General features: G+C 40.6%; 4 protein-coding genes across 4 annotated transcripts; 2 read left to right on the top strand and 2 right to left on the bottom strand.

Moving 5' to 3' along the window:
* Positions 1–31,366: 31,366 nt before the first annotated feature.
* HTR1E (5-hydroxytryptamine receptor 1E) lies at positions 31,367–32,473 on the top strand (the record flags this gene model as incomplete). The annotated part of the gene is made up of 1 exon (XM_082048736.1): positions 31,367–32,473. The coding sequence occupies exon 1, from the start codon at positions 31,379–31,381 to the stop codon at positions 32,471–32,473; it is 1,095 nt and encodes a 364-aa protein (XP_081904862.1). The 5' UTR covers positions 31,367–31,378.
* Positions 32,474–63,483: 31,010 nt separating this feature from the next.
* On the bottom strand, positions 63,484–72,472 carry CGA (glycoprotein hormones, alpha polypeptide). Its single transcript, XM_082048924.1, has 4 exons — positions 72,360–72,472; positions 66,171–66,277; positions 65,054–65,238; positions 63,484–63,582 (listed from the first exon to the last, which is right to left on the bottom strand). The coding sequence occupies exons 2-4, from the start codon at positions 66,268–66,270 to the stop codon at positions 63,505–63,507; spliced, it is 363 nt and encodes a 120-aa protein (XP_081905050.1). The 5' UTR covers positions 66,271–66,277; positions 72,360–72,472; the 3' UTR covers positions 63,484–63,504.
* An 18,956-nt stretch (positions 72,473–91,428) lies between these two features.
* Positions 91,429–136,757, top strand: ZNF292 (zinc finger protein 292). The gene is made up of 8 exons (XM_082050030.1): positions 91,429–91,612; positions 111,511–111,665; positions 112,195–112,273; positions 112,905–113,040; positions 122,529–122,731; positions 125,450–125,586; positions 126,822–126,963; positions 128,622–136,757. The coding sequence occupies exons 1-8, from the start codon at positions 91,451–91,453 to the stop codon at positions 135,798–135,800; spliced, it is 8,193 nt and encodes a 2,730-aa protein (XP_081906156.1). The 5' UTR covers positions 91,429–91,450; the 3' UTR covers positions 135,801–136,757.
* A 149-nt stretch (positions 136,758–136,906) lies between these two features.
* GJB7 (gap junction protein beta 7) lies at positions 136,907–143,267 on the bottom strand. The gene has a single exon (XM_082050031.1). The coding sequence runs from the start codon at positions 143,186–143,188 to the stop codon at positions 142,505–142,507; it is 684 nt and encodes a 227-aa protein (XP_081906157.1). The 5' UTR covers positions 143,189–143,267; the 3' UTR covers positions 136,907–142,504.
* Between the last annotated feature and the right edge of the window lie 912 nt (positions 143,268–144,179).

The following is a 144,179-nucleotide window of genomic DNA, read 5'->3' as shown; positions in this document are numbered from 1 at the left end:
TCCCACAAGGAAAGTTTCTGAAGGCTCAGTCACATTCAAAGTAGTAGTTGTGCTCCCACCTTGGCAAGGAGACAACCCTGAAAGAGTCACAGAGTGTTGTAAGACATCCTGGGCTTGGCTAGGACTTGGCATGGGAGTTTTTGTAGCAAGGAGCTCCTACTACAAGGGGATATTTTTCCTTAGTCCTACAGGCAGCAAAGTCAGGTTGGGCAGAACTCTCTGGGGCTGTAAATTATTTAGGAACCCAAGAAGCACATTGATCAGCCGCAACATATAACTTCTCAGCTCACAGGGAACTACCCTTTTTGTTACTGCTCCCTCCCATCCCGAATGGGAACAGGGAACCAAAACACCAAAATTAAGCCCACCATTTTCAAGATGAGGCTTAGTCTTACACATGGAGGTCACAAAGGCTGTGGCTGTTGCCAGGACTTTCTGAAATGTAGGTTCCACCTCTGTTGCATTTGCTGGACGGATGCCTTTGCCCAGCTGGCAGCTTCTTGGGCTGCGCAGCATTTGCCTGCTCCTCCTGGACCCCCAGGGAAAGCTCCTCCTCAGCCCACCGCTGGGCCAGGGCACATGTCCACACCCATCTCTGCTTTGGACACTGCTCCCTGCTGCTAGGGTTTCCTTGTCAATCACCCTGCCCATTGCCAGGCACTTCCCTCGCCAAAGGGCCCATGGGACTCAGGGCACAGCCTTTCCCTGCCCAGCCTCACTCTTGTGGAAGACACAAAGGGACATGTCTGCCGGAAGCAGACAGATCATTTATGTTTGTCGCAGAAGTTCATAGCAAAATCCCCTCTGAGGGTCACCCATGTCCTCCCAGGGGTCTGTCTGGGGTCTTAAACAAAGGAGGTTTTTTTTGTAAAACCTAAACTATCATTCAGTCTCTGCAGTACTCTCAAAGACACAGTGGTACAGTATCAGTGTGTCACCAAATATGATTGAAAAGCTAGGAAATGGAAGCATGTCACTAGTCCACAGCATTGCCACTTAGTTGCAAGCACTGGAAACTCTCCTCCTTCCCATTTCTGGCCAAACACCAGAGCTTCCCTCTGCACCGGGACCTCCACCGTCACCCTTGCCTGCAAGACTTCCCAGGTTTGGATGTCCTGGAGGGATATTGCGCTGACAGCTTCTAATTACACTGCTAGTTGATTTGCTAATTTAGGTTCATTTAAGATCCAGAAGTCACAGGCCGTGACCAGTTCTGCAGCTTGGAGAGTCCCAGCCCCAGCGTGGGCCACCTGAGCCCTTGGCTCTTTCTTGTCCCTCCAGGCACCCTCTTTGAGCTTCTGGGTGTTTTTGCAGTTACCTGTGCTCTGACATCAACCCATCATTTTCCACTTTAAGTCCAGGGCCTAAGTACACCGACCAGTTCCAGATCCACCCTTTTTAATCTGTTTGGAAAGGAGATTTTGTTTTCTATTTCTAGCACAAACAGCAAAAGAAAAAAATATATTTGTAGAGCAAATAACCTATACATTTATTTACTTTCAGATTAACTTATTCCTCCCCATAAGCTAAATTAGATAGGTTTTCATATTAAGGTATTATTGGTTCTGATTTACTTTTATGAATATAGATATATATCAAGCAAGCCAGGCTATCTGTTCCTCAGAGAACAAGCGCTACCTGCCCTGCTGTTTCTCTTTTCTTTTTTTTTTAAATTTTGAAATACCTATTTAAAATACCCATTTGAATACTAATTTTAAACTAGCATAGGGGCATGCAAATAAGGGGCTATGTAGCAAAAGACTCGAACTGTACTCCCTGGGTTGGTTCCTGTGTTTCTTGTGTCTCGAAGCATCTTTCCTGTAGGACAGGAATTTGAAGCCAAGCTGATAAACTGAAAAATTCCATTCAGAAAGAGATTTATGATCCTGTTTCATCAGGGATGCTTATGTGGAATTATTGCCTGCCTGAAAGCACTGACTCAGAGCTCACATGTAAATTGCCAGGATAATTCCACTATTCTGTGTTTCACAGAATTGAACATTTTGCGCCTTGCTTCAAGTGTTTTGTTGATGAAAATCTTTCCGTTTCCTTCTAGAGAGAGTTTTGTAGACAGCTGAGCTGTAACTATGTCTTCCTGACTTGCAAATATGCAATGACTGCCAGCCAAATAGGTAATATTTTATTTTTTAAATGGACAGCTTCCCATCAACACGTTTGTGTTCTTGCAGTACTGCTTTCAAGTAATAGCATTTCTCATGTGTGAAGTTTTGCATGAGGGGAAATACTTGGGCTTTACCAAAATTGTATCTCTGCTGTATCTTAATTTCACATTCCAAAAAGTCCAAAGTTGCAAAATCAAAGGTGGCTGCCCAGCGAGACCTGGTCACAGGAGTGGGTGATGGTAATACACAGGCACAATTCACACATTCACACAGTCAATAACTTAGTTTTGATGCATTTACCAAGACACTTTATTATAGCACTAGAATAATAAAACAAAGAGCTTCTCAAGCTGCTGAAATACTTGAGGTTCAGCAGTTAGCAACCAATTTGGAAATCAAAAGTGAGGTCTGAAATGGGTCACTCGAACATCTTCTAGATATTTTCCAGCTGATTCCTCCAAACTTCTGAGGGGCAGAGCAGCATGTTTCTGCTCTGCCCAGAGGGAAGCAGTCCAGCTGGGTATGTCCATGCCTCCAACTCCGTCTGATGCATCCCACTGGGATAGCTGTGCTGTACAGCTGCTCAGATGGTTTTCCATGCAATTGCCTTTTCCCTGAGTTGTGAAAGTCAAGTATTCACCTTTCTTGTTTTGCCAAGACTAATGACTTTGTAGTTGTTATATTTCATAGGCTAGCACAGACTAGCCAAGCGGTCTCACAGAGCTGTAAATATTCGATAAATCTGCTTTGCACAGTGTGAGTGTGAATTCCACACTGTAACAGACATCCAAAAATCAAATTATGCTGGACATTATCTTCCTGAATTAAAAGCCCAGATCACCACTCTTTTTGTTCCCTGGACCGAAACAAAGATCTGAAAATCCTCAATAGTTTGACAAATTATGCATTAGGGGCTTGTATGAATAGAGCACTCACCTGTGTTACAATTGCCCTTGCCTGCTGTATGTGTATGAGCCTTTCTCTGGGCTGCATTTCACACAGCGTCTGCTTGCTGAGTCTTAGGAGGGCTTTCAGGGAAAACAGCGATCATCTTGCCCACATTCAAATCCCTCCCACGGGTCCTCAAAAAAAGGAGATGCCTTTTGCTGTTAGGAAACGTGTGGATGTTTTCCCATTGTGTCAGGTAACGCATGGACACAAAAGAAATAGCCCCCTCTTACAAAAGAGAACAAACCAAACAAACAAAACAAACCAAACAAACAAAACAAAAAAAAAAAAAAAAAAAAAAAAAGGAAGAAATAGTAAGAATTCTTATTCTAGTACAAGAAATAGTAGTTATCCACAATTGTTACAATTTGTGCTTGGAGCCTCCTGTCGGAAGATCTCTTGTGGTTGGACTGCGCTGCCTGGCTGAGCCTCGGTGAGGTCTTGGGGGGTCCAAAAGGCTCTGTCTTCAGTTTGTGGGCAGGGACTGTGGTCCTAATTGCTCCTACTTGTGAAGAAGTTTGGAACCAGAAATTAGGGAAATTCCTACATGCCATTTTTCTTGTCATTATTATAGAAGTGAAACAAGCCCTACATTTAACATGTTGGTTGTGATGGTCTCTGTTCTGGAGAGTTTGAGGCAAACACAGACTTTTTCTTTCTTTTGTTTTCCCTTTCTCTCTTTCTCTTCTCAGAGAAGTGTCTGCAAAGCAGGGAGAAACCTTCACTTAGGAGCAACTGTGCCAAACTGGCTCTGAAACCTTCTCATATTAGATGGCAATTGACACTTTTTAGTGACTTAGTGTAGTCCAATTGTGTCTTTGAAGAGGATACAGTATTTAGTGTCAAAATATCAGTCTTCTGTAATTGTTGTTTATAGGCTCTGGCGTATGATTTAACACATATACTAAGCTGCTAAAAGGAAATGCATGCTCAAAAAAAGTAAAGCTTGCTTGATTTTCCAGGTATTGGATAAAAGAAGGACTATTTACAAAAACTTCGTTTAAAAAAAAAAAAAAGAGAAAAATACTTTTAGTATGTCATACAAGAGGAAAAAACATATCATAGATAAAACCAGATCAGTCATATGCAATATGTTTATTCACCGCTTGCTTTCAGGCAAGTTGGGTATGTGGGTGGTCAATAGATAAGTATACTGGGATTTACTGGTGGAGGTATTTGCAACTTTTTTAGCTAGCTGTCAAAAAGCACCTCATGGGTGTTTGAATACTTATACCATTTCTGTTAACTGTTCCTGTTCATAAGTACTAGCAAAGAATCCTGCCCAAAGCTGCTGAAGAGCAACCAAAAGAACAAGTGCAGAAATGAGGTGAGAAAGTCCTGTTCAAGCCCAAGGGACAGCCAAGCTCAGGGAGGGAGCTGAGCTGAGGTTCATGTTAAGGTTCTGCTTTGCGTTACCATCAAAGATAAAAGCTAGAGTACAGGCAAGTCCAGATAGCAGGTCCCGGGGAGAAGTAAGGACTTAGCCCAATCACAGCAGTGTATTGGAAGAAAAAGTTCATGCCAGTTTTCCTGAGTCCCTGCTATCTATATAAATTCACTGCATGTTTTGTCCATATCCATTACATATTGTGGATGGCCACTGGAGACAACAGATATCTGGGAAATGCTGAGAACACAAATGAGTTATTAATACATAACCATATAGGGAAGAAAATATTACTTAAATGTCTCTTCCACATCTTAGTTAAACTTTTCTTAAGCCAATTTTCTTTATTTTCTGGTTGCTGAGGGAGATTTCTAAAGGGCTCATTATTAATGCTGTTATCCCAGCCCTCTTATAGTTTGGGGAATTCAGCAAGTGTAAATAGAGCTAATTGCAGGCTCTTTCCCAGCCTATTCAGATGTGAAGGAGTTTTAGTGTATCCTGTTTGTGAGATCCAGGCTGTGTCCCACTGAAAATGGTTCTGTATCTTTCCCTCATGGACAGGGTGCTCTGGCCTTCATCACCATCTTCTGTCCACACTCAACATCACCCTGTGAGACTTGTGACTAGGGGACAAGTGTCTCATTACTCCCCACAGCCATATCCACCCTGGCTGTCCCTTGCCAGTGCTTCTGCCTGGGTACCAGAGGAGGGTTGGGAAAGCCCAGGGATTGCAAGTGTTGCTCCTGAACAGCCAGAGCCAGATGATGATGAGAAAACCTCCAGCTGCAAGGGAGCGCAATAGCAAGGAGCAAGCAGACCTTACAGTCTTCAGAGCTTGAACTTCAAATATAAAATGTAAAAGTAGGCTAAAAATGCAGAGGCTAGCATTTATCTCTTTTCTTGGTTTAATTTTTACAGTGCAGCGTAATTTGATCTTTTTTATTTGACAGTGTATAGCACATTCTAATCAAACATTTAATAAGACGTTCCCATAAGGTTAAGAGCCACAGTAAAATAGTCCTTATTTACTGACAGATTTATACCTGAGAAGTTTGCAGGCATCGCGCTGTGAGCTGTGTGATGATTTTAATGTGAGGGTGGCATTTTCATGGATAACATTTCCATTATTTCATAACCAAGCTATTGTTTTCTAACCAGGCACACAATAGGCATTATTCAAGGGTGAGGAAAAAAGATATTATAGTTATTTCAAAAATCATACTTTAGGTGCATGTAATATCTCTCTTCTCTGTGTATTTAATTCATTATACTGTTGATACCATAGTAGATTTTCAGGAAAATATTTTTTTTCTCTGGAACTGGCTTATAAAATTATGTTTTTCAAGTGTTATGTTCAGCAGGCAAAGCATGGAAGTAATTCTATTTTGACTGTTTTAAGTGGAATGCTTTTACATTGTTGATTCAACAACAAATATCTTAATGGACCTTTTAACGTAACAACCTTCAAATAATTTCAGTATCTGGTACAGCAGTACCAATGCTGATCTAATTCTGGGCCATATTAGATAGAATGGTTTAATCTGTTCCATGAGGCAAGAAAACCTGCGTATGTGGTTCAAGCTGTGTGCAGTACAAGGCTGAGCAATACTGTGTGATCTTGAAAATGGTTCTGAAAATCAATCAGTCTGAATTTTCACTTGTGCTAAGATGCTTTTTGGCAGATAGAAGGAAATAAAAACAGGGTCAAAAAGAGCTTGAAAAGTACAATGCATGTAATAGTAGACCTTGGACAGTGAAGCCAGATGATAAGAAAGTCCTCAACAAGCAATGCCTGCTGATGAATGCTACATCCCAGCCATCTACCCATGCCCAGCATGATGAAGTTAAATTGCCAAAAACTCCTTGATGGTTCCTTGCATTGCTGCACTGAAGCATCAACACACAGAGATCTAGATAGTAATTGCAGAGATCCAGACAGTAATTGTTTCTTGTGGAACCAACATTGTCTCAGAAATGTCCCTGGACAACTAACTATTAGTGGATTTCAGAAATGGTGTCTCCTTACCTGAGTCTTTCAATCCCCCAAAATTTGTGTTCAGTTTCTATTACATGCCTGTCAGGTGTGCTACAAAATGGCATTTCAAATTGCTGATTTTAACAGCTTATTTAGACATATATTTCCCTAAAAGCCATATCCACGGCACTTTTGATCCTTCCTTATCAATTTAGGCAGATATGTTGGTGCAGTTGCCTATTTCAAGTCACCCTTCAGCGTTAACCTTCTTGTGCCAAAGTTTGTCCCCAGGTGCATTATCTTTTGCACTTAGTTCACAAGTGGGTGTAGATGTAGCCAGCACCTTTGGAAAGAACTGGATATCCTCTGATTATGTGGACACCTCTACACCTTCTCCTATAGATTCTTTCCCAAATCAGTGTCATCCAGGCAAAGATAAATGCTTCCCATGACCCCCCAAAAACTTGCATATTCCTGACATTTCATGTGCCAAACATGACCTAACAGAGGAGAAAGTATTGTCTTCTGGTACTGATGTGGATCAAAGGTGACCTCTGTTCTCCCATCAACAAATCCCAGAACTCTAATGTCCTCATAAGTAGGAAATATTCAGCATCAGCTGTTTTTTTAAAAAGTGGTCCCTTCTCCAGTTACTAGAAATTATTGCTCTTGTATATATTACTTCTGGGACTACACTAAGGAAAAGGCCTAGGTTTGGTTGGGAGAGGAGTCCTGCTTGTGACCTTTAGTTAGACCAGTCCGATGGCTCTTCTGCTCCTGAGGTTTCTTAGAACAATGAGTCTTTCCAGATGCCCAGATAGAGGGCAGAGATCTCAATCAGTTCTTGCTTTCTTCGCTGTTTCCAGAATTCAAACTTTGGTGGGTTTTTCAACCACACCAGTAATCCTTGAGAGGGATTTTTCTGATTTTCCCCCTGTCCTGTAGTACCTGTTTGCAGCAGGGCCACCCATCCCTGTGAGGAACAGTCCTGAAAGCCCAGCCTTGGGTAAGAGGAGACACAGGCTGCGCTTCTGGACTAGTGGTGCTCTGGCTAACCCTGCTTCATGGAGGGGTCATGTCACACCATCGCCTGAGGTCCCTTCCAGTATGATATTTCCAATGTGATTTGGCTCCTGGATTTTTACAGTATCATGTAAGTGGCATCTTCCTGCTCTTCAAAGAGGCTGCCAAAACTCCCACTTCATCACGGAGAATAAAAAAAAGTTGTTTAATATCCCTCCTTCTAGCTCTCAGCAGTTGAACTTATTTACTCTTTGCTGATGTTAAATAGTCTGACAAAGTTCTTGCACAGTAGCATGTTGTCTGAAAACTGTTCATCCATCTTCTCTCTTGTTCTTTGCAACATAGTCAAGGAAGATGCACACCACTGTAAAGAAGCACTCAAGAGCAGACTAAACATTGAGCCAGGGAAGACCACTGTGAAGCTGCTGTAGTTGTGTAGATGTGCTGACCCCCTTCATTTCCAGCTGATGCTTTCTCTTAATGATCTCTCTCAAAGACAAGTTGATGCTGTCTCTTGATGCTCTCTCTCAAATAATCTGAGCACATGCTTTTCTTGGAGCTTCAGAGCTAATGGACTAAGACACTCAAGGCAGGTAGGTAACTGCTTAGTGTAGGAGCCAGGACCAAATAGAAACCTCTAGAGAAGCAGTATGAAAGCTGGAGGGAGGGCACATTCACCCTGTCATGAGCATGAAAGGAGAGAAGAGAAATTTCCAACTAGCAAGCACAGCCAGCCTCCCTCCAAGCTCCCATTTTTAGCCCTATGCATGTCTCCACCACCTCATGCAGGACCATGAGGGCAGGATCCCTTGCTCCCTGTTGCAGCAGTGCGTGGCCAAACCAGCACTCACCATGAGACACCCTGCCCTCCGGATGCTTACTTTCTTCCAGCTGCATGCTCCCTAAAAATTAGTTATAAAAGGCTGCCTGCAATGTTTTGACAAGTTCTTCTGATTTAAGGACAGCAAATTCAGTTACAGTAAGTTCTGGCATGGTTGTTTTTGCTATTTTCCTCAATTACCAACAGAAATTAAGCAGGGGAGCTGGTATTCAGACGTTTGAGATTAATGGGGTTGCTCAGGCATTGAAGCAGTGACAAAATGGAAAGTTCTTCCTAGCAGAAAAAAAAAGTAATTAGTTCCTTTCATATCTTCAGTTTGACACTAGTGTTAGCATCAGTTATTCTCTGTTGGGAATATTACGTCTTAACAAGGTTCACTGTAATATCATCCCTTCTCAGTAGTAATCGGAAGAGAGAAGGCCTCTTCAAATCATTGTCTTGCTACCTTGAGATTTTTAACATTTAAGCCTCCCACTTATCAGCTAATACTTTGCATTGACTTCAGCACCTGAACAATTCCTGTAGTCTCAAGTGTCTGAAATCAACTCTTTTTTTTCTTTTTCCTCTTTTTTTTTTTTTCCTCCCCCTTTATTGGCAAGAGACTGCAGAGAAAATCAACAACATTTCCAAGCTAAAAGGTATTGTTACAAGTGAAGTTAAAATCCTCAGGTTGCTGAAAACATGTCAAAATAATTTGGCAAAACTGTGAGCCTGGGTCTCAGGGAGAGAGGGTAGCTCCACTGTGTTGGTTTCAGCTTAATTGGGAAACCGTGCCAGCCCTGGGTCTCAGCTCCTGCTCTGCAGGTCACAACCATCCACTGCTGTTTCCAAAGGTGTAAAGCTGTCAAACTCCAAAATGCTCAGGTGCTAAATACCCACTATTTTTAAGAAAGGTGCTGCTGTCCTAGTGCATGCTTCTTGGGGAGTTTAAAAAAGCCTGGTGCAATCTACACCATTTGGTTTTCTCAGGCCGAGGAGATCCTTCCTCCATGCCACCACCACTCATGGCACGAGCTCACAGCCAGTTACCCTATGCACAAGTTACACCCTTGCTTAGTTTCTAAGCCTGGTGCCCCTCTTTCATGTCCCCATCTCTAATCCAAAAATCCTGTCTCCAATTTAGCATAATGTGTTTGAGACTGTTGAAACATGTTTAAGGAGATTTAGATGCACAGCTGTGTGACCAAATCCCCTAGATAAGTTAGATAATCAGCCTTTATGCACAGCTCCAAGTTATTTGGAATAGAGAACTGCTGAAAATAACCAGAAAAAAAAAATGTAAGTGACCTCCTTTCCTGCGCCTCCAGATTGGGACACTCTGTGGGTAAACATCTCTGAATAAAGCTGTTCTGAATTAAATAAACCACTGGCTTTGGTGGGTATAATATAAGGCTGGTAATAGAAGCTATTTAAAATCCCATCAAGATGTTGAAGTCCTAATCCAGAACACACCAAGACTGTTGTGCATTGCTGCTGGCACACCTGGCCATGATGTCTTATGGACCACCATACCCTGACGTGGTCCATTTCTGCCCACCTAGACTTGTTCAGATGTCCAGGGCAGATCACCAGCTCCTTGCTCAAGTGACACCTTGGTAGCTGGTGGGATAAAATTAAATCACTTGGGACACAGAGATGAAGTGTAGTGAGGGCATGACTGCCACAGCTGGACAACATCCAGCTTCAGCCTGTGAGGCCTCCAGAAGGGTTATGAAGTTGGGCATTTTTGAAGGACTCACAAAAACTGATAGGTTCAGCAGGGAAACTGTGCTGCCTCTGCAAAAGCAAAGGGCTCCTGCAGAGACGTTTGTGACTGGCTGCTATGGTATACAGCCAGCCCAGTTATCATAGGGACTTAGCTGAAAATGAAAAGGCATATTTGAAGCCAGTTGTGCTGAATACTTTAACTTGATTATTTGAAGCATTTGTAAGAATTGTATTGTAACCCTCACTTTCATTGGTGTGGTTGTCTTTTGCAAATTGTTAAAAATTACAGGTCACCTTTGAGATGGAAGCATTTTACCGTTTGTTGTAAAGGCTTTTAAAGAGTAATTCATGTCTTATTTACTCTGTCACCAGATCATTTCATATGCAAATGTGCTGAGAATGTCAAACTGTGTTGATAATAGCAGAGTTTCCCTTCTACTTGTTTTTATTTCCGTGCAAATATAATTAAGGCAAGAAGTGTCTTAGGAGTGTATGATCACATGCATTAAATGATCTCACTTTTTGCCTCCTAAGGCAAACACATCCCGAGCTGCAGGGTCTCTGGGAAAGAGCCATGTCTTGTATCTGTTAGGGCAGCACCTCGTACACTTGGCTCACTGCTCAACCTCCGAGCCCATACTTGTGCTGGCCTTGTGGAGGCAGTTGTTGAAGGTGATTCACCGGGAACTAAACACGTGTCTAATTTTCAGCAAGGACACAGCCCCAGAAACTGCTTCAGGAAGCACTGTTGTATTTCACATTAGGCTTGTTCTTAAGACTCTCTGAATTTAGGCTTATATTGCAGCAAGACTCCAACAAACAAGGATTCCTGGGGAATTGGGGTTAGACGACTTGAGACTTTGGGAGTGATTCCTGCAAAATCTGGGGAAAAATGGAAACTTTTCCACTAGCTGCCAAGAGCCTGTGAAAGAAGGTTATGAAGTCATATCAAGAGGACGTTTCTCTGTGAACTGGAGCCAGCATGACAACAAACCTTCCATGTTGCACTGGGGAGAGTACACAAAGGCACGTTGAAGACATCCAGGATACAGGGGAGGACAACCTTTGGACAGAACTGTGTCTTAAGAGTAAATTTTGCAATGTGCTAATCTTTCTCTAAAGCGTCGCAAGGAACTAGCAGTACTCACTAGGGTTCTGACTGGGCCTGAGGTACCCAAGGGATAACATCATCCACTGAAAGCTCCTGTGTGTCAGAAACGAGGCACTCTGATAAAGGGTGACTTGATCCCAAGCAATCGTTTGAGTTACTCTCACCATACAGATGGAGTAATTTAGCAGTGACCCATGTGTGCTGACGATCCCTGCAAAACAGACTGGTTTTGATTAAGTACCCAAGAGTGGTTTTGGATGCCTGATATAAGGTCTTTTCAGAGAAGGAGCCTACAGTGGCTTGGCCAAATCACTCCATCACTACATCATATAATATGATATACTTAATTTGAGTCGTATAATTTGACCCTGTGTAATCCATCAGAGTTCATCTATCTCAACTAATAATGACTTCGTACGTGAATACATGAAACTCTAATGCTGTCCCATTTTCAAGTTCCACTGTTCCCATAAATTAAATGTGTTTAGTAGAAGACTGGGAATATATAAATGGAAGTAATCAGCTCTTTGCCCTTTTAGACTGACAAAAAGATTATAGCAGACTACAACTAAAAAGTAGTCATAACTTGTGAGTCATAAAAGACCCTAGAGTGAACACAATTAGAAAAAGAGAATTAATGGTATATTGTCTATGTATGTTGGAACTGCAGCCAGACACTGAAGTGTCAATAACTTGCAGCAAGAGAGGCTGCTGTTGTTGCTCAATTCTTTTCAGACTACTCCAACATCCTGTGCAAAACAATTTCAACAGCTTCCTTCTCTGAGGAAATAAGCAGATGAAATCTACTGTTATAAACATATATCCAAGAGAAGGGTGGAGTAATGCTCTGTGCTACTCCCTGTCAGCCTATTGTTGAATTGTCAGTGTCACTGGATGATGTACCTAGTGTCTGAAAAACACATTATTTTCCTGTTGTTATTGTTTATATGGCTTTTTACACTAGTTTCACCATCTTAGCAGAACATCAGATACAGTTGTCTTACATGGGTTTCAGTGGAGATATGGACTGGAATAACCAGTCGATATAATAAAGCTGCACAGAGGTGCAGGGATGAAGACATGACAAACCATAGTAAGATCAGTAGTACAGCAGCGTCATTAACCTCTTTTCTTTTTTTCTGCACTAAACTTTCCACAGACAAGAGCATTAGTAATTTTAACTCTGATTGAGAACCGCTATTATCCACTCACAGCATGTGGGAGCAAACAGGCACTTGGATAAATCACAAAAAAGAAAACCACTTAGCATGCTGCTTTCCTCAACAACACCTTTTTCTGAAGGTACAAGGCTGAGTGCTGTAGGGAGAGTGTGTGTGAAGAGAAAAGCAAGGCTACAGCAGCCCCCTGAAGCATGCTCAAGGTCAGCCCCTCTCACAGAAGAACAAGAGGTCACGTTTGACTTAGAAGGTATTCTGATATGCTTAAAAAATTAAAGTAATTAAATAATTCAGTGAATGAAAGCCATCAGTATTCTAATGCAGTGTTAATGGGGTCTTTCAGGAATCTGGAAGATTAGCTTCATGAGTGACATAACTGGAGCCATTAGCAAGCTCATCCAAGAGTAATCATCCATCAAAGGTGAGTGCCTGCACATCATTCCTGCAGAGGAGCATGAGGAGCAGCACAAACATTCTTGCTTGCAACTGCTGCAGTGGGGCACATAGGAATAACCTCTGAATTGCCTAATTTTTCTCCTCCAGGTGCTCAGCCCAGGGATGTATTTGCCACTGTTCAGCAATGGGTGAAGTGGGCAGTGACTCCACCAGTGTGACTACGTGGGAAGTCATGTTCTCCACAGACAGCGCTGCTCTAGCAGATCGCTGGCAAGTCAAGCTGATCTGAACCTCTCACATGGCCATTGGGAGGAAGAGTTGCTTAAAGTCTCCATGAAACCTCAGCATCGTTTTAGATTGGTATTTCCTACCGAGTGCTCCAGCAGTGCCAACATGACAAAAGTCAACTAGCAGTAAAGGTTCCAGATGCTCCTCTAACATTTCTGGGACAGCCTCCAGAATAAATTTCCAGCTCCTACTAATTCCTACTGGATGTATCTTCTATGTCAAGGCCTCTGGAAATGATCTGAACTGGAGGAGCTTTGTCACTTCATCTGTACTGTGTAGAATCCAGGAGTAAATTATTCTGATATGAAGTTCTAATACAGTTAATAGAGCATATAAAATTGTCTACTGTGTTTCATCATACTTAATTTGCTGCAGCAACATGCAGCCATCCAAGCTGTTTCAGCCTCCCTTTTACAACCCTCTGGTGCCTCGAGTTGTTCCAGTGTCACCAGCACTTCTGCATTGGCAGAATGGTGCAACGCCTCCTGAGCGTTCAGCTGCTTCTCACCACATTCCAGCATGGTCTGAAGTGGAGAGAGCCATGAGGAACCCCATGTCTGGCCACCCACACAAAGAATGGGCAGGCAAGAGGGCAATGTCAGCCTCCAGCTGCCTGTAGCTGGAACCTCTTTTGTTGCGCAAGCCTTGGGAGTGCTTGGGCTGCACAGCATGTTGGTGCACCTCTCCAGGGATTTCTCCTCCTGTCAGCTTTTGTGGTTTGTGAGGGATATGATTCACTACCCCATCAGCTTACTGTGCTACCTGTGCCCTGTGATGGTGCTCACTGGGAGAGCAGTGACTCATTGGTCCCCTCTATCTCACGGGTTGGGGGAACTTTATTTCTCGTGGGGACTGGGGCATCACAAGGTCCAGTCCATGCCTCCCAGCCTTTCTTTGGTCAGATGGGCTCACATGCTGCAGCCTGTGACATGTGGCTGTGGCAAAACAGGGGTGCCAGGATAAATAGAACAGACCTGCCTTAAGCTTATTGAATGAAAGCCTCCATTATGTTAGCTGCCTGCCCAGACGGGGTGTGCTACTGATGCCGCTGTCATCAATTTAAAGTTGTTCATTTTTTTCTAAAATACTTTCCTAAGTAGACAAGGATTTCCTTTTTATATTAGGGTAGGTAGAGATGGCCAGTTCACGCATGTATTTTCTTGTCATGTATGCAACAGTTGCTGTAATCATAGAGTCATGCATCATGTAGGCTGGGCCTCCAGAGGTCATCTAGTCCAACCTCATTCACCAAGTGTAAAATTCAGGTGAGTCACCTGCAAGCTTGTCATGCCCTTTGAGGGATCACATGAAATTATTTTTCAGAAAATGCGATGTGCATTAGGAAAGAGAGCAGCTGAGACATTACCCAGTGCCACCAAGGATGCTGCATCTGGCGACAAGGGAGAAAGAGGGACAGCCACTACATAGCAATCAGCATCTGCCTCCAAACCTCCCATCTCCTTCTTCAGTGTGTTTGGGTGCTGCAGGGCCAGAATTAGCTCCAGGCAGAAGGTGGCTGTGTCTTAGACCCACTCGGGGATTCCTCAGCATGACAGGGCAGACTAAACGCCCTGAGCTCTGGGACAGATATGCTGATGGGGTGGTCCACTTGAGCAAGGCCATTAAAAAAAATGTGTTGGTTTCTCCCATTTCTACCCAGGTTGCTTACACAATCTCTTTCCTCTGATAAGATAGTGATTCCAGCACAGGCTCCCTGAGCCCCATCATGGGTAGAGCACTCCTATGAAGGCCAGCTGGGATTCCCATGGGTGTGGAGCATGAGCAGGGAGAAAGGGGGTTACCAGCAGAAATGTCTGGGCACAGCTGCCCCAAATACTATCTCAGCTTCTCCTGTCTCTCCCACCCTGCACACAGGCTGTGTGCTCTCAGTCTAGCACAGCATGGCACCAAGCAGCTCTCTGAGCATCTACCACCATCTCTGATGTCTCACGTTGGCACCACAGTAAGAACGTGATAAGTTGCAATAATGCTAGACACGGGCACGTTTTTGTCTAAGGGTACAGATGAGGGAAATAGGACTACATATAGCTAGGGATGTTATAACTAATGTATTGCAAGTTTAGCACTACTGGTGCCCATCAAGGTGGCAAAATTCTCCTGTAAAGTATTTCCAAAGAACTTTTATGGTGCCCCTGCCTAGTGGTCACTATAGTGGTATGGAAAGCATACTGCTGCATGCATTTATTTGGATTGTGGCTGCTCTCACTTGGGCCATGTCAAAAGGATTGTATCCCAACAGTAGGTAAATGAGAGCTCTGCTTGCTGAGACATGCCCCATAGCTACTCAGCTGGAAAGTAGGGATCCTACTCATGCCTTTCAATCAACACAAAGCATACTGCTGGACTTCTGGTAGCTGTCTTTTCACTTAAGTTATTTGGTGACCATAACTAACATACGAAATACCCTAAAACATTTATTTTGCATAAGCTATTACTTAAAATCATTGTCATGAGAGCATGTCCTGTAGCTAACCTTAGATGACAGGCATAATTCAAAACTATTTGTTGTTCACTCTCCAACCTAGCCATGAAAGGGGATAGAGCAAATATAGAAGCGTGGAAAGAAAGGATGGCAACAGTAAATGGAGAGCAATTAGTGGAATGACCACAAACTGAGTGTAGGTGCATCATCTTTGCATTTTGCAGCCCTTGCAAGGGGGTTGCCTTTGGTTTTGGACAAAGGATTCCGCACCCCGCTGCAGTGTGCAGTTGGCACTACAGCTTTCCTTGCACACATTGCATTTGCAGGCTGTGATTTTGGTCATACCACAGCAGCGTAACATGCAGCAATGAGCATTGCAGCATGGACACAGTGCTGGGCTGACAAGACTATGGAGGCAGCAGCTATAAAATTCTACATTCTGGAACAAGAAGAGCATTTTTGTTTCAGTAACATTCAATATTAGCTGTTACAAGTGTATTTGCTCACTTCCAGGTTTGGTTATTGGTTGCCAGTACAGAAGTTGGTAGGTTCTTGATTCCTGCTGGTACTGGTAGGGGTGGCATGTAAACTGAGAATGAGGTATTAGAGACCTTAAGCTGGGAAAGGGATGAAGACTTCATCTGCTTTCTGGAGTCTGATCTTGAGTCAAAATCAGATTGTCAATGACTAGTCTACCAGTTTGGAGGGTGCTAAATATTGGCAGTGAGTTTATGGAGCCAGTACACCCTGAAAACTAGATAGTTTTGCAAATTAGTTTTTCACATTTGTAGTAGGGGTCAGAATAATGCACTCCCATGGGACACCATGTAAGGAACTGAGTACACTCTGGCAGTTAATGGGTATGAATACGTGAAACCAACACATCTGAGGATCTCTGGAAGTTCAACTAATCTCTGCTGAGAACTGACAGAGGAAAGATATTTTGTGTTCCAAAACTGTGTGCGTGTTCCCTTGTGTGCCATTGGTGTTCAGTAACAAAGTTGGCAAAAGTGATAGCACTAGAATGAAACAAAAAGTTTTCTTTTGTATACCAAAGTTTCACAGACTTCTCACTTGTAATGTCACAGCACAGCAGTACCCACAAGCAGCATTTTAAAGCTGTATTTCATAAACACAGTCCACTTCTACACAGAGCAGTGAAGCATATATATGATGGGGGGAAGGGAGAAGAAAAAGAAAAAGGCAATGCTAAAATGATCCTGAAAGGTGGCCCCTCTTGGATGCTGGCATTACAAATCTTCCACTGTGCGCTTCAGTACTGGGATTTGGTGGTGGATGTGGTGGTTCTGACATATTGACACAAAGCAGGTGCATAGGCTGAAAAAATAGTTTCATTTTTCTGAGCAAGAATGTCAGCTCTTTCAGTTTTGCCAGCAGGGAAAAAGTTTTATTTCTCCTGCAGGTTGCAAGTACTTGCCCAGCTCAGAAGTGACTGAAGGCAGCAATTTCAAACTGTTGAGCTCTATCCTTTCTAGAGCAGCAGAGGAAGAAACAAGTCAAGCTGAAATAAGAGGTCATTCAGCTCAAAGTGCTTTGTAGTTATGAGCAATATGTGAGCAATATGTGTTACCATACATGATCTTGTTAAAACTGTCATCAAAGAGGGTTTCTGCTTATTTCTGCTTTTTCCCTAAGGCATTGCTCTCAATCTATTGATTTCTGAATTCTAAATTCCTCATCATGAGTAGTACCATGTCATCCCCAAGATAAACTTGTGTAGTAGTGACACATAATCACAGCAGCTCCTTTTCTTTCCTCAAGTTCTGCTCTGTTACACTGGTATAAAGTTGCAGAGATTCCACTATGTGAACAAGGAATCTTGACCTTACACAAGCTTTGACAGAGAAAAATTTGCTCAGTCTGGTAGGTTTTCAGGACCATCCCATTCAGAAACTAACTTTCTCTCCAGTTAATATCACTCAGGTCAAAATGTGCTTACTTTGGAGGTAAAGAAGTGTTGTCTAGTGAGCAATGTCCACATTTAACGAAGCAGGAAGGCTGTCATACCTGGCAGCCTGTCTGAAAAGGATTAGTGCTGTTGTCTGGGAGGACGCTGCCCATCATCTCTCACTGCAAGCTATGCTGGGCTGGGTATCAGCTGCAAAGCTGATGAGATCTGGAAAGGGAAATAGCAAGTTTTCCCACATAAGATGAAGAAGCCTCAAATGATGCATAAGCTTTGTTCAGTCCTTGCTGGGGTGAACAAGGGTCACAGGATATCAGCTCCTTTCCTTTTGTCATCTCAGTGGCAGGTGGGTGAGCACAGTTGTGGCGTCCATGATTAGAAATCAAAAATCCTGAGACTTTCAATAAGTATTTAAGGAATGGCATACTGGTTATACAATGTCCTGGTTATTGTGTATGCACACACATGTACATAAACACATGCACATTTTTAGTCCCTGTATAAATTAGAGACTGTGTGCTGTTTGTATTTTATAGGACTGATGGTTTTTAATTTCACAGTAAGTTCTACCCAAGTCTGTATTTATCCAAGCTTCCTGAAGTAGATGTCTGGCAAAGTGAAAGAAACAGACACTCTGCATCTTCTACCCCCTCATTTTCTCCTTCATTTTATGAGCCAGAATAAATCAAGGCTTTGCTTGTGCTGATGATAAAAGTACTCTCATTTATTCCAGAAATTAATATTGTTCTTAATGAGAAAAATGTATTTGAAATGCACATAGTCATTGTGAAATTTAAAATTGGTCTCCTACCACTGAGACAAGCACCTAGGTAGAGCAGTGAGGGGTATTCTGGTCGATTTGGTTTCGTGGTTTTGGTTTGGTTGGTTGGTTGTTTTTTTCCCTTGCAAGCATAATATTAATATCTCTTATTTGTTATGAGTATTAGCTGTTGCAGCAAAACCCAACCAAGCACAGGACAAATGTTCACATAATCATTTTTCTGGTTAATAAAAGGATGTGGTGTGCTAGTCATCATAGAATGTTATTAGTGTGAACCACAGTCTTCTGTATTTGGTATAACCAATTTACTAAAAAGGAAAATACAAATATGGTATATATATAGTATACAGCTGAAAAACAGATGACTTCCAGTGGCATTTTTCTGAGAATTAGAGCCAAATACTGTCCTTTCTCTTTCTTCAACATAGTCCTGCTACTTTAATATACATTACTTCCAGCAAAGTTTGATTCATCATATTTTATTACACTTGTTAAAAAGACAGCTCAATCTTTCTAGTGGATCGACTTTTGTAATTACTCTATATTTATGTTGTATTTGTGGGTTAATTATATTGTGCTTATGGGTTTTGACAGCTAATTACCACTAATTCACATAATGACATGTCTGAAATGTTTGATATTCAATTGTTTTCATAATGATATATTTTGCTTATCTTGTATTTACATGGTAATTGCTCCAGACATGTAGTTACAGTGCCAGTTATGTGAACTTAAGCACAACTAAAAGTCTCCAAAAGCGGACAAATGTTTAGTTATCCCAGGCAATGGACAAAAATCAACATTTTAGCTTGGTTGTAGGTATAGTAAGGGTCTCAGAGAAAAAGTCTGCCTACATATGAAAGTTACAGCTAGAACTAGTCATCATTAAGGCCCTGAAGAATGTAACTGCAGTATCACAACAGTAGCTGCTTTGTATGGGCAACCAAAAAAATTGTCCATATGTGCTGTCAGCTCAGCGTCTGGCATTGATCTATCGGTTCCCATGGCTTCCACTAGCAACAGCAAAATTCCATAAATAAAAGCAGTAATTCTCTTTTTCATGTGACTTTTCAGGAGCTACAGACAGGGTTTAGCTTGAGATTTTTGTTCCAGTTGCAGCACAGGGCCCATGCCCCACGGGCATTTGCCTTAAGACTGCAATGGTATCATGAGTCCAGTTCAAATACAAACTCATGCCACCTTAAATGTACTGCAGCATCCTTGGACCCTCTTCCCACTTGGCAAACTGAGGGCGCACCAGGCCACCATGGGAATCAGAGCTCAGCCAGTCTAATAGCTCAATGTCTTTTCATCAGTGGGATTTGCACCCAGTCCTTGTGCAAGAAGTGTTTTCCCACACTAAACAGGAGCCTGTCCTTGATCTTTAGGGTGTTGGACACCATGTGGGCTGTCAGTAATTCATTTCTCCTGTTCTTGCCGCGAGCACACTGGCCAGATGGAAATCCCACGCTCGCAGTCCCCAGCAGCAGCCTCATGCCACCAGCCCAGTGCATTTCACCAACACAAGACATTTTTCAACATGAGTAAGGACCCACAGCGCCTTCTGCTACAATAAAACTATTCCTTCGGTCATACAAAATTTTCCTTTCAAAGCAAGACTAGAGCCATTGTATGAGTCATCTGCTTTATTTTATCAGCAAGAAATTGGGCACATATTCACCAAGACTTAATCTGAAATATTTTGCTCACAGTGGAAGGAAGCATTTCCATTGATTTCAAAGGGTCTCAGATCAAGCTTCAAGGTCCTTAATATACTATTTAGTCTGTCAAATTTGTTCATTTGAGGCCTTTATGAATTGCAGAGCAGTTGTGTACAGAAGCAAGTCATGTGGAGATTAAATAAACCCCATTGACATCAGTCTCCTGACACAGAATAGCAGCAAGAAACAAATATTGACTTGAAAAACAATGCATGTACAGTGACATTTAGCTTGCATAAAGTGATAGTCTCCATCTAAATACAAATAGCATCATTTCCCCAGAGCTGAAAAAATTATATTCGTCAGTAAATATTTGCGTGTCTTTGACATGTCTCTAAGCAGCAAAATGAGAAATTGAGATGGAAAATGCATTTGCAGGTGAGAATTCAGTGCAAATTTTTCTCACAGTTTTTACTGATGCATTTAGGAGACCTTGAAAAACAGATGTTTCATTTTCTAGTTAGTGGTTTAAATGTAAAGTAACAAAACCATATCAGACCGTGGTGTAATAGGTTCCTGTCAGTATTTTCCTGACCCTGCCACTCATGCTGTGGTATTCTGCAGCACTCCAAGCCTTAAAATACTCCCTAGAAAGAAAACCTGAAGTAGCTAATAAATTTAAGAGTCTCACACCCATATTCAGAAAGGATTTATGCACTCAGGAGCTAATGTTTAACTGTCCCTATACGAGAGTTAGGGATTTTATGGACCAGGGTTTCGTTACAGTGGGAGTTAAGTGACCTAAGCATCTTTAATAATGTAGCACCTATATAATGGGCTTTTTCCTCTGTATGAGGAATAACAGCACAGTTCATCCATATGAGGAATGAGCACACAGACTCACACTCTTCGGGTAGAAAAGAGAAGATTGAGGGACTGACTGATGACAACAGAGGTCTTTAAAACACAGGTGACACAGGAAAGGTGGCTGGGCAACAACTTTCACCATAGCGCATGAGTCTTCTCTACGAGGTGCGGTCTTAGAAACACATTTAGGTTCCTTTTAGTCCATAAAACAATGAAGATAAGTAGGATTCCAGGTGTGTGCCTATGGATAAGCCCAATTCATCAGCAGGTTACAACTCTGCTGAATTTCTAGTGCTGGCACAGCATTTGGGCATCAGGGACTGTGGGACAAGTCAATCCCGCTGTCTTTACACAGTCGTCCATTTGCAAACTGCATTTCCCACCCCCTGAGATGTTAATAAGTGAGGAACTGGACCATGCCTCCTGCAGGGCCTGTGTGCAGTGTGTGGAGTGTTAGGCTTGCAAACTGCACCAGGATCTTCAACTCAAAGAGAGTAAAAATAAAGATTGACAGCTAGGGAGAAAACCCAGTTGTTCCTTCAGCAGCTTTTTCTAATTATATGAGACATATTCCTCTTGTTCTTTGAAGGAATTCTTAAGCTGTTCCAGTGAGGTGCTTTAATAGTTGGCAAACTAAACAGGTTCTCATCGAGGATCCCTTTCCCATGAAGAGTAGGACCAGATTACCTTTCAAAGTCCCTGCCAACCCGGCCTGTGCTATGATTCTTTCTAATGAAGGACTCTCATAAAAATGCTTTTCTGACATAAGAATTTTCTCCAGAAAAATTGTTTTTATTTACCACAATTTTGCAAGTTTTGCATGACTCCCGCTCCAAAAGGACCATGGGAGGAGAGTCGCAAGGAGGCGGTTTTGTTTCTAGTTACAAAACAAACACAACATTATATTCATTCAAGGGATACTAAACTTCCAAACAGCTCATACTATTTTAAAAGTTACCATTCCTGAAGCTCTATGGATAGTTCTTCCATTTTCCACACAACTGCAACCTCTACAGAAGTTATGAATTAAAAAAAAAAAAAAAAGTAAACAAATCAAAATGGGTTTTGAACAATGGATTTTTTTTTTTCATGAGTACGTTGGGAAACAAAGATTTCTTAGAGAGATTAAACTGTTAGTGACCACAGGGACACTGATACCTTTTGCCCTAGGTCTATTTTTTAAAGCAAGAGAATTTTTTTCAGAAGATAATGAAGCACACTCCTCTCCTCCCAACTTCTCCAGCACCTTGTTGTGTCATTTTCTATTTCCTTCAAACACCATGATGCTGTTTATGCTATTCCCATCAAAGAAATATGGATCTCTGTGGCATCGGTCTTTCAGTGTCATGACAGCACAGCCTCTACAGTTAGAATTACCAGATTTTCTTTGTTTGTTTGGTTTGGTTGTTGGTTTGGTTTGGGGTGTTTTGTTTTGGTTTTTGAAGGCAAATGTGACTGTAGTTTATTTTGCTTTGGAAAAAAGTTGCTGGGACTTGTAATGGGTGAATCTGCATCTGAGCTGCTGCCTGCATGACCGAGCTATGTGGCTGCAGGCAGTTGCCTGCTCAGGACCATTCACATGCCATCAGGAGAGCAAATGTTGCAGGGCTTCACTTTACAATTACACCTTACTACCCAGCTTCACAAATACCTGTCCCTGGACCAGCCATCTGTCAAACATCATCCCAAGCCTTATTCTTCTAAGGAGGGCTGTACATGCTGGAAATGAGTTGCTCCTCTGCCTTCCCCCGTTACATGGAGTGGTTGCAGAGCTTAGCTGCCAGTGGCTGATATGGTACCTCATTATCCAAGCTGTCCTCCCACCTGTATTTTATCTGATTGCAGGTCTTAGTCACACAGTCAATGAGTAAATAGTCTGAATGGAAGTTTGAGCAGTAGGAGGAAGGACTATGGACACCCCCACAGATCCACCAATACTCGACATCTGTGCTGTTTTGTTTTGTGCCTGTGCATGCGCCTTGCTGAACCATTCAGCAAAACAAAGGAGAAGCATTGAGCAAAACAGCCAGGCCAAAATCAGCAGCGGTACTGCAGCAGCTCAAAACCTGGGGCAAATGTCTTCCCTTGGGACAGCCACCCATTCCACAACCAGAGATTTGGGTCCATCACCAGGTCTTTAAAGTTTATGCGTTTTCCTGAAGAAGGTTTTGTGTTTGTCATCTTAAAAAAATGGATAGCAGGGATCAGTGCCATGATCAGCCTTATGAAACAATGTAGATTAAAAAAAAATAAAAGCTTTAAAAATTTAGTAAAAAACAGGAGAGGGAACGTTGATAGCATGGCATCTTGTAAAGGTGCATGCACAAAGACAGGTAAAACAGAAAATGCAGAGAAAAGGTCTTCTTTAGTGGTGAAAAACATTTAGAAATACAAAGTTCAGGTAAGATGGTCTTAACCATAAATTTTCTTAAAAAAAATTAATCAGAGAACCTCCGTGTGAGAGTAACTGCTAAGCATGAAGGTTGCAAGGGTCAGCAACCCATGCAGACCATATTTTTCTCCCCAGATGAGAGGTTAAGTGCGTAGGTTACATGTCTCCTGGGTCTGGCTATTTACTAAATTAGGAAACCAGGCATCAGGAGCCCCTTCTTTGCACTGAGATGAGATCTGCTGATAAGCACAGCTCTGGAGTAGTCAAATGCTGCTGTGAGTCAATCAAACAAGCTCCTGTGCCTCTGTTAATGTAGATGTCCCACGTACCAGGGAAGAGCATGTCATCTAGCTTTAATCAGGTTAACTCATGTAACAAGGTTGTTCAGCTGCAGGGACTGGGAACTCCAGAGATGAGAATTTACCCTGATTCTTGGCTAGGTGAATTAACCCATTCAGCACTCCTTGCTAATGTAGCATGAAGTTTCTGGTACTAAAGTTATGTCATTTCAACACTTAAACAAAAACAGTCTGCAAAACAAATGGACATCTTTCTTTTCTCTGCACTGCCAGGCACAGATTTACAGTGGAAGAAGGTTTCTACCTCCATAACTCATTTCTGGAGAAAGAGGAGGCAACAACTTGGTGGGAAATGCAGCACTTACATGTTTTAACATTGTAGGGCGGTACAACTGATTACTATAAATTCCACCCCAGAACAGGCTGCAAAATCCAGCTGTGTCTCTTGGCTCCACGGCATGGGAAAATATAGCCTCCCATGTTCATAGATTAAGCATCTCAGGATTTAAGGTAGGGCATGGAAAGGGGAAAGTGAAGTGAACTACAAAGAACGAGCTGAACGTTAAATGAGTATTTTGTGTAGTATAAAAAAAAATGGACTTTAAAAGAGTATAGTGCTAGGAGTCTGAAGTGTTATGAGAAGTAATGATGAGTTTTAAAGGTGTTTTTTTAAATCAAATAGTCTATTTAAAGCAAATTATTATAAATTTAGACTATTATTTATTACACATTATTACAACTACAGTAGGCATCTAAGCTAGTTGTTTACAAGAAATCTGGGTATTTTACTATCACAGATAATTTTATTTATGTCTGGCTAAAGACAGGATGAAAGCTGTTTATATTAGATTGCGGCTCAGCAGCATCTTATGAGCTTTCACTGCCTAAGATTTACTATTTTTTTATTGAAAGTAGATAAAAATGAGTAATCATCTGTAAATGATAATTATACCACTGCTTGTGGGAGGAAGCACGGTTTGAAGATCATCACTAATTATTGTTTCACATTTGCATGTGCCAAGATCTACACCAGAAAAGCTTACCTCTGAAGTGTGATCCTGGAAGGATTTCTGTAAAAATAGCTTTGCAAAACTGCCAGCTTGCCATCTTTCATTGATTCCAGGTCAGATTGATTCAAGCCAAGGTTTGCAGTGTTTAGGCAAAAGGGTACATTTTCAAGTGAGCTAGTTACGCCACAGGAAAACTCATCCTGGAGATTCTTAAATGAGTTTAAAATGGTTGCACATCAATTTAGCTCAAGAAGGTGAAAATATATTGAAAATATATCAATAAGCCCAGCTCAAAGTATTCAACTAACAGTATGCAGTTTCTTATAACTGAAATTTCGGGTTAGAGTATAATTGTTTTCAAATACAATGATCTTGAGCATTGCCAACATGACAGGAGCATTCATGAAGTGGATGGGAAGAGTCTGTAGGAAGCTGCATTCCTGTAGCAAAGTGCATCGCTGTATAATTTTTGTTAGAGAAGAGTGCAGCCAGGAGTTTCAGCAATGAAAAAAATATAACCCATTTTGAGGGTGTAAAGGCTGGGAGCTGGGATGTACTGAGGGAGACAAGCCCTAGTCTTGGCCTCACCCTTGGTCTCTCTTGCCCTTCCAGAGAGAAGATATTGAAGGGCTGCTGACAGCACCATGGCTTTTTGGAAGGCAGCATCTCCTGCCCATCAGTTTTCTCCTGAGGTCCTAAATGGGAAGAAAATCTTCCAGGCTGGCAGTGTCCACTGGGAAGGGACATTAAGCTGCCCTGACAAGTATGGGGAGATCCACCTTCTGATGCTGAGAGAGCTAAAACATTATGGTCACATTGGCGGTGGTCCTAAGTTCTTCAGCAACAGAGCTGGAGAGCAACAAAACAGCAGATCCAGAACAGTGGTGAGGAATGCTCTGCAGCTTGCCATTTCAGAAAACCCATAGGCAGTATTCAGGTTTCAATGGATGTTATTCAGAGCCACTAGAGTAAGCACACATGCACAAAACTGGCCTGCACAAGCACTTGTTCTCTCTCTTGCACAGACAAGAGGACGTGGTCACACCTCATCGCTCTGAGAAGGTGGTGGGTGGCTACCAATACCGTCGGGTCTGGTGTAGGCACTGACAGGGTGACACTGGCATGCTGCATCCATCCATCTCCTGGGTCCCCATGTCAGCCAGCATGGGGAAAAGCACCTGTCCCCCTGGGACACCTGACTGTGGTGGCAGGTTTGACTCATGCTCTGGTGTGAACAACGGGTTCGGTTATTGTCCTGATTTCAGCTGTGGGAGAGCAATGTGTACCTCCTTTTATTCTTGTTATCCCTTCTCCCACTTCTCGGCCCTCCATCTCAACCACCTGCAAAACCCAGCTGTCCCTTGTGGCACCATCTGTGACTTTTGTCAGGTGTCCGCACTGGTATCTGTCGTGTCCAGCAATTTCCTGTGTCATGCCCAGCAGTGTCCCCCGTGCTGTTCACTCAGCCCATCTTCTAGCCAGGACAGAGCCGGGGCTCCCTGCAGCCCTGATAATCTTCATTACACAAACACACTGGAGAACTGGCTGCAGGCCATTATATTCTTGATTACAACGTACTGTGCTCTGGTTATTTATGTCAGGGTGAGTACATGTATGAGTGTTAGTCGGATGCCCACATATACAAATACACCATCAGCTGTGCTTCCACACACCTGGCTTAGTGCTGAGTTCCTCTGATGTCTCTTTCCATCATGCTGCTCGGTTCACCAGTGTGCACAGCGAAAATCAAACTTGAAGGTCAAATCCATAGCTCAGGTCATACAAACTTCATAGTAATTTCATTCTCAGCCTCATTCAGTCTGTGTCAGAAAACGTCACATCCCTAAATCTGAGGCCCCATAATGCTGCTAGGAATTTCTCAAACACGTTTTACTGAATTTCAGATCTCACACAAAAAGAACAATTTCATTTATTGTCCTACCCCAGTTTATGCTGATGTAAGGCAACCTCAACCCACCTTCTGATAGTTTGCCTTCATTTTGCCTACAATAGAGCTGGCATGAAAACTTCATGCTGTAAGTGTGAATATGAGCTACCTGGTGACAATAAGATTTTATTTTGCTGACAATTGTGCTACAGATTGGTGTGATTATGACCATCTCCACTTTCTCAGCTTCTGGGTGCCACTTTTCCCAATATGACATGTTACAAACAGCATCAGTGCCTATATAAATTGCAGTCAATTAAGACTGCTGCCAGGACATGACCTCTGCAGCTCTGAGATCCTCCGAAGCCCAAAGCAACAACAGCGTGCTAGAATATAATACTCAGAATACTCATATATATAATATATATACTATATATATAGTATATATCTAGTACTCAAAATATTAAACTCAGCTCTGTCAGTGGCTACCAAGGAGTCATGAAGTTCAAGAAGATCAGCTGACTTAACAAGAGCAGGATGATCTGGAAAGTTACAAGAACTTGCAAAATAATTTTGAAGTGGAAGGATTGAATTGCAGTGCTTTGTATACAAACTTGAAATAGAAAACTTCTTTGAGATTACAAGGAAGAGTACTGGAAGTTTAGCATCTTTCCATAGGTTGAAATATTAACATTATTATAAATGTGCTAAGTCAAATTTTCCATAAGCTAACCACCAGTCTCACAAAGCACGCCACAGATCTTGCCTTTCCCAGCTACAGTCAGGGAAATATTGAAAGTGAAAAGCACTCAGACCAATTTAGGGTTTAACAAAGTAAAATTGATTTATTGCTGTCAAGGGCACAAAGATGTTAGCATTTGAACAGTGCCATAATGGCTTAGAGGAAATGTAAAACCGTGGCTATAAAGGAACTAACCTGCCCTGCACACACACATGTGCAATGCCAGTTCCCCTTGTTCTCTCCAAGTGATATTATTCCATTTCTTATGAAAAGGTGAAAAGTTTAGTGGCCAAGGAGGAGTCAGTCTGTCCACCAGAAATTCAGAGTATTCTGCTACACAGTGGTGTAAGAAGGTGGGAATGTTTTTGGCAGGAACAGACATGGACATTGCCATCTCACAGCTTAAAGCTGTCCTCTTGCTTTTATGGAACAATTAATTATCTTCTTCCCTCTTTCTTCCTTCCAGACAGCACTCAATGCCATTACCGATAATCAGCAAATATCAAATGTGATTGATTCCCATTTTGAGGAACTCAGATGAGTTTCTCCCACCAAATCACTAAAATGAGTCTGTGTAAAATTCACTCTGTATGAAATGACTGACAGCCTAAAGAGATACAGCTGCAAAACATCAACATGGCAGTGCTTTTAGTGAGAGTACTTTAAATAACATGACTATGATATTAACGTCCCTTCCGAGAAATCACTTATAAAACCACAATCAATTACTATAGTGATAGTAACACTACATATAGTAATAGTAGGCAAGTTATGGAGATCATGGATACCAGCTATTATTGACTAGAGATAGTAAAATTCTCCTTGTTAACATACATGGCTTTTACACTGATCCTTTGTAGTACTTTACATGTGCTTGTCATAAATGACCTAATATTCAGAATATAAATTTTCCAGTACTGTGTTTTCATAAGCCTAGATCTCAGAGTCCCTGTGCCCCTTCCCCAATGCCCCAACACTGGTACCTGTCCTGGTCACACCAGCCCTGCCTTTCATGCAGCCTCAGCTGAAAAGCAAACCATGGAGGTGCCCTCGTCAGACCAGAAAATGAGTGTGAAGAATATGAAGCCACATCAGTTCCCCAAGATAATCCTAAACTAAGCAACGTGAACCCCTTACACCAGGGCCACCCCAGGAGGCTTTGCCTTCCTGAGTCACAGCCTGGGTTCTTTTTCTCCTATTTTGGACTAGATGGTCCCTGACTCTGCTCAGGGACTGTCAGGTACCACCAAAGACAGGCAGTAAACAAAGAATTAAAATACAATAACTACAAAATACATTATCACAACCACACCTGCATTTTTAGAAATTAAGGATAAATAGCATTTAAGTCCTGCTCTGTATTAATAAGCAAAGTCAATCACTGACATCTTCCATTTAAAAAACTCATTAGAGACTTTCCATTTTAAAACCCCATCTATTTTCTGGGGCAAAACTTGTACCTTTAGACTTTTCAGCATGTAACTACACTCCCTTAATAATGTTGGTTTAATATGGTTCTTGTGTGTGGTGTTTATACTGTCTGAATTGCTAAGGGCTCATTTCCTATAAGAAGCACAGAATTAAAACTGAATAATGCCACGGTGATGGGTTTTGACGTGAAGCGGTGGGCCTGCTTGATCTGAGGTAGCTGCAGGCTCATGTTCTGCAGGGAAGATGCTTTGTTCATATTTTTCCCCATCTTCAACTATTGCAATGATTTTCCAAATTAAAAAAAATGTTGGTCCTGCTGAGCAGCGAGCAGACTTAAACAGCCAAACGCCCCTGTGTGATCCACAGTACCCTTTGTCCTAGTGGAAACCTGGTGCTTGGGTCCAATGAAGTGTGTCAGAGTTTATTTAAAGAGAAGTTCACCAAAGAAAGGATTAATTTATTTTTCAGAGTATCTTTGTGGTCAGGGTGAGTAGAGGTCTAAAAGGATTTCCCTGGGGCTATGCCAGTGTGCAGGACCGTTTGGGCAGAGAACCACAGCAGTTCAGTTCCTCCTGGATTAAAGATGCATATAGGCATTGCTCAGCGGAGAGTAAGGTGGGAACCATGCAGGCTGAGGAGAAATGCTGAGGCCATGAAACTTCAGGGCTCCCAGAGAAATGAAGGACAAGCAAAAAAAAATGCTGCTTATGTCAAGAAGTAGCAAGAGCTCTCCTGTGCATGGACCAGATCAGTGGGGAGCTGTGGAGAATGTGTGAAACCTACAGTGTCTTTCAGTACCTTTGAGTGTGCTTGTGGACCAGGGGGCACTTGCCAAGTGATGGTGCTGATGAAAGTATATGGATGGGAATTGCTTATGGTCCATGCTCCAGGAGCGTGGAGAGGTGAAGAAAGCCTCTTTGCTTTATCCTCTCATCAAAGTATCAGACATCATCGGGGTGCAAACTGATGAAATCAAGATCTAGCTTGACAGAGAAGGCGCCCATCAACAATTTGTGAAGAAGGTTTGAGCTGAAGTTTTGCCTTTAATCCCAAATGATCAAATTGGCATTTCCATTGCAGTAACAACCTGAAGACTGATGGATGAATTTCTATCTGGCTTGTCCAGTCTATTCTTAATAAGCAGTCCTGACATTTTCTCCAAGGCTATTCATACTTTAAAGCAGTTTCTGAAGAGCAGAGTGCAGTTCAGGGCGGGGCTTCTACTGTCCCTTGGGTAGAATTTAAAACTCACATTTTGCTAACCCAGAGCCTACAATGATACAGATCTGCTTTCCTAGGGCAAACTGGGAAAGAACAGGTTTTCTTCTGAAGTTTCTATTTTTGATTGTTCTTCACTCAGCTCATTCAGAAGACAGCACTCCAATTTCTGAATAAGAGCGTATGTACACAGAGCTAAGCAGCTGACTAGCTTTAAATTCATAATTCCTCATTCAAATTCTTAATTTCCTCATTAGCTTGCATGTGAAAACTCTCTCTCAGAGCCTAATCCAAGTCCCACTGGTGTCAGTGAGAATGAGTTTTACCTCTCAAATTTAGCCATCTCAAAATCAGGCATGTATTCTAAATGCAATTGTGGAGGAGCCACTTGTAGTCAAAGGAGAGAAAGAGATCAGCATTTCCAGAATGTGATTCACACCATCTGCCTCAAAGGCTTGTCTTGAGAGCGGACAAGTGTGTTCTGGGAGCTGCTATCTCATTCTCCTGCCCGTCGAGGGAGCCTGTACAACTAGCCTAGACAACTTTTTCCTCTTCCATAAGTGAAGCCAGGGGAAGGAACCTTCCTGTTCATTTTAATGGAAAAGGATTCACGCTTTCCATTTTCTACATACTTCATGCCAAAATAAATTGCAAGCGAGAAAGCAAAGCCCCAGAGAGTATCCCAAGTTGCATCCCACAGACTGCTAACTCTGGCTTCAGCCAGTATTTGGGATGTATGGAAAAGACACGTGAACTCCTGAAACAAAATTAAACCTCAGAAATCTCAGAGCAGAGGCAAAAGCTTTTTGTGTGTCTCCTCCAAAGACACACACAGTGGGATATGTGAAATGTCAGGAATAATTAGACGAAACTATATAAGCTCCTAGCAACACTAATGTGCTGTGTAAAACCAAGCATTTGCTATAACATTATAAACATTGTTTGAAAGCTGCATGTTAAAGGTAACCTGAATAATTTTTAAATAGCGTTTCCAAGATACTAATACAGACATGATATGAAAAAGCAGAATACAAAACTGTGAAATGCTGGCATGCCTTTGCTGAGGTAGCCTGGTCTGTTTCTTTTTTCCAAAGGGGATATATAGAAGTAATTGGTCCCTCTCATATAGCAATTAAAATCAAAAGGCAGATTTCCTCAGCTCTTCATCTGCTGCAGCCTATTTAACAAGCAGGAAAAGGACGAGTTCCCACTATCAATAATTCACAGAGATCACAGAAGTGTTTGTTGGAAGGGACCTCTGGAAGTCCCTTAGTCCAACCTCCCACTTTAGATGAAATCTTCAAAACTAAAGGAGAAACAACCAGTTCACATCAGCAGAAAATGTGGCCCAAAGTGCCCTTTAGAGAATAAAAAGAAATGAACTATGAATGCAGAAAATAAGAGGAAAAAAAAAAAAGGAAGGAGAAGAGAAGGAAACATAGACTAGAATTTTTATATGAGGTGTTAATTTTAGAAGCATAGGACTTTTTGCCAAAAGATGGTATTTTTCTAGGTTCACTAACAGATGTGGTTTTATCTTCTAGGAAAACAATGAACAGGAGGAAACTTGGAAAATTTTTGCTGCTCTGTTGAATATGGGATTATAAAAAAACAAAACAAAACAAAACAAAAACCTGCACGTGGACCATCTCTATCCCTCTTTCAAATGGATGAATTCTGAAGCTGGACCTCTTTGCTACCTGAAGCAGCAACTTCTTTCACTGTGCATCCTGGAAGGAAAAATGAATTTCACAAATTGCACCACTGAAGCCAATGTGGCTGCGAAGCCAAAAACAGTAACTGAAAAGATGCTCATTACCCTGACCTTGGCCATAATCACTACCTTGACTATGCTGCTAAATTCTGCTGTAATTGCAGCAATCTCCACAACCAAGAAGCTCCATCAGCCAGCAAATTATTTAATATGTTCACTAGCTGTAACAGATCTCCTTGTTGCTGTTCTTGTCATGCCCTTGAGTATCACTTACATAATGATAGATAAATGGACTTTGGGATACTTCATCTGTGAGATCTGGCTTAGCGTTGACATGACGTGTTGCACATGTTCAATTCTTCATCTGTGTGTCATTGCTCTGGACAGGTACTGGGCAATCACAGACGCTATTGAATATGCCAGGAAAAGAACAGCAAAAAGGGCTGGGCTGATGATAGTCACTGTGTGGACTATCTCCATTTTCATATCCATGCCCCCTTTGTTTTGGAGAAACCACCACAGTGTCAATATTCCCAGTGAGTGTCGCATTCAGCACGATCATGTCATCTACACTATTTATTCCACATTTGGGGCATTTTACATCCCCTTGACTTTGATCCTCATCCTCTACTACAGAATTTACCACGCTGCAAAGAGCCTTTACCAAAAGCGAGGTTCAAGCCGCCACCTCAGCAACAGGAGCACCGACAGCCAAAACTCTTTTGCCAGCTGCAAGCTCACACAGACGTTCTGCGTCTCGGACTTCTCCACCTCCGACCCAACCACAGAGCTTGACAAAATCAACGCATCGATGAGGATCCCTCCTTTTGAGAATGACCTGGACCTGGCTGGTGACCGGCAGCAGATCTCCACAACACGGGAACGAAAGGCTGCTCGCATTCTGGGCCTGATTTTAGGTGCTTTCATTTTGTCCTGGTTGCCGTTTTTCATCAAGGAGCTGCTTGTGGGCCTCCATGTTTGCACTGTCTCTACAGAAGTAGCAGACTTCTTCACCTGGCTGGGATATGTCAACTCCCTTATCAACCCTTTGCTGTACACCAGCTTTAACGAAGACTTCAAGCTGGCCTTTAGAAAGCTCATCAGATGTCGAGAACATACTTAAAAGTGCTGGGAGATGATGATGACGACTTGACCCCTGGCCTTAAGAATGAGTAAAATAATTTGACTCTGTCTCCATTTCCCTTGATAAAGGGAATTTTTGTGTTTGGCTATTTGCTTGACTTATCTTTATCCTCTAATTCATTCTGCTGTTTTTTACCTCTAGTGTTATTCATGGTAAAGAGTTTGAAATAAATTTATTCTACAAAGGAACAGATTTTTTAGCAATGAAACAACAACGAAAAAGAAACTGTTAGATACTCATGTTTAAGACGTTTTGTGTAATCAATGATTCAAGAAGCAAACAACAATATCCGCTTTTATACTTTTTTTCATCTGAGAATCAAATGTCTAAATTACCATACACTGTAGTAACATAAAGTCTTATAAACTGAACCCCATGAATATGTATTCAAAAATTAATATACACTTCATGGTCATGACAGCTAAACAGCAAAACTTTACTGTGGCATCCTGAGAAAACTCTAGAAGTCATTTAGAAGGAAAATAACCACCATTTCCAGCTTGGGCTAAGGCAGAATAAACCATTCCTTTCTCCAGGAATAAATTCACAAAACAGAAAGCGAAGTTCTATTCATTACATCTAAAAATGGATCTCATTATGTACACCAGAGTAATTAAGTGGGTCTTTTTGTGTAAGATTCCTGATTTATGTTCAAAGAATTGGACAGACACCTGTGCGGTTTGTTTGGCAATTGAGGGGACACAGGGAGCAAGTGCCACTCTTGGGAGACCAGCTACACATCTGACTGGTCACATTTTTACTACCATTAGCCATATTTCTTCCGGGCTCAGGCCTTGTGACTTAGTCAATTCTGGGATGGTATTATTCACTTTTGCCACACTTCACCTGGACCTTGCAGTGCACAACCCCCTGGATTGATTTATCTTACCCCACGAACTTAAACAACTGGATATCTTCTCAACAGGCCAGCAACATACAGAACTTCAGAAACATCATCTAAAACCAAATTATTTTCTGTTTGAATAGCAGCAAAAACTATTAGGGAAAATATTTTTTTGAAAATAGCAGTCTGCACATCTGCCTTACCTTCATCTTACAATTCTCAAAGGCATTCTTGTCATCTTAACCTATGATCAGGTCCTGTAGCAAGATTTCTTGCTCTGGGAGTCCTTCACGGAGTTAATTCCCTAGGCTTGAGAGACAGATAGAGAGTCCTTCATATCCTGTCTTCTGTGCTTATGAAAGTTAAAATGTCCTGGCTCAGATATTGTGGAAATCAGGCCGGGAAGGCGCAAAATCAAAGCTGAGAATCTGATATTGTCCATTAGCAACTCCTAAGCACTGTTTAAATATTGATTACTTACTTTGCACCATAATTTTATTCCCTGCCCATCTTCCTCGACAAGTTCTTTTTGAATTACATCAATATACCATATAGAAAATATCACATACATCAACCTGACATGCAATAACAGTGAACTATAGCATGGCAGTTCAAAATCCATCAAAACAAAAATTAGAGGCAGCAAAAATGCTGTAACAGCACTGGAATCCACCTCTGAAAAATGTTTTGAAAACTTATCAGATGACAATCATTTGTCTTATCAAGAGTCAAGGAACTGTAAGTAACATGTGAGTAATAAACTCCAGATGGACCTGAGAAACTACATCCTTATTTCTGAGAGAAAGCATGTGGTTGGAAAGATGCAGTGCCACAAGCTGAGTGTAAATCAAGTCTGAAGGTGACAAAAGCATAACTTACCACTTACCCACATGCAGCAGGATTCTGCTTTAAGGACTTCAAATTTTCCATGCCCCAGCTTAGGAGGTTTGTCTCCAGCTGCGCTTCTGAAGCTATTGTCATAGCTTGCCTCCTCCAGCTGCCTTTGGGTTCCCTACTAGCTAACATTAATATCTAAAAAGAAGGAAAAAATAACCTCAGCCACTGAAAATGTCTTCTAGTGAGGGGGCACAGAGATCCATTATGTTTTTTTTTCTTTTTGCAGCTTGTTGGAGGTGGAAACTGTTGATTGAAGCTGGGGAAGAGTGGCCTGACCCTGCCTACCTATAAAACTTCGAAAGCAGCTCCCCAGAGTACATACGCTATTAGGAAAAAAAATAGCTAGGAATTAAAAGGAGTTTTGTAAGAACTGCTGCAGAATAATTTTATTTTTTCTTTCAGCAAGCTCAATAGAAATTATTAATGAAAAATAGCAGTTGTGTATAATTCGCCCAAACAAGGTGACTACTGCTGGGAAGACAGAAGAGGCAGGCAGTTGTTGCAAGAGCAGATTTTGGTGTCCCTTGGGCAGTTTGCTGCTCTGCTACAAGGGTACCCAGCTACAGTAATGATCAGAAAGGGAAAATTAAACATGCAAGACTGCCCCAGCAGACAGTTTGAGTCACCATGAGGCACTCGGCTAAGATGAGGCAGAAGCTGTGCCCCAGACAGCTTCTTTGGGGCTGTCTCTTGGGCCCGGTTCAGCCATGGGGTGGGCTGCTGGTGAAGAGCATTTCAGGAAAGAAACTCAACAAAACAAGATAGGCTGCTAGCCCTCACTGCTGCTCCTAAGGGCACATGAGCACACAAAATAATTCAGGTTGGAAGGGATCTCTGGAGGCCAACTAGTCCAGCCCCCACCAGCAACAACCCCCAAAGAGGAACCAGCCCCACAGCTGGATGCTGCTGCTGGCATGCGGTATGCAGTCATATTCTTCATCCGAAAGTAACAGCTCAGTTAACTCTGTCACCTAAACTGATGTTTGTTTAAAGCCACAAGTATGGCTGAAGGATCAGAAATGGTAAACATGACCTCCACAGCAGCTGTTGTAGGTAGGAAGAAATGTTTCAGAGACAGATCTGAGAGCTGTATAATATAGGAGCTGCATCATCTTAATTTCTGCTGATGTCCTTTAATATCTGATCTCCACTATTACCATTCAAACTACCAATCAGGTTGAAGACTGTATTCAATTTTAATATTTTGAATAAATTAACAGGAAAAAACCAGATGGATAGCTAATTTTTGTGCTTCCCTGTTAAATAAAGACTCACCATACACTGCCAGCTGACTACTGCTTTTCTAATTAAGTCATTAGCTAAACACAGAGCTATGTTTTTCAACAAATCGCACTAGACTGATGAAGATGTCCTGTATGTTTTCCTCATGCTCAGACTCAAAGTCAGGAACAATTTAAAGGATTGTTTACTTGAAACAATTTTAACTTGATCAGAAATTACTTGTCGTCTCATGGAAATAAAAACTTTTGCTAGTCTGGCACCATTGTTTGGCAACCTCATTTTTTTTTTTTCCTGTGTTAAGTATTTGCTGATTTTACAAAGGGTTTGGAGACATCTCCTAAACTTTGACTTCTTATCCATGACAACTCCACATTCATACCTATCCTGGATCAGGCCCAACCACGTCTCGCTCTGCAATACAAGCTCTTCATGATGCATCCAAGACCTTCAGCCTAAATCCATCTTCCTTAGCCTCTCTAAAACATCTTTCCTCCTCAGGGTCCTATTTTCCCTAACATTTGCATAGTGGTCTTCCTACCCTTCTTCCCATATTTCTCAAAAGGCTTTTCCTCCTCCCTCTCCCCCTCTACAGCAGGGTTCATACAGGCCTGCGTATTCAGGCCCCCTTATCACTTCTATGCATTTTCACCAAGTGCTGTTTCTTCCCATCTTTACACCCCCCAAATCACCATCCTGCCTTTGGGTTTCTGTTTCTCTCTGTCATCCCTAGGTTTATCATGGTCCTACTGGAGCAAGCCCCTGCTCTATTCCTCATCTCAGCACTGTTATCAGGATTCCCTTGACTGTGGGTGTTCAAGTCTGTCAGGTTTTACAGTGCCTTACATGCATCCAGCCCATATCCAGAAGTTTTTCACTCTGTGTAAGCAGCTTTGGAGAGAGATTATACAACCCCAGCCCTGAAGACTTCACTCATCGACCAGTTGGCCTCCCCAAAGGACATACTCTTCAAGCACTATTTTACCTGCTATTTTTATCTTGTCTTTTATCTTATCTTAGAATCACAGAATCATTTTGGTTGGAAGAGACCCTCAAGATCATCGAGTCCAACCATTACCTAACTCTGGCACTAAACCATGTCCCTAAGAACCTCATCTATGCATCTTTTAAACATCTCCTCTCTTTTTAGCCCTGGTTATCAAAAAGTAAACAGTATTGCAGTGTTGAGAGAAAATACAGGCTTCTGATACAAGTGCCGAGACTGTCCTTGTGCTGCATATTGTAAATTGCAAATACCAGTAACAGACAGAGTGGTTTACATTCATCTTTTGTACACTCAAATGATTTGTATTAAGAACTGGCTTTAATTGCTTTGTTGGTTAAGTGGACACCATAAATATTGTGATATATTTTATTGGTCTAGCCAATATTTTACAAGTTGTGTTTTGTAAAAGCCCCATACAACATATATTCTCTTGGTAATTTCTATTTGGTTTTCTCTTAAGGCCAAACAGAATAAAATTTTTAAAAATTATCTGATTTTGGATAAATGCCAGGTTCATCAGCTGAAAAATTATTCTAACATTCTCTATTTTATGCTATGTATGTAATATTGCTAATATCGCTCCCTCCCCCCTACAAGACCTCTCCCTGGGGATTTTTACTTTTTCATGAATCCCACGCAGGTGATCACATACATGTATGTGATTATACGATGAAATTACTCCTTCCCACTCAATCTAAACTAACCACTTGCTACATTCAAACTAATGTAAACTGGAAGTGATATCCTGCCATGTCTATCAGTGCTGGAGAAAAATTTATAAAATTTCTCATGGTTTAATGTGTCCCTATTCAAGTACACAATAACTCCACTGCAGATCACTGCTCCGTAAGGGATGAATTCTGGTAATTCCTATAAGCACTGAATCAGCCCTCAAAGGTAAACTTTTAGTGTTGCTACTCTAATTAGACAATGTAACCATGAGCAAGCTCTGGGAAAAAAAACATATACTAGCAAATTATATGAACCTCTGTTCAAAGACCCACAGAAGAATTCTTTGTGTTCAACTTTTTTGCTTCTTAATCACTTTTCTTTCCTCCTCACCTCTCCATTTCCTGGTCTGTGGCTCGCGTTCATTAATTTTTCCCTCCTTTTCTTATCTCTCCTTCCTTGCCTTTGCAGCTTTCCTCTGCACTATGGTATCTAGTAACATCTGTAACACGTATAATAGTAAGAAGCAAGGCTACCTTGTGCCACATTAATACACACCACTTACGCACCACTCAGTTCTTGGTTTTGGGAAATCAGGTTGCAGGTGCTGTTCCATGACACTGCTCTGCACAGCCACTGTGACTGTTTTATTACAGTTTTACTACAAATCAGATTTCTACCATGCATCAAGATTCTTCCAAATGAAAAATGTCTTCCCATGTGTCACAATTTTTTAAGATCTCTTTTAATAATTCCCCCTCTTCTCCTTTCCCATGGGGCTTCTAGCAGTAGAAATTAAAACCACGGCTCGTGTGGTCCCCAGATGCAATAAGCAGTGCTGGAAATGCACCCCCCACACCACCCCGCTCCCCGGCCCCCCTTATTTCACCCTCTTCCAGTTGCTTGCACTGCAATCTTAAAATACATTAGCATATAGATCAGCTCTCTGAAGTTTTTGTGGATTAATTTCCTGCATGACAAATTTTCACCCTCATTTCAATCTGGAGCAAGATCCCATGTCATTGGGGTACTCAAATCTTCTACAGCACTATGTCTCCAATACCCATTTCATACACCACGTGACTGCAAATGGACATATTTCTATAAGGTGAGGCACAAAGCAGTGTCTCCTTGCAACTATGCTTTATAAAATACGTACGTTTTGTCAATTAAGAAACAAAACAATTTCTGGGAAGAGGGAGGACAGAACTCCTATTCCTTTGTAAACTGTTGTTTCACAAGTAATTTGAAATGACTCAGCTTCTGGCTATTAATTTTAAAAGAGTGCTAACAGGCAAAACATGAAATCACACATGCATGCCTGAACCACCTGCAATGAGCAGAGTGACATTCCAGTGGATTTTACAATTAAAAAATGTTGTCTCCAAAGCTTTCTACAGCAGTCTTTTCAGGGGAATAGAAAGTTCTGCAGAAATGACTTCCACTTCTATGATACCACTAGATATAATATCTTAGTCTTTTATAGGAGGAACAGCCTGACAAACCATTAGAGTGCTGGGATAAGCCTCAACAAGGTTATTTCTTCAATAAATTAAATATCAGGCTAACACCTCCAGCTTGAGAGTTTTTAAATTGGAGAATTTGACTACTAAAATCAAGACTATCAACTAAAGTTTTATTTTTGTTCATACATGTTTATGTGCAATTCCTCATTCATCTATTGTTGAATCTAAATATGAGAAATTAAAAGAATCACTTTTTAGATTTAGAGTAACAAGAAAACACTCTACCTCTTATTTTTGCAAATTTGAAGAACATTTTTTATTTTGACTGGACAGTCACTCTGAAGCAGGCAGAAAGAAAACAATCCAATTAGGTCACAGAAGTTAATCGAGGATTGTAAAATTAAGCATGGTTGTCTTTGTCCGATGCTTGTGTATGCACACAAGTCACAGATCCTATAATTTTTCACTACAGTGGATTTGCTCCTCGCTAAAGAGCAGGTTATCTGTGGTTTAAATTCAGATTGGTAGGAGGCTTTACCCCTTCCCACCATGCATGCAGGGCCCATGGGTGGGAATGGGCTGAGACGTGGGGCTGGCAGAGGCTGTGCCTTGCCTTCCGCTGCACACTAAGGACATGGTGTCACCGTCACCATCTGCTTTCCTCAGGGCCCAATCTGGCCCCAGTTGAACTGCTGCTTCCACCTTTGCCCAGGGGACTCAGGACACCTCTGATGAAAATAGAAGTGGGGGGTATGAAGAACAGGACCACTGCTCCCCTGGACTGTGCACCAAGCAAGTGGCTGGAGCTGTGTCCCCCAACCCCATTGCACCAGCATGCAGTGACAGCAGGACCAGCCTCCAGACAGGTGACAGATGGTGAACAAGCTGCCTCCATCAGCATCACACCCCAGGCACCTCTCAGCAAGGCACAGCCCCAGGCAGTCACCGCCCCTCTCTCTGCAGCACGGCCCAGCACACCAAACCTGCTCCACACCAGTGGCTCCACTCAGACCTGCAGCAGCAGAAATCCCTGTGAGGCCAGACCTATCTGGACTCAGCACATCCTGCCATATCCCTGCTACTTTAATCCAGCCCATATGGCAAGTTACAGCAAGAGCTGACTATGGCTCCTCACAGGGTTGTACACGTGTCAGCCCATGCAAAAGCTCAGGCCACAGCATCTTGACCAGCAGTACCCCAGTTAGCCTAGAAAGGACACATTAGCTCATGTTACAGGGATGCTTTTGCTTTGCTCAGTTGACCTGCTTTTTTGCCACCAAACTCTTCTTTGTACTGCAGGGAGGGAAGTAACAGACCAACTCAGGTGCTAAAACAGCCACACTGGGGACAGCTTCTAAACCTCCACATTCCTTAAAGCAGTCTAACAAGTCCTGATTTTCCACAGAGCAAAACACTACCAAGCAGGAGATTCAAACGCACAGTAAAGGAGAGCATTGCCCGTCTCCACATCCACCGGTCCTGGTAGGAAACAAGCCATTTCTCTGGTACAGACACCGCACCCACCATTCAGGCTAATGGAGGTACCAACACTGCAGACATGTAACTGAAACCAAACCCTGGCCACACACAGAAAACCAAGGCACGCCAGCCAGTACTCATCACCAGAACATATAAAAGGTTGTCTTGACAAAACCAAAGAAAGGGCTGGTAACACCAACCACACAGTGACACCATTAACCTCTGAGCACTGCAGCTAGGCTTCCCAACACTCTGCACCAGTGGCCACTAATGTTCACAACAGCAACCATTGCCAAGGCCCAACCAGCCTTTAAAGGGGCACTTCTCAGCTCAGTGCCCACCTTGAACAGCTGAAAAAATGCAATAGAAGAGACCAAACATCCTTTCTGCCCCCCAGCTGAGGAAGACCAAGCTGGTGTCACTGCATCATCAAAGCGGCCAGAGACTGGTGGCCTTGCTGCTCTGCACCCTACAGCTGGATAAAAGTATGGAATAAAGGAGTTTCAGTCACAGCTGATAGCTTAGCTCACCCTTAAATGTGACATGTGGCAATCATTGCAAGCAGCTGTGGCACTCAGCAGCAGTCAGGCATGTGTAAAGGTATACGAAACAGCTCATGGGCACACAGAAGGCTGAGCAGCTCCTGCTGTCCTCCTGGCCAATTTACATTCTCTCTTCCCATATGCCTGTTTACTCCTTTTCCTTGCCCTCTTTAGAAAATCAATCATTACTAATTTTCACAGCAGACACCCCAAGTCGATGGTGATGACTAACAGCACAAAGGCTAGAGGTCCTCTGGGTCAATTGCACTCCCTTTGGAGATTACAGTTATCTCTATATTGAAGAAACAGATTCTCAGGTATCTTCTAAAGGAGAATTGTTTCAAGAGGACAAAGTTTCGAGAAGTTCTGGAGCATGGTGACCTACTCATCCTGTTATTTTTTTGTATATTGCACCCACATAAAATTTTGGGAACTGGACCCAAATTCACACAAGTCAGGGGCAGACCTTCAGCTGCCTTTGAATCAGTCTCTTGATGCATAAAATTTGGAGTTACTTTAGTAGGTTGCTTGAAAACTTGACCTTTAGTGTTAAAACCAATAATGTCTGAATGCTGATTATTTAAATGAGAGATTCTGCCTCAAATCCATCTGTTTCCTTCTTCTTCCATACTTTCTGCTCTTATCCTCTTAGACTAGTATTTTACTGTGAATACCTTAGATCCAGTGTGTCAGTTCGACTTCTGCAGCAGCATACATGCATGTGCATTCCCCAACCAGTTAACCAAAAGCCACAGCAAACATGAGCAGCAGGATGTAGAATATCAGCAGAGATAGAACGTTTCCAGGATGAGGGTTGATTGGCCCTCCTGATTTGCTCCCTAAACATCCTCCTTGTATTTCTCAGCAACTCTGTAACTCTGCAAGAGCACTCTGCACTTTGCAGAACTCTGAGATCAATACTTCTGTCATTGGAGTGATGGGGAAAAAGCTAAGTAAGCTGAGGAAGTGACAGGTGAAATATATTATGCTTTTACATACACATGTGCACCATTAGGCATAGAACTGCCATCAGCAGCATGAAAACCACAGGCTGCCGTCATCTAAGTTAAAAGGCATGCTTTTCTAATAAGAAGTCTTGCCTCCTTGGCATGCCAGCAGCTGAAGGCAGATGTAATTTCACGCCCCCAGACAGACCCCAAGTGCAGGAGGCAGGGGAGGGCTGCCTGTCTCCAGCCCCAATATTTGGCTGTCACAGAGCAGACACACGCTGCACTGCCACCCTTATGGCACTTGTCAGGGGTGCTCTGCTCACCTCAAACACTGACACAGCTGAAGTCTAGGTTTAATTCACGGTTGTCAAGTATTGTCTTCCTCTGCACAGGGGTGTGATTGCAGAGAGGAGATGATACATTGTGGGAAAACAGAGGTTTGGAAGTGAACCTCCTGCCAAAGCTTGCTCCTCATTCGTCCAGCTTCAATGGACTTCACCAAGGAGCTGGGGACCCCAAGGAAGCTGGATGCAGCGCTAAGAGTGTCGCTCTCTCACGTGTTATAAGCTTCAGCACTTTTACCTATACTGAGTTTGACTTGCAACTGACATTGCATGTTTTTTATAACATTGCTGAAGAGTTTGATTCAAAGAGGCAACCAGCAACCAGCCCCACCAGGAACACTCCACTGGGTTCAAAAGCATTACCACTGGCCAGCAGTTATTAAATTAACTATTAAGTTCTGTTTTTTAGGAGGGTTTGTTTCGCAGACAGGCTTTGAACATCAATTGTTATATAATTTGCCAAAACATTATCAAAAATTAACATGCAGAAGCCTAAAAATGAAGCAAAGTGTTAATTGAAAGCAGCAGAAAACCAATATTTTTAAAGGCATTTTGAACTAAGGAGAAGGCAACAGCCAGGAGTGCTCTGGAGATTAATCTGTTCCGATAGGCCTTCACTTATGCTGATGAACTGCCTTCATGCTGTAACCTTCTCAGTTACTTTACACTGAATACTTTCCAATGGTAGGTTTGGCTTTTAACCAATTTATTGCACATATTGTTTTCACTGCTCATCAGGTGTGTTAGGCACGCAGTTCTTCACGTCAGTCTTTTCATTTTTCCTGGTAACCCACAATTTCATGATCTTTTTAACCTATCTACAATTTTGTGCAAGGTGATTGACAAGTGAGTATTGTGAAAAGCCACGCTAATTAAAGAGCAAAAATCAAAAGCTTCCATAGCTATAAGACCTCTGGTTCTAAAGCAGCTTTGTCATTTTTTTTTTTCTAATTCCTGACAACATAATTGCTAGATTAGGCCTTACATGAAGCTCTTTTTCTTGCTAGAACAGGAAATGTAGTACTTGGCTTTCCAGGGTATAGGAATTTCAATGATCCAAAGCTTGTTCATGAATAGTTTGTTTTCTAAAGACAAATATGAAAGTTCTGATCATTTCACATAACCGTCTGCTTAAAAAGGAGAAAGTGTAGAACTCAGTTGCCTTTTGTCAGTAGATGCAAAATGAATTGAAATCCCAGATGCTCAAGACATCCCCAGTCTAATGAGGCTGAGATTGGGAGCACAAGAGGGATATCATGGAGTCTCTGGAATGGAGACAGACAGGATGGGATCTTGCTGCATATGAGACATCCAAATTTAGATGTGTACTGAGAAGTTCCTACATGTAGTGCTGGGTTTGTCTGCTCCCATTGCAGCCAAGAGAGATCTGTCCCACACAGCCTTTGGAGTCAGGGGTTGTGATTAATTTCATCTGGGAAGAGGCACCTCCACCCGGGCATGACACAGGCCTCACAGATCTGTACCTTTGCAAATCAACAGCAGGATGCTGTAGGGCACCCCACATAATGCTAGACATCTACCCATGGGCAACCAAATTAAGCCCTAGATTCTCACTGGGTCAAATGGAAGCTTGGACACCTGCCTCATCTGTAGGCAGCTACACATACACTTGAACGCTGAAACACTGTTATCCAATAATTAGTTTTCTAGTTTGACCTTTTAAAATAAAGTCTTTAAAAAACACACTCTGTGCGAACAGCCCATCTTCCAGGGAGAGATAGTTTTCTTCTTTTCCCACTAAACACTTGCTTTGGTCTTTCTTTGAATCACACAGAAGTATTTTCTATTTGACCTCTTCAAGATAGTCATGTGTAGATCAACGGGGTGCTGGAAACAGCAAGGCTACCCGAGGACATAAAGGTGAGAATATATGCTTAGATGAAGGAAATAGCCACACTTTTGCAGTGAATACATGAACATGAAGGGGAAAAGAGAAGCAAACAAGGCCAGTCTTATGGGTCACCTAATTCCAAACAAAAGACTTGAAAACCTGGAGATAAGAATAAGTTTCTGTAGAAAAAAAAGATTTAAAAATAGTTGTTGCAGCCAAGGCAGTACAGTTTCTCTGCTGACAAGCTCATGAGCTACATGTGGCTGCATCGAACCAATTTTCCTTGAGGGTATTTATTTTAACTGATAGTGTATTTGTGTTGTTGAAATATTTGCTATTGAACTGTATAAAAACATCCTTTGGTCTACAGGCAGAGAAAGGAAATGCAAACATGGTGGAAACCCCTTGCCTTGGCAATAGCCGTGAATCCATGTGTGAGCTGCAGCCTCATGCAGCTGCTCTCTGGGACAGCCTGGCTTGCACAGCTGCACAAGAGAGAAGCACCAGCAGTTTGAGGAGCAGCATGGTCAGGAGATTAGTCTCCAGGATCATGGCTTCACTGCTCTGTCACTTTGTCATGACCACATCAACACTGCTAGACAGCCAGGGTAATATCAGTAAAAGCAGTTATCCCACCAATGCTTTTAACACACCAGCTATGTTCTGATCCTTGTCACCTGTCACAGGCTCCTGCTCACACACAGGCTCCTGGTCTTGTTTTGTTGGCCCCCCCCAGATGCTCAAGAATGGAGAGAAAAGCAGCAGGAGATCCTTGAACACTCCAGGCACATGAAGTCATGCCACAATGTTCTCTGTCATGGGTACTGCAGGTATCCCGGGGTATCTTAGGAGCTGGAGGCACAGCACTGACACCAGCACGAGCCAGTCTTCCACACTCTAAAATCACGTCCAATTGCCAGGGGTTGTTGCCATGAGTTTTAGAACTACTATGTTTTGACTGTTATAAACACATCACAAGCACCCTGTTGGGACTATCCTATACTTCTGTTTTGATAAAGTGCTAGGCTGCTAATTTGAGGATGTGCATCTTCACAGTCCTGAGCCCAGAGCAGCCACCAGCTTTGTAGTGGTAGCTCACCAATGTCCAGCCCCAATCCCCACACATACACAGGTAATTGCTCTCTTCTGAAAGCTGGTCACATCAGTTTCCAATGCCCTCTGTCCCATACTAGGAGCTAACCATCAGCAAGTTCATGGTTTCCACCTTTATGATGGAAGTCTACAAGTCATACTGTCATCTGCTGCCTCCCCTGCTTGTTCTCCCCCTGTCCCAGCAGCCTCACCACCCCCTCCCATGTAAGCAGCATGCCCAACTACTTTGGGGCCATTGACTGTACCTCTATGTCCCTCTCAGTATCCTTCAAAGCAAAGTAGTAGTTATTGCAGTCATAGGAGGAGCATTTTCTTCACACATGGAGTCCCCACCACTCAGTGCCACAATTCACACACATCAATATCATTTGCAGATAGGATGCTGCCATACTCTGGAGCCCTGTTTTTTCTCTAAGACATGTACCTATACTGACACCTAGGGTACAATGATAATGACATTTACTGACTTCACCACCATTCTGCTGTCCCAGCAAGAACAGTGGCCACTGGGAGACACACTGTGTTCTCATTTCCCACCTGATTCTGTCAAGCACAGATTTTGGTGGCCAAAGGCCAGCCGGTACTAGCTACAAAACCAGCCAAAGCCTAGGAGGCTGCCTAGATCACCACCAAACTGTGCATTTCACACACTGTGGGGAAATGGTGGAAAGCAGATGTGGAATGGATGGAAGCCAACTGGATGCCGTGAAGGGCCCTTGCCCAGCCAGCTGACCACCCAGGATACAGCTTCGGTCCACTTGGTTCCTGTAAGTCACATAAATCACACCACCTGAGGCTCTGTTCAAAGGCCCAGTGAGACAGGGAGAACCAGGAAGCAAAGTACAAGCAGCACGTAGGGAAGGGGCGCTGTGCACAGAGCAGTGTCAGGAAGATGCTGTAAATCACACAGGTCTGCCTTACACCACCCAGGTCCTACCTGAATCAAGAGTAACTCACACTTAAAAAATAACGAACAACCTCCACCAGTTCTTTACAAAGCAGCATCACACTCAGACATTTTAAAATAGGCTTATTCAACAGATTCCCCAAACTCTCACTTATTTTTGGAAATTAACCCCAATTAAACATAAAGCATTAAACTCGTGGCTGTTAGGCTTAGTGTTTGTACTCATGGTGGTCTAACAGTCTGACAAAATCCCAACAGACTTGTCTGTAGCAGATAATCCATCTCAGCCAGCCAGCAGAGCATAGGGCTGGAAGGGCATCATCCATTCCCTAGCCTCAAGGCAGGGTCACCTACAGCCATGTCATTTCTGACAAATGTTTGTTCAACATGTTCTTAAAGTCCTCCAGTGATGGAGATGCCTCATCCTCCTCAGACAGCCTATTTCCCTGCTTCATTTCCTTCAGCAACAGAAAGCTTTATTCACTATCTAACCTGAATCTCCCCTGCTGCAATGGGAGTATGTTGCTTTTCATCCCGTCTATCACAGACAAATAAAAAAAATGCACTATACTTTGAAGCAGCCTCTGAATACTTATCATTTGACAAATTTTCCTTCCTATTCTGCTTATGTCTTGCCCATAAACAGATTGCAGCTGTTCAGACATTATGGTCAGAAAAGTTTCCCTCAAAATGTGTGTTTTTAAGGCTTCCAGTCTGAAGACTGCTGCTTCGCTGAAATTGCTTCACAAACCCCCTGAGACCTCTTCTGCTCAGTTCAGCCATGGAAGAAGACACTAATACTTACACTCCAGCTTCTGCTGACAGTGTTTGCTGAGAGCAAATTTCAAATTTGATTAATATTAGTATTTGCTAAGTAAACCTTGGCTAAACGAAAATATACAGGAAGTGAGTCAAAAAGTTTGGCTGTAGACAGGCATTTGGTGTTCAGTGCAGGAAACCACGCACTGCAAAAGAAGGTATTTAACACTAGTTGTCACCAACACCTCCTACCCGCACCCTCGCTGAGTTCCTGCCTCCTGGGCTCCTCAGTGCTCTGTGTCTTCTCGCCTATCAGCCTCCTTCTTGAGGCATCACCAACCACCTCTTCTTCCTCAGCGTCCTCCTCTTTGCCTCAGGCCCCAGCAGTGCCACTGCAGAGCCCAAACTAGCAACCTGAACACCGCTCAACAAGGTGGCTCATTGTCCTGTGGGGTTGTTTAGGTTCAGATCCCTTTGGTCCTTGGGGTATCTGATGCTGACTGTCTGTAGCCCACTGACATTTAAAGCTCCTCTTTCCCAAGAGCATTCCCAAACCACCAGGGTAGAGCCTCAGCTCTGCACTAACTGGGGTCAGACTTCTCTTTCCTGATGGATTTGGATTACTTTGCAGGCCCAGTTTTTCATCTGTTATCCAGCCACCCCAGTGACGTACTCAGAAAATTCACCACAACAAGTCTTCAGGAGAACAGCTGAGTTGCATTGCCATAATGATGGAAAAGGTCAGTCCACAGAAGAGCAACACAACTTCTTCAGCTGACTTTAGCTTGGGTTCACATAAATGACACACAGATAAAACTCAAGTGTAACTGAAGGAAATGCAATGAATTCAGTAATTGCTTCTGGGAACAGAAGTGAGATGGGCTGTGCAGCTCCCAGGTGAGAGAGGATGTCCTCTACCCCACACAGGTGCTGCCCCAAGCACCCCTTGGCTGCTGGCAGGGTGTGCTTGGTCTCTTCCCCTCAGCGACAACTGAAGCAGCCTGCTCTGGCTGCCTCTGTACCCACAAAGTTCCCTCCTTGATCTTTTTACCTAAATCTTCCCAGTTGTACATCAAGCAGATTTTTCTTTCCCTCGTCCCATCCCACCACCCTTTCTACAAGAATTTTCTGTCCGATAGGAGTCTATTTTCCCTCCAGTTCTCTTTCCCGGGCTAAATAAGCTCATATCCTCCACTTTGCTCTGCAGCTCATGTGTCCTGTCCTTCTAATGAAGGACTGTCTGCCCACAAACACCTTCTCTCACAGAGCTGAACAGAGACAAGTAAATAGCTTTCTCTCTTACAAACCCCTGTCCAGCTAACTCAGTACAAAGTCTCATTTGCCCTCTTGTGTTTTGCTTTGGTTTTTTTAAGTTACCAATGTCAGTTTTACTCTGTGCAACTTGTGACAAGAGGCTTGTATTCTGTTGCTGCAATGCTTTTATGCAGACATTATTTTTAAATATCTGGTTTTCATTAGACTTCCTAAGTGTAGCGCTTTTGCTTGCCTTTGTTTTTGTTTGATTTCCTCAATTTTTGGAACATTTGTGCAATTTATCAAAATCAGTGTGAATTCTTCCCCACCAAGGTACGTAGACCACCAACCACTTAATGTAATCCACAAACTTTGCAAAATAGCCCATCTAGCTTATCATCCAAGTCATCAATAAAAATAATGATTAGAGTTGCCCTCGGGTCTTGTCCCACAGGACTATATTTGCAAAGCCCCCTTTCCTTGACAGTGAATCCCTGAAAATTATTTATAGGCACAGTTTTTCAGTCAGTTGTACACTCATCTAGGAATGAAAATTTTCTCTAGACTCAAACATGATTTGAAAATAATGTATCCAACAGATGTACCAGAAGTTTGACTTAAATGCAAGGTAAATTACATGTCTCCCTTCTTCTCATAGAGTAGGCCATTATCCTGTCAAAGAATGAAACTAGTTTTCTTTGACACAATTTATTTTCAACAAATCTATGCTGACTATTTTTACTTGAGAAGGTGTATACAGATTGCTTAAAAGTGTATCCTACATCTTCTCAGGTGTCAGAGTTAGTCTGGCTGGGTCTACAAAGGTTTTTCTTTTTTTAGGACGGATATTATTCAAGCCCTATTTGCACTTTTCTAAATGCAGGCATATTAAGCCTCCCCACACTCCTTTATGATAGTTGTTAATTACACAGAGGTGGCTTTGACTAATTCATTCCATGCTTGTTTAATCAGATGTGGTCAGCCTAAAGACATCAAACTCACATGTTCTTTAACCTGTTCTTTGAATTATTTTTAGTCTGTTCTTTAAACCCTCCTTCCCCTTTCTGGCCTTGTTGTGCAGAAGAGAGGAGAAAGTAGAAAAGCAGCAGAGCTGTCCTCTCCTCATCAACCTGTAGATTCTTCCATTTGATTAGTTTTGATGGCATCTGCTGGCAGACATGGGATATGCCACTGCAAAGTAGAGAGGAGTCAGCAGACAGACATCAACTGTCAAAAGTAATATTTGCACCTCTGTGACAGAAAACAAAGTGAGACAGAACTCTAGGGATAGGTCCTGGTGAAAACTGGAATGTTTTGTGAGGAAATTATCTCTGGCCAGCATCCAAGCTTGTTCCTGTGCTGCTGGAAACAAGACCTTAACTACGCTACATGCACATAGAGAGGAACACATCAAACAGAGCAACACTGCTCAGACCCAGAAATACTAGAAGATCCAGGCAGAAGCCCTGTAACAAAGCAGAGAACCTGCCTGTGCGGCACCAGGATAGCACAGGTCTAACGTGGCTGCACAATGTACCCGTCAGCTTCTTCACATGAGAGCCACAGCTCCTGATTGTGCAGGACTGACAGAAAAGCAGGTGTAGGGCACAAACTGGGGCTGGCTTTGTTGGCTTTGCTGGGACTGGAGATCTTCACTGCAGGCTGGTATCACTGCCATCCTGAGCACCTGTGGGAGACGTGGCAATGACCACAGGGTACGGTGCAGGCAGGCACAAACACCAATGCACACCGTACCTGTGCCTCTCTACTGCCAGGATTAACTCCGTATAGAAGTCACATTCCCTCTCTGCTTCTTGAATGAGCTCCTTCTATCCTTCTACCAAGAATTAGCGGCTAGCCCCAAAAAAGGAGGGAGATGCTGAGCCCCCTGGGCAGCCCAAAGAGGACAGTCAGAAGTGGGGAGCTGAAGCAGATGCTGGAAAGACCAGGCACCCTGGACTACAGGCAGCCCTCCCTGCCTCTGCCTGTCTCACTCCACTTGAGTGCCTTCCTCCAAGATGTGGGGGTATGAGGAAGGCACAGAAGCTTGAAAACACTGTACTGCTAAAGGCTGTGAAACTAGCAGGCAAATAAACTCACAATCTATTGCTGCTAATAATTTCATTACTTTTACACGAGGCTCTTAATTTTTGAGACTTGATCTGTGCTTATTTTTCAGCACATGGGGAACTGCTATGAATCCTGATTTCTAAGAGCACTTTGGTCCTTGAGAGATGCAGCAGATAAAAGAGAGATGTGATTTGCCTCATCAAGAGAAGTGTATGCAGGATCTTCATGAAACAGGCACTGGGAATATACCTGTCAAAGCAAAGGGTAAAGAAGAGTAACACCAACGGAACTGAGTGGTACCCCTTTCCTGGGATTAGTGTTCAGAGACAGGCAGACTTGGAGTGTTAATCCCAAAATGTATGCCAGTGTTGTTGCAATAGCTTCCCTGACAATTACACCTGGGGAAGTCAGTGGCATTGCGGCCCCTACAGTCCCCATTCCATCGCAGTCCTCCTGAACACATAAATTGTTTAAACATTCAGGACAAGATGAAAACAGGAGTAGGTACGATTTTGTGCCTCACCACAACAGCTGAGGACTGAGTAGCCATTAATGCCAATGCCAAACATAACTATAAACAGTGCCTGGGATTCAGGAGATATTTGAGAACTACATTCCAAAAGCCCAGGGCTTGTACACAAAAGGTACAGACACTCAGCCAACTAACAGTGCAAGCCCTTGCTCCCTGCTCCTAAGGCCAGCTCAGGAGCTCTCTATTCTTCTCCAAACTTGTCCTCCAAAATGGGAGCCATACTGGAACAGTCCCCAGTGCTCTCTCTTGAACCACGTCCGGTATTTGTGCTAGGCGGCATAAACCAACACAGTGTCATGGCCTGTGCTGACAGGTCACTAGTATGAATGATCAAGTAGCTGGGGATGTCCCCTGGCACTGTCTGATAGTGGCCAGGGAGAGAGGAACTATTAGGTGAAAGCAGCATGAACACCCATCCGTGTCTGTACTCCAAATCCTTGCAAGGCAATAGGTGAAGATGGGTCCACACAGGAGCCGGAGGCTTCAGGACAAGGGCTGACCCTCATTGTCAAACTGGTGGACCAGCACTGTGGAAGCGTAAGTGGTCCCAACTCAGAGTGCAAGTGGGGAACCTTGCTGGACAGTAAAAAAATCATGGTTTCATATGAATCTCACTGAAAAGCAGAGGTGACTGGCCAGAAACTATTTTAAATAGGAAAATTTGCCCCAAAAGGAGTATTTAAAGACTGAGGGTCTTCTTTGTAAGAAGAAAAAAGAAAATAAGGAATTGTTCTTTTCTTTTGTTGTTTTAGGGTGGTTTTCTAATTGTTTCTTTCTACTTTCTGGCCATTTACCTCTTTGCTCATTCTATATTGCCATCATTAAGTGGCAGGTATGGGGAAATGTAGAAACTGGGTGAGGAGAGAGAACAGTGAAAACCTGACTTTTAAAATTGTGGTTTAAGAACTGAACAATGAAAAATATTTGGAGAACTGTGCTTATTCTGTGTGACTGGTGTTTGATTTTTTTAATCAAAACCAAACTTTTCAAAAAACAGTATGTATTTTTAACTTCCAAACAAACCTGCTGTTTACTGGACAGGCTGAACTGACAGAATTTGTTGTTACCTGCAGTCTGTGTTTATATAAATGCATAGAATCAAATCCCTACTGAATCCACACCATAGGAAAGTCAGAAAGTACTTTTACTAAGGTAATAACGTACTCTTAACAAGGTATATTTCACAGTGTCTCCATGTCAAATTTTTGATAAACCCAGTTTTTCTAAAGCCCTGCATGGAAATGGTTAATGAAGCAGTCTCCCTCCACGTGAGCTCACATTTTAGGTCTCCCGATTTAGCAAAGCCCAAGAGAATATTCTGCCTAAAAAAACGTGATGAAGATGAAAAAGTCAGCCCTTGCAGTTCTTTAAAGCTTAAAATTGTTTAAAGCTTGAGCTTTAAAGCTAGACAAAATCAAATCATAGAGAGGGTATATTCCTGTCTCACATTTTAAAGAACTGTGAAACACCAGATGGCTTTTTCTGTTGCTGTGACCTGCCACATAAAATGCATTTTTATGGTTTCTGATTTCACTACCAATAGGGCACAGAAATGATATGCTGTCAATGTAAAAATATTTTTACATGTGATCTTGCTGTGGCTGGAGGCAGTTTTTCAGCAGGCTGGGAGATGCCCTGCCTTTCCACCACTGGATGGCATTCAAGGGCCATAAATACACCGGCAACTGCAGCAAAAAGAAAAATGCCTCTTAGAAAATTAAAACACAAAGAGTCTGAAGCCTTTGGATTCTTCATATTGCTTCTGTAATATATTCACGATTTTGAAGTTCCAAGGAAATAAATCCAGAAAAATGAAAAACAGTTTCCGAGGAAAAATGAGCTTTCCTCCGAGACACAACTGAATATGCATGTAGGATGCTGGAGAGATCTGAAAGCAGTATTTCAATTAGGAGAATGCAACAGTCATATCTAGGCTTCTCAGTCTACATCAACATTAATACGGGTTGTCAGGAGACAAGGGGATGGGATTTTGGTTTTTCCTTCCAAATATGGACCCAACAGGGAGAGAAAAAGTGACATGTATTAACTTGACCTTGGGTCTATACAGAGATGATGCCCTGGTTGTGCAGCACTTGCACACACAAAAAGCTCTTTAAAGCATTTCTGCCTTTGTCTTCCTCCTTTAAAGCTCAGACCCATCATTAAAAGTCACCCAATCTCACAGCTGAGCCAGCTGTGAGCAGAAAGCTGGGCTGGAGATCCCCTGGGGTCTCCTACCTGAACTGCCCTGTGCTTCCATGGCCTCATTAAGAATAAAGACAGATTGCCTTTTTTTTATAGATAAGAGCACCCCGCAGCAGAAACAGTATTTGTGGGGGTGTAGTTGGAAGGGTCTAGGAGTGCAAGTAGGGTCAGGTTTGCAGAGAGATAATTGCTTTTACATGCCAGCTGATTTACCTGGGAAAGAGGGGTGAGCTCTGGAACAGATGAGCCTCTCTCGACGTCTGAAACAGCACAGCAAGCTTCAGGCTAGCTGCAGGCAAGCAATATTTACTGAGTTTCACCAGTTAAAAGACTTTAAAGAAAAGGATGTTTTGCTCCTCTGTGGTACAAAGAAAGATTTGGAAGAGGAGAGGTGGCAGAGCCACAGCCTCCGCGGTGTAAAGACAGAGTAGAACCAGAGAAAGACTCACCAGGAAAAGTCATGTTATTCTAGGGAAGCAGTGTTCCTGCCAAGTCTGTAATTTTTGCTACAAAGCCTAGCTATGAATTTTAGATCCCTTCTTAATTTTTGTAAGTCTCCCTTGGGAAACAACTGTTCCTGCCACTTGCTGAGAGTGTGACTAGTGGTGGTGGCCTGGTCTCACTTGCACAAAGGCATTGGTGAGCTGTGTCTTTCAGGCTGTACTGCCTGGGGAACTTGTCACAGTGTTTCCAGCAATGTGCTCAGGACTCTTTGCTCTGCTGAAGTTTAGTTCCACTTGGGGAATGATGGGTTAGTATATGTTTGTTTCTGAAGAGGATTTTTGCCGTGGCTTGTGGGGTAGATGCCTGAGAGCAAAAGGAGGAGATCTGAGAATACTTAAGTTAAAAGGTGATCTTCTTCAGTTACTGTATAAAGCACTTTGCAATAAAGAGAAGTGTACAGTAGATGCGGCTTCTTCATCTTCCTATTGTGTATGTGGTATTCAGGTAGTTCATTTTATATGTATATATATATATATATATATATATATAAGTTGTTGTGTTTTTTTTAATGTGCCTAGAGATATGTCCTTTGTTCAGGGAAGATCCCCAGCAGTGCACAGGGTGCTCTCCTAACAAAAGGCTGGTGGTATCTTAAAACTCAGCTACACACAGCTTCTAGGTGTGTGTTTCCTGATGTTTTCCTGGAGATGATCATGTTGGTCTCTGGGTCTTTGACATATGATAACTTGTAATTGCCTCTCTGATATAGATTATGATGCCTAGAAAGATGACAGAGTTAAGACAGTCCTGCACGTACACCTTGTTCTCCCAGCCTCTGCACTATTCACATCAGGGCTTCAGGGCAGGGAGAGGCTCTCAGGGACCAAACTTCTGGTCTTCTTTTACGCCATCTGCTCAGATGACTCCTTATCAGGTACAGACCTTGTCGAAACCCTCTTCCCTGTAAGGCACATTTTATGTTACCTGAGGAGGTGGCAGTCAGTGCTGTGGTTTCCAGTCATAAACTACTGTCTATCTACCACGCATAAGATTTTCTGCCCAGCCCATTGAAAACAAGGTTTTAAAATAACAAAAGCAGAAACAATTTTTTTTCCTGGAAGAAAGCAGAAACAATTTTACTCGACACTTTATAGTACAGTGTAATATAAAACCAAAGATACAGGACACACCAAGGGCAGAATTTGAACTATATGTATCAAAACAGTGACTGCAAAGTGGGGTTTAGAAACTACAAAGCACAATTCAAATATATGACCATTTCTCAATAGAGATTACATATACAACAAAGGCATTGTGTTTAAACACCCTCCTCATTTAAGATTCCCAGCATTATGTTTGCACCTTAGACATTCTCTAGTCAAACACTCCAAAGGAAAAAAGCCTGAACTACATCCGTGGCCACATGGACATCCAGAATTCCATCAGCTAATAAAAAATGTTGTTCCACAGTCATCACCTTCTACCTGTAGAGCCCTAATATCCAGTTCAACAGCCAGGAACTACAACTCCTTCCTGAGCTGACCCACAACGCAATTACCGGACAGAACCATAGCATATCCACCAGTCTGATCCCTAACACCACCACCCTTTCTCTTCCCAAGCAATGCACAGAAATCTACTGCATCCATGGCACCAACAAAAAGCCAAGGGCCTGGTGCTGTACAAGGATGGGGAAAACGCAGAGTGCAGAAAGGCTAGCTGTAAATAGCCTTACACTGTCTCCATGTTATTTGTTATTGCAAGCACTCTGCTGGTTTTCAGTCTCCCCCCTACCTGTCAACACATCCAGAGTAAGATCGTGTTTTCTATTCTGCTTAGAACAAAAAATATTCAGTAATACTAAGAAACTAGAAAGAATTATTTTTAGGAACCTGTCTCACTAGGAACCCCTGTATCTTTGTCCCCAGCAATGGTTAGTGCCTCATGCCTAAGAAGAGGTTAAAAAAAAATAAAGCAAAATAAAGCAAAATAAAGAAAACCCATCACAAACAAGTATTTGATCTAACCAAAACACAATGAAGAAAAACATTGTTCCTAATGCCTACAGTGCCAACTTAATTCTTGAAGTGCTGGATTTGTTTCTGCTTGCCATTATCTTTGCATTCATAACTGCAAAGTTACTAATGGCCATACAATGACCCTTCTCTTTTAAATGTTAAATTAGAGTAATTTCAGACTCTTACCTCCAGCCCTGTGCTTGGATGTCCTGTCAGCTGGAGCTCCTTACCCTGGGCTCCCAGGCAACTGTGTGTCCTTAAGTTTTTTCAAGAATATATGGCTGAATGTTTTGTGCTTTAATTTATGTGGTGACTTCAGAATTGCTTTGTTGTTGTACCCTCCTCTGGGAGTATATTTGCATGAAAGGAACACTATGAATCACTTAGTATAAAGATATAGAACAAGTGAAATGACAAACACATGTAAAAACATAGCTATTCCAAATCAAGCTAACTCAAAAACTTGCAGGGGAAAAAATAATTCTCCCTTTATGCCCTCATCTGGCCTTATCATGCTTGGCAAATTAATGGGTGTACACTCATGTAGAGGAGTGAGAACAAGGAAGAACATCCTCTTGCACTGTCTGCTGAGGATAAAAGCTGATGTGCCTCTGCACTCACTGGAGAACATGGGCAGAGAATCATGAGTGAGCTTAGCTGTGACCATGTGGTGGAAGTTATTATGTTGATATAGGCTAGCAGTGACTTACTATAATAATTTCTGAAAGGAGGAGAAACAGGGACAGAAGCTGCGGTTGAAGTAGTGGTTTTATTTCTGGACCGATGCTTCTCTGGGCTCTCTCCATGCAGAGCTGTAGGAAGTGGCGGTGCAGGCAGAAAGCTCAAACCTTGCTTTTCTGTGCTTGGTCCAAAAGAAAATATCCTTATGAAATTTTCAAGAAAGGAAAACTGGCTCATCTGACTCCAAACCCGAGTCTAAACTGAGAGGCATGGTAAAGGCAGCCTCAGCAGCCACTGGGTGGTTGTTCAGTCTCTATCAGCGTGAGACAGCTTGAGTTGGAGACTAGCATTTGGAGTGTTTTACAATTATAACACCACAGAAAATGGAGACATGCCAAAATGATGCTGAAAGAGTGTTTTTAAAGAAACTTGAGTGGCCACAGGATTGGAGGAAAGGTTTCTCTTACAAAGTAAAAGCTGGCTAAAGGATAGGAAACAAAGAGTAAGGATTAATCAGGCTTTTTACTTTCAAGGAAAAATGCTGGAACAAGTTTTATTCAACATATTCATCAGTGAAGAAAATTCAAAGTGAAATTTCCACATTCACAGATTGTACTAAACTCTTTCAAACAACCAAATCCTATGCTGGTGGTGAAGGGCCCCAGAAAGACCACACGAAATGGGCAAACAGGTGTCAGATAAGCTTCAGAGAAGGTAAATGTAACATAACATATCTAGGGAAAAATAAGTCAAACCACACCTATGTGTTGCTGAATACAGAACTGGCAGCGAATATGTCAGAAAAAAAATATCTTAGCAGTCATCACTGACAATTCTATGGTCATCAATAAAAACCAAAACAGTATCATGAAAAAGGGTACTGAGAACAAGACAGAGGACATAATTTCGCTGCTACATGTAACTTTGGTGTAACCAGACTTGAGTACAGTTTATGGTCTGTTCTCTGCATCTCAGGAAGGATGCAGTAAAGTAGGTATGGAGAAAACCAACCAAAATGATCAAGCAGCTGCCTGACAAGGGAAAACCTAAAGATGCTGGGGTCTTTGTGATGGAGAAGGAAACACTAAGAAGAGGAACTGTTGGGCATTACAAAATACTGAAGGCAATACCTGGGAAATTAGTTTAAAACAGATTAAGTATTTTTCATACTTCCCTAACTTTTGTGACAGGAGGTTACCGAGGTAGATAATACCAGTAGGTTCAAACCAGACTACATAAATTCATGGAAGATAAGTGCATGGGTAGATACAAAGAGAAATAAGTCAAGAAGTACCCTCTAATACCCCCCCAGTACACAAATGTGGATACTCGGGCTTGCACAAGGAGAACTGACTGCAAGAAGTAGCCAAACTCATGTGCTGTCCTAAACAGCATCTAATATTGCCAGAGTCAGAAACAGAGGCCTTGGGCTAGAAGAATGCTTGCTTTGACCAGAAAGGCATTTCTTCTGATTTTAGACCATCCAAACCATGCAGAGAGACAAGTTTTTAAAGATAAATTATCAAATAAATGAAAAACTCATTCTCAAGAAATTACACTGAGATTAAATCCTCTCCCAAAGCAAATTTGCCGTCTTTTTTGTTATCCTCAACCAAAACAATACTGTTTTCTCTCATACCTCAACACCCCGAATGTTTTGGCAGGACAGTAACTGTTAGATTTACTGCTTACTCGTGTGCATATAATGAGATGGCATCCTACTCCAAACTGACTGCGGGCCAAGTACTGGGTTAACATATGCCAGAGACATGGGAAACAGTGGAGCTAAAGGGCAACCCCTTAAATGGGGAAATCCTCCAGACATGAACAAAGTGATTAATTGTTAGTTTTATTCCATCACCGAATGTGTTTAAATGGTTCCTGATGTCATCTTCAGATCTCTTTTTTTCACAGCAATCCTCTTTGACACAGCCAAACAGCCTTCCCTCCACTGCAAGAGGCTCCTCTTATATATGAATGTATTTAGATGACTTCTGTGTTAGTAAGGGGCTTTCAACCTGCTGTAAAAGGGAGACATATAGCCTGCACTTAGCCAACAAAAGTCCTTGGATAACCTTCTCTTTCCCCCTCACCACTATTTAAAATAATGGTTTAGGCAGGGTGACAGGGAGAGAAAAGGAAGGCTACTGCTCACTTGCAGCTTCTCATGCTTGCTAAGAGTAAAGACCCTCAAGATCATCGAGGCCAACCATAACCTAACTGGCACTAAATCACATCCCTAAGAACCTCACCTATACATCTTTTAAACACCTCCAGGGATGGTGACTCAAACACTTCCCTGGGCAGCCTGTTCCAGTGCTTCATAATGCTTTCTATGAAGAATTTTTTCCTAATATTCAATCTGCACCTCCCCTGGTGCAACTTGAGGCCATTTCCTCTTGTCCTACCACTTGTTACTTGGGAGAAGGACCAACACCCTCCATGCTACAACCTTCTTTAAGTTCATTAAAATCCCTACAGCTTGAGAGCTTTATCTTTCTGCCAAGAAGACACCCTTTCTGCACTCACCAGCCGTGGACTAGGAATCACAATACCTCTGAATCATCAGAAGGATTTTTAGCCTGGCATCTTGCAGCAGCTGTCTGACAGCTATTCCTCAGCAACTGTTTAACCCTTTGGTTGGTTTTGAGCATTTTCAGGTGATGGATAATGATCTCAACCCTTGGAAGGTCCTACCAGTTTTGTGAAAATCAACACCTGCTAATGGCAAAATATAAAAAGTGGGGTCTGACTGAAAATAAGTCAGTAGCAGCCCTAAGCAAACATGCCAGACGGACAAACAGTGGTACGGCCCTGGCTGACAGCTCTGCAGCAGCTCAGGAAAGCACCCGGTGGGGCTGCCCAGGGAGGAGGGAGAGGGGTGTGCTGAGGACACGGCAAAACGGGGCTTCGGTGAGGCAGGGCACAGATCATCAGGAAATTATTAGTCCCTCTGCTCACAGAATTAATTTGTTATTAGGACTGTGGTGATGTAGGTTTATATAGGTCACTGTGACAGTAAAAACGTATCACTTTTATTTTCCACTTGCTTGATGTTCAGCATTTTTAATCTGCAGTATCAGTCTGACTGATTTATTACTACTTATAAAACGCACTGACAAGGACTTCATTTTAACTCTGTGCACAAATACACTTCCTAAAATACAGAAGATGCACGTTGGCTATCTCTGTAAACAACAGATCAGACTCTCTTCTGATTTTGTGACATTGTCTCTCCATGCCCTCTCAAATATATAACTGATCTACCCTCTATCTCAGCCATTTTCTAATGTAATAAAACTATATGGCACTTTTGGGGTTTTTTTGCCGTTTTCCATTCCTACTGGAAATCTGGTACTTAATCCTACAGATATAAATCTATATTGTCTTCCAGCTGATATATGCCCATTCATAGTCTATTTTTTCTCTATTATGGTCACTTATATTAGCTTCCTAAGGATATGTAGCATTATTTGTCCTGGTCCTGAGTGTATCGGCTCACTGAACTGCAACCACCATTCTTCTGACCATGGCCTGGGTTTTTAAACTCACTTTAAAACATGAACCATTACATTCTGACCTTATTGTAACAGCTACAGTGTAAAAAAAAAAAAAAAAAAAAAAAAAAAAAAAAAAAGTATTATTTGTATAACATATGTTAAGATGTAAAGGCAGGCTGCTGAACCTCATGAAATCCAGGATGCAGGGATCCCTCCTTGCTGACCACTGCAGCCAAATGGACACTGAGTCTCCTACTCTGGAGACATTCAAAACCCACCTGGACGCCTTCCTGTGTAACCTCATCTAGGTGTTCCTGCTGTAGCAGGGGGATTGGACTAGAGGATCTTTTGAGATCCCTTCCAATCCCTAACATTCTGTGATTCTGTGGTTCTGTGTGCAGGTCTGGGCAGCAGTGAAGCTGAGCATGTGTCCCAGACAGGCACACACACACAAACACAGAGGGCACCAAGGCAGCCAGGCACACAGACTGCCCGACAGATCACTGCCTTTAGCTGCATTTGCATGAAAACCAACAACCCTCAATTAAATGTAAGTAATCCCAGGCCTGTTCCTCCTCTCTGGCTGATTAGGGTTGAAGTCCTCTATGAAAACATATGTACCTTCATTTTCTAGTTCCACAAGCACAGTCATATTCACAGAACCTCAAATATCAGCCCAGCCTGTATACCCCTCTAACACCCACATCTGGGCTCCCTTACCCAGTAAGCAGGTCTCCTCCTACTTGCCAGCCAGTCCAGTTTGAAGTTTGCTAGTAAGCAGAGGTGTGCACCACATATTCGTCTCACAAACACCCCCACAATCACAGATCACTTGAATATTAGTCCAGCTTCTCAGTCCACCCATGCCCAGATCCTGAGTCCCCTCACCTATCACAGGCTCTGACCTCGATTCCTTCCAGATGCAGGCTTCCTCCTGTTCTCCAGCTAGTCCAGCTTGAAGGTTGTTAGCAAATGACACATACACAAGCACAGGGGATTAAATTAACTGGGGAAAAAATAAACACACTTAGATATTTACAGGTGTTGCTATTTAGACTTCTTCCATCTAAACATACATCCTGGTCCCTCCAGTTGCTGATGCCTAGACCTACAATCTCTATGGCCCACAGTCCATCCAGCTGGAACCAACCGCACCAGTCTGGCACATTGGTCTCTCTAGTTGCTGGCATCAAGACCCAGGGATTCTCCAGTTGTTAGCACTTAGGCCTTGCAGCTCTCACACGTAGGGTAGAAAGTGAGATTACACAGAAGAAAGGAAAAAGGAAAAAAAAGAAAAAAGAAGTTAAGTAAAAGATTTAATAAGAAGATAGGACAGACTGCAGTGATCAGGCAGAGGGCTCAGTCAGACAAGCACATTGACTGGCAGCTTGCACAAACGATCGGCCCCTTTAATACCCCTCTCCTCTGTTTTCCCACGTTCACTCCTCCCCAGTCCACCCTGTTTCCCCCGACCACCTTTCTCCACCTTTGGCCCTTCCTCTAAACATCCCACAATAAATTCTGCACAGTGCCACAAGCCCTTTCCGAGATCCCATCAGGAGTTTTGGCCAGACCTCCCGGGCCTCTCTAGGCCAGCCCAGGGCACCGAGGGCAGCGGGGATGCCCCTGCCCAGCGCCGAGAGCCCGGGCTGCTCCTCCACCGCCCCAGGGCCACCGCTAATGGCCCATCAGTCGGTGCCTGAAGAGGTCTGGTCTTTGTTATTGTCTCCCTTATCTCCTGCTGTTAGGTTTGTGTATCTGCCTGTTTATTTTACCACTTTCCTTGCTATGTGGCATGTCTCCTCAACTGAAGAGTTTGAGCCAGATGCCTTAATGAGGCGGATGCTCCTGCATTCCACATACTCTAACAAGATACCTTCTGCAAGCTCTTGGTGCCTGAAGTCGCCTTAGGCGGGAGAGGGATCCATGAGTTGAGAAGTTCATGATTAAATGGCTTTGTACAAGCAAGAGGGAACAGCCGGCGAAAAATAGACCAGGCATGCTTGAATGACATATGGCTACAGCATCCCAAGTCTTCTTTAAAGCATGGGTTTTGCTCTCATCGGTTATTGGTTTTCAATATTTTTATGGTTTTGCTATGCAAAATAAGGAAGTTGATTCAGAAGATGCAAACATGTCACCAACCTGCTATTGTGGGCAGCACAGGCATAGACAGACAAGCAAGTATTCGCTGCTGCCAAAGGAGATCACTTGAGTAAGAGGTTAACCAAGAAGTCTGGTGAGATGAAAAGGCACCTCTCCCCTGCAAGTGAACTTCGGAGAATGTCTTTCCGTGCCCTCTCTTCTTTCAGTCCTGTCAAAGTTATGGGACAGTGCAATACCATTCTCAAAGGTAATCAGCTTTTAGCTTCAGATCTTTCCTTTCTCCTTGTCCTGAAACCCCAGGCAGAATCTGTCTCCCCTGCAAAAGTACATGCATTAATCGCATTTAATAAAATTGTACAACAACTTGAAATTGTGAGTCAGCTTCCGTGGCTGCTCGGTGTGTATTGCCACAATGTCTGGAGTGATGAAATTAGACTTACTGTGAAAACCTGTGCTGCTGATGTTATTTAACTTATTCTAAAGATCAGTCCACTGGACTACCTCCCCTTCACCAAAAGTAATGACAAAGCAAATGCGACAGAGAGAAAACATTATGGAAAAGCTTTCCAGAAGACTGTAATATTCCAGCAGGCCAATAGTGAAGTGATAGTGAAGATCAGTCTCCTTGGAAGATTCTGAAATAACCACTGGAGTTTTTTTCCAAGAGCAAGTCAGGCAAAGCATCTCCCAGGAATGGCATGGTGCAGCTGGTTCTGCACTAGGACATGGGACTGGACCAGACCAGTGGTTCCCAAGGGGGAGAGACTGAATCAGGGGGTTAATGTATGGAGGTCAGGTTAGTAAGATTTACTGGACATATGTTGAATAATGCTTCTCTAAGAATCTCATCTCCCCTATCCACAAGAAGTCTTTTCATCTCCACAAAGCCTCATGATTTGATGCCTTAAAAGACAGCACCGGATTTGCACTCCAAGAGACAGAAGGGTGGATGAATGTTGGATTTAAAAAACCATCATTAGATCCTGGTCTTGGGCTGCTCAAGGGCCCCATCAAAGCTTAGCCCTGGCGGCCTGTCTAAACTACTTCAGTCATTTGGCACTGCAGCAGACATCAGCCATGGCCATGCCCGGGGACAGACATTCAAACCCCTGCAGACAGCAGCTATACCAAGGATGATGTTCTCACCCCAGATATTAGAGCGAAGACTAGGGGAATTTATTCACTTCAGTTTCCACGAGTGGGCTCCAGACCTGCAAGCAGTTCCACCAAGGACCCCGATCCACCCCACTACACCTGAACAAGTGCTATCTCTAAAATCCCACTTTTTGATATCAAGGTCATGTATTTTGAATACATACTCTGTGGTCCACTTCTCATCTAACATATTCCCTACCTTTCCCGTTTGTATATCTGGGTCCAGCACATTGCATTTGGGAATTACTAAAGCTCTGCACCATGCTGCTCAGGCATACCTTAAATAGCTAATACTGTTGTAACACTCCTCTATTCCACAGCTGTTAACACTAAACTGTACTATTCTTTATAATGTATGATTCTACATCCATTTATCTATCTATATGGGAAGATATTAAGTTTGAAGAAAAATAAAAGATGGCACAGAAGGACAGAGCACAGTGCATAGATGATACACTTAAGATTTCTGCCACAAGGTAAAGAAAAAACTAGAAGAGAAACAGGAGAAACAAAATGTTAAGTCTTCAAAACCATCTAATCACTAAATTAATATGGGGAAATTATTGCTTCTTTTTCTGTCCACTTTCCCATTTCTTCCTTCCTCCTTCCCTCCCTCTCCCACTGAAAAAAGAAATAGAAATTAACTGCAGCAGAATCTTTTGTTTGTTTGTTTGTTTTAAGCTATTAAATCATCATTTTTCCTCAAGAAACACCAATTATTTAACTGACAGTTTATTTTAAAAATAGATCAAGCCTTTGGTTGTCAAGCAAGTGCTGTATTTTGTCCTAATGGAAATAACTAAGCTTACTTAAATGCATGAAGAAGCAGAGAGGAAATAAACCAGCCATCCATCTTATTCAAAGGTCTACCCAGTGTCTTGACCAGAAAACATAAGATTTTACACAATGGTGCTATAAAAGCTGAAAAACAAATATTCCATTCACCGTTGTCCTTGATCATTAACAACAGTACAGGCTTTAGGATTTATGATAGTAGCAGGTACTGCAGTGACAATCTGTATGGTTCTCTATCTTCACATTGTCCTTAAGGGTAATCTTAAAAAAAGAAAAGACAGACATAACAAATAATTAGGATTAGCTAGACAGTAAAAACAGCATTCTCAAGTAAAAGACATCTGAAGCATTTTCTTAACCACAAGGTACACAGGCTCTTTGGAATACATGTACTACAATTATCTCTGAAAGCCATCCTGTGAAGCTGTATCATCGGTGGCTTTCAGAGACATTAAGAGAAGGTTTTCAATAGTGACATAGTTTGGTGTCCTTGATTTGGCACACCTTAAAGTGTCTGATTTGCAAAAAGTGTCAAGTAACCAATCTATGAAAAATCAGGAAGTGTCCTTAGAAATTTTCATGTGGGTATTATAAAAACAGAGACCACAAAATCATGATGAGTCATTTTTATCTTTAATCTCAACCAAATTCTAGTCACTGCCTCAGGGCAAGTATAATGTCACTGGGCTGGAAAAAGCTAGGATCTAGCAAGGTTCAGCTGTAGGTGTCTATAGGTAAGCCAGGTATCTGGGCTTTCATCACAGACAGTGGAGACTCAGTGCTCTGTTCAGCTGCGCGCACAGAGCTGTCAACTGCCATTTGAGATGTCAACTGCCATTTGAGATGTCAAAGGGAAACCCACTAAGCCTCCAGCTGCCACTCTAGAAGGTCTTTTATGGGTCCTGTGTCTGCCAGCCACACACAGATGTCTTGAGTATCCCAGGGTACTCATTTCAGCTGGCACCAAATCTGTGAGCGGCTTCACTGAACCGAGCCTCAAGTCAACACACTCAATGGTTCAGATTGCTACAGGATAGACACCTCAGCTTGTTTCAATTAGTTCACAATTTCTTACATCAAATTTAAGGTTTCTTCACCTGGAGCTGAATCACTGTCAAAGTAATTAGCTTTAGCAGACTTTGTCTTTAAAAGAACCTTCCAGATCAGAGTGTTAAACGCTCCAAGTAGTTGTACACATCTACAGTTCTCTCCTGGTATACTGTTAAAAGTAAACACATCCTCAATTAATCTAATGGGTAGAGATGGATTTGGTCCTTCATTCTTATATATGTAATTGACAGAATTTACCAGATATCCTCACAGACAACTCCTGCTTATGCAGGAATGATGCCAGAAAAATTACTAATTAAAATAAAATACATATTGCATAATATTTAAGGGGATGGTGCACATCCAAAAGAGTTTAAAAAAAGGGCACAAGTCCATTATCAGAACTTTGGGTGTCATAAGTCAAAGTTGTTTCACTGAAGTCAATGACATTGCATCAATTTCTACATGCCAACTGAATATCGGACTCAGTAATGGCTGACATTTGAATTTCCTCTTTGGAAAAAAAGAAATAACCCAGTAGCAAAGGATATAATTGCCAAGGATGCTTCTCTCAAATAGCTCTTCAATGTCCTCCAGCAAAAACATATTCTTTTCTATTCACCGGTTCAACTAAACATTGCATCCTAAAACAAGCTTAAATGTGTCTCATTCACAGCCTCACCTTGGTAAAAGCCTTTGCTACACAGCATGTTGCTTCTGATGTAATGTTCTTTGGGACAAGCATGGTCTTCTTGGACCTCATCGGAGTGGGATAGGCCCGGGAGAAACAGCACCCAGTGCACTGGTAAATGGGTGCTCCTGGCTTGGAAAAGAATCTGTTCTCACCTAGCTTGCACTCGGGACAACCTGCCATAAAAATATAAGGAAGAGACTTTTACTTGGTGTCCAGCTGTATTTTCATTTTCAAAAAGAAAGGGAAAGTGTGGGTGCTAAGAGAAAGCACCAGCCACATTCTGCTGCTCGTCACCTGCTGAACAGAAAAGCTCAGGCACCAAAGCTCCTCTCTTTAGGATCTTTCAACTCTGCAACAAGAACTGGCTGTAAAACTGGAATGTGGCTTTCTGGGTGAGGCATAAGTATTATTGCATCATTTCTCGTTCTCTAACTTAATTTTGTTGACAGTTGTGGAGGTTATTTTGTATGTCTGCTATAGTAGCTGTCCCTAGAAAACTCCCTACTAGTTATAGTTGGTTGAATAGCACCAGTAGGATTTGTAGTGCCTCTTAGACATTGCCTCTTTTCAGGCAAGACTCTGTTATCAAGAGTTTTAAAAATGCCCAGTGATCCCGAGATTTTTGTAGCTCACATTTTTCTATATACAGTTTGAGGCTGAATAATAAAAAACCCACAACCTTCAAAACACGCCTAAAATCTTCCCAATATGCCATATTCTGTGATCTACAGAGGAAAAATATTCTGCATATTCTGAGAAGAAGCAATGGTTCTGTTTTTCCTGAGGTCACGTTGTCATTTAGTTCTCAGGAGTACAAGAAACCAAAATGCTTCTATTTGATAATGTTTCAAGGATTAAGATCACACATATCAACATGATGACACAGTCATCTGGGAGACACCTGACCTGCAGAAATCAAGTTTAGAGAAGAAACAGGCAGTATACTCATAGCAAAATTATCTTCATTTATTACACCTTCATATCTCAGTGTCAATAAATGCAACTGAACTATAAGATTTATGACAACATTTATAAAACTTGTGAAAGTTTAATTAATACTCTTTACTGACAATTGACGTATTCCTGAACGCTGAAAGCAGCTTACCCTGCATGAGAAACTCTCCGTCTGGGAAAGCATGAAGGAGATGCAGAAATACAGACAAAATGGTCAAAGTGACAGCCGCATACTTCCCGTAGTAATCCATGATCTGTCTGAAAATACAAACACACACATTTTTAAAGGACTGCTTTGCATTGGGTACAGTACCAGTATCTAGGCTACACACTGATACAGCATTCACTGCAAGTAACAGAGACAATTTAGAACTGGAATGGCAAACTGAAATCGCAGTGTATTGATGTGCATTTTATAGGCTCAGAAAATTGATTTCATCACAATTACAAAAATATGCCTTTTATTTTGGCCCTAGCATTTTTTTTCTGAATATTAACATAAGCTACACCACATAAACTTCAAATGTTCTAACTGTCTAATATCTGTGGTAGACTGGATAAAGCCAGTGAATGCTTATGGAGAAGATGAAAGAATCTGTAGAATCTGGGACATGGAAAGACTAATTTCAGGAAAAATAATTTCACATCAGGACACAATTTCCTGAACCAAGAGTCAGATTATTCGTCCACACACTGAAACAGCCTCAAGTTGTGCCAGGGGAGGTTTACTTTGGATATTAGGAAAAAATTATTCACTGAGAGGGCTGTCAGGCATTGGAACAGGCTGTCTGGGGAAGTGGTGGAGTCACCATCCCTGGAGGTGTTTAAAAGACATGTAAATGTGGTGCTTAGGGATGTGGTTTAGTGGTGGACTTGGCAGTGTTAAGTTTATGGTTGAACTTGATGGTCTTTTCCAGACTAAATGGTTCTATGATTCCTTGACTTCTATAGTGCCAATGTCCCCGTAAACAGATTTTCGTAGTCCTCTCCCTCAGTGGGAGAAATCTCCTCCAACCTATGTAATTAGAGGCACCACACACTGTGCTCCAGAGTGCCGGTGGTGCTGAGAGTGCTCAGGAGAGCTTGAAACAGCCCCAGGGCCACCTCCATCTCACAGGGTCAAGGGAGTCCCAGGGAGTTCAGAATCACTGCAACCCTTCAGGACCAAGATTTCCTCTATGCTTTGTTTTACAGATGCAGCAACTTGGCTTTTGGGTTCTGAGTAAGAGAAGGTTGGTTTAGTAGAAACAAACCCTGGTCAGCTTGAACTTTTAAAAATATTTTCCATAGACTAATTTTGTGCAAGAAGGCTATATGTGGCATTGCACATCTGTCCTTCTACAGCTAGCACGAGACAAAGTGGCTGTAAACAGCGTATCACATGTTCTCTGGGTAATTCAACAGAAATGCAGTTTGTGGTTATATTTGATCCAGATCAAATCTATACCACAGGATAACGCATATCTCTGATATGAATAACTGGGGGAACCATAACATTAAATATGCACAATGTATGTCATGACTGTATCAACATCATCCCAAATTCTCTGCTTTATTTTTTTAGAATTAATTTATTTTATTTCATGATTATTCACAATAAGATTTTGGTGTAGCAACACACAGAACCTCAGTTCTCTTCACATCCAAACAGCAGAAGTAAGGGCTACATCCAGATCGGCAGAATGCTTTTTGGTAATTACCACAAAACCTTCAAAATTATTCTGAAACATTTTGTACCAGCCTGGTCAGAGACAAAACACTGGTCATAAACTGGGCATTTCTTTTGAGCCATAGAACTCCTGTGTGCCTGTGGCATGGCCTGGGAGGACCTCCCTGACTGGAAAGTCAGACAGGACCTGAGTTAGGCTAAAGATGCCAAATAGTTTTTCAGATCTTCCTGTTACAAATGTCTGGTCAACTAATACTGCTTTTAAAAGTCTTGGATTCATTTGAGCTATGAGCACAAGAAACAAAATACCAAACCTCACTTCTGTTCTTGTCAGTATTAAAATGTGGTATTTTAGGCATGAAGTTTGTAACCTTCCTTCTCAAGCACTAAGTCTCTGTATCGAACTGACAATTTCATTGTACTCAGTCAAAGACCATCACTCACTCAGAAAACAGAATTTTTCCTCTAAAAATTATTTTATTCCAAAGCACAGACCTGAGCCCTTCCTTTAGAAACGAACAGGAATTACTTATATCCCAGGCTGAAGTAACTGGGTGCATGTAGAAAAGTGACATATAAAGGATGCTGAAGTATTCAAGTCCCAAACTGGGGCAGCCTGTGCAAATGACAGAGACAGCAGCACTCCCTCGCCCAACATGGCTGCCCAGGGACTGCCTTGCCTTGAAGGATTGAGTTTCAGGGTCTTTTTATTGCTGAGCGACAGAGCACATTTCAACAAGGGGTCTTTCCCTGCCTTTGCAGATAATCCCATGAGATATTCCAGGCTGAGCACTGCTCACCTTCACACAGAAGAGAGAGGGTTTGGCTGTGGCTGTGCAGCAGCACCTGGCTCACTGGTCCCAGTTGTTCCCAAATGGCTTCAGCCAAGCACCCCAGGCAGCATCCCCCCAGGGAGCATCCCGAGCCCACAGCAGCTCCTGATCACCAAAATACTGAACCACACTTCTGCTCTTGTCAGTATTAAAATAAGAAGCCTTATCTCACCACGCAGATCTGTCCCCCTCTGCAGTCACCCCCCAGGCCGTACTTGGAGCTTACCCACAACTTGTCTGGGCTCTGCATGAACTGCAGCACTGATGGCATCTCCAGACACTTGCAGATGGATCTTTTGAACAGTTTCTTCTGTGCCTGCATAGACCACCTGATCCCTTGACTTTGAAAGACTGAAACTGTCACACAGGAGCATGATGTGCTAATGACTGATATGGAGGATAAGGCCCCAACCTGACAACACTTACATATACAATTTAGATACTGAAAGCCACTGTGCTTAGCAAGGAAAAAAAAAAGGCATTAAATCCTTAACTACTTAAGAGCTTCTCTTCTTCCAAATACACGGTTCAATGCTGCTGCTCCATGATAAATACTCTCCAGGGACAGATCAAATTGTTGTGGCCCCAAATATTTCTAAAAATGAGTGGGCAATGAGAAGGACAATAATGCCAGCAACACAGAAATTGATCTTGAGATTTGGTGTAGAGGTTATTTAAGCATGCTATACTGATCAGAGAAGGCACTGCCAACCCTAACCAGGAAAGATGATAGAAAATCAAGTACAGTTAAATGAAGATAGCTTTCACATAATGGAAATGTATTTCTTTGCAGATTTTGCACCTACCCAGCAGAATCCCTGCAAGAACTATCACAATGATGCAAATCTTCAAACAATGATGATTCACATCTGCAAGAAGAGTCAAACCTGAGGTGGTCCAAGGACTGAAGCCACTTATCTGGCATCATTATCTGAGAGTGAACCTGGAGTACTGGGATGTGTGCAAAGAGAATATTGATTAGCAGAGGGATGATCCATCACAGCACAAATTCCCAGAGATATATGGGGACGTGAGGTTGTTACACACAGGTCAGCAGGTCTTTTGTTCATTGATTACACAGATGTACAACACAGTCATCAAGGTAGCTGTTCAGACAGCAGTGAAACACAGGCCCTACAAGGTAGCTTTGGAACCAGGAAACAAAATCAAAGAGAGCTCCATCCTTGCAGCAGTCAGAAAAATATCATGTCCAGGCTAGATGAGGCCGAGCCCAAAGGCAGGATGACAAGAACATGGTCCTTACCTGACTAGGGTTAGCAAAGTGGAAAGAAACAAAGTTTATGAATAATACAGATAAGCAATGCTCTCCGATGCAACAAATCATAGAATAACAGAATCACAGAATGGTTGGGGTTGGAAGGAACCTCTGGAGATCATCTAGTCCAACTCACCTGCTAAAGCAGGTTCACCCAGAGCAGATCACACAGGAATGTGTCTGGGTGAGTTTTGAATGTCTCCAGAGAAGGAGACTCCATAACCTCTCTGGGCAGCCTGTTCAGTGCTCTGTCACCCTCAAAGTAAAGAAGTGTCTCCTCATGTTTAGATGAAACCTCCAATGTTTCAGTCTGTGCCCATTGCCTCTCACCCTGAAGGCACAAAAGTGGAAACAAGCCTCTTCATAATTAAGACAGCAAGAACTAGAGATGAGAGACTGGTCTGAAGCCCAGCTAAACTAAATGACTAAGAGGCCAATGAGGTTGCAGTTAATGGGTGACAAAGGTTGAATGGTGCCTGGTACAAGGAACTTTGGCTTCTCCCTTTCAGTCAGCCCATGCTGGCAGAAAACAGAGGATAAAGGAGTTAAAAGCAGCCGATAACGTGGAAGCACCAGAAAGAAGCATTTGGAAGAGGTATCAAAAAAACAGTTCAATCTTGTATGTATGTATCCATGCAGGCTGAATGCAACCTGTGGTTACTCATCTCTGCTTGGGCTTTTACCAAAAACCCATCCACATACAAGAAATAGTCTTCTGATGTTAGTCAACATGTAGCAGAGGAAATGGAGGATGTCATTAACATGGTAGACCCACTGGAGCATTGAACATGGCTTTCAGATTTCTGAGCTGCCAGCTCTCTGTCCCCTGTTCCCTTGACAAGAGTAACCTGTGTCCACAGGAGAAAGGTGGTCTTTGACACTGTTTAGATCCACAGCTTCCTATAGTCCTGCCAAAAGTTTCAGGAACTGAACTGAGCTCAGCCACGTCTACGGAGTCATGCTGAATAAACTGGTTGGATCCCTCCCTCCAGCAAATAAGGAGTTTCTTTAAGGTTATTTACTATATATGCCTTTTCCAGCCCCATAGAGGTTGTGACTGCTGGCAGACTTGCCTGCACTGGGACACAACCCCGCAGTTTAATGTCAACCCCTGCTCCATCCCAGGGGACATTCCCCAGAGTGTGAGAAGCTGGTGGGAGGGCCTCACGCACCAGCAGGAGAAGACAGACAGCCTTTCCCAAATTACTTGTTTCCACATCATCCTGAGACTTTCAATAGCTTGGATGCTCCAGCAGCTCCAGTTAGATGCCAGCCGCAGGAATAACGTCATAACCCTTGATTGATTGCTCCATCATTTCATGCTCTTTGATGCAGGTACAGTGGCAGTCCCTATCCTACTTTTTTAAGGACATATAGTACTATGATCTGGTACATTATAAGGGTTTGAGGCAATCCCAGAGGGAAGTTGTTTAAATTACATTAACCAAAAGAGGAATTGAAATTGCAGTTTTGCACTTCCTTTATTGAGTTAGACTGCAAGGCTTATACCAAAACCACCAAAGATACTTGTCAATAAACCCCAGATGTGACCTTCTCTACTCTTCCAAAGCAACAGCCATTTTGCCTGATGGTTTTACTTGTTTTTTTGACTGTGCCCATGCTGCTAACCCAATTAGTGTCTACGCTACTCCTTTCATTTCACCACCACCACAAAGGAAGATTTTACTTTGCTCTATTATCTGTCTCAAGCTATTGGAACATTATATAACACATGAATTTCAGCAGCTCTTTAGAAAGATGGTGATTTTAAGTCCTCCCCAGCAGTTAAAAGTTACACCTCACTATTTACAATATCTTGTCTTTTTCTGTAAATCAGTTAACATATTATCAGTTACCATCATAAAGACAGGCGATCATCTGTACCCTTTGTACTGATTGTATGACATAACCTAATGTTTTCAGAATAAACTTGGGACATCCCTCTATACTCTTCCATAGGATGACAGTGATGCTGTCCTACCCAACAGCAGCTAAACACTTTGAACACTGTGCTCGTTTTTTTCTGGGTTGCTTGGCCATCAGGTATGACTGTGTCATAGTAACAACGAACCCCAAGTGCCAGCTCTTCACTCACAGCCCGGTGTCATGCACTCAGCAACCTGTTAGCAAACAGCTGAAGACGGAGAAATCTTGACTCATGCTTTTCTAAATTTCCCTTAATTTTAACTGGCAATTGGAAGACTCTAAAAACATGTGTTGGTACGACAGATTGTGTAACATTTTACATTTGGCAGCAATACCATTGACCAGGAGAAAAACACAGGGTTATTGATGAAGCATTAATAGACTTAATCAGAAATCACAAAATATCACCGTTCAGCTGCATTGCAATTCTAGAACCTTGTTTTCTCCTACTTACAAATCTAGTTTAACCCCAAACACTGATGTTTTAGTCCCAATGCAATCTTTTAAGTTAATTTTCAAAGTAAAAACTTCAACACAAAGTAAGAAGAAGAAAACTTTTGGAAAGAAGAGAAAGAGAATATCAAAAAATATGTAATTGTTCCCCTTCAATAGTGACAAAAATTAAAAATTTATTACCTCCCTTGTTCAACAAGAATAAATCAGAGAGCTGAGAAACTGCAGGACGGCGCTGAAAGGTGAGCTGTCCTTGACGCTTGGATGTACGTTCCTGAAACTGATGTATGAAAAAGTTGCATCTTTCTTTTATACCAGTAAAGCTAGATCATATTCCTCGCCCACATCTAAGCTGTAGGATCAACTGTACATTTTATCTAATGACTGAACATTACATAATTACCAGCCCACCATGCTGATCTTATCTTTGACTTGACTTTCATAAATATTAGGGTTTTTTTTTCTTTTATAATGAATGAAAGGTCAGCTTGCGAGCACAAACTCAATGCCGTACAAGTTTCCTGGGGAACTCAAATACCAAGCATCTATTTATTTGCTGCAGTTTCACTGAACAGAATCTCATTTTAAAAAAGGAAGAGTTAATAAGATTTCCTAATGCTTCTTATTAAACTGGAGAATAATTTAAAAACAAAACAAAAAACCAAACGATTAAAAAAACAAACAAAAAACAAACAAGCAGCAACAACAAAAACACACGAAACACTTCTACAGCAATGGCATTGTTTTAGCAAAGAATAACAAAATAAAGAGCAGCAGAGATCTATGCTAACAGTTACAAGAATAATCTCAATTTGAATTTAATGCCCAGAGAACGAATGCATGGATAAATATAGAAGGATTACCCTTTTAAAGATATGATTTCTGGCAAGATCTCATCTTGTTTTCAGAGTAAATCTAATGCAATGGAGGCACTTCTGAAAACTGTACCAGGTGCAGATTTTTAAGGCTTAGGGACTTGCAAATCCTCACATCCAAGTGACAGAGGCTGTGTCAACACTGGCTAAATAAGACAGATCCCGCTCTACCTTCTGGAACAGAGGCCAAGCAGCACAGCAGGACTTGCACCCATTCATCTCTTCACTTCCCCTTCCCAAAGGGGAGGTTGACATCCAAACACCTCCTGGGAACAGCCCCTGGCAATGCAGATAGTGCTGGGTCCGTGCTCAAGGCCATTCCTGCATCCTTGTTGTGTCTTCAGGTCCTGTAGACTTGAGGGAAATTCACTTCAGATGTCGGAAGTTCACTTTGGAAGTTAACTGCCCAAACCCGAGTTACTCTATTTCGATACAAGATTAAGTCACTTTTCCAGTGTGCCTATTTTTCACTATTGAGAGCCCAGGGCATCTTGCTTGGGCTGCTCACCGTGCTACCCTTAGAGATTTAAATATTTTATAGCTTTAAGAAACTCCTAAACATCCAAAGACTTAAAGCTACTTTTTATGCACCTGCTTTTTGTCAGTCACTGTTGGAGATGCGATATTGAGACTCCTATGGCTTCTTGTGTTCCTATGAAAATGAGGCTTTGATTTGCAATTCAGTCAATCCCTTCCAAATATTTTAGTGTACATTTGGGATTTGGTGAATCACACCTGTCCAGATTTCTGCCATTCAGTTTCCTTGTCCCTTGCCTCAAATCTCTTTTTAGTACTTGCAGCATCCCTGGATTCTGTTAGCTACTTCATACACCATTTATCACAACCTTATCACTTCTACCTTCACAAATATTCTCATTTGCTTGAAGTTGTCAGACACCTTTTTCTCTTCTATTTGTGCAGCTGATCACTGTAACAAAGTTAAACTCAAAACAACTGTCCACAGCCTACACTTGGCTTGAAATTGGCTTCTGCCGCTGGAAGCTTGTCTAGTTTTTATTCAACAATATGAGCTAGTCTAATAAAAGATAAATAAATTTTTTAAAAAGTCTGTCTCCCTGCAACCTTACTTCATTTAATAATAAGAGCATAAGGTTGAAATTTGAAAGCTACTGGTAAACCGTTTACTCAGAAATATTCCCCTGGAAGACAGAAGCTTAATATTTCTTGTAATTCAAAGCAAAACCAATGAAAATTGCTGAAGTTTATAGAGTGCCTCTGACTTGTCTTTGTCCTGGCTATTTCATACTCACCCCAGCTTGCAGTCCTAGGGCAAAACCAGGATGACTTGTGATACTTCACAGAAACCAGAAAACTATCTTCATCAATGGGAAAATAAGTAATTCTTGCATTGTATATTCATATTTGGTACTTATTTACCTGTGTATGGTAGCATGTCATCAACTAGTAAAAAGGATATGCTACATAAACTAGTTCTTTCATTAGGACTCAAGCATAGTAACAATGTTACCACCACAGCTTAAAAGAAAAATAAAAATACCCACAGCCTGGTACTCTTTTTTATCAGAATGTATTATGAATAAATCTTGTGAAGTCAATGGAATTACACTGGTATAAAAGTCAGTTTTTTTAAAAAGCTCCTATTTTTATTAAGAGGATTTCTTACTTTAGCCGCTCCAAATCTCCAACTAAAAATACTTGGTCAAATCTGTCTTAATGTGTGACTGAATGAGAAATGAGAGAATGTGGCTCACTGGTTTAGAAGAGAGGAAAACCTCCTCTAGTTTATTAAACAGAGTATTCTTAAATCATTTAGCAATACTCTCATGGTTTCTTGTTACACTGTGATATTATGATCTATATAGGTATATGGATGAAAAGATAGGTAAACATATACACCAAACTGGACCATCGAATAGGCTTTACCAAGATCAGTATTTTGTTTCCTATTTGTAGGAGCAGAAAAAGCCATTCTGGGTGGGAAAATGCAAAAAACTGCTAAAATGTTCAAGTTTCTTTGAGGCCACTGTGTTCCTAAATTGGACTGGGACTCTATTAAGGTGCATAAGTGAATCTAAATATAGAACTTGTTAAGAATGAAATCAGCGTGAGCTCAGCACCTAAATAGTATGGAATTTCAGAACTTTGGGCTCTTTTCTAGGAGTGGAGTCCCTACAGCTCCTTCTCTGTCTCTCTCTGGAAAGGAGAGTTCATGCCTCTTCCCTTGCTCTGCCAAATGCTGTCTCAGGGTATCTGTCCTACTTCCCCACTTAGCGATATCTGCTTATCTACAGGCTGCCTCCTGATGCTGCCTCTTCCTTGCTAGAGAAAATCTTCTCTGCTTTGCCACTTAGCACTGACAGTGTGGGGTGCTACCTGGCACTGTCAGTAAAAGAATAGGAAAGGGCTCCCTTGCTTCAGAAAATAAGCTCTTCTATTCAAATATAACTCTACTCAGTCAATAAACACACATGCACCCCTCAAGTGGGGTCATAGATCAGCCGTATTAAACAGAATCTACCTCCTTCTAATAGGGGCAACATAAGGTTTGCTATACCTTACCACAAAAGACAGTACAGAGCACACCTATTTTTTTTTTTTTAATCACTGCTGCATTCATCAGAACCATTCCTGCCTTCTTCCTTGGTTTTCCTGTTCCTTGTAGTTAAGCAAATGAGAAAAATAACACCTTTAAAATGAAGTTCTGACAGCATTTTTGGCTTGGATGGACAAGCAGGTTGCGTTCTGAAGATTTTTTTTTTTTTTAAATAATAATGAAATCACATTTCAGAACTTCCCCCAAATGCAGCCAAAATCCAGCCTTCATCATTTGTGCAAACTCAGCAAACAGCAGCCCCCCCATTTGAGAATGGAATGGCTCACCAAATGCCAGAAACTTCCTTTTCCTTCTCCCTTGCAATCTTAGAATCCTTCCTTGGCTTCTTTGTCCAGCCCTGCCCTATGAGCAGGCACAGCACCTACAAGCCCAAGCCTGCCCCAGACCCTGCACCAGAAGGCATCCTGAAGCACTGGTAGAATCATAGAATCATTTCATCTGGAAGAGACTCTCAGAATCATCAAGTCCAACCATAACCTAACCTAACTCTAGCACTAAACCACATCCCTATGACCTCATCTAAACACCTTTTAAACACTCCTTCAGGGATCATGACTCCCCCACTTCCCTGGGCACCCTGTTCCAATGCCTGAGAACCCTTTCCATAAATAAATTTTCTCCAATATCCCATCTAAACCTCCCCTGGCGCAACTTGAGGCCATTTCCTCTTGTCCTATCACTTGTTACTTGGGAGAAGAGACCAACACCCACCTTGCTACAACCTCCTTTCAGGTTGTTGTAGACAACAATAAGGTTTCCCCTCAGCCTCCTTTCCTCCAGGCTAAACAGCCCCAGTTCCCTCAGCTGCTCCTCATCAGACTTGTGCTCCAGGTACTATTATATAATCTCTTGCATTTTGGGTGTCACTTCCTTCATTTCTCATGTCATCTTCCAAGCACCCCAGGTGGAGAGAGGGTCCCACATAACACAAGCTGCTCTGCACGGATGCAGGCAAATTATCAGAGCTGCTAAAGAGAGACAACAATTAAAAGCTCCACCAGAATGAGTGAGAACATATTCTGGTGAGAAAAAAATGCTGGAGATTCAAGGAAAAAGAAGTAACTTGAGTGTTAAACAAAATGTTAGGCAGGTATTTCAGTATGTCACTGAGGCTCCCTACTCTTTTCCAGTTTGCTTGTGATATTTCCAGTTGCCATCCACCTATTCCCAGAGACAGTAACACCAGCTCAGTAGATATACACTTAAATAAGGCTCCCCAAGGCAACAGAAAATGCAGATATACACCATTTTGAAATCAAGAGCTCCTGTCTCCCGAAATACTTCTTACTGTATTATGCAGAGAGTGACACTCAAGTTTTCTTCTCTTTTACAGTTGTTTACAACTGATTATCATCTAAAATTATTTCTCAAAGAAACACTTTTCGGCCTCATCCTCCTCTGCCTAAAATCAGTGGGAATTCTGATATTATTTCAAATGACACTGGATCAGGATTTTTAAGATTAGCTATTAGTGTTCTCAAGCTTCAGCCAAACATTGATTATTCTGAGATAATAGGGCTTTCAGTACTTATTGCACATAAATAATTGACTGCAAAGCCTCTCATATTCTAAAACCATAGTGTAAAGAGGATTCACTAATACATATCCACTTTTTTTCTTTTTAAATAAATTAATATTACAGATTATGGCACTTCAGAAAGATGTGCAATAATCATTATTTCTCCAAAGCTAAGTGAAAATTGTGCCTCTGAAGAAAAATAGTAAGATTATAAGGAATACATACACTTTTTTCCCCTTTTTTACTGTAACTTGTCAAGGTCAAAATGTTTAACCATGACATTTGGCAACTTATGGTACTAATAGGATGATGGCTGCTGTTTAGCTCTGTTTTCATGCTTCTTTTTGGAACAGGTTTATTTGAAATAAAATTCATTTGAGTAAAATCAGAATAGACAATAATACAACTGCCACAGCTGAGCGGAACAGCAAGCAAAATGTCATTATCATGTATGTTTGAACTCAAGAGCTTTAGAGATTGCATTTCAATATTCTTTCTATCTGCTTTTAATTAATAAAAGTAACTACACCTCATATAATGACTAAACCAGCCCACAAGGTCAGGAAGGACTATTCCTGTTAAGTATAATGTTACCCGGTTAAGTAACAAGGTTTGTTAGACTCCTGAAACCTTAGGTGCTTATTATCAATCAGAGGTAAAATATTAGACTAGACAGACTACTGATCTAACGGATTATGTCAGTGAATACGTTCCTGCACCATAATGAGAGACAGATAATGCAGCCTTACTTTAAACATATTTCAGTATTTACCTCTTTTTCATGGAAAAAAAAAATACCATATGAATGGATTATTGTATGTTAGGTTTCGATCTGATAAATACCCATGTAAAAGTGAAATGTATACTTCTAGTGCAGCTAAAACACAGAAACTTGATCAATAATGCAGGATGTCTCATTTATGCAACTAGCTATTTCAGAAATTCTCATTAGCTAATAAAGAAATAATTGTTCAGACAATTAGCTGTTGTCTTTCTCTTGCTCCAAATGTGATCACTTTCATATGCTCAGTGTATCACCTCTTCTATTAGTAGAGACTTCTATTACTAATTGCTTTCACATTTCATGGAGTTGTATGCCTTGCTTTCTACAAACAAAAGCTGAAAAAAATGATTAAGTTCATCAAATTCCAATCAAATCGCAGCAAGCAAGAAGTAGTCTACAGTGCTGGTATTAAAAAAAATGCACCAACATAGAAATGTGGCAGGAAAATGGAATCTGAAGAAAAGAGCTTATTTCTATCACATTACCAAGAGGCCTGTTACGAGGTTGATGTTGTCCTCTCTGCTCTCACTGTGCAGAGAAACGCAGCTGCCAGGTCATTCAACTCAATAACTCGTTCCCCATCCTTATGATCTGTATTGCAGCAGCATCTAAGAAACCCACACCGAGACCAAGCAGTCGTGGGCCTGCACAGCATGGCTTGCGATAGCAGCAGATAGATCTCGATGATCCAGAGCATCCCATTATGCTCCTGTGCACGAGAGCCATGAAGAGATGGTTCCCTGCCCCGGAGAACTCAATACCTCGTACCAGGCGTGGGGAAGTAAAGTCATTCCCCCAAACGCCCCCTGTTCCATCCAACTGGGCATTTTTCTGGAGACGGATCTCAAACTGATGTTCCGGGCTTCACCAAAATTTCCAGACAAGGTTCTAGGTCTACGTCGTGCAGTAGGTCAGGTCCCACACTCACAGCGGTCTCTTCTGATCAACACATCTAAGCGATCCCTTCACACTGCCCCTCTGGAAGAACTGTGCAGACCATATGTTTCATATTTGCCAGAGACTGAGAGCAACAAATGAAGAGAGTTACACATGGTATTTGGTTATCAGCGTGACTCAGTGCATATAAGATGGGTTACTGCATTGTAATTAATGCCATATTGGAAAGGAAAGCAGGCCAATATTGCCCACCTCCATACAGTTACCTTTCAGAAAGAAAAAGGGCTTCCATTTACATAACAACACTTCAACACAGAAAGCTGGATATTGAGAGTTGATTTCCCACATTGCTGAAATTTCGCTGCCTTCAAGAGGCAGAACAGTAGTAATTTGCTGCCAGCAACATTACACAGTTGTCCTCAGAGCACCAGCAACGAATCATAGTAATGTCTCAAATCTAAGCTAAATGTTGGTCTCAGTAGACTGTAAAGGTCTAAGCTGTAAATCTTGGGGGAGGCAGAGGGTAAGAAAGGAGGTCCAAAAACCAGTAAAAATGTAAAAAACACTGTTTTATATTTTTTTGTGGTCTGAGCTATTTCTTAAGCTAAGCTTAGATTATAAAATGAAAGAGCTGAGAAATGACTAAATAAAATTTCTTCGTTATAATGGTCTAAATGGTGCATGTGTCCTCTTTGCACATACAAGAAACACAGTGGGAAATGCTTCAGAGGACTGCTGTCTGCTTCAACACTCAGGAATTATATTGTTCATGCAAACTTCTGTTTGCGCTTCAATAACAAGCTGTCAAGAAGTACAGGTTGTTGATATTTTACCCTTATACAAGTGCACAGAAGGGGAAAAGATACCACAGTGGGATTAAATTCCCTCAGCTTTAGACATCTGTGGTACAGATGGTGAATGTCCAAGCTGGTTGCTCTGGCTACCTCAATAGTCAATGGGAAGAAATAGGCATTTTCGGGGTGCAGTTCACCTAATCCATATTGCCACCCTCCTTAGAATGAAATGAGTGATGCCCTACAATTGCTTGTTTCTCTCCACTGGCTACAGAGTCAAGAAAACTGGTTAAGATAGTCATATCCATATTTTACATATTTGCACTTGACCACATGAATCCAGCCCAAAGCATCTTTCATTTTATGGCTAATACGGAAGGAACAGGTACCATCATGCTTTTTTTACACTTGGACAATCTGAGGTTCATGCTGTTTCCCAAGTTCTCTCTAACTTCCTGCAGTCCATCCAGAAGGCTAAGAAGGGGAGGAAGATGAGAATTGATCTTATCTATTAATTGCCTCCTATATTCTTTCACTCTGTGCTCATCTGTCACCTCTTTATTTGGTATTTAGCTTGAACATGCTCCGAAGCAAAGGCTATCCTTTTATTCAAATTATTTTTATCCATGACTAGGGCTCCTAGACAGTATAACTATTACAAACCAACTCTCAGCTTGCTTGATACTAAGAAGGAAATGCACCACATCATTTTAAAGGACTGTGCAGCAAGTGTAGCTACTGTAATGATAGTAAGCAGACTTTCAGAAACATTATCTTCCCAGAGCCATTCCCAGGGGGTATGAGTACACAGAGACCTAGAGCCTGATAGAGAAGCCCACAGATTAACACAAAACACATTTAACTGTACTTGTTTTGACTTCACAGAAATACGCATTGAGGTCCTTCAGCTTTTAGAGTCTTTGATATAGGCAGATACTCAGAGACTGGTGAAAAACTACGCTGGTAAGTGCTGCACAAGATCCTCCAAGCAAACCCTCAGCTCCAACTTCAGGATATTGATCTCTTTTTGAGGAGTGCATTGCACACTACTCCAAGAAGGCAGCCTGAGCCTTTGGCTAGCAAGCTTATAAAAACATTTCAGTGCCACCATGCGTTAATTGACTGTAATTTTTCCTGGGTAAATCCATTAGAGATTTTTGGTAATTTTAAAGTATTTAAAATGACATATCTAAATGTTAGATGGAAAATTCAGAGGTAGACTTGCCTTATCAAGCTTAAACATTTTTTATTTTAAACAGAGCTTCACTGCAGCACTGAAGCAGGCAGAGCACACTGGCCAGTGAAGCCAGATTTGATGCAATTTGATACGCTGCAGAACATGGCAATGCAACTGGTTCATTACAGCAAATAAGATCACGAGTATGCCATCGATTTATTGGTTTAAAGGGTTGTGTATGTGAAACCAGCTCACTGTGACAGGGAAAAGTAAAGCTTAGTGTCAATGCCTTTGTGTTTTAACAGTTTCCTGGCTGTCTGCTTCAGTTCTTCCATCAATGTTGCTTTAATGTGCGGTGAAACAGAGGAAGCAATGTCCTTGGGAACTTTGCAAGCCCTGATGCCCATAGTTAGTGTGCTTTAAAATGCTGTATTAAGCAAATCACAAATTAGAACTCACAGACGTGATCGGTAGTCCTCAGAGCACAACTTAACAGAATTGCTCTGTGTGAACAAGAGGGGCAGGGAACATCATGAGTGACGGGTTCAGTTTGCTGGGGTGCACAAGAGGATTCCCTATGCCTGCCTTCAGTTTATGTTAGAGTTACTCATGCTGCTGTCTGCGAACCACTGTTGGGTCACAAGATATCTAGGTGGTGCTCTAGAAAATGTTTTTAAGAAGAAGTTTAAATCCTATGCCTAGGCTTCCTCTCCCACTCAACCAAATCCTACATACAAAGTTGCAATCAGTACCATCTACAAACTAGGAATGAGCAAGCACTAACCATGGAGAAAGTGATTCATCAGCCTAGCAAATTAAAGTCTAACAAAATAAAATCAAATGCAGATGAAATTGTGGGGAAGAGAAATAGGGAAGACAAGCAGGCATGGATATGAACTGATGCTTTCATTATTTACCATATGTGGTACATATCTTTGAGTGTACGGCTACACATCTTCTGCAAAATTTACTTGAATAAGCCTGAGATTTGTCTGATCAAAGGCATGCAACTGCAATGTCATACAGACACCTGAGCTGACTATCTAGATTGCCTAAGAAACGAAAGAGAAAAAAAAAGGCATTTTTAGATCTATTTTTGACAACTATGTCAGGACAAGATAAACTGACAACTCTCCTTGTTTATAAGGGGAACCTAGACAACTACCCCAGATGTAGCCATCTACAGCTGCACTGCAGATTCTTACATTTGACAAAAAAAAGCTCAGAGCAAGCCCAAAAAGACCAAAAACTCACTTTCTAGCAGCCTGCCTAAATTTTCTCTATCTATTCCCTATTTCAACCACCATACCTTTTCTCGGAGCAGCACCACAGATACTGAGGTTCTGAAAGCAGGTTTAAAAAGGCCAAGGAGGGTATCAACACAGGATCTAGACGGATTCTGTGGGCACTGAATGGCACCAGGACATCCACCAGCTCAGTCCCAAAGCAGTACAGACATGGCAGCCTGCTGCCACATCTGAGCTTAGTAAGCTCAGCTGAGAAGCAAGGCTTGTCACCAGAGCCACAGAGATATCCCAGTGTGACTGTATTGCTCCTGTACCCATGATCAGCACAGCTTAGGTGCCCCTGGACATAGAATCATAGAATGTCCTGAGTTGGAAGGGACCTACAAGGATCATCAAGTCCAACTCCTGTCCCTGCATAGGACAACCCAAAAATTCACACCATGTGTCTGAGGGCATTGTCCAGTGTCTTCTTGAAAGCTGTCAGGCTTGGGGCTGTGACACCTCCCTGGGGAGCCTGTTCCGGTGCTCACCACCAGTGAAGAACCTTTTCGTAATGTCCAACCTGAACCTTCTCTGGCACATCTTCCTGCCATTCCCTCGGGTTCTGCCATTGGTTGCTAAAGAGAAGAGATCGGCACCTGCCCCTCCTCCCCTTGTGAGGAAGCTGTAGACCACAATGAGGTCTCCCCTTATCTCCCCCCTCTTCTACAGGCTGAACAAACCAAGTGACTTTAGCCATTCCTCATACAGCTTCCCCTCCAAACCTTTCACCAACTCTATGGCCCTCCTCTGGATGCTCTCCAGTAGTTTTATACCCTTTTTATCCTGTGGCGCCCAGAACTGCACACAGTGCTCCATGTTTCCCTGCTTGGTGTGGAGCTCACTGATCAATTTTGGAGCTCAACCCCATCAACCTGCCCAAGGCCAAAGACAAGACCTGGTGCTGGAGGGCAGGCTGGCACACTCCCTGGTTTGGCACATCGGGACACAACCCACTCACACCCAGCAAAGACTATGCTCACCTCTGCTCTCCTTCCCCACCAACACGCTCTCCCCCTCTGTCCTGGTATAGAGAGAGTGAGGTAGTTTCCAATGAGAAGATATTTGAACACAATTTAGGGCAGAGGATCACAGCAGGTCCCCCATTGAGCAATCTGCGGTTGTTTGCAGAGCAGCCACTGGTGTGAAGTCTCATTAACTTTGGTAATGTAGCAAGTCCCAGTGATTTCAGAAGCATTTAATCATGTACTCACACACTGGCAGAGCAGGGGTGTACATAAGCACACACGCTTTGCTGATTACAACAATTTTTTTTGACACTAAGTACACACACTGCAGAATGGTATCAGGATTGTCAAGTACTACCTTTGAGAGTCCAGCCTGTGATCTCATGATACTTACTAAAAAAAAAAAAAAAAAAGTTAGAGGTGTTTAAGTTAGTGAGCTGTGACAAAATTCACCATGAATGTTCAGAGAACTAGCTGAAGTAATGTATGGATCATTGATTATAATCTTCAAGAAATAACAGCAAGCAAGGAAGGTTCAAACCCTAGAAAAGTATAAACACAATGCTTATTTTTAAAAGAGAGGCTAGAGGACTTAAAGCATTTATACCTGTCGATTTTTATCCCTTGAAATAGAACTAATTATTAAATGAAGAATTTGTAAATACCTGGAAGATTATGATAATTAATAAAAAAATAGTTAAAATGAGTTTGTGATGAAAAGAATTGTAGCAATTGGCACTAATCTCCTTCTCTGACAGGATAATTGTTCTCGCAAATAAGTGCAAATAGCAGATACAATGCATCTTGACAATGATGGGCTTTTGACACTGTCCCACACTGCTTTTTCCTAAGTAAGCCATGACAGTGCATTCCAGAGGTAATCAGCAAGCTGGTAGGGGTACAACATTTGGAAAATTGTTCTCAAAGTCCAGTAATCAATGGTTTGCTGTCATATGGGAAGGTTTCTCTTGAGAAGAGCCACTGGACTTTGTCCTGGCACGAGTTTTATTCCCCACATCCATGAACAGCCTGGGTGATGGCACATGGGTGTACTGACACAGTTTAGTGGTGACACCAGGTTGGGGAAAGTGGCAAAGTACTTTGAAGGATGGAAATAGCTCTAAAAAGGGGCCTCAGATTCAAAGAAGCAGTCTAAAATCAACCAGACAAAATAAAAACCAGATAACACTTCAAAAGATTAATCTGATGAGGAAAGAGAGCTAAATACAGAATAGGAAACGCCTGTGTAGGCAGAAAACAATGTGGGAGATCACAAACTAAAGAGTCAACAATGTAATAGATGACACAAAGAGTAATTATTCCACTTAGCTCTGGCGAAGTCCCAGCAAAGCGTAGTACTAGGTTTGGCATTGGTCACTGTGCTCCAAGAAAGATAATGCCAACCTACCAAGGAGGACATATGACAGCAAGGAGAGCTTAAGAAACATCAGCTGTGAGGAAAGCTGAAGGAACAGGGTTCACGTGGCTTAGGAACAGAGCAGTAAATTGAGAAATTAAGAGATCAAGGCAGAGCATTATAGCAGCACTCCAAAATGTAGAGAGCCACCATAGAAGACTTGGTGGCCATTGTTCCACCATGACAACTACAAGAACGACAAAGATCAGATGAATTCACAGCAGAGATTTAAGCTGGGTATTACGAATCCATTCAAATGTTAGGATTATGATGTAATGAAACAGGCTATTACAGAGGCTGTGAAATCTTTCCTCCAGAAGTCTTGATCCCACTCTTTTGAAATAGCTCATAGCAACTTCATTTGTATGATTAATAAAAACACTAAAGGTGTACGTGATCATCAGTGAGTTTGAAAGGTCTGTTTGGTCTCTGTAAGCCCAAAGTTACTCAACTCCCAATAACTCGACATCATTGCAACTCCACGTCGCAATGATTCAATGTTTCTGTAAGCGTGGGTCTGAATGACAACAGGATCAGACCTACATTTTTCCTTACACAATGGTGCCTAAGTAATGGAATGCGCATCTCAGTCTTTTAATGTAACATAATTTAATGCAGTTTTTGTATTGGAATAGTATGCATAAATCACTGCAAAAAGAACTGCTATCTCTCTGTAAGAAGAGAGCTACTAAACTGTGTGTCCTAGACAAAGGAAATATTTTTCAAGTGGTTTGCCTCAGGGGGGATTTAACAGAGGAAGTTAATGCATTCCAGCAAGAATCTCCATCATTATAATGCCAGTGGATTAATTGTAAGTAAGGCTAAAGCTGTGAGTGAGGAAAATTTGCAGCATAAGGAAGGTTGATGAAAAGTGTGGGATGGCTGTTGAAGATAAATACAAAATTTGAAATGAATTTTATTTTTTAAGTGGTTAGATTTTTTTCAGAATGTTGTTATTCCCATTACTAACTCTCAGCTTTAAGAATGAGTTTTTCATTTTATTCCAAGAAATCATTTTTGAATCAAGAATTCATTACATTTCCATCGTTTAGTTTCACTGCAGTGGTTTCTCTCTCTGTGCAATGATTTTATCATCTGATTGCAATCAATATTGCTGTAACAGGCAGTATATGTAGTTCATCATCAGTCAGAGAAGGGTAAGGGATTACAGAGCATTTATACTTCTCATGCTTAAAATCCATCACTCTGCCTCCTCCTCCTGCCCTTTGCAGGCTGTACCTTTTTTTCCTTTTATTGACACTGGGATCTGTATTACACCAAAGGTTTTCAGATTAATTTGCTGAAAAATTCAATGAAATATTCTTTCTAAAATTAAATATGCTGCTGTAAAACAAACTCTTGAGAATCATTTTTATGCTTTATCATAGCAAAGAGCTGTGTGCCACTATTAAGTAATAAACTGATTATAAAACAGCTAAATCACAAAGAGTCGGGAATGCAGATCAACATGAAAAACAAAATCTTCTTTTAATTGATCTCAAACCTACCAGCACATTCTTTCTTTACCTCTTAGCAGGATATTCACAGCTGTTATTTAAAAAAACCTCCCTCTCCAATTCTTGTGCTGTTCGCAAGAACTGCCCTAATACTGATGCCCAATCCCTTTTTTCTGTGTTCATGAAAAATATCCAGTTCTTAGATACAAAATCAAAAACAAAACAAAAAAAAAGTGTTTCTGTGGAATCTTTCTAATTTAAATGCCTATCTTGTCAAATGGGGAAGGGAATGAAGAAAAGAGTATAATGATGGGAAAACATATCCATCTCCAGGACACCATTTCTTTTTTTTAATAATTTTTTAAAGTACAGCTAGAACTCTGTTAGACTCAAAGAGAAAAAAACCACTTAGGATTCGGGCAGTGTGCACTGGGAAGTGAACAAAGGAAAACGATAAACAGAAAAGACAACTGGAAAGGTAGAAAGGCACCATTAATTACAGGTAATGGTATTGTGGTTTATATTAAATTATGTAAAATGAGAACATAACCACTTCCTTGCTTTTAAGACAGCTCTGAAACCATTTTGTAAGATTCTCTTTTGAGAAAACAGCTCAAGCTAGGGCCCGGCTGTATTTTCAAATGCAATGTCCTCCCTCATCATTGATTTACTCCCTCTGAAATAGAAAGATTCGCCATTCAATCTGAAAATGGATATTGCAAATACTTTCTCCTTTCCTCCTCCCAGCTCACACAGAAGACAACCTACAGACCACATTCTGCACAGAGTTTTGTTGGGTTTTTTTTGTTTTTTCTTGCTGACAGACATTTAGACCACTTTGATACTGAGTAATATCTAGACCTACATCAGTGATTTTGAATATGGGTGGAAATGGCCCCAGCCTTGACAGAAGCCAGCAGTATCATTGAGAAAGATGTGACTACATGAAATTCATTTTCTTCCCCATTTTAGAGTTCACGTTTCATTTGCAATCAGTTTTCACGATCACATCCCCTTGCACAAATCTACCATTTTACTGTTTTCATGAAGTTTCTTTTGTAATGTTTGTAATTTTACTGATCGTTTGAGTCCTTCTCGGTACCTCCTGCAGTGCGATCTCATCTTTTCTGAATAATAGTGACCAGAAACACATACATTGTTTCAGATGAGATGAGATCGATGGAAACAGTTGACCTGGCATGTTGTGTAATTTTAGTAACTTTTTTTGCAGCTAGATCCTATCTATGACTTGGTCATCATCAACTAATGCAACAAGCACTTTCTACCCACTATCACTTCCAAATAATAATGTTTGGCTCCTGGCAGAAAGTACTGCTATCAGTCTCTTTCCACATTGTGTTATTAAAATTAATCCATTCTATTATATATTTAGGTTCTCAAGGTCATCCACGTCTTGATCCCTCTCATATTGAAAGTGTCTCACTATTTTGTGCCATCAGCACATTTCATTGTTACAGCTCATATTTTTGTACCTACATCATTAATGGAAATTTCTGGCTCAATAAAGATCTTCTGATGTTTCAGATGGGTATGTGATAGCTTTTTGCTTTCATCTCAAATGTGGAAACATGCATTTTCATATCTTCTTTCTCATTAGCCCCTGCTTTAATTTCCTCTGTAAAGAAACTCAGCTGAGCTTCTGACAATTCTCACTTTATTCTTATCCTTCTTAATATTTTTCAAGCAATCATTTTTTTCCATTCCTTTCAAGCTTTTGATTCTTCCCAATAACCCTTTTGAAGTGGTTATTTATCCAGCTGGGACTGACTGTACCTCTTGTTTGAGATACAAATTCCAGATACTTTTTTGCAGGAGACTTGGCAGATGCCAAGCCTTCTCCACATGCAAGTCCTTGAAACCACCCAGACACAGTTGTCATATCTAACTCATTCCCTTAATTTCTCAAAATTTGACCTTCAAAATTAAAAACCTTAGTTATCAACCTACTTTAGCTCTAACTAGTATTTTTCCTAAGGATCTTACAAAAACTACTTCTCTCCAGACTTGAACCCAAACATCTCTAGCTTGTCTTTGTGCTCTCTAACAGAAGCTCTTTGCTCCATTTCCCCAACATTGACTCACACAAGTTCTATTTTATCTTTCCTATCTCTGTTTAATATCTATCACACTGCGAATTCTAATCCTCCATCAATCCCCTTTGCCTCCCAGACACTGTAAGTGTTTTAATATTTGTCTGCTCCTGCCCTAATTTCTACTGTCGTATCTTCTGTTATCCCTAAAAGATCTAGCTTTGTTGCCAGTTCTCCAATGATACACAAACCTCACAGCTGTTTTTTGCTAACACAACATTCTCCCAGGAAGAGTTAATAGTCCTCCTTGCAACTATCAGCTACACAGTCTAAGCAACGCTGTCATCACTGTTCCAGCCGATTCTCCTTGCTGTCTGTTCTCCTAACCTCCAGTACTCCTCTCTTGCTATTCGCTTGATTTTTCTCTTCCAGCATCTTAAAACAAATAGTGGGACATCACATAACTTGATTATTTTTTTAAAAAACTTATTTCAAAAAACTGACAGGTAAATATCCATATGCAGGGGAGCTTAGATAGTGAAGACTCCCTTTTATTTATTTCTCGCCAGGCCCAGCATGCCAATACATAAAACCTGCATATCTGAAGAGCCATAGGATATGCCTTCTCTTAATGACAGGTCTATGTGAGATACAAGAATCAAAGTATAGAGCAAGGAAAATGTACCCCACTCTGGAAACAGTGAGCCAGTGATGTTCTTTTACTGTCAGATAGTCTGCCCCACAAGTCCATGTTAAAAACTGTACCCGAAAAGCCTGCATTCTCTGTGCAATCTCTTTCTCTCCTGTTATTGTTGGGCAACATTTTTTCACTTCCATGAGCACTATCTACTACAGTATAATTTCTGTCAGGATTCAAAGATAGAATGAGTATCACAGTTTTGCATCTGGTCATGCCCAGCATTGTTTTCCTTGTCCTCAGGCCACCCTCATGTTTGCCGCAGTAGCTGTCATCATATTCTCATGGTTGTCAAACAAGAAAAAATATACCTCCTCCCTTATTCACCGCTGTTTGTGGTTGTTCCTTCTACTGGCTAATGCTTTCCTTGGTCTCTTAGGTGCAAGCCTGGCAATTAGCTGCCTGTGAACTATGATTAAAGACAGGAATCCTCCTTTGCACAAGGCCCCTGGAGGCCTAAGTGCAAGTCCTCTTCGGGGCAGGACAGCTGAAGGACAGGCTCCTTTCCACTTGATCCTGATGAGAATAAAACAAACAACTCTTACTCTATCATCCTCAAGTCCTAACTTTTTGCATGAGCAAGAAACTCATGCTCCACGTTTCTACTTCCTTCCTGGCCTGCGTTCATTTCAGAAAACCCTCTGGGCAAGGAGGGAACAAGACAGCAAGCTACAACAAGGACAGACTATGAATACAAATTTGGCTATTGTGGTTTACCCTTAAGTGAAAATAATTACAAATAGCGCAATGCAGGACTGAAAGAATTACCCAGAGGAGAAGCTATTTTACCTCTTGCAGATAAATTAAGTGATTGAGAAATAATAAATAGGTCTTTGTGCAGTTGTTTCTAGTATTTGCATCACTCATTAGTACTGCTGTTATGGGCAGTTTGGTGGTGAGGAATACATGCGAACTAGCTAGATTTCTCTGGTAATACGTTAAGCCTTAAATGGGAAAGCTGAAAGGTTGCTCATCTTCTGCTTGGAACAGAATGGGTTTAATGTACAGCAAATATCGAAAACTTACAATGCTTCAGGCTTACAATGGCAAACAATATATTCACTTGGTTACATGTATGGGAAGCCAGACACATATTACTTTGGGTTTACTGCTATGACCCAAAATGGGGTCATTTTTGGACTAGACCCCCAGGTCTGTCTCCAAAATGTGGCATATGCAATATTGTCACTGTGAAAGTCTACACTTGCAGACTAATGTTTCTGCAATCTCTGAAGAACCTCTTCTCTTTCCAGCTCCGATTTAGCGTTCATTCCATCACATGCATCAGCTTTTGACAGTATACAAGAAACAGGTAGCACCCATTTTCCTTTGTGACAAAGAAAGGAGAATAAAATCATCAAATCGGTCCAATGGTCATACAAGGTAAGCTTGCATGTGCAGGATGTCATGTTAAACCTGTGTCCGAGCAAGACTGAATGACATACTGAGGACCCTGCACCTACAGTTTCTCCAGCCAAAAAAATGTTACACCTGACTACAGTTAGTGCCAAATACCAGAGGGTTCATTGTTTTCCAGATGTTGTGAAATGCCTGGCTTAACACAATGCACCTTCTCTCACTGCTGGCTAAGAGAAATCATCCAGTCCCAGCAGACAGTGCTCTCACTACAGTAACGCATTTCCTCAATGAACGCTGGCAATGGAGAGCGAAGCCGTCAGCCTGTCAACCTATACAGCCTAAAAAACTCTGCAAACCATGTATCCATGCCAATTCAGTGCCCACCAAGCCCATATTTTTCTCTTCGTCATACTCAGTGCCTTGGGCCATTCTCCAGGATTTCCAATATTTGTGACAGGTGAAAGAGTCTCCACAGCTTCTCAGGCAGAGGCAGGAGATGTCAACACCCATCACTGGAGCTTTACACTGTGCTGAAGACACCACCAGTGTGTGAGAGGGAATCAGGCCCAGCACCAGGAATGTGTGGGGAGCAAAGCCTCCCACAACCTCCAGATCTCAATTGCTTCACTTGAAGAAGAGCAAAGCCATACTTCTCACTTCGAGTGATAATAAAGATTAGATTATATAGATATGAAGAAGACAACACAGTGATATCCTTGAGCTAATACACCCTGTTGCTTCCCACAGAGCAAAAAAGAACAGAGAACAACATCCAATGAAACTCCAGCAGTGTTGACCATGGCTGACGCAGCAGCAGCAGGTGCCATGCAGCGCTCTTGGGTGAGAGCAGGGAACACGTAGCCTGTTGAGGTCCCTGGGGAGAGCCGCAGCCTCTCTCCATGAAGCGAGGGCTGGTAGGAGGCTGTAGCTCTGGTACAATCGGGCCACGCAAACGCTGCCAGCGCCTTCAGAACTCGAGAAACAGCGGCAAGGGCCGCCCCAGCGAGGCCTTTCCGCAGCAGGCCCGTCGAGCAGAAGCTGCCGCCATTTGCTGCCGTTTGCCGCCAAAACCCGTCGGCTGGAGGGCGGGGAGCGCCGTCACGTGGCCGTGAGGCCGCCAGGCGCGTGGCGTCGCCGTCACGTGACGCGCGGGGGCGCGCCCCCTTCTCGCGCTCGCCCCTCCCCGGCCCAGTGCTGCGCCGCGGGGGACGGAGAGCGCGCGCGCGCGCGCGCGACCCCCCCTCCCCCCCCCCCCCCGCCTCTACTCCGGCACGTGACCCCTCCCCGGAACGTGGCATTGTGTAATCACGTGACCTGGCAACGGAACGCGCGGGGGGGGCCGAGAGGCCGAGGCAGCGAAGGGGGGGGCTGCGTACGCGACGGAGCGGGGTGCGAAGATGGCGGACGAGGAGGCCGAGCAGGAGAGCGGTAGCCTAGGTGGCGACCTCCTGGAGCTGCGGCGCCTGCGGGAGCGGCTAGTGGAGCTAGAGACGGGGCTGCGGGAGAGCTCCGAGCCGGCAGTGCAAGCGGCTACCGAGTACTGCAAGCAGCTCTGCCAGGTCAGGCCGCCTCTTCCCTTCCTTCCCTGCCCCCGCCCGCGCTCTCCCCTCCCCCGCGGGGTGTGTGTGCGCGTCTGCCCGGCTGAGAGGGAGCGGGGGGCCGGGCGGGAGCAGCGCCGCCCCCGCCGGGGCGCCGGGGAGGGAGCCGCAGCCAACGGCCCGGTGCGGCGGTTGGCCCGGCGGGGGCAGGACGCGCGGGCAGTTAGCGCTCCGGGCCGGACCGGGCGCCGCGGGGTGATTGACGCCGCCGCTCTTTGTGGGCTGGGATGAGACCGCCCGTGCCCCCTGCGCCGGGAGCCGCTCCGGCCGGGCCTGTAATCCCCCGGTTTTTTTCTCCCCCCCCTCCCCGGCGGCCGCCCCGGTTCTCGCGGTCTCTAGGCCCCTTTGTTGTGCTCTGCGGCTCGGCTTATCGAAGGGCCCTTTGTTCCTGGCGGTGGCGGACTGAGGGCCCCCCTGCTCCCGTCCCTTTCCCTCCGGCACCCCCCTCCCATGGAGGCGAAGGGAGGCAGGCGGCAGGTCGGGAGATGGGGCAGCGCTTCTCCGCCGAGGGGCCGGGAAGGAGCTGGAAGTCGGTCCCAGGTCTCCTCTGCTCGGGGCTCCTGCTCTATGCCCGAGCAACCCCCCTCCTCCCCCACTTTCCCTCTCCCTTCCCTATCTCGTACCCTGGAGGGATAGCGGAGGTTTTTCCCTCCCGGGAGAGAAAAGGCGGTGAAGTGGTGATGGACTAAACTAAGTCGCCGGCGATGCTGGCAGATCCCTAGGGCTGCGATGCCGCATTCTTGTTTTCTCGCCCTGTCAAGGGAGCGCAATCCCAGCTCAGGAGAGGGCTCCCGAGCCGGCGCTGTTTGAAGCATCATTGTGTGTGGTTATTGTGGCTGTGAGTGTTGTCCCTGCTTCCCGAGGGCTTGGGCCGGTCCTGAAGCAGGGCTGTTTGCAGGTGTTTCTTCTGAACGAGTGACCCTGCAGAGTATCCCTTTCTAAACAAACTTTGTGGTGCTAGCTCTACAGCTAAAACAAACCACTTCATTTTAGTCACGTATGTGTCTATACGTTGCCCTGATTTCTCTTAGTTGCCCTTGCTTAGTTAGCATTAGGTATGACACGATGTATGAAACAAGTTCATAAATATTTTAGGTCACAGAAATTCACAGAAACCACTGCTTCTGTAGCTTTGCTATCAGTTTAATAGCCTATTTGATAAAAGTGATCATGTTTGTTTACACATTACTGTCACCCATTCACAGAATGTAGGCAAATTTTTAAAAGGTGGAACGGACATGAGTGAATTCACGTCGTCGGTTTGATTTGTGTTTTATTTGTGATTTTATATCTGTTTTCTTAAAGACTTGATTCTTGGTGGTAGCCATTGTAGCACTGCTAATTTACATGTCTGTCACCTCTGGATTAAACTGGGCTCTATTTTGCTGCTGGGGGGATTCACTACTAAATATTTTAAATGTATGCCTTTCTAGTATTTTACTTCATATGTACAGGAATCATATTTCGGGTTCTTGTTCTTCAGTCAAAATTTATCATATTGTATTTGGGTAGAATGTCCATATAGATGCACAGATACAAGATTGGTTTGTGTTGGTTCAGATTGCTCTGTTTTCAGTCTGTTTAATCTTTGTGCCTGCTTTCTTAAATTCATACTCTGGGAGGTGGAAGTCTGTCTTTCCTGGCTCCAGCTCGACTTCCAGCTTGTGAATGAGCTGTTCATTGAACTGAAGTAGTTGGGTAGGTGTGACTGAAGACACCATGCTTGACGTATACAGAGTAGATACTGGTGTCTGAAGGAGATTTATCACTGAAATTGTGGTTGTGTGTGCTTAGTGAGTCGCTTCAGTAGTTGATTGATTTAAAGTTTAAAAAAAATTAATCTTCTTATTTTAATGGCTGTTGCAAAGGTCCATTGTAAGGCCTAAGTTTACTAATTTTCTTAAACATACACTTTTTAAAAACAAGTCTCACTGGACAAAACAGTTGTGTAGAAAGTGACTTAGATAAAAATCTATGCTGTTTTGAAGTAAGTCGCTGTCCCTTCTATACTAAGAGTTAAAGGAAAGCTGTATTTGTTTTTGCAGGATGAAGACTGAAGTGTAACACTAAGAGTTGAGATACGCCATTCAATATTGAAAGATCTTGCTTTTCAAATTTTAACCCGGGGTCTAAACAGGTGCTTAATGTATTAAATAGTGTTGTTGTTGGCCAGATATATTTATATTGGTTCAACAGACATTTTTTTCAATCTGTTCACCTGTGCCGGTGGTGTCAAAATACTTATTCAGCCTCTTCTACAGTTTTAATCCTTCATTTGGTCTAACACAAAATAGTATCCATGATTCAAATAATAGGCTTAGCTTGCACTGCATGACAGAGGTTATAGAAAATTTATGTAATAGTAAAAGCCATTTCAGAAACCTCTTTTAAGTAACAGTTTAAAGGCATCTGCTGTGATTTCTAGATTAAAGTCTTTGAATATATATGTATGAAAGAATAATTTGACTGGTCATATATACAAAACTTAGAGTCTTATTTATATCTTAAGTCTGAAAGTGCAGTACTGAAGAAATATTTTAGTGGTTATCTCAGTATGATTTCACACACTTTTTTTCATGCTTAGTTTCTAAGCATGAAATAACTACCCAGAACTTGGAAAGTCCTGTGTCCTTATTTTATTTTGCCAGATAGTGACTCTAGAGCCCAGCAACCACATAGCTTGTTGCCATAAGTAAACTTTTTATTTTTTTTTTAAATGAAGTGGGTAGTGTATTTTCATACTGAAGGAAGCTAGTGAATGTGCAATAAGACATTGAAAGATCCATAGGTTCAAAGGCAAATAAGGTATTTAAGTATTCTGCTTTCATTAAATGAAGTGGGAGTTGTATGGCCAAATCCCTTATCTAGTTTTGAAAAATCTCTATTTGAACTATTTGTTTATAACCCAACAGTGTACTACAACTGTTACAAACACAGAAAAACAAGACCCTTTGTACCTTGACAGAAGATAATATTATAGAACTGTTTTTTTTCTGTTGTAAGAATAAAGTTTATTTTTATGTATTTTATATGCAACATTTCATTAGCTATAAATATTTTTGTGTTTGGCTGCTGATTGCAATGTGAAATAATGCAATTATTCTTACAATTTAAGGGGTTTATAGACTGAACCTTAATCCTGTACCATATATATATGAATGTAGTTCTGTTCACTATTGCCAACATGGAACAGAGAGCAGTATTTTTATTTGTTATCAAGTGAAGTTCACATCCATACATATATAAATGACTTTTTAATTGTGATTCATGCTCTTCTGTTGCAATCTGGTAATTAGAAAATCAGTGACAAACAGTTACGTTGTCACAAACAATATGTGTACAGACTGGGGTAGACAAAACAAGTATCTTCAGCTGTAGTGACTAAAAATTGAAAGTGTGAATTTTGCAAGAATTCAGAATGGTCCAAAGAAAGATTGCTGTTCTTGTCACCAGGTGGTGGCTCATCAGATTATTTTCAAATTTAACTCTTAAAGGCAATCTGTTGATTGTATTCAGTTAGAGAAGACCAAAATGTTTAGGTTTTGTTTGGTTTTTTTTACCCTGAGCACTAGGTGAACGTCTTCACTGTGGGCTGTGTTCCCTTCCACTTGATCATTACCCAATGTAACCTTTATTTTCTTATACACCAAATTGCAGGCTAGTAACAAATTTTCTTTTGTAGCTAGTTAGTTGTGAAATCTTTGTGATACGTTTACTTACCCTGCCTGTTTTTGTGTCATTGACATATTTCGTCTTTGAGCTTATTAGTCTTCCCTCCATTGTTGTTTGACTTTTTATCTCTTTTCTGAATCTGAGCATGTGGGTACTGAACCTGCCTTAATACCTCAAGGTCCTACCCTCCTGCCCTTTTTTTTTTTTTTCTTTCTCTCTATGTGCTGATATGCTAAGACTAGATTTTGGTAATGTTTGGGAATGTATACTGTACTAATCCAAATATAAGATGTCCCTTCTAAAAGCAAACAAACGTAGCTCTACCTAAAAAGCTTTTTTAAAGTTAAATACCTGTAATCAATATACAATAAAGTTATAAAGCTTTCACTAATTATTTGTTTCTGTTGGAGGTTAGTCTTTTTTTCTTTTTTTATACCTTGCTACAATTGGCTTTCAGTTTTTACATCTCACAAACTTCATAACTTTCTGGTGCCGTCACCCACTTCACTGTTGCCATCTTCCTCCATTTGTCTCTGTATTCTCAGCTACCTCTTCAGTCTTCAATTCTGTCCATAGAATTTGTAATAAAGCCCCCCTTAAACCTTTTAGCTACAACTTTGGGATTTATCCAAACTTGGTACGTGTTAATTCAGTACAAAGAAGTGTTTCAGTAGACTGCTTCATTTTTTTCCCATAGGAGTTAGAGTATGATCCCTTGCCAAGAGCCATCCTGTATATGAAGACCTCAACTATTTCATCAAGCACATGCAGTTGTGATAACCGTCCTCCTGATGTGACCATAAGATGGGTATTCACTGACAGTGAAAAATACCATCAGCAAAACATCAGTCGCCCTTTTAATATAAGAAGAAGACGTTTCCTCTTTTTCTTAATATCACACTTGGTCTCTTACTCCAATCAGTGTTCATCAAACTCTTCACTGAGGGCATAGGTAGACATCCACCCTTGATTCTGTTTGGATCAACAGCTAACAGTGATCTTTATGCAATACAGTCACAAACTGCTGGAATGTGAAAGTTGGTAAGGTTGCTGATTTTTGAGCTTTCAGTTTAATGATTTCCTGTGTAAACCAGGTCTCTCTCTTAAGTATGCACAAATTCTATGACTTCTACTTCTTTAAATTTAAAGTGTTTTCTTTTGAGTCCAGTGAGTGATTTCGACACTGAACTAACCCTTAAAAGCTTCTGTTTTGATGTTTCTGTCTTTGCACATTTGCCTCTCCCATACCATGTTTCTTCCTGGTCTCATAGTTGCTATTTTTTCTATATATGTTACTGTAAGTGTAAGATTTCCATTGTATCTTCTAATACTTTTCCATTTCGCCTTTGTGCCTGTGATCTCTAGATGATATCCTGTTCAGGGAGAGGTGTACAGCTGCCAGAATTCACAAGAAATCTGCTGAACTATTATACACCACATAGATTCCTAAGCGCGTGAATAAAAACTACTGTGATCACTGGGTCATCTCATGGAAACTTTGAGATGCTTGGGGCATTTTTGTGCTCCTGCATCACTGTAAGACCTGCTATGCCAAACATTATCTTAGTGACCTGGGAGGATGGGAGTGGAATGACACCCCCTGATTTTTTCAGTTAAACTATGGAGAGTCAGAGAAATCGTCTTGATTTCACATAATATGGTATGTGTGCATATGTGGATATAATGTGTGTATGTTTAGAAAAAAGCACCCTCACTGTTTATGGCAAGTCTAACCAATAAGCATAATTGCTGTAATCCTTGTCCTCAGTGATGGCATCAAGCATCAGCATCATGCCACATTAGAGATGGTCTTCATTAGAACTTATGAGCTCTGTACGATAAGTTTTTATTAATACGAATTTTCCTGTATCAAAGTAAGTGGATGTGACTGAAATAGTTAATTTACCTGCATATCTCTCTGAAAATCAGTCTCATTGATATGCTTTTCTAATTGTACTAATGTCGAAGCTTTCTGCCATACTGTCTTCTTTGTGTGTGTGTGTGTGATCATGATAATTTTAGTCAAGTATGTTTGAGCATAAAAAGTGCCAAAATGTGGTACACGTGGATTGGGCTGGGGGGGAGGGGAAAATAGCTAATATGTTCAGGCAGCAAGTTTAGTTCAGCGTGTGTTTAGCTCATGCCTTATAAAATGTAGCTTTCTGTAGTTCATTTTAATTGTTTCCCAGTTACTAGGAGAACCAGAACTGGTACAGTTAGTTTTAGATCTGTGTTTTCTTTATAATCTGCGTATTAAAAAAGCTAAATCTTTAATAACAGTCTCTTAATATTATTGTTGGGCAGATGAGTGGAACCCTAAACTCATTTTGGTGACAGTTTTGAGTTAAAGATCTGTTGTAATATAAATTGAGTCTTTTCATTTTTGTAAAATGCCATCAGTGTATAATAAAAAAGGAATCATTTATATTTTTTTCTTTTTGAATAAATTGTTTTTTTCTGTATTAAAAACTCTATAGGTAGACAGTTAGGAAACAACAGTCAGAAGAACTTTTAGTTTTGAAAACTTCCCTTTTGAACCAGCTGGGTTTGGCAGTGTTTTCCCTGTATGGAACATGTATCTGGAAGAGATCTCAGTTAGCTAGACCGTGCTTCCAAAGCAGGATTAATTGTGGGTAAGCCATAGCTACAAATGCTTTTTTAACCTGTTCACAAAAATTTTCAATGAGAAAGATGCCAGGAGAACTCCCTGGAATAATACATTTTAGTTCAGTTGTCTTTGCCTTCAAACATTTTTCCCCCTTACAGTCTAACTTGATCTCTAATCTCTTGTTGCAATTTAAGACTACTGTGGTTTATCCTATCCCATGTAGACATGGCAAGTAGCATACTCCTTTCCTGTTCAAAGCACCTCTTAGATTTTTCAAGGCTATTTTCAGTCTTTCTCCAGTTTCCGCTTTTGCGAACAGTTTTTGCAGTTCTTAATATTTTTTTTTTCTCCCCCCCCCCACCCCATTTCCTTTTTGCTTCGTTACTATGTCCTGGGAATCTATGTGGTTTTGAAGTACTTGCTTGCAGGGAAGGTAACAATCTAGTAAGAATTCGTTAAGATTTATGTAAGATTTAGGATTTAAGTGTTTTTCTTGCAGAGCATATTATTTATCCTTCCAAGTATGAATAGTCCAGTGAAGAGTGATAGTTCTTGGGAGCATAATAAATTAAGGTAGTTTAGAAGATGACAACATGTAGATGAAGGGACCAACATTAACAAAACTTCAGAATCTTTACAAAAGCTCACTTTTCTATGTAAGGTACTGCATATGATACTAAAATCAAGCATTCCACTTAATTTGTGATAAAGAGCTTTCTGTTTGATAAATAGATACATAATTTCGACAAACAGATACTTAGTTTCATAGTTACCCTGACGCAAAATTTTTGCTGAGTTAAAGTTACTTAGTGCTTTTACTGATGTTATTCAGAAAACCCCTCCTATCAGCAAACTACCTTTTTTTTAAGAAATACTTTTAACCAAAAGTTAATACTAATGGGGTATGAAGTGTGGTTACAGTTATTTTTCCTCCATAATATTGTTGATTCTTATTGCCCATTCAAAAACTTAGAGGCATACTGCTTTACCCTGTCCTTCAGCCATTTAAAAAACAATCTGAAGACCTTACTTTAGACATCAGTTTACCCATACTAATTGGCTTTAAGCAGTAGCTGCACATCTATGCTGGCATAACTAAACAGATTAGGTACTTTCTCTACTGGCACATATATTCCTGCCTCTACCTTTTCCCCTAAATCCAAACTTTTTAACCCATTTTTGAATAATGTATATTAATAATATCTAGGTTGCTTTCTAAAACTATGATTATTGAAGACTCACTGTTTAAAAAACGTAAAGTATTGACTGTGTCCATATTGTGCAGGACTGTACAAAGAATATATATTTTTTGTTAATATTAATGTTCAGTAAGGCATCTCATCAAAACATACACATTGTCTTTCAGTTTATTGATAAGGAAGTTCTATGTCTATTTGAAAGTTCTGTTTTTTTCCTATGTCTCTTATTATTATTATCTTATTAGAGAATACCTCATAAACCACAGATCTTGAGGGAAAGCAGAAAAAAAAAGGGCTCTTCTGGAGAATCTTTGCTTCCATTCTGACTAAGAATCAGTGAATTTTACCTGGCCTTTTCTATTATTCCACTCTTTGAATGTCATAGTATTTCTTTACTTTAAGCTTTATACAGACATACTATATATTGAAGGTGATAAGATCTACATAAATTAGGAGTCAAACAGGAACTGTTAGAAGACATCAACATATTGTTTCTTCATTGTGTTGCATTACCTGAACTAATACACAAGCCAGATAAACTATTTCAAATTCTTGTATGGAGCCATCTTCAAGAAATGGTGCTCCAGGCATGGATTTATATGGATATATATCAAAAGGTTTTTGTTAGTGTTTTTTTAAAGGCCTCCATACAAATCCTTGAGCATTTACAGTGCAGTGTATATAATTCTTTAGTTTTACGAGGGAAACTAGCGTAACATTCTTACGTCATCAGCTTCTCTAAAATGATGTACAACTACTTGCAAACTTAAGCTTAAATTACAGGTAAACAATATGACTCGAAAGTATCTCTTGAAATAGTATTCCCCATTTTATTAGGTCTGTGCTTTTGCATATGATGGGGCCTTAATGTCTCAGTGTTTTAAGAAAGCGTGCAGGTGGGGGTATTTTGAGGTGTGGAGTAATTTTTTTCTATTTGTCTTTCCAAATATGCATTAAAGACAATTCCATGGTGTTATTTCTGGGATCATTCATCTCTAAGGATGAACTGCACTGTTTCATTTGGGAGGAGTTAATCTAATAATACCTGGTACTTGGCAGAACAAAGACGTTCAGAAAGAAAGCATATGTAACATCAAAAAGTCAATGGGGCTTTATAAAATCATTCTCAGAAAAGGGTTCTGTTCTAATAGGAAATTGGACTAAACTTGCCTGTAGTTTTTGTTGAGAATAGTTTGATGAAATTTCTTCTCCATCTTCTCTTTTGTGACTGTTGTACAGTTTTTTGATATGTAATATTTCTGGCTTAATTATTCCATATATGAAGCTAAGGGAAATTAATATTTTGTCAGAGAACTGGGAAAATCCTATGCTAACTAATGTAGTTCTCGCCTGATTTTTTTTTTAAATTATTCTGAGCTAGTGACACAATTCTTTGTCCTTATGAGACCTCATGTAATATGGGCAACTTCTGCCAAAGCTCCATGTGGCTTCAGATACTGGCTCCTGGTGTTCATTCTTTCCAAGCTGCTGGACAGATGCAATTATTGCTTTGAGAAACTGAACTCCATGGAGTAAAATTCTTTGATTTCTTTAAGCAAATAAATTCTTTTAGGTCTTTTGAGTTGAATATAGTAGCTATCTTAAGAGTTTTCATTTCAGCTGATAGTGAATATAATGTTGCTTTCTCAGTCTCATGTATATCATAAAGAACAGAATTTGGTAGGACTCCTTTTGTCTTTTGTTATTCAAAATTATGGAGGGAATTGATTCTGGTGAATAGATAAATCCTGTTTGATATTTATATATCTGATACACTGAATACTGTTTTGATGAATCAATAATGTACATTTAGTGATCAGGCATTAAATCAAATTACGTGTAAGGAGTTCTGCAGTCTTGTGATTCCTGCTCATCTCAGGAGCTTGTGATAATGTGTTTTATAACAAAATGAACACAAGGATGAGGACAAGGAGGGATTAAATGTTCAGAATCACAAGACAGTCTGAACGTTAATCATTGGAGGGTCGCTCTTATGAAGAGAATAGCCTGGATAAAAGTAACTTTTGATGACAAATCCATAATGGTGAAGATGGTAAAACTTAAATATCCCAGTTCTACAGACCTGGAACTTGCATAGTGTTCTAGGTAAAACTGGCATGGCAATTGAACGCTGCTTTTGGTTACCCAGCCAGACTTCAAGAACCACGTCAGTGTGATGGCAGGAGCTCCGAGTTCTGCTCAGGGTTGGTAACGCATTCAGGAGAACATACAGTCTTGGCTCCCCTCCTTCTTCACGCATGGACATGGCAGCAGTACTAGTATAAGGACACTGTTGGTTATCGGACTCTGAATCAGGTAGATGTTGCCTTGTTCTTTCACAGGAAACATAGATCAGATGGAAACATCCTTTGGGATGTCAGTTTAACTCTGCTGAATAGACAAGCTTAACATAGCAAGTAACATTTTACTGAGGAAGAAGATTATCAATTAAGTTCTCATCAGAATTAAAAAGGTTTGAAGTAGCAGTGGGAGAAGTTGCTTTCAGCTGATAAGAACAACTAATACAAAAATGTGATGCAGATGAACTACAGAAATTTTTGTAATGTCTTATGTCACTTGACTGAGCAGCTTCAAGTCACCTGTATTGCAGGAAATGCACATGTTTTCAGGTTAGACATAGTTATTTCTGGCTATCTTCCTATTTTTATTCTGCCCACATGCCAGTCTGATAATTAAAAGAATAGGTAAATTAGATTTCCTGGCAGTGGATAAAAGTTTACTGTAATGAACATCCCACCACATTGCTGAAATGCCTGTTTAATAGCCAACTGCTGAATATTGTTTTTAACTAAACAGACTAAAATAGGGAGGTTGGGATGACAACATTAAATTGAGACCTGAATGAAAACCCAAAGATACAGAAACGTAGCCTAGAACTATGACAGGTTTACTTATATATAAGGGTGCAAGAGAGAAATCAGATACTACTGAAAAGATCAGAAAGAACGTGTTGAGTGCAAAATGTTGAAAGAAGGATAATTTCTGCTACTATATATGATAAAGCATGAGGCTTAATGAAGTTATTTCCTGGTAAATAATGTGCTTATTTAAAGTAGTCTATGGATGTAAGCAGCGACTTCATTTTCTAGGTTTTTCAAGTTTTTCTAAAACTAGCTGGGTTTTGAATTTTAAGCAAAACAGTAAAGAATAATAAGAGGAATAGCACCAAAGTAATTTCTCTTTTGTTTTGCCTCTTTCAATTTTATAATTAGCAATCCGAGCTCATGCAGTATGTTCAGCATACCAATGTGAAAAACATACATAATACATACATAATCTTGCTCCTTCTGACTTATATTTGAGGAGAGAAGCATCTATCAGTTAACAGAAGGTTCTGTGTTTGGTAATTAACTTTGCAGAGTCAGTTGTTTCTCTCCCTTGCTGCGTTGTTTGTGATATTTTCTTGGTGACAGTAGATGACATAATTACTACTCCGAGAGTTGTAGCAGAGCCCCACAAGCTTTTCTTCAAACCTTTCTCCAACATAGACTCTGCCTTAGAAATGTAAATGTATTTTTCACAGTATACCTATGTCTGTCTTGGTTGTGTATCTGTAAATTGGGGGCAGTGGTACTTCCCTGCTATTCAAAGTTACATGCATGAGAACACAAAGCTGGATTTTTTTTTGTTGTTGTTACTTTATGTGCCTAGTGATGTAGAAGTAGTTGGATAAAAGATGGTTAACTTTTTATACTTGTGTGCTGAAGACTCAGGGCCCTAGTGTCCTTACAAATTTAATTGTAACAATAGTTAAAAAATCTTCAGAAGTTAATCTTAAGGATATAAAGAACCATCATTAATGCCTTAGGTGGCATACATGCTTGCACACCTCCCCCAGGTAGATGTGGATCTCGAGTCAAAAAGTAGCTAATGATAATTAGTTTTGTATCTTCAACTGTTATGGTTTGCAATTTTTGTGGAATGATATTCAAGCAACTTACTTTGCATAATAAATTTCTGTATATATAATATATATAAAAAACTACTATATAGATGTATGAATGTGTAGGGATTAAACAAACTGAGAAAATCATTCTTTGCTGGCTAGTTGATCATCTTCACTGGATTGCAGATGTATTTTGTTTATTAATCAAAATTAATTAGAAGTTGCTGTCAGTTCTTTAACAATTACCTTTTCTGTGTATGTGTATTTCTCTGAACTTATTTACTGTTGACTCAGATGATCTCCAGGAGGACAGCTTTTCTTTAGTATGAATATACACAAGTTACTGCTGTTTCTGTGCATCTCACTTTCCCCTTTTTGGTGAGGCTTGAGCATAAAACTTAGATCTGTATCTTTTCTTGCAGCAGAACTGCAAAAATATAAATTGTGCAGTTACAATTGTGCAGTTACAAGTTACGACTTATTCTTTGTATTCTGGTTTGATAGACAACATTTCAGATTCAAATGGTTGTTTTGAAAACTCAGACTAATTAAAAAAATTAAGAGGATAGTGAGAGAAGAATGTTTGTTAAAAATGAGACTTGTAGATCGATAGAATTTTGCAATGTTGTTTTGCAGATTGCCTTTAAAAGTGTTCAGGAAACTAGTCCTTGAAAGTGTTTGAGGTAGTGTTTTTTTGTTTATATAAGAGCTAATATGTTTAGGTGTTAATAAGCAGTGGTTATCTGTACCTATGTGCATACCTATGTGTCTGGGTACTGAAGATACCAATTACAAAATCAACACCATCATGTGGGTGGTACTTCACTCTGAGTACAGAACAGAGCATGGGTTGTGGTTTTTGTTGTTGTTGTTTTTCCTGTGGAAGGATAAACACTGTAACAGAGATGAGTATATAAACATATCTGCTCATACACTATAATAAAACTTATTGTTCTGAATATTTCTCTTCAGTAGATGAACAAGGAAGTGAATAGGTGAAAGAACAGTTTTCAGATAATGTAGCATATCCATAGAAGATACATGTGAACCAAAATAGTGGGTGCCTGCACATTAGCATTCTGGGTCAGGTAAGAAGTTCACTTTCAAAGTGATCTCTTGATTATACCTGCTTACTGCACTTTGTTTTACATTGTGGAGTGCCTTTTCAGTGTGGATATTGAATGTATTTTTGCATGAAACTAAACCATAGTCTGTGCTTCAGAAGCTATTTCAGGCAGTCTGCTTCAACCACTAGTAGGTATGCAGTTAATGGAACCAGCTGAAAGCTAGTCACAAATAAGATCTGTGGTGAATACACTGGGGACTTGGGTTCTCAGCAGCTTTTCTACAGTATGGATCCATTCCTTATGCAGTGCATTACTCTGAAGTGCTATAGTTGTGAGATTTTTGTGGACCAGCACTTAATTGCAAACCCAAATTTTGGTTTTGAACTTCATCTCTGAGTCTTTCTTGAGTTTGTGAGTATTTCTTGGACTCACTAATTCAGCACTCCCTAATCTTGACTTTGCTTTCAGCTACAGAATAGAGAAGCCAATGGTGTTAGGATGGGGGTGTAAAGTGTAAAAGCAGATGGAGTTTTCTTTTTGAAGGGAAAGGGAAAAACAGTGAAGAAAATTAGAACTGTAGTCTGTCAGTGCAGAAGAGGAATAGTAATGGGAAAAAAAAATAGCTCTGCATCATGGTGCCTGTAGCGGACAGGTTTGAAATATCCATGTTTTTCTATGTCCGTTTTGTTCTAGTGTAAAAATCAGTCTGCATGTAGAGCATCCCAACTAAAAAAAATGAAATGGAAACAGGTCATTTATATCTGAGGTTCTTTTTTGGAGGCAAAGCTGAAAGGGAAATAGATGAATTATTATCATGGTGATAGGGAGAAATGCTTTCATCAGGGGATTGTCATACCACAGAAAAAAAGCAATAGATACTATTCATTTTTCTACTATGCTTTTTAAAATGAGCACAAGATATGATGGGGTTCATGCTGTATGTAAACATTTAGCTACTCTCTTAAATGCTTTAAAAATAATCTGTCGTAGTATTTGTTTCTAATGCCTTAAATAGTGAAGTCTCAGGGGCAATCCGAGGTAGACTTGGTTTAAATTAGACATTATATTAGTAAGGTTTTTTAACATGCAGAACTAGTTCAAGAACTATTCAAGTTTTTACTTGAATATTCTATTTGATTGACGTCTTAGTTGGATAGTCTGTCCTACAAAGTGGACATAAATGCTGGTTCCATCCTAGCTATTCCTTAGCTACCTTTAGCGTCTTCCAATTAAAGTACCTTTCATGGCAACCCTAATGTAACAAAAAAAAAAAAAAAGTTACAGCACTTATCGAAAGACTCCTGCTTTTTATGTGATGAAAGGCTTGTTCTCCATCTTCTGGTAAAATGCCGAACAACAAGGAGAAAAGAAAGCGGGTCACAAAAAATACCCCAGGTGTTCTTCAGCTCTAGGAGCTTAGGTCATTGAGGCTGAGAATAATGTTATTTCAACACCTGTAAAGATTGTTTTGGTATCTCTTTAGGATGTAACTTTGCTGTGGGACTTCACAAAGAGATCATCTGGTACTGATGCATTAGTACCAAAGCAGATTGACTCTAGAGCTGTCTGAACTGGGATATCTAATATATTTTAGTACCGAACTACTTCATTAAAAAGAAAACATGTTATAAGGCTATTGTTACCCAGTCAGTCCATTTTCTTCATGGTACAGAAGAGAGGCATCACAGGCGGCATTGCTGCATTCAGTTAATCAAGTTCTGGTGGTCTGGAAGTACTTCTTGAACCAACAGTTCCTAGATGCTGTGGGGCCTTGAGGGTGTGACTGCCCAGTCTTTTGCTCATTGGTCATCCTAGTAATCTTCCAATTTACAGCAGGTTCTTAGAACAGGGGTGATTTCAGCATTGCAAACCAGATCTAATACTTCACTTTGAGAGATCTGATTACTTAGCAGGTTTGTTCTACAAATTCAGTTCTGTAGCTGACTTTTCATTTGATTCTGTAATGATCCTGGCACAGGGCTGGAATTGCGCAGAAGAGTTGAGACCAGAAGTCCAGCTTAGTTTGTAAAGTATCATAAATTGCACCTTAAAAATAGGCTGTTATCAGCTTTCCAGGAATTTGAACAATACTGTTTTCATCACATGCTCAGTTCTTTAGTGGTTGTGGCAGCCAGTGAGATTATGCTTCAGGCTCACAGAGTTTTACTCCAAAAAACACAGCTCTCAGAAATGAACTGTATTTGAATGAGATGGATGTCTAGCTCCAGCCCAAGAATCAGCATATTGTGTTTTTCCCCCAAAAAACCCTTTTTTCTTCCCCTATCATTAAGTCAGAAGATATCATCAACATCATCACTGTGTACCTAGCTACTTGGTAAAGAATACAAATCAAGCAGTCATATTCCTCATGTTTCATCTCTTAGGATTCTGGGGCTTTGTCATGAACTAATCTGTCTTGAGATTTGTAGTACTTAATTACTGTCTGGTACCTACTCTCTGTTGCTGTTTAGGGGCTTGGCACCTCTGCATGGAAGTTCAGGAATTCCTTCTTGCCTATCCTAAACAGAATAGTGTTTGATCCTGTCATCTTTATTCTTGGAAAGCAGCATCTTACACAGTGGGCATTGAACAGTTTTTGACTCCTTTGATAAAGGTGTTTTATTTCTCACCATATTGTTCTGTCCCTGATCTGAGGAATTGGTTTATGTGTAATAGCTTTATTTTCATATCACAGTTTGAAATAGTTTAACCCACTGATTTGTGAAATACTTTTTGTTTTGTATGTATCTCCTGTAGATATTTCACTAGTGAATCTACCATGATTAAAAAGCACCAGTGTATTCATTTTTTAAAGAAATGTGTTCATCTCAGATATCTCAAAGCAACCATATATACCTGTATATTAATGAAATGTTTTTTGAATCTTCTATATATGATGGTCTAGCTGCCAAAATTATACCAGACTTTTAAATACTTATGTTCAGTTAGTGATTATCTGCAAGGTAGGGAGATAAATGAAAAAGGGAACAAAATGAAATACAGATTCATGAAGGGGAACTTTTTTTGAGAGAGAGAGACAGCACATGTCATTTGTCTGAGCTTCAGTAAAATTACTTTTGAAGTGTCAAAAGCAGAAAGATGACAGGTCGAGAATGAGTAAATGTGTAGAGTACTGGATACTGGGATACAGTGGATGACATCTCTGTTTTAATTTCAATTGAAGTTTTGTTAAGAGTCTTGTAGCTTACTTTCAGGACTACATTTTGATTTTGTAATATAAAACAGAGGATTGTGTTGGTAATACAAAGTGGGGAGGCATCATCTTTTCTGTTTTCTTCACACGTCAGTATGCCTGCATTGTTGGTGTTCTTCACATTCAGCAGCAATCAACATAGAAGACTCAATAGGCATGATAAACATTTTCATATCCTTACAGCTGCCAGGTTTGGATTTGCCAGGTTCACATGGCTCATCATTGCATGCTTTAGTAATTTGGACATTGACAAGCAGGAGGTATTGTAGCTTATTATTGTGCATTGCCTTCTTAAAATACAGTTGTGTATGTTTGAAAGGTAGTTCTTGCTCATCTGGTGTAGTACCCAAGAAATTTGAGAAGCTGAGAGTTGAAAGCTTTACAAGCAGATAGTAACATGGAACTTTAAAGGTCTGAACATTAAAGTTACCATTCTCTTTTTGTGCCATTCATTAGCTGGCCACAGGCAATATATTTCATGACCTGAAGGAAATAAATTATGTTAATATATGGCCTTCTCTTTCCCTAGTTTGCATGGAAACAGAAAACCCCACAGATGATTAGTAGCACTTCATCAGTACTTAACATGGAGCAAGCAGTTAATGGTACTACTAACTGTACACTGTTTCACTTTCGTTACGTGTTTTTAAAAAGCAATGTCTGGCAGTGGATCTGAGTTTGTAACAAGATAATAATGGAAGACAGCTGTTTGCAAATAACATCTATGTAAATCATATCAATTTGCATATCTGACTCTCCTTGTCTTATTGTCAGATAATAGTATCACCACGGTAAGGTGATTTATTCCTTTAAATTAAAAAATCCCTGTCTGTCAGGATACTGACTGACATTTTACTTATTTCTGTGAGATGTGTGTAGCTCTGGCATCCCAAGCTAGATTAAGAGGATTGTCTGTTTTTCCCAGTGTCTGAAAAGTTACATAGGATTTTGACAAGAAAGATATTTTCATATAATTTTTAAAAAAGAAAAAGATTTTGGCAGTTAATGTTTTTGAACTAATGCTTTGGCAAGTATAATTATTTGAGATTTTTCTCATAGCAGTCTAGTAAACTCTAAGGCTTAACCAGACAAACTTTAGACATTCAAATACAGGAAGAAATCATGAACACATCTCTTCCCATGCTGCTTAATTTCTCTTCCATAGGTTATAATCTTCTAGGGAGGAAAAACATATGACAGATCAATTTTATGTATTGTCTCACTAAATTGAGAATAATGACAATTTATCAGAGCTGTTTGAATATAACAGTATTTGTACAAAATTGATTTGAAAATGGAGAAATAAAGCAGGTCCAGACTGTACAAAACCAGAGGAGAGACCTGTCTAGCGCAAGGAGAGTAATCCTTTAAAGCTTGTATCTAGTTTTGTTGCTTTGCAAATGATGCCTGAGTGAGTCACTCCGGATAGGGGCCAGTTTCTGCCAGGAGGAATGTCTTGCAACCACTCTCTGTGTGCAGTTTCTGAAGACCCATCTCCATGTAAGTTGTTGCTTGAACTCTTCTTCTGTGTGGATGTGTTTGCAGAAGGTCACTGGGAGAGAGGTTTTGCTAGTTACTGGAGTGGTTTGAGAGGTGCAAGCTTAACTGTGTGACCGCTTTCCGTCACTTTCTCTGCCTCTTTAGTGCATTTGACTTAGCAGGGAATGGAGAGGGCAGTTCCAGGTGAGCTTTAATGTATTTAAGTAAGCTTGCCCTTATCCTGGTACCCACAGGGATAAGAATCTGATATTAAGAGCTGAAGAAACATGTAGATATGGACTGTACATGTGAAATTCTAGTTAGTAGTAAATAATGCCTTCTTTTAGTGTGAAACGTATTTTAATAGAGCTTTGGTATTGTAGGGCTAGTTTTAGCAAAGAAGCTTGCTCAGTATAACTTTCAAAAGTAGAAAAGCATCTTCTGGTGGGTGCATTGCTACAGCAACATTCATGTAATAAAGACCGAAAAGGATAAAATGTATTGTCTGAATATTACTCATGGCCATATATATTCCACATTTTACATCACAGATGTAACACTTATTGTTTTTTATTGTACAAATTGAGATGTTTCCATTTTTTTGAGCATTCTTGACTGTGTAAGATACTGCTAAAATAAAATGCCTGTTTCAGTCTCACAGAGGAACAAAACTTGGCTGTTGTGCTCTGAGTGCAGTACTTGGCTTGATTAACATGTATGTCCTGACTAGGGAAATAAATAACTTAATGAGGCCCAGGGCTGGGAGTAAAATTCTTTTTATGGTTGTAAGCGGAACACAGCAATGATTCATTAAGCAAAGCAGAATGAATTTTATTTTCTTTGTACAGTGGCAGTGCTGTATAGTCTAGGGACATGCAGACAACGAAATCTGTCATACTGATGAATACTTTTGGAAGGTGTGGTGGGCATGAGTGCTTAATATAGTTCATATAATGGCTTGGAAGTGGCTGATCTATATATACGAGATAAAAATAGCTCTATTTAATGCTGAAATTAGTGCCACTATGTTATAGTGCAAACTGCTTGCATTAAACAGTGTATTCACATCTGTATACACCACTTTTAAAGGACAGTATTGGTAGTGACAGTTCACCAGCATAGCAAATGTTTTTTGTTAGGTGGTAGATTCTGAGAATTTGTCAATGTGTTGATTATATCTACTTGTAGTTTGGTTTTGGTTAGCTATTACTAAACCTTGTATTTTCAAAATTTTATTTATTTTGATTTATCATTAATCTGGACATGGATTGAAGCAGTGTTGGATGAGATTTCATAGGTTCTGCAAGTGCTTTTGTAGTTCTCCCCCAGTCCAGTTTTCTGGTATTTGCATGTTAAAATCAGTTGAGAACTACTTTCTTCTGATTTTTTTGTTCAGGTATTTGGGGGCTTCTGTAGCAGAAGAACTTTATTGTCCAGAGGGCTCTTGTTTTCCTTACTGGAAAAAAACTTATCAGAATTGAACTGATATTGTCAAAATTGTTTTATTTATAGCTGACATTAATAAAAAGGGGAGCCATGACTTTTGCTAAATGGCCTTGACAGTATGAGCTATGTAAAATGCTTTCACTGACAAACCCAGTGCTCTTCTGTGATGAAATAGTGGGTTCTGCAGATGAGGGACATTGCTCCAAACAACTTATTCTGATGGCCCTGCTTTGAGCAGAGTGTCAGACAACCTACATTGTTGTCTGTTACTCTGACCTTTCTGCCTGTTACACTCCCAAGAAGCAATCAGCAAAAGTGATAATATGACAGTCTGCAGCCTGCTGTAGTAGTGTAGGAATTAGTTTGCAGTCACTTGAGTTGCCTCCGGCTTGACAGCAGATATCCAAGGGGAACACAGAACTACAGAATTGTTTTGGTTGGAAGAGACCTTTAAGATTATTGAGTCCAAGTGTTAACCTAGCACTAGTTGCGATGCTGACAAGAGAACCTTATTTCCTACTCCTCCTTAACGTGTTCCCTGTCCCCGACTGAAGTGAACAGAAGCCTTTTGTACTTTGAGTGGTAGTGGTTATTCCATCACTTTATTGAGTTTTATTTCTAAACCGTCGTTTGTTGGTATTCATGTGGCAAAGCAGGAAGACAACTTTTTGACTAATGAATTTTGGGTTTATAAATATATATATTTATTTATATATATATATATATATAGAGAGAGAGAGAGAGTCTTAAAATGTGTAGTTCATATTCCTTTCAGGACCATGTAAAAAGCGATAATCTAAAGATAACTGTATTAGCAGGGTGGCAAGGGAGAGGAAATGTGAGATAGTTCCTGAAAGCAGATCAGTTAAAATGAAGGATTGCTTACTTTAGAACCTGAACAGTAGAGATGGATGTCTAAAACCCAAGTTTTCAGTCCCTTAAGTATGTTATGTTCCCAGATATACTCTTCAGGCTTTCGTATTTGGAAAATATGAATGCAAACTGAATATTATGGGGATACCATAGAGGGAAGTGTCAGTCATAACATTTTTATATAAGAGAATTATTTTTGTGTGGAGTTTTAAGTGGCAGTTGTTAATGAAACAATAAATTTTAAGGAAAAACCGGGTGTTTTGAGAACATGTACTTCATTTTAGGGATAACAGAGTCAATCATTAAGAAGGGTAGTCTACTAGTGAGAAGTATAAAACTAAAACCTTGCAAATGTTCATGAATTTTGGGATTGTGTGTTCCTCTTCCTAAACAGACTTTGCTGGAATATGCAGAAAAGTGGAAAACATCGGAAGACCCTCTGCCCCTATTAGAGGTGTATACAGTTGCTATCCGAAGTTATGTTAAAGCACGACCTTATCTTACCTCTGAGTGTGAAAATGTAGCCTTCGTGCTTGAACGTTTGGCACTGTGAGTATGTTTCAGTTACTAAAACCAACCTGTATGGTATGAACTTTGCACTGCCTAAATGTTGTCCCAGTCCAGTTCACAATCTGTGGAAATTCTAAATAGGTTTGGAAGCGCCTGCCTTCCTCATAGTGAGTGCTGTATGTGAGAGAATATCTTCAGCTGTTGGAGCAGTCTTGAGAAGGACTGTTCTGATACAGGTCAAGCCAACATCCCTGGCATCAAACAATTTGCTGCTATTGATCTGCATGCAACCTAAAGTGCATCATTTTACATACAGTGTTACAGAGTTGAACTTCAACGACAATTTTTAACATTTTTTTTAATTAGTAGTACGTTTTAGAGAATTTGCTTTTACAGCTGCTACAAGAGTGTCCATGACGACCATTTCTCTATATGTTCAAACAAAACAGACTTTTATGGCTTTGGCTTTTCAAACAAATACCTGTTGGGATACTAAAATTGGGATTTGTTGATCATACCTTTTAAAAGCCAAAAATTGAATCTAATAATATTCCTATTTGCCTTCCAGAAGCTGTATTGAACTTCTGCTGTGTCTGCCTCTTGATTTACCTGAAAATAAATGGAAAGAATTTCAGGCTTTTGTACAGGTGAGTTTGATTCATGAAATGAAGAATTAATAGCTTTCCAGAATGGTTTGGAAATTTAGGGATATTAAGTACGTATCATGTATGTAGACTTGTTCTCTGGTGGCTGATAACAATAAAGCCCTTCAGCTGGAGATTCTGTGTATTCCGCAGTAATTTCTGTCAGCCGTATCACTTTTCTGTCATAGTTCATGTAGAAACTTTGGAGAAAAAACATGTTTAGATACTTGAAATAAAGCTAATGTTTTAAAAGCTGTCTAATAACACTGTTAGAAGTGAAATGTCATTCTTTACTATTCACGGTTGTACATTTGAGATTTATTATGAGTGGAAGATCTATTGATACTAGAGAATTTGTAGATCTCCCGCAGGGCACTAGCAGGTTAAAGATCAGAGCTCTGCTTTAAAGGAGGGTGTTGAAACAAGTTCTGCTCCTTGGTATTTATCAGAAGTATGTAGTGGGAGGTCCTCCCTACAGTTTGGGGTGAATATTAAGATTGTTTTGTTATACATTGAACTCTTTAGCTGATAAGGGTTTGTGGGTTTTTTCACATAAGTATAAAGGAATATAAAAGACACATATATTCTTAATTTTTTCTTAATAATATTTTGTTTTGTAACATATATTCTTCAGGTGGCTCACAAAAATTTGATGGAAAATGGCAGCCGGGAACTGCATATTTTAACTACACTTACACAAGAGAAGGGAGTGTGGAAGAACCCAGTGTTGTGTGGTATTCTGTCCCAGGAACAGTTGGATCCAGACAAAGGTAAAATTTAAAATGATGATTGGGATAAAATATGCCTAATTTTTATAATATATTGAAATAATATTAGAATATATAGAAGTATTTTTTAAATATAGTTTGTGATAATTTATAAGCTTTATAGACAAATATACATGTATAATTGTCTGAATTATTAAGACACTATGTTCCTAGGAATATACAAATAATTTAATACTGATATTTTTCATAAAATGTAATAATAACTGAAGGTCTTGTGCTGTTTCATTATAAGCCATGTGAAGGGAGATTACATATAGACTATTTTATGATGGGGTAAGTTCAGTACTAGTAGACAAAAAATATTTTATGTAAAACAAAAACAATACTCCTTTTTTTTTTTTTTTTTTTTTTTTTTTTGTGAATATGGCATTTACTCAGTTATTAAATGCAAAGAGGGCCATTACTGAGGATTCATTTAGACCAGAGCTCTGAGAATGGCTAACAGCAGCTGCATAGTGAAGAGTGTATGATCAAGCAAAGGCATACAATGACAATTTCCTGATGTATCGTTTGAATTGTTAATGATTTGCAGTTCAAAAGTGGTATCCTTGTGTTAATAAGTTTTAGCTGATTTTTTTTAATTCTTCGCCTAATTGGTTTTAGAATCTGTATGAACTGTCAGAACTAAGTGTCTGTGATGGTTACACAGTTCTCACGTCAAGTAAAGTAGTGCCCATTGCTGTCTGCCTCCTTTCAGCCTGATGCCTGCTTACTTTGTGTGATATTCTCTATTTATTAAAAAGTAAACTATTCTTGCATCTTTTAAGGAATGCATGTTTTCAAGAAGACATGATCTGTTAGACTGATAGACTGCTGTCAAATCTGATCTTCTCTCTTTTGTAGTACGTTTATTCCATACCATCCTCTAGTTTTACTGTCCCATTCCTCAGATGGGGGACCAAAGATCTGTTCTTCCGTCCACATGTAGATGCACTGATTTTTCCACTTCATTCTGCATTCCTTTTGTAATATTTCCTAACAGTAGGCTTGCATCTTGACTGAGCATTGAACTGATGTTTTCTTAAAACTGTCTGGTTTAGTCCCAGTTTCTTTCTTGAGGAGTAGTACCTACTTCAATGTTAGGGTTTTCCCCCAACATGCAGCCTGTTGGTCTATATGTACAATTAAGATTGCAGTTTTGCCCCATGCAAATCACTTTGGGTTTTTATCAACATTTTAATTTTGTCTGTTATGCCACGTTGTGGAGTGCACTCCTCTCCAGTGTTTTAGAGTTGGCATGTTTTTACTACCCTGCTTTTATCAGCATGTTTTGTCACCTTGATCTCTTTCTCCCTTTTCCAAATATTTATAAAAATGCTGGACAGCAGAAGTCCTGCTACAGTTCCTCAGTGAATCTACTGAGAGTTTGTTTTCTTTTTTCTTTTAACTGCAAATTTATCCATATGAGGATATTCTTTTTACTATCCACATAGGTTGGTATCTCTAGGGGTTCTGAGGGACTTATTTTAACACCTTTAGAAAATTGATTTTATCTCCCTTATTCATGTTATTGTAACTCCCTCAGATAAGTCCAGTAAATGTATAACATTTTTGGGTTTTTTTTTTTTTACAAAAGTTGTGCTTACTCTTCCACAAGATTTGTATTTTACTGCAGCTTTTAATAATTTAGTGGGCTTCTAATACAGATTGGTATGCAGTTCCCGGAGTCCTCTTTTGCTAGCTTCCTATCAACCACCTTCTAGTCCTCTTAACAGAGAGGTTTGATTGATATTTTACTTGCCTTTTGTTTGAGCCTTTTTAAGAACTCCCTCATTAGTCTAGTTTTGATGACTACTCATTTTATCAATGTTTTGCTGCGAAGTTTTCTTACGGACATTTCAGGATTCCTTTTAGTCCTGAATGTTGTTTACTCAAGGATGCTTCTGCCCTGGGCTGGCTAACTGATTCCTGTTAGTTATTACTTGTCTTGATGGCAGAAAATGCTACTAGACTAAGTAGCACAGAACTACATGTCATGGTAAAATGTCCGTCAAAATCAAAAGTAAGAGCTACCCCTTTAGCAAAGCAGGGAAGACAAACAGCAGTGTGGGTGATATTCAGGAGAAGAATTTTCAAGCTACCCATCAGCTTCTTGACTGAGTTCTGTTCACTGGGAAGTGGGTAGCAAAGCCGTTAATATCAGGGTGTTTGGTGCCTAGGAATTTGTCTGACTTTTTTGTATTTGTAAGCTTAATTTCCCTCCCCATCCAGGCAACAATGGCAATGTTCAAACCATTTTTGACATCTGTATCAATAATTTTTGTGCTTTTGAGACTTAGTGATCTTGGATATACGTTTAAGTCACTTTCAAGGAATTGGCTTCCTTGTTAATGTCACTGGGACCAGTGCTGACTCCAAGCTGCAGTTACCAAGGGCATTTGTGTAGACTGGAAGACAGTGGGACACAGAAAAATTTGCTTTTTCTCAAAAATTATTAAATCTTGCTGGTTTATTTTGCTAAGAGGCCACATGAAGGAACCCTCATCTTTTCAAGTGAAGATGAACCAAAGAAGAGTTGGCAGTGGTTTGAAAGTGTTTGCTTCTAACCTCGTTTTGTTCAACTTTGAGGTCCGGGTTGGTATGTGGGTGTTGTTTCCAGCCTGAAGATTGTCAGTCAGCCTTTCATCATTTTCAGTTTTATACCATGTTCTCATCTATTCAGTCAGCTTGAACCATTTGGTTGGGGGGAGCAGTGCCATCCTGTGGTTATGCTTGGAGTTTTTCCTTCCCCCTTGTATCAGTGGCAAGGTTGTCATACTACATACCCATGTTTTTCTGACTCAGTTGACAAACTACGCTCTAGTTATTGTCATCCTCTGTAATAGTACATTGTTTTTTTGTCATCTGACTAATTTGAAGGATATTTTAGTAATACCCAAACTCAATTGCCCAGAGAGCTGGCATTCTTCTCTGTAATCCAGCACTCCCACTGCTACCACTTACCCTTTTTCAGCAGACAGCTGTCTCTCAGCAGTCTTCAAACATAACTCCAGTATAACTGTCTTTTGGCATATTTGTAAGCTTTAATTACAGGATTCTGGTTTTGTTCTTAATGTTGCATTTACCATTTGCTGTTTCAGAAGTTTCCAAGTATTTAAGTAATCAGCTTGTTACACTGGGATGGTGGTGTTTGGCAGATTTGATCAACTGGGTCTTTGAGTAAACATTTATCTGTTGGAGATGAAATAACTAGTTGAGACTGGAGGTGTTTTTTCATATCATCCCCTTAAGCTTTTGTTTCCTGTATTTTTTTTCAGTTGTTTCTTTATGTTTGTTTTATTTTATTTCAGTCTTGGTAGTGTGAATTATGACCTATTCAGAATAATTATATCCTAATCAGAATCTATGACATAACCAGATATCTGCTGAATTTTCAGTCAATGATTATCTCTTCTTGAAGGCCTCTGTTGTTGATTCCTGAAAGTCAGTGTGCTTACTTTTCCTGTAGGAAGCACTATTAGGTGTCTGTTTCATCTCAGAGACAGATCCTTTTCAGTTCTTCTGGTTTTAAATTCTCTCTTACACTATGTCCTGAGTTTGTACAAGTTCGTTTTCTCTGACCATGCCCCACAGCTGGTTTATTCTGATTACAGTCACGCAAATGCAGGCTTGTCTGAACTGGATTATTCTCTTGCTCCTGTAGTGTTGGGAATGGATTGTTGCATGGGTTCCACCTAAATGTGATCAGGAAGTACCTACTTCCTAAGGTGTTAGGGAGTCTTTCCTCTGAGAGCCATGTCTTTAAGTAATTGCCTAACTCCTGACTGCCTTGGGCACAGCTCCATTTTGTGATGAATGCATGTCTGTAAGAATTAATGCACTAAGGAGTTCAAAATAAGTAGAGGATGGATACCCAGTTGTTTGAAGCACTGACGAGGACGGCATGCCTGTCACTGATTTCTTTGATACTGATGAGTGTTACTGCATTACTACAAGACACGTTCATGCAGTACTGTGATATAAAATAGTAAAATCTGTCTTGAACTGTACTGTGGGAACTACATACATACACTTACATAGAGATTTGTGTGTGTGTGCACATACAAAGTTTTTCCACACTGGTAGTATTTTGTGTCCACGTGATTTGTTACCTGCTTGAGTGACAAACATTGGCATTGCCCTGGGTTTTTAGCCCGTCTCTGACCACAAATTTTGGGAAACCTGGCTTGAGTTACCAGATTTTGTGCAACAGATGTCACCAAATAAAAAAGAATCTCCTCTTGGGACCTGTTATAATGCTGATACCCCACTTAAGTTGTTTCTAGAGATTATTTCTCTCTCCCCCTGCAATTAGAACATCAGCATTGTCATTAGGGGCTATGCTTTATCACACAATGCTAGTCTGTTTTGTATGGGGGACTAGCCTCAAAATGGGCATTTGGATTCCTAATGAGCTGAGGAATATTTTTTTCTTATCCTTGACTGGTGACTCCAAAGAGAATTTGTTTGCAGAAACTCAGTTGTCAGCAGGGTCTGTGGGTGTCATTTGTGGGCCCCCTAAGTGAACATCTGGAGTTGATAGCACTACTCACAGCTGCCATCTCAGAGATTTCCTGAAACTCCTTTTGAGTTTCCTGAGTCTGTGTTATGAATCAATCTGCGTTCATTTGAAGAATGCTCAGGCCATCTTCCACTTTGCCATGGAGCACTGTTCAATTGCTTTCCATTGACCTCAAACTGTGGGAACAACTAGTCTCTGTACCAAGGCAGAAAGAAATTTGGAAAGATATCCTAGACATTAAAAGAAAATATTTTATCCACGTCATTAAATTCAAGGTGGCACTATTAGCTGTGGTCACAGACTAGCCTGAAAGTAATTGGTTCACCCGCTTTAGCACTTGGCAACTGTTTTCATATTGCTATCGGATGTCGCATTGCATTTGCATGTTGACTGGACCTGCTCCTACATCAGGTTTCATTTTTTTTCTTGAGATTGCATATGATGAACAGGAAGTGCTTGTATTTGGAGAGAGGAATTTTCCATGTTTCTCTGCTTCACTGATTGGTTATGGAAGGAAACCTTAGTAAGACAGTCTTAATTCTTCACATGATAGTGGATCTTCTGTCTTATTGGCCTCCTCCTGAACTACCAGATAGCTTAATATGAGATCAGGACTGATTTTAATCTTGAATTGAAACTGATATGAATTCATGAAAACCAGAATTTGTTCGTTAAGTAGTGTGGCTAATCTTGTTGCCTTATTGCTTAGTGTACCAAAGACTGAAAGTTGAAGTATGCCTAAGTGGTTTGAGTTGTGATAGCCTATGCAATAGTAAAATACTCTGCTGCTGCACCTCCACCTTTGTTTGGGTAGTGTGGCTTGTGCCCTTCAGCTTGAACCTGTTTTTCCATCCTCAGGGTTCCCATTTTCTTGTAGTGATGGTGAAATCCTTCAAAGCTGTCATTGGTATCTCCTCAGCTGGCACTGAGCGTGAGTGGAGGAACTGTCTGGAGGAAAGGGATCTAAGATAATCCTACAAGAAGCCAGCCTGCTGCTGCTTTTTTTTTACCTGATTCTGATTATCCTTAGAGATTTAAACCTGGATGTCAAGAATTAAGTTCTTCAAGTATATCCCACTGAAAAGAGGTTCGAGGATCCAACCACCATCACTGTTCAGAGATTATCAAGGTAGATAACAGGCAGGTTAGAATTTAAACAGCCAGCATGGAACTGGTTTTCAGTAATGAGGGCATCTGCCACAGGAAGCCCCAGCTGCATCACTTAAAAAAAAAACAAACCAAAACAAAAACAAAACGTGTTTGCATCCTGGGTGAATTCAAAGCAGCCACCTGGAACTTCTTTTACCCTTTCACCAGACAATATGCCATTGTAGAAGCATCCAGGATTGGTGCTGCATTCAGCAGAATTGTGCTGAGATGATGTTTGCATGAAGGATTCTGAGACCCATCTCTAGGTAAATATGAAAGTTCAGAGTCACCCACAGTGTGAACGCACATGTGGACTAACACTTGAAGATGACTAAAGAGGTTACTGACAAGTAACTGAAGTTCTTTGAGATGCTTGGTCCACATGTACATTCACCTCCTGCCTTCATCCTCCTTGGCCAGAGCAAAGTTGAGACGAAATAAAAGTCTGTGGTAGATAAATCTATACCTACCCGAGAACTGGCAAAGAGCAGAGTTAGTAGGATTGTGAGGGCTTCCAGTAAGGCGAAATTTCTGTGCTTTGTGCTCTTCAAGTCTTCCAGTCAGCCAAAAAGTGACAGACATGTGGACTGTCCACCATAGAGAACTCATTGTTACAGAACTGTGCTCACGGCTTATTCATGCTCTTGTGTGCTACTTAACTGCAGATTTTCTTCTCTTTTTAATTCATGTATGTTATAAGCATTACCTGTGATAAAAGTTCATAGCAGTTCTTACGGACTTGACATGGAATCATTTGGTAGTATGACATGAGACCCCAACTATGAGGTTCAAGGGAATAATAGGGAAACTGTGTCTGAAAGGTTGGATTCCAGTATCTCCAAGTGTATTTGCCAGAGTTAGTAGATCATAGTACCATCTGTCAGATGTCATCTGCTTGTCTTTTCTTTTCTCATGTCAGTTCTGTAATCTTAAATTAATTCTACACATGCCTTGCACAAACATAAGTTTGTAGATTTTAAGGAATGGTGGAGCACTGCGCAAAAACAACATTTAATAATTTTTCCAAGAATCATGCTGTTGATAAACTGCATCATTCTCATTAAATAGTTCAGGTTTTGTGCTCCTAGAGATAAACTAACTTGTGCTGAAAAAGCACTTGTGCCTCTAAACATTTTTATGAAGTTATTTGTTACAGTAAACTAACAGTTTTTCTACAATAACTTGAAATAGACATCACACTATAAAATATATTTAAAAAATTTAAACCAAACAAAAATCTTATCCTTAAGACTCTTCCCTACTATAGATTTGCTCCTGCGAGCTTGGCACTGTTTTTTGTCTTAAAATGTCATACGTGGTTCAGTTATGAAACAAATATAATTAAAACTCATGTTTTGAATGAGCTTTTGGATGTTAGCTGTAATTATTGTAATAACTTAGATTAGAATAAAAGCCAAAGACCTAATATGTAGCTTTAACCCCAAGGTCTTCCTATATCTTGTTAAGAAGATAACAGAAAATGTTCTGATGCTTATGCAAGGTTGGCTGGCTGAAGCAGTAAACTCTAAAGGAAGGGGATTACTGAGGACTAGCAGATAGAACACAGTCTCTAAAATATTAAATGCATTAATTATAATAATAAATCAGAGTGAAATGTCTTGGGTTACCAATATAACTTAAAGTCTAAGGTCTTCCAGTGTCTTGTTACAGAAAATAAGGTAAAATGTTCCAATGTTATTCCAGGCAGACTAGCTGGGGGTAAGCACTGTGGGTGAAAGGATTACTGGTACCTGGTACGAGGAAGAGCAAGGCTAAAACTATTGAGTGTAATTAATCACTGGGTCATTTGTGGGTTGACAAGAGTATGAACATTTTTTATAAGGTATTGGTAATGACATTAAAAGAACATTTATTTGCTGCTTAAAAGGCAGATGTCCTCTAATAAATACAGAAATGGTTGCCATCTGCTAATTATCTGTTAGTGCGCTCTAGTATTCCTTTGTTCCTACATGAATAAAAATCTGGTCATATTTTCATCAACAGGGAAAGAGGAAAAAAAGAATTGCATTTGACTGAATATTCTTACACAGTGAGCCATGGCTGATCATTTGTAACAGTGCAATAGGATTCTGAACAAATAACTAACAAGTTGGTTGTAATACTTCAACCATAAATCTGAAAATGCATGAAAGATAATGATGGGGTCTAACAGGCCCGATTTCCGCAAAAGGCAGTATTTTCTGCCCTAAAATTCTGTGCGCTAACATGATGAAACAGAAAACGGTTGACCTAATTTCAATTGCAAAAATGGGCTTTTAGTAATATCCTGTATAAGTAGCTATAAGAAGGAGAAATCATGAGATAAAATGAAAGACAGTCATGAATCAAAAATGAAGTAGGATGGGAGGAAGCAAAGAATAAAATGAGGTGATCTTTTTACTTTCAGTGAACCTTGTGTTCAGTATAATAGTACTTCAGATACTAGAAGTAATCAGTTTTGCAGATGCTGAAATTACTTAATTATTTAATCAAGCCCAAACACAACTTTGAAAGTCAAGAAAATATAAATTAGGTTTATGGGCAACATGCCTCAAGTGAAATTCAAGGCGAGTAAATTAAGAGCAATATTATGAATATTTCTAACAAGATGTGTCATAAAGTGAGTGCTGTAAATGCCTAGAAGGTTTCAGGAAGGGGTGATGAAAGTACTTGGAGACTAGAAAAAATCTTATTTAGAAAAGATCAAGATTTTACCCTAACACTGAAAAAAATTAATTAATCTGCTGTTTTTCACAAAAGAATGGGAACAAAAAACAGTAGAAAATTCTGCTGTTTTTAAAAGATGAGAGAATGTGTCGTGAAATTAAGATGTGGATAATTGAACGGCAAAATATTTTTCTTGCAGTGTGTATCTGGCTTGTGGAAAGAGTTGTCACAGGGAGGGCTTGATGTCAAAAGGATTAAACAAAATCAATTGTCTCTGTGTCTATTTAGTTTTAATTACCAACTTTAAATATTTTGGAGGCAGTACTAAAGCTCATGCTTCAAAATTGGAACAATTTGGATCTTGAAGATCTGGATGAGGCCTCAGATGTATATGTAAGAGTAGGAACATTAACCTGTGCTCCTCTCTTTGTAGGATTCTTATGCTTTCCACTGAAGCACCTAGAGTTGGGTTGTTGGCATAGAAAGCAGTATTTTAACTCTGGTAGTGGCATATCTACAAAATATATTTGAATCAAATACGGCCATTCCTGTGTCTTTGAGTTTTAAGCTATACACAGTCAAATGTATACAAGCCTTGCCTTGTCTTATAGGAAACTTATTTGGCTGAAAAACTTTTAAAGGGGTTTGACTGCATTGTATGGATGTATAATATGAAATATTTAACACCAATAGAAAGGACTTCAGATACTTCTACACTTGTCACATTTATCCTTCCATAGCAAGGTCTTTAAAAGGCAACTATGAGCAAAGGTGTAGCACAAAAGCATAAAGAGGGATGTGAGTGTAGTGGCTTTGTGTTATTTGTTTTTCTGTAGAACTGTAGTCAAATGGTATTTAAATATCTTAATATTTATATGCTTCCTAAATCTGTTTTGTGTGCAATTATTTTGCCAAGAAATTAGAATGAGTTAAAACCTGCAAGTTAGATAAAAGGTCTCCCGTAGCAGAGAATCCTTATAATAAACAAGTACAGTTCTCAAAGACTCTTTTTCTCATCTATGCTTCATACCTTTTGTACCTTTTTGATTTGTATAAATTTTTGGGGTTGACCATGAATGAGTAAATGCCATCTATTAACTCTGTAACCTGCTGTAAAACATGTATGTAATATTTGGCTTGTTTTTCTTTGAAGTGAATGAATTTTTAGTGTTTGAAGGCCCTGTCCTGCTGGATATGCGTATTAAGCACCTAATGAAAACAAAGCAATTAACGCAAGCTACTGCCCTGGCAAAACTGTGCTCTGACCATCCAGAAATCAGTGCAAAAGGCAATTTCAAGCAAACCTACCTGGTCTGTCTTTGTTCAGGATCACCAAATGAGAAACTAATGGAAGAAGTAAGTAAAAAATGAAGAACTTCTTTTAGATTTATTTCTTTAATAATAATAAAATCACTAATAATAGGCAGACTTTTGGAAATGTAATATTAGGTCACTAGTAATCATTTTCTGGCTCTGCCACAATTTTGTGTTTGATTTTGCTTGAAGTATTTTAAAACTCTGCCTCAGATCCTGTTAGTAAGGTGAAGATAATGGCTTTCCCACTTTTAATATTTTAACTGTAGTTTTTTATTTAGTACCTAGGACATAGAGTGAGGCCCTTTAGATGCTACTTTCAGTTCAGAGGATAAATGTAAACTTTTTTGACCCAAATGCACGGGTGAAATTGAAGATGAAATCAGATATTTGATCTGGTTTAAAATATAAAATCCTTCTTATTTAAATGCAAAAGTCAAAGAAGAGATTACAGTTTTGTTTGTCTGCATTCTTTCAGGTGTCATCTTCATTTCTCACCCCACCCTACAGTTGTATCTGGGTTTTTTCCTTCTTAAAGGAAAACTAACTGCAACTGTCAGTTTTCTTGACTGTTTGCATCTCTCTGCTGTCTGTCTCTGTGATCTTTTTGTGTTAATTATTAAGCATGTTGAATTTGATCTTGAAGGGATGAAAACAATGCAGTGATTACAGTTGAAGATGTTTCCTACTCCAGATATAGACTAAATTCTAAGATTACAGCTTCTCACTGGGCACGTTCTTCCAACGTTCAGTAGGGTCGGATTGGTCATAGCCTCCCGGCTCTGGCTGCTGTAAGCCCTGCTTACAGGCTCAGGAGGAGCTGTGACAGGGCTGTGCAATCTCATGGTTGTTTGTTGAAGTCTGTTGATGGAATTTGGAATTTGCAGCCATGCAAACATGCTTCTTTTGTTAGTCAGCCCCACCGCGCTCCCAAAGCAGAAGAGGCTCGGACAGTGAATGGATTCCGAATCCTGTGGACAAAAGGAATAATGTAGCCTTGTTTCTTAGGATGTCATAACATACAGATAAGTTCAAACTGGGTTATTGCAGAGAACCTAATTCAGGTATTTCTAAACCTTGGATTGCTTGGGTTGCTTAGCTTTGCAGCTTCAGCTGCAGTGCTGTTTGCAGTATTACTAACCATCCCAGAAAGTTCATGTATTACCAAGAGAAGGCAGATACGCTATTAAGATGTTAGGATGAACTGAGAAGGATAGCCATTTCATAGTGTGAGAACAGTAAGAAAATGAAAAAAAAAAAAAAAGGTAAACTGTAAAGAAGTACAACTCGCTCTTTAGTGTTATGTAAATTTTTATATCCATTCAGAATAGGCAGAAGAGTAGCATTTGAGATAATTTTCAGCTTGGATTAGTCTAATGGTTTGCTTCAGTAATGTGAAGAATTCAGATCTGCAGTACATGAAATGCTAGACTGACGGACTTGATGGCTGGACTGTACAGGCCTTTGCTGGAAGTTGGGTCCCATTGGAAGAGGCTGGAAAAACATTTCAGAAAAAAAATACTTTTAAGTTCAGTTTCCCATATTCTTCCCTAAGCTTTTAACTGCTATTTCCTGTTTAAGATGGGGCGCTGAGCAAAGCAGACCTTCGATCTAAGTTGGTATTACAGTTATCTTAATCCGTCCTCTCTAAGGTCTTGAGAAAGGCAGTTTTCTTCAGAAGCTGACTTTGAGGTTATTAAACATCAAATGATGTTCAGTGAAGGGTTATTAGTATATTTACAAAATGTCAATTTAGAAGAAAAAATGGGTTGCTGTATTCTTCAAAATTGTGGTTTGATTGCTGGAGCAATAACTGGACACCACAGTGCCCAGCCAAGCTGTGCTGCCACCTTATAAAGTACTGAAGTATCTGGGTGTTTGGGTGGGCATTTCTGTTTCTTGCTTTGGGTGGTCTTGTGATTTCTCAAGAGAGACTTCCAACAGTGCTATTGCAATGGTCAAGTTATTCTTCAACTGCCAGTCTCACAGAATAAGTACCAGCATGTCCTGCCAGATGCGCTAATTGATGTAATCAAACCACTCTGCTGAGAATCAAACCAGACAGGAGTTGTTGCAGCAAGTGTGCTGATTCGGTACTGATACAACCATCTAGTACCACGGCGTGACTGTCGTTTTTCGTTTCACTACAAAACTAAGTGCTTCCATAATTGCTTGAACAAACAACTTATATTGCAGACACTGTAATGTTGTTCTAGGAGAGCATTCAAGTGACCTGCTTCTTACTGTACAGTCTCCCTTTTCTTTTTATGTTTGATTTTTTTAAAAATACTGGATGTTAAACTTTGGATTCATTAATCACCCAGCTGTTGTATTAAAGCAGTAGTAACATCAGTGACTAGTAAACTGGGTTAGAATTTCAGGTAATAATATTTTTTTGTGTTAGGGTTCAATTCAAAGTTATAAATCTGGTTATTACAATGATCATATGTATGTAATCTATATGCATAATTAATGTCGTACTTTAAAATTTTTAGGTGACTGAGACAATAGATACAAATAAGTCTTATGCCTGAGAAACAAATTTATATTCACTCTAATAAAACCGTTTTTCAGGTGGCATAATCTCTTTTGACACTGTCTAGAAATGCACTGATTTGCTATCAAGCTTATCTCTATCTGATAGACTTAAATATTCACTGAGTTCTAATTAGCTGTCTCCTTGCAAAGGATTAAATTACTATATGTCTGAAAATGAAACCACTTTTTTAGTCTTGGTCTTGTTTCCTTTCCTTCTTCTAGATTGCCGAAGTAGATTGCAAAGATGCTCTAGAAATGATCTGTAACCTAGAATCTGATGGAGATGAAAAAAGTGCTCTGATTTTATGTGCAGCATTTTTATCTCGCCAGCTCCAGCAAGGAGAGATGTACTGTGCCTGGTAAGTTCAAATATTTCTTTCTGTCTAGTGGAACAAAAATTATTTTGGGGAAGACAGAGCTGATACATAAGGCATAAGTTAGCTTTCTTTAGCTGATAAAATTGATGAGTTAAACTAAAAAAGAAAAGGAAAAAGGGGAAAAAAGTATTTTACAAGATTAGCTTCCATTATGGGAATTTGAAGGCTGCATGTATGATGAGGCATTTACTAATACCAGTAGCTGGTTAATAATTTTTCCTGACAATAATCTTATGCTGTAGAAATAAGGAATTTAATATCTGCAGGCAGCTAGTCAGCATTATGTCACTGTTTAATGCATAAGTACTGTTCCCACCTGTCCTTATTTCATAACACAGTATTTCTTTAACAAACTTCTAGAAAAGGAGGAGCTCTTTACTACTATAACCAAAATAAGAAGCTAGATGAAGATACTTATTGTTTAGGGCTTGCTTTCATTAGTGTGGCAACAAATAACTGGTCTTTGTTGGCAAATATTTGAGCTGTTAGGGTCTCAGTTTCCAACTGCTAGCAGTTTGGCTGTACTTCCAAACCTGTATGATTCCTGAAGGATTTGCTTTGTTTGTGCACCTCCTTTGTATGTGCAGCAGCAGCAGAACACCTGCTAATGCAGGATTTTGCTTTAACAGATTCTGCTAAAGTTGCTTGGGTTACACCCATTCCACCAGGTACTAAACACTCCTTGCTGTCTGCACCTAAGAAGTGAACTAGGGAGTTAATGGAGATACAGTAATACTGCTTTGCTTTGGGGGCTAATTTCTTGCTAAATCGCAGTTAGATTCAGTTCTTAAAGCAGAGCAGCTCAAAAAGAATGTATCTACCACAAAGAAAAGCCCTCCTTGTATAGCTGTTAGTAATTGCTAAGAATTCAGGAGAGTAAAATTCCAGTCAGTGGTGTGAAGAGTAAACTACTTTGCAAGACATTTTTCAGGGCCACATAATGAGTCTGTAAATTATGTAGATTGTGGTAATACTCATTTTATTCTGATCTATCCTTCTAGAATTGAGTCATTGTAATAATTTTGAAAACTAGATACTAATAATGTAAGTATATTAATAAAAGCTTTTCTCTGTAAGATAAGGTGTGAATAAATTCTGACTTTTTTTTTTTTTTTCATTTCCCAGAGACTAAATAGAAACTGTTCTCAACCTTACATTTCTTGTGATCAGATTAGTGGTTGCATTGCTGGCCCTCAAATATTGTTCTCTTGTTCTAGGGAACTGACTCTTTTCTGGAGTAAACTGCAGCAAAGGGTAGAGCCGTCTATTCAAGTCTATCTAGAGAGATGTCGTCAACTTTCTGTGTTAACTAAGACTGTTTACCACATTTTCTTCCTGATAAAAGTAATTAATTCAGAGGTAAGGATACTCTTAAAAGAATATTTCTGGAACTTTTAATGGAACTGTAATCAGGAAAATTTATGAAAGCTGCTTAGACACCCTGTCTCTTGTGGAACATCAGCTTTGGGGCAATCCTAATTGGTTTTAGGAAAAAGGGCTGTAGCAACTTCCTTCTGCACATAAACTATAAATTGATTCAATTCAAATGATTAAAACTTCTTTGTTTGGAAGAAAAATTGGGGGATAAACAGAAGAGCTGGATACCACAACTGAAATGAAGGGAAAACTAAAGGTGAAGTTATAGTCTCTGCTGTTGTCTGTGCCCTCTAAGAAAGATATTTTCTGTTAGCAGGTCCTAACATTCCTCTTCATTATTGTCTGTATTTCAAGTATTGCAGAAAATGGAGAGGAAAAGCTTATGAGGAAAGGAAATGAAGACTGTATATTAATACATATGAAAATTACAGAAAGTTTAAAAAAAACCTTTTGAATTGCCACTAAGAATGCAGTTTGTTTCAATAAATTAAATACATGCTTTTTGTGGACTTAGATCCGATGTTGTATTAAAAACTCTAATCATCTGTCTCAGCTAACCTTGCCATCTAATTTTCCTAATTTCCTCTCATTAGTAGTTTCAGTACTTAATGTTTATAGCTAAATTGAGCTGTTCCGAAGGCTTTTATTTAGGGGCTTTCTGTAAATCGATATAATAATTCTAAGAATAAATTCCTTTTCTCATTTGGCAGTATTCTAGTATGGCTAATCACAGACTTCTAATCTTAAAGATTATGTTTTCCAAAGGTCTGAACTAAATTGGAGTTAGAGAGGGGGAGGAAAATAACTTTCACAGAGACTGGTGATATTAAGAGCTATGCACTAACCCATACTGATTTTTCTGTACTGAGCTGTGGATCATTTCATAGATAGCAGAAATTGGACACCATGTGCATAGCAGACTTGTGCATTCATAAATTTGCTGGACTTTATCCTCATGTGTACCACAGCCTCTGTGCATTCTTGGCAGCATAAAGGGGCTGTAAAGTGAACATAAATGTAATTTATGTTGCCTGAGGGTATAAATGAGAATAGACCACATGACCTTTGGAACACTTCAGTGATGGAACATTTAACTATGCTTGCTGCTTTCAGTTGAGGTCAGTTGACTTCGAAGTGGCATAATCTTTAAAAATAAAAACAGATATTTATACATTTAGTGATTTCCCAATTATAGATTTTTTTATGAAGATCACATGCTTCTCTTACTGTAGCACTTCATACCATTTGAATTCTACCTAGTGCTAACTTAATGCTCCGTAGAAGCTCACCTCAAATAACTGTGACACAACTGGCAGGCTTTATTTCATGGAAAATGCTCAGTACTGCTCTAATATAAGCGTAACATCTCTAACATAAAGTCCTGAAGTCCTCAAACTAGGCAGAGCATACAATTAGTGTTTTAGTTTTATGTACACTTCCATGTTTTTTTAGTAGCATGAAGACAAATTATGAAACTTAAGGAATGGCATCTAAAGACTGTTTCTTAGAGTAGAAAGTATTATTATAAACTCCAGGTGCATTTTTTCTGACACTTAGAGTTGAATAGTGATATCTTTCATTTACAAATATAGAAAAAAGTTATGATAATCTGACTTACTAAAATCAGTCTTGCTTTACAGATTGATGGTGCTGGGCTTGCAACCTGCATTGAACTGTGTGTGAAAGCATTGCGCTTGGAAGCCAGTGAAAATGCAGATGTCAAGATATCTATTTGCAAGACCATCTCCTGCTTGCTTCCAGACGATTTGGAGGTTAAACGTGCTTGTCAGCTGAGTGAATTTCTTCTTGAACCCACTGTGGATGCATATTATGCTGTTGAAATCCTTTACAATCAGCCTGACCAGAAGTACGATGAAGAGAATCTTCCAATACCAAATTCTTTGCGCTGTGAGCTTTTACTTGTACTGAAAACTCAGTGGCCTTTTGATCCAGAATTCTGGGACTGGAAAACTCTCAAGCGTCAGTGTCTGGCATTGATGGGAGAGGAGGCATCCATCGTGTCATCAATAGATGAACTAAACGATAGTGAAGTTTATGAAAAGGTTGAGGATTGCCAGGAAGAGACTAAAGAAACTTCTGTGAATGGGCTTGCTGGCACTTTTGATGAAGCTACAAGCCTTCTTAAGGGTATCAGAGATGAAAAGCAGAAGAAAAGAGAAATTAAAAAACTCAGAGAGAGGGGGTTCATATCGGCTAGATTTAGGAACTGGCAAGCTTATATGCAATATTGTGTGTTATGTGACAAAGAATTCCTAGGTCATAGAATAGTTAGGCATGCACAAAAACATTATAAGGATGGAATTTACAGTTGCCCTATTTGTGCACAAAATTTTAATTCTAAAGAAAACTTTGTTCCCCATGTAACTTTGCATGTTAAAAAATCGAGCAAAGAGAGATTGGCTGCTATGAAACCGCTGAGAAGACTGGGAAGACCTCCTAAAATAGCAACTACCAACGAGAATCAAAAAACTAATTCTGTAACCAAACAGGAACAGCGACCCATTAAGAAGAACAGTCTCTATTCAACAGACTTCATTGTGTTTAATGATAACGATGGTTCAGATGATGAAAATGATGACAAAGATAAACCTTATATACCAGAGATAGTGCCAGTTCAAAAGCCACTACCTGTTAATGAATTCACCTGCCCTGTAACATTTTGTAAAAAAGGCTTTAAATATTTTAAAAACCTAATAGCACATGTAAAGGGGCATAAAGATAATGAAGAAGCTAAACGTTTTCTTGAAATGCAAAGCAAAAAAGTGATTTGCCAGTACTGTAGACGACATTTCGTAAGTGTTACTCACCTGAATGATCATTTACAAATGCACTGTGGCAGCAAGCCTTATATCTGCATACAGATGAAATGTAAGGCTGGTTTTAACAGTTACGCTGAGCTGCTGACACACAGGAAAGAGCATCAAGTCTTCAGAGCAAAGTGCATGTTTCCTAAATGTGGCAGAGTGTTTTCTGAAGCGTATTTACTCTATGATCACGAAGCACAACACTATAATACCTATACCTGCAAATTTACAGGCTGCGGAAAGGTATACCGTTCTCAGAACGAACTGGAAAAGCATGTTGAGGATCACAGCAAGCAGCCCGAAAATGTGCAACAGCCTGAAAACCAGCCTGATCAGCCTGATCTCAGTCAGCCTTCTAAGGCTAATGAAAATACCAATGGAGTTGCTGTTAAAGAGGAATTGACACCTCCACCAGCTGACAACGAAAGTAGTTTTACTGAAGGAGAAAATGTCGTTTGGAGTCAAATCAAAGCAGAACCAGTAGGGAATGAAAGTGTAAGTGTACTGCAGCAAAGCGATTCCTTGCCTAATGCTGGCTCAGAGCAGTGTCCTATGGGTTCAGTGAAGACAGAAGTGGCAATTCCAGCAAGCAACATTAAGATGTCTGCTGTTAACCAGAAGATCCGAGAGAACTTTGTAAAAAGAGGTAAATTGGCTGCTACTGCCAGTAAAGTAGATACCACTAATCCTGGAGCCCAGCAGTTGTGCTCATCAGTTGTCTCCTGTCTTCCAGTTTTCGAAGAGAGAAAGGAAGAAGACTGTCTCAGTCCAACTCAGAATATTCAAAATATTTCTGTGACTTCAGATACACTAAAACCAGAAGCCCTCGAATCAAAAAGCTTAGAAAGACAAGTGACCATTGTAAGTCCATTCAGTATGCAGAACCAGGCAGGGTATCGAAACAGTGTACCCATTTCCAAACTTGAAATTGAAGACAGTGTTAAGGCTGCGGCTAATCTATATAACCTGCCTTTAAAAACTTTAGAAAGTATTACATTTATTCCGTCACAGCCTAACATAAATAGCTCTTTAGTTCCAGCTGTGTCACCAGCAGCCCCAATTCAGAAATTCAGTTGCCAGGTTGAGGGCTGTACTCGAACATACAACTCATCCCAGAGCATTGGCAAACATATGAAGGCGGCACACCCTGACCAATATGCTGCTTTTAAAATGCAACGTAAAAATAAGAAACCACGAAAATCCAGCAATCTGCAGAATGTGCCGACCGATGGGAAAATTGTGTATCTTTTGCCATCGCAAGTGGGCAATCCCAGTGGTGCTGCTTTTACTGCACAGAACAAACCTAATTTGAATCCCACCTGTTCCAGTCAAGTGCAACGTGTCTCAAGTACACTTTTCCCAACTCATCTAGAAAATTTGGGCAATCCTATGTTGCCTGTAGTGGAAAGTGTCATAAATCCTAGTTTGTCTACTCGTATTAAAAGTGAGCCTGAGAGTGTTTTATGTTCACAAATGGAAAATCTATCTGGTGCAACCTTACCTTCCCAGTTGGATGATCTGGCAAAAAGAGTTATGCCTCTGAATGTTGATGGTGGTTCGGATCCTTTTCTTCCTTTGCCTGCAGAAAACGGTCCAATGTCTCTCTTTCCTTCATCAGCAGAGAATCCTCCAAATTCAGTCTTCTCACAAGTGGAAAATAATACAAATAACTTTTCGTCACAACTAGAAGGAAACACTAGTTCTGCCTTCCCGAAGGAGGAAACAGTTGATCAAATATTTCCCTCACAATTGAGTAATGATAATAACTTCAATGGAACTAGTTCTCAACATCTAGCGTCAGAAAAGGTGAAAAAGGATGGTGGCCAGGGCCTAAATGGGAAAGAAAGAAAGCCAAAACATAACAAGCGAGCAAAGTGGCCAGCAATAATTAGGGATGGCAAATTCATCTGTAGTAGGTGTTTCAGGGTTTTCACTAATCCTAGATCACTTGGTGGTCACTTATCTAAGAGGTCTTACTGCAAACCTCTTGAAGGATCAGAAATTTCTCCAGAAGCTCTGCAGGCTAATGGACAGTCTTTGCTTGCCAGCATGATTCTTTCCTCAAATTCACTAAACTTGCAGCAACACCAGGAGTCTTCCTTCAATCCAGAGACATGTTTTAAAGATCCATCGTTCCTCCAATTACTTGCAGCTGAAAATCGTTCCACAGCCTTACTGCAGACTATGTTTCCACGGGCCAGTGTGACTAACCTTAATACCAGTGGGAATGAGGAAGGAAATCAGATTATAAAACAAGCCTTGGAAACTGCAGGCATCCCAAGTACCTTTGATAACACAGAAGTACTTCCACATGTAGTTACAACAAGTTGTGTCACTGGTACGACTCAGATAAATGCAGCTGTTCTCTCCAACTCCACTGCGCCCCCTCTGCTGCAGGCGGTCTGTAACCCCAGTACCTTGCTAACAGACCAAAACAGGACCCTCAATGCCAGAATTCCTCTGATAAACGAATGCAAGAGTTTACCTGGTTTTGCAACAGAGAACTTAATGCTAAAGACTATTGAAAATGGCTTATGTTCTAGCTCATTTTCTAATACCGTTGCAGCAGCACAAAACTTTGCAGGCAACAGTTCACGCATTTCAGTTATAAGTAGTCCCAAGAATTCAGGATCAAGCAACTTGAATAAGAAGGGAACCAGTGCTTCAAAGAGGAAGCGAAAAGCAGCTACACCCTTGCCTGCACCCAGTGCATCACAGAAAGTAGTAGTAAGTAATGCAACAACAATGGGACTTCTAACCAAAAGCACTGATGGAAATGTGCAAATACAGGGAGAAGGTTTTCAATCCAACTTGCTGGCAAATTGTGGCTCTCAAGTGGTGGTGGAAAATCTCACGCAGAAACTCAGTAATGTTGACAATCAGTTATTCGTGGCCAGTGTCAAACAGAACTTCAAAACGAATCTTGAGGCTCATACAACGTTACCCCCTTTAACAGTAAAAACTGAGAATGGGGATTCCCAAATGATGGCTGTAAATTCTTGTATACAAGCAAATTCGGAGGAGCATATTTCAGAAGACAATGTTATACAGAATTTTGAAAAAACTCTGGAAATAATTAAAACTGCTATGAACACTCAGATACTTGAGGTGAAAACTGAAGTTCAGGATACCGTTGCTGCTTCTGGGCAGGACTCGCAAGTAAATAATGCACAGGCTTCTTCAGGAAATTCTGCACATTGTGTAAAACTACCCACTCCTACACAATTTGCTGTGCACACGGGGAGTGTCACTGCAGCAAAGAATAACTCTGCTCAGTCTGAGACATCTCAAAAGGATGATACTCAAATGCTGGAAATCTTGGAACGCTTGCAAAATCTGAAACTAGAAAATGATTCCCCCATTCCGATCTCTGAGACCATTTCCCAGTGTCCTCCAGCAGATTCGCTAGCACCAGCAGTTCCTGTTGTATCAACTGAGAATAAACCCCTCATCCAGTTATCTTCAGAGGCAAGTAACATTCAGTTCAGTGATAAAGTTAATAAGCCTTTTGTATGTCAGGATCCAGGCTGCAATTATAGTGCTATGACAAAAGACGCATTATTTAAACACTATGGCAAGGTTCATCAGTACACGGCAGAAATGATACTAGAAATCAAGAAACATCAACTGAAGTACGCCCCATTCAAATGTGTTGTAGCTACCTGTCCAAAAACATTCACAAGAAACTCTAATCTCCGAGCACACTGTCAGCTTGTACATCATTTTACAACAGAGGAGATGGTGAAATTAAAAATTAAAAGGCCTTATGGCAGAAGATCTCAAAATGAAACTGTGAACACAGCTCCACGGCCTGTTGAAATAAAAACTTTGCAGACACTAATAATTGAAAACAAAACTGCAGCTCCATTGATCAAAGAAGCTCCGATAAAAGAAGTTGTGGAGCCTGTAAAAGTCTTGGAAAACCTTCTACCAGAAAATAATATTCCTGAAAGACTGGAAAAACCACCCCAAGTGGTTTGTGTTCCACTGGAGCACCATAGTGCCGCCTCTTTTGGTACTACACAGGCACAACCCAAAGTACGCAAGGTTAGGAGGTACAAGAAGGAAAAAGAGGAGAGAAAACGTAAGAAGCCCGTCACAAAATCTCTAGAGCAGCTCCCCACGAGTTACAGCCCTTATAGACCGTACCGGTGCGTCCATCAAGGCTGCTTCGCGGCTTTTACGATACAACAAAACCTAATCCTTCATTACCAAGCTGTGCACAAATCAGATCTCCCTGCCTTCTCTGCTGAAGTGGAGGAGGAGAATGAGCCAGGCAAAGAGGAGCGCGATGAGGTGGAAACCAAACCCGCTGCCAGAGAGTTCAGGTGTGAGGTGAGTGACTGCTCTCGCATCTTCCAGGAAGTTACCAGCTTGATACAACATTATATGAAGCTTCATGACATGACTCCAGAGCAAATTGGAAGCATGAAACCGGCTCCAGAGGCAGGAAGGTTTTCTTGTGATCAACCTCAATGCAAGTCTTCATTTACAGCATATCTTAACTACATTGTACATCTTGAGGCAGATCACGGTATTAAGATAAGGCCAAACAAAGTAGAAGATGACGGTTTATTCAAGTGTGACTGTGAAGGCTGTGACCGTATTTATGCTACGAGGTCTAACCTCTTGAGGCATATTTTTAACAAACATAATGACAAGCATAAAGATCATCTAATAAGACCCAGGAGACTGACACCAGGTCAGGAAAACATTTCAAGCAAAGCAAATCAGGAGAAGCCGCTGAAGTCCAAACAGAGAGGACTAAAAAGCAAATCAGGAAAAGAAGGCAACAGACTATCAGTGAAAACAAAACAAAAGAAAAATGTGAACTTGGAAAACAAAAATTCAAAAGCAATTCAAGTTCAAGAAAATAAGGATTATTCACTGAAACGTGGCAAGCACATTTATTCAATAAAGGCCAGAAATGATGCTTTATCGGAATGTACAAGCAGGTTTATAACTCAGTATCCATGTATGATAAAGGGATGTTCGTCCGTAGTTACAAGTGAAAGTAACATAATAAGACATTATAAATGTCATAAGTTGTCCAAAGCATTTACTTCCCAACACAGAAATCTTCTTATTGTATCTAAAAAGCACTCTGCCCCACAAGTAAATGAAACCTCTTGTGAGCAAGAGGAGACTGATAAAAAAAGTGATGTGAAAGAGCCTGAACCGAGCTTGATAGTGAGCAATAATGATTCAAGCACATCTACGTTACCACAAAAGGAAACTGAAAAAGGTGAGAAGGATGAAGTGGATGAACTGACAGAACTATTCATTACCAAACTGATTAACGAGGATTGTTCAAGTGCTGAAAATCAAGCAAAAATCCCTTCCACTGTAAATACTGACTTGCAGGAGACTAACTCCTGCCCCTCGGAAAAGCAGAAATCAAACAACTTAAAAAGAGCAAACAAAGAAAAAAATGTATCTCAGAATAAGAGGAGGAGAACTGAAAAACCTGAGGAAGTGCTGCCTGTTGACATGAGTAGTGTGCACAGGGAGGAAGAGACTGCTGTCGCCATTCAGACGGCTGAAGAGCAACCTGCAGCTTTCGACTGGAGCTCGTTTAAGCCGATGGGTTTTGAAGTGTCGTTCCTCAAGTTCCTTGAAGAGTCTGCTGTAAAGCAGAAGAAAAACACTGAACGAGACTACCATAGCAGTGGAACCAAAAGAGGATCCCATTCAAACTCCCGAAAATCCAACGAGAAGACCTCCGTAGCAAGTAATAATGTCACTTGGTCGTGTTCCGAAACTGAAACCCTTGTGCCATTTGCCAACCCATCACAGCTTCCATGTGGTGATAACGTAAAGATAGTTTTAGACAAGACTTTTAAAGACTGTGCTGAGCGTGTGTTGAAACAACTTCAGGAAATGAAACCTGTTGTCAGTTTGACAAAGTTTGAAGGACGCTGGGAGGATAATCCAGAGGTTACAGCTGCAAAAGTAATTGTTATTGGTACTGAGCAAGGCGAGTCAAAATATTGAAAACCTAATGTGTTTAACCATGACCCGTAATGAAATTTATTTTGACTAGGAAGCCATCAAGCATGCTAGTAACTGTGGAGCTCTCTTATTTTGAAGTGATTTAATCTAGCAGAAGACATGACATGAGTCATGGAAATTTGTTATTTGTTTTTATCCCTATGGGACTTGAAGAACAGAATACTTGCTTCAGTTGTAAATACTTGATCAAAACCTCAACTTTCTATCAGATTGTCCTTTCCATGAACTAAATCTTTGTGAGTTGTCTGTGATTGGTATCTTTCACCAGGTCACTGCTCATGTACTCTTTTATTTGTAGATACATCTTTTTTTGTATATATTTATTATTGTAAATCATTTGCTGCCACCAGCAGTCTGTAAGTCTAAACTATTAAATGACACATTTATATTTGGAATTTTAATTTGTAACTAAGTGAGCAAGTTTTTAAAACTGTCCTTTAATCATTTTAACTTATGAACTTTTGAACTAAAACTAGCTAAGTCTGCCATATCCAGTTTATTTTGCATAAAGCATTTATTTACAGGAGAGGAGCTGGATAAGATCACATTTCATAAGTTAAGCATACTGACACACTCTCATTTTTGTAAATTTTGACATCCAGTATCTATGGATGATATTCATATGTAGTTAACTCATAAATATAATAGTTTTCTTATAGCTACATTTTTCATTGCTTTTAATTGGATACAAAACATTTATGATTCCGTAATAAAAATGGAAATGTGAATAAAAATAGTTTGCTACATTCGAGATTTAAAACAATATTTGGTATTAAAGAATCCGTTGTGAATGTGATAGAAAATTAGTAGTGTGGAGCAGTGTATATATTTGAGGTGGTGATTTGTGAAGTAGCCCAGTATTGCCTTAAATAAAATCACATTTCATTTCTTGTTTTATACATGTGATCTTATAAAGGTTATTTTTGTTTCTGTAACTTAGATTGGTGTATAGTTTAATTTTTGTTAAAAAAATACCAAACCAAAACAAAAAATCTTCAGAAACCGTTTTTGTAAATAGTGGGTTTATAAAACAGATGGTTTATTTTGATAATACCAGTTTGGTATCTATCTATAAAATACGTGAGTCCTTATGCCATACCGTTAAAAACTGAATAAACAAGGCACTTTCTGAAAGGGAAGTGAGATTGTGATCTTAGAGCCAAACTCGGTGGTTGTGCTCTGCTGAGGGCACAGGCTCCCTCCGCGCTGCTCTGCCTCTCGCTGACTCCACCTGGCAGCACTCGCCACCTCTCTCGTTCCCACCCCTGAACAAGCCTCGGAAGCCGTGCCGCTCGTCGCACCCAGGACTGGAGCCGTTTTTCTGTATGCTGCTAACTGAAACGACAGGTATCCTGCTTGCTGAGTAACCGAAAGCGTGAATGCACTGCTGGGAGCTGTCAGTACCCAGGAATCTTCAGTGTTGGTTTTCACGTGTGATTACACTTAAGTTGGATGGGACAAGCCAGCTGGATTGTGTGGTACCAAAAATTTGTTCTTGGATTATTCTCACTACTGGATGTGACCTACCTTCAGTAATATAAAATAGTCTTTATCTTGGGAGAGATTGGCTTGATTTTTTTTCCTCCTATAAACTTGTCTTGCCATGTAAAGCTTTGCATTAAATGCTACACTTGATTGCTCTTAAGCTATTCACCTGGAATCTGTGACAGTTTACTTGAATATCAATGTACAGGGCACATTTCTACAACCAAATGAAATAACTTTTTGTGAGAGTGAGGATTATGTATGGAAAAGTGGAAAGGCAACAGCATTTCAGCTTGGGCGTAGCCCTCAGTTTGCTACCTGGTGCTAAATTGTGTACCTTCTCAAAAAGCCCGTGCTTCCATTTGAATGGAGCCCAGTTGCTCCTCTTGCTTTCCATCCCTCCCGAGTGACTAAACTGATAATTCTGCTGACTTAGTAAATCAAAGGTGTATCCTGAGAATGTTAAAACCAAAACAAATCCTTGCATGTTAACTCTAGGAGAGGCCATTATCATGTGATGCCACATTCTACCTACCAGTGGCTACGTGGTCTCTTTGGAGTTACTGTTGAATGCCAGTTGTGGTGACTGTAGAGGGATCTGCTGCAGGGGAAAAGAGGGCAGAGAACCTCCTCTGGAGAGGATCCACAAAGCTCACCCAAAATCTCTTGTTTTCAGATGTACCTAACTGTTGACAGACCTCACAACTGTTAATTTTTAGAATAATTTTGTGTTGTGTAAGTTGAATATTTTCATCATTGACATTCCCAGTGATAGATACTGTGTCATTTGCAGTTTTTAGACTGAGAATGGTATACAACTATTTAGCTACACAGTACTATACTAGAATGTAGAATGTCATTAAAAAAAACAACAAAAAACAAAAATATCAACGTCAAAAATACCCTGGAAATAATTTCTGGTTTGGAGAATGAATTTTTTTTAAATTGTCAAATTCTTATCCAAATGAATTAAATTAAAGTGGGTGCTGTACCAATACAGTCAGTGCCTTCCATGGCACACTCCCTTTTAGGTGGGTACTGACAGCCTGTCCAACAGATAAGCTGGTATGGTATTTGTTTTCCTTTTTGTAAAAAAAAAAAAAAAAAAGTATTTTAAGGCGGAGGCCCAAAGGCAGGGTCTGATTTAAGATGTCATGGACTGCAGAGGGCACTGTGGTTTGGTAAAGCCACTGACAAAAGTTCCTGAGGAAATAAATCGGGTATTTGCATTTAGATAATTTGAGTGATGTACCCGCAAGTGCTGCCGGCTCCTGCCCCACCATGCGGTCCCTGTCTTGTCCCTTCTCCTTCCTCCTGTGTGTCTTCCAGACATGTCACCCATTAACTGTGGTGCACTTGAGCAAAGACACATTTTTTTAAGCCACTTGTCTCCATCAGGAATGTGCTGACTAAAAAGCAATTGCTGCTCATGGGGAAACAACTAAATCAAGGAGTCCAGATGCAGAGTACAGACTGCTTTGTGATTGAGAGATATCTTTAAACCAGCCGTCAGTCTCCTATGGTTAACTATGTTTATAAAGAACGCTTATATTGTCTGAGCTCTAATTCAATGTAAATAAGAGTAGTGGGTTTATCCTCACGTGTTTTGAGGTGCTTGTTCTCAGCAGGATGGGGGGACTTGTTGGTCCTAGAGCATTCTGCTGGGATGTCCTGTTTACAGCTCTTGGATAGCGAGGCAGCCATGCTTGTCCAATTAACACTGAAAACAGGTGGTTCAGGTGAAGTAAAGCAGATAGTTGTATTCTTGCAAGTAGTTTCTGTGCCAAAGAACTGGTTGGTTGGGGCTCCCACCTGCGCAGACAGGTTCACGGTGCCCACAGGGCTAGCGGAGCTGCTGCCCTGCCCTGCTTGCCCCTGGCTGGAGCCCTGGTGTGGAGAAGGGCTGGGAAACAGGGCCAGAGGTACCTCAGATGGGAGTAGAGGGAAGAAACTATCAGCAAATAGGGAATTTTTTTTCTGTGACTTTTTTTCAGATCTCATCTGTCACAAGGCAGGGAGATTACTTGGGTCTTAAAGAACAGGATGATCTATGTAAGAGGCAGATCTTTTAATGTTTGCAGAGATGTTTGGAAATATGAGGCAAATATTTTTCTATAAATGTGCACAGAGTGGTCATGTTTGTACGTACGGGCTCGTATCAGCTTCCTACCAATCGCTATGTGCTTGAGGAGACTGTACTTTTTCACTTTAAAAAGAAAAAAAAAAACACCAACTTAGCACTTGAATTATTTTTGTAATTTTGTCTGTTCAACTTAAAAGTTGAATACACAAAAAAGCCCTCAAACCTTTAGTTAAGGGACTGAGCCTACAAACTCATCTGAACAAAAAGCATAAGAGCAAATATTGAGTGAAACTTAAACTGGACACAAAGCAGGATAAAGGCAGAGCAAGGGCTGTGGAAGGGAAGGAGCCAGTAAAAGACCAAATGCTGGCCAAGAGCAATGGTTCAGAAAGTAGATGAGTTTGTTTATTTTCTCTCGGGTTAAGTAAAATCAGACAGAGCTGTCCTGTGTGATGCTGGTTTCCATTGGCTCTGTCACACCAATTTTGCAGGACATGACGTAAAAGCCTCTTGGTGGTTTGCTATGAGTGAGTCAGGACTTACATAGAGTGGGTCCATAATAATTTTTCATACTGTTTCTCATACAAGGTACTGGCTTTGTCAAAACTGAAGACATGAAACCTTTTCCTTTTGGAATTTCTTTGTCATTTCATGGCTGTTAAAGATAGAATTAGAAATAAAGCCTTGAATATACATTCCAAAGAATTAAAGTTCTTGGTTCACAGGGAAGTTTTTGGTCTAAGCAGGAAGCTCTGACCAGTCGCAGAGCTATAAGGGATGCTCTAAAACCCTTCAAGCCCTGACTTAACATAGTTTTTTATTAGAGAGCAGCTAATGCACAAATTTAATCAGAAACCTGTGTTGGCCAAACTGTGTTTGCTTCTCTGTTCTCTCTCAAATAAACCTTGCTTTTAAAAAAAAAAAAAAAAAAATACTTTTTTGTTGGTGTGCTGTCTTAAAATCCATCCTCAATAATTAAAAAAACCAATTATTTTGGAAGCAGTTTCTTTATTTTGATAGTGTTGTCCTTGTTGTAAAAAATGATGCATTAATATACAAAAGGGCCAAGATAATTTTGGGTTTTATTCTCAGTTACTCAGAGTGTGGCAGTCACAGTTGCACAGGGCCGATGGGCGATAGTTTTGCTTTGTGCACTGCTGGGTGGGTTTTGTCCCGTAGCTGCAAAAGAGTTTCTAACTGCGTTTCTGTTGCGAGCCACATTCTGTGTGTGTAGAGATATAACAGAAAATATTCTGAACTGTGTGAAGCACATTGGCTTGATAGACACACTGATTCTGCATAACTCGGCGTGTAAAACTTTACCTGGCCATGACCTGGCAAGCAAATATCTGAGGGACTGCTATCGCTGTTAAGTTCAACAGCAAATGTATTTTCACCTTTTATAGAAGCAGGTATATTTTAGAAAAACAAGCAAAAAAAAAAAAAAAAAAAAACAAAAACAACTGGAAAACCACAATCAAAAGCACATGGTTTATTTTGTACCTGCTACCCCGTACTTAGAAAAGCAATACTTTGTAACCAAAGCTAGGGGTTTTGGGGGTGGAAAAATAGTTAATGTGCCTTTGCTACCACTTCCTTATCCTGGCACAAGCAATGGAATAGGTTCAACATTCAAGGAGCAATAATAGTTAACATGCTTTTGCTACTGTTTCTTCCTCTTCATGGTGACTTGAACAATAAAATCCTTTCAACGTTCAGGCAGCTCCACTTATTGCAGGTGGTGTGTTTCCCTGAAGGGTGTGTTTTGATCAGGCTCAGTATTGATGTATGTCTGAAGGTCTTTCATCCCAGCAATGTAAAGAGAACACTACCCTGAAATAAGTCTTTTTAGACACTTAATTCCCATCGTCTCAGAGAAGTCTAGATTCAAAAGAAAATACGTTTTAGCTAATTTCTGTCCCTTTCTTGCTAGCCCAAGCCCCACACATAACAAAGAGCAGAGATGCAATGTGTCTAAGAGATACCCTGAGATCTGAGGGACGGGAATGGGTGATTCTTTTTTACTTTGTTTCTCCTGGAGGCTTTTCGTATTTTTATATTTCATGTGGTATTCCGTGGCAGGGGAATCTGCTGAAGGAGTCGCTGTAGTTTCAGCCTTAATAAAGGGACCAGATTCTGGGCTACTGAATACTAGCACTACTGGCTAATGTTTTGCCCTATTGTGCAGTCTACATTACTGGGATCTGAGGGAATTGGGAATGATCTTTTCCCTTAAATACCACAACCATTGAACAGGAGAAAATTCTAATGACTCAGGCGCTGCTCAGTGCAGGTGACCAGGAGTTAACTCTGGTTTACAGGTTCGAGCAAGCACCTTCTCTTACAGGCTGTGTTCTCTCAAAACTGTGAAGGGCTCAAATGCCTCCAGGAGAGATGCTCTGCAAGTAGATAAATAATTAGGTCTGTCTTTATCACCCTGGGCTTAACTAGATGTGTCTATCTCTTATTTTTTCTTTTTTTGAGATGTTTTACGATAAGCTGTTGGAATGTGCTGGTGACCATGAAGCTCTTTTCAGGACACCACAGCCTGTGTGCCAGAGCTTGCCAATCGCTATTTCAAGAGCTATCGCATCCACCCACCAGACAAAATCTGTACAGCCCCTTCCCATTCAGCATCGCAATCAGTCCCAGGTTCTTCCAACTCTGCATATAAAAAAACGCTTTTTGATTGTACCAAATCAAATCTGTGTAATATTCAAAATATATCTGTTTGAGCAATTGTTTCAATGTGATTTATCAAAAGCATCAGTGTTTATATGAAACCTTCATAGAATTTTCAGGCTTCTACACCTCTTGTTTCACCATTAAAAGATCTAGATTATTTTATGTATGACATATGTAATGGAACTGAATTTATGTGCTCAAGTAAGGAGGGACTAACAGATAAAAAGTATTTCCAACATAATTGTCCTTTCAGTTCTGTAGAGCACTGATTGGAAGAGCAATTCATCAAATACAGCTTGTGTAATGGTCTCTAGCCTTCTTTCAAGTCAACAGAGAACCTCTTTTCACATTCAGTTTGTATACTCGGAGGCACAGGTGAGAAGCTGTTGTGGAACCGTCCTGCAGCTGCTGGTCTGTTGTGACCGATGAGTTCTTATTTGTGGCAATCACTTTCTGAGCCTTGACATCTCTTGATATACCTCTTCAGATAACATTTTGTGGCGTATTTAAAAATGAGATAACTCAATTCACTTAGATTTAGTACAATGCACAGGCATGAAGTTGCCACCAGGAAATAGAGGAAAATCATCTTCTCTGTGGGTTTGGAAATATAGCAGTCTACAGTGTTGGGACATGGTCTTATGTCACATTTCACAAGACGTGGTACTTTGAATCCATTGTACAGTTTATAAAACAGGACAAGAAAAACTATTTCAAATCCTGTTTTTAAAACAAGGCTGATAAGGTACGTGCACAGCAATCCACCATCTATCTCTCCTGGACTTTTGTAAAGTCTCCGGTTGTGATGTTTCTCCCTGTTCTCTCGGTAAGCAACATGAAAAACCACCAAGAGTGAAGGTGCGGAGACCATGATTAATTGCAAAGCCCAAAGTCTGATGTGGGAGACAGGGAAAAAATGGTCAAAGCAGACATTTTCACAACCTGGTTGCTTGATATTGCATTCAAATTCATCGTGTTCATATTTCCAGATGTTTTCTGCTGCCACAACATAAACCAGTAGGCGGAATATAAACACAACTGCTACCCAAATTCTTCCAATCCCTGTTGAATATTTATTCACTCCACTCAGCAGATCACACAGGAGTCCCCAGCTCATTTTTCTTCTCAAGGAAAGAAGGAAATGCTGTATCAAAGAAGCAGAAGATCAGAGAGCTGCTTCCTGTTGGGTGAAGAAAAATGAGACGCTCATTCAAGGTGAAATATAACCAGTAGCTGAAGCAATTTAAAATGATTAAGCATATTAAGCTTATTAAAATTATAAAGCATTTAAAAAACAATAACAAACTGCTCTTTGTTCTGATGATTTGTACATTCTGAGGCTATTATACAAAATTTATTTGCTGTTAAAATAGACTTTGTCAATTAGGCTGAAGGCTAATAGTTCTGTTGAACTGTACTTTGCAGGTAAACATGCCTGTTCTTCCCAAGGGTCTCCTGAGCACCAGGCAGAGCTGGCAAGTTCAGGCTACCGCTCCATCTCTGAGGTACGCTCCGCTTGGCCCTGTCAGTTATGCAAACACATAGGACACTCAAATTAGATTTCACTTCCAAATTTATGTATAGGAGCTACGAGTCCCATAATAAGTTGAATACCAAAATGCAAATTCTTTTCTTTTTTTTTCTGTGGTCTAACTTCTCGGTAAACTAGTGCAATATTTTAAATCCTGTCCTGCTTTGTTGGATTTTTTTGGTTGTATTTCTTATCATTTAAGAAATGCAATAAGCTTTACTCCAAAACTGATTTTATTTTATACTTTCTTTTCCATACAAGTCTTCCCCTGTCCTAACAGTGGAATGCTTTTGGAAAAGCTGCCTAAGGAGCCTTTGGCAGGCAGACTCAAAGTCAAAAGCAGGCCTGAGGTAACCACCAAGAGCACACAGTCACCTTCCCACCTGGCCACACCTCCAGGATCTGCGTGGATCTTTGAGGATACCAAGCTCCATTGTTTTGTACAAGCAAAAACTAGATGTATTCCCAGGACACAGAACGGCTGGGAAACGTGAGGAGGGAAATCTGAGAGGTTTCTAGATCTGTGTATTGTATCTTTTAATGTCCTCATCCCAGCTATTGCTCCTGCAAGCTCTGC

Source organism: Streptopelia decaocto, assembly GCF_964273445.1.
Source record: "Streptopelia decaocto genome assembly, chromosome: 3".
NCBI lineage: Eukaryota > Metazoa > Chordata > Aves > Columbiformes > Columbidae > Streptopelia > Streptopelia decaocto.
This window is presented reverse-complemented; position numbering and strand designations above follow the sequence as displayed.

Coding starts and splice junctions, on each gene's coding strand:
- GJB7 (XM_082050031.1), bottom strand. CDS start 143,188: ATGAGCTGGGGACTCCTGTGTGATCTGCTGAGTGGAGTGAATAAATAT.
- ZNF292 (XM_082050030.1), top strand. CDS start 91,451: ATGGCGGACGAGGAGGCCGAGCAGGAGAGCGGTAGCCTAGGTGGCGAC. Junction 125,587..126,821: donor GGAGAGATGTACTGTGCCTG/GTAAGTTCAAAT, acceptor CTCTTGTTCTAG/GGAACTGACTCTTTTCTGGA. Junction 126,964..128,621: donor TAAAAGTAATTAATTCAGAG/GTAAGGATACTC, acceptor CTTGCTTTACAG/ATTGATGGTGCTGGGCTTGC.
- CGA (XM_082048924.1), bottom strand. CDS start 66,270: ATGGATTACTACGGGAAGTATGCGGCTGTCACTTTGACCATTTTGTCT. Junction 65,239..66,170: donor CGGAGAGTTTCTCATGCAGG/GTAAGCTGCTTT, acceptor TTTTTATGGCAG/GTTGTCCCGAGTGCAAGCTA. Junction 63,583..65,053: donor TAGCAAAGGCTTTTACCAAG/GTGAGGCTGTGA, acceptor TCTTTTTTTAAG/ATTACCCTTAAGGACAATGT.